A 144,179-nucleotide genomic window follows, 5' to 3' on the forward strand; every position below is an offset into this window, starting at 1 on the left:
CTTTGTCTATCCTTTGGCGTTATTCCAGCATCCCAGAACATCTGTTTCATTGCACAATCTGTTTGTGTTGTATTCTCTCTTTTCACTTTCAAGTAAAGCTCTTTCTTTGACTCCTTATCATTATTAGTGCCATTAGATCAAGCTGATTTCTGAGACAAATAGTTTCAAAGGATTAGAAGTAAAGGTCATTTATGTGCAAAGTGATCACTGTGTACTGAAGTGGTGTGATGAAATAAACGCCTGAGACAGAGTAGATGCTTCTGCACAGTAACAGTTTTCTCTTGCTCTGGGATGAGAGCTGGACTTTCCACAGCACAGGTGGGTGGCTGTGACAAAACCAGTATTGTTTTTTCTTCTGTTAGGTCTGCTCCAGCTTGTAGCTTTCTTCACAGCTCTTTCAAAGACTTTTATGTTCTCCAGAAGATAAGTGTGGTTTTATGTTTGATACAGGGATTTAAAAGAAATGTACTAATGGATATGTGCACAATTTATTTACTGGAAAACATTTCCATCTTAGAGGTATGAGAAAATGCATAAAATACATAGGTATGCTATTATACCCTGCTCCATTAAAAAAATGTCAGAACATTTACAAACAGAGCATGGAGCCAATATATGTTTAATTAATTATCATACCAGTCCAGGAAAAGCAAGGAGAATGAACACATCACAAGGAAGAAGAGGATCCATACTCTAAATCCAGCATTGTTTTTGATGGCCTGTGAGGGAAAGGTTATCCCTGTTACCATTACCAGTAAATACAATTTCAACAGTGGCAATTCAGAATGCCTGTTTGTGGCACCACCCTTCCCTCCCACAAGAGAAACAACAAAATTTGATCTTAATTTCTGGTGACTACAAGTCAGGACATCTGGTATCTCTTTAGATTTATCACACTGAAGTAACACTCAAAATCTTAAAATTGCACAAATCAAACTCCAGGAGCTATATATTGCAAAGTACATGCTTCAAAGTTAGAACTAAGTTTCAAAAGTGAAAATCAGCCCTTCATCTTTCTAATAAAGATCTGACTTGAAACAAATGAAAAAACAACAAAACCAAACAACAAACAAACAAAAACAAAATCCCTGACATCTCTGGAGCTAACTTAGTCACTTATTTCAGTCTCAGAGCCAGTATTTTTCTTGACTACTCCTTTCCAAAACTGAGACCAGCAGGGGACTTGTTTTTTGCTCTCATTTTTTAGATTTACATAACACTAATGTGAGTAACAAAGTTTATTTTACCACCTTTCAGGACTGTTTCTCAGGATGGTTTAGGAAACTTAGTTCTACCTAAAAATGTGAAAAGTGAAATAAAATATAGCTTCAGTTCTTGCCATGTTTGGTGCACTTTTCAGAAGAGCAGAGCAATGGACAACTCATCCTTGAGATACCTTTTCTGTGTGCTCTCAGGAGGGAGAAAGAAGTGAGCCATTTACTCAGTAGCCTAATTTAGGCACTCCATTTTTATTGAAATCTCAGTTCCCAAATAAAACATCCTTTCCTTCTACTTAGTAAAAGTGGAAGAGGTTTGTTTACTAGGAGCATGCAAGACAATCTCAGCATTCTGTTTCAATCATCTCAACACTGTCTTAGAGTGGCAGTCTGCAATTTCTGCCCCTCACTTTTTTGTTTTAAAGAAAATTCACAGGTGCTCTAAATGCAAGCCAGGTGACCTTCATGTTTAAAAACTGCTAAGGCCAAGTAGATTTCTGCAGTCCTGTGTAGCTATTCAGATCATGCTTAGCAAGTGTGAATTATTGAGAAGCTCAGCTACCTTGAACAGTTTTCCCAAACCTCTGTCCTAACACCCAACACCCACTGCACGGGTCCCATGGGTGAGCTCGCACGTGCTGTTTTAAAGCAAATTCCAGTTTTTTCCAGCTGTTAAGAGAAATGAGTCTAAAACACAACTTTAAGATATTACCTCTCTTATGTCTTCATTGCCTTCTTTTATATTCTCTGTTGCACCCACAACTAATTGATGGATATTGTCAATATCAGTCTCCTGTTTAAAAAAGAAATAAAATTGAGAAATACTAATGAATGTTACAAAAAAAACCCCAAAAAACCAAAAACACTTCCAAGGACTTGGGGAACAAGCAGAACTTAAAAGTAAAATAAAACCTAGTATTACTAACATCTTTGTTTCATTGATGCAAAGGCAGAGAGTAATACATTAAAGCTGTAATTTCTTTATCGGTGATTTTTACAAACCTGAATGGAAACCACCAAGACCAGCAGGAAGTGTCCCATTTATCTAGAGTCAAACTTAACCCATCTGATTTCTCCCAGCTCTTTTGGAAGAGGTGTCAGCTTTTCCAGAAAGGATGCTGTTACATAACATGTTTAACAGGACACCAGTTCTGAGACAGAGGGATCATTCTAACACATATCTCTCATTTTCCATTCCTGGTACATTCTAGTAAGTAACAACAGTAAATAATCTTGATTCTGAATTTGAAAAAAAAAAAGTATTTTCCTTCACATTTGTATTGAAGATTTGTTAATGTTGGCAATCAAGACCAAAATGCCCCTAAGAAAATCTTCAAGCTGTATTTGTTGCTGTAGTATTAAATTATACTAACCTGTTGCAAGACTTTCTCAGTGAATATCTCTTGTAATCTGGAGATTTCCACCACTTTTCCTTCAATTTGTCTTGGCAAAGAACAGAAATGCTCCATTAGAAACTAGTGCAAACATGTCTTGCTGCTGCAGATTCAGACCCTGCAGCCCAGTAAGTGGCTGCTCAGGAGGCCACTCTTCTGTCAGTTGTCTGTGAGGCAGCAAAGCCTGGGACTAGGGCTTGGACAGTGCAACCAGCCCACAGTGAAGCCTTGGGAAAGGCACCCCCAGAAATACTCAGTGAGCAGCTTTCACTGCCAGGGTTCTTCACTGTATCCCTTCTTTCATTTCATATAATAACATCCATGCTGGCCTTTAAGCAGTTGACTTTGACTCACCCTCTTCATATGCTTCTTGAGCATATGAAACACTCTGGTGTGTGCAGTTCACCTTGCCTAGGACTGATACCCAAAAGTCCATTCCTAGCTCAAGGAGCTGTTTGATGTCCTGCACAGCTGGGGAGAGTGAATGGCACCACTGCCTGCCTCTGCACAGGGTCAGCAGTGGCACCTCCCCCTACTGCCATCTGGATATCCAGCAGACAACAGGACAGAAATGGAAAATGTAGTACTTCTAAAATGTGGATAAGGGAGAATGCAAGCCTTCCAAATGTAACCAGTGCTACCATTCTTTACACTGTGGGACAGCACATGGTTCCTTTCTTGAGCACTGGTGATTTGTCCCAGCTCCTCCCACACCACTGGAGCAGGAGCAGGCAGGTGTCCTGGAGCCAATGCCTTGCACATAGGGGCTGACTGGGGCATGGGACCAACATGGGCCACTGTCTGTTAAGTGACAGAAAACCGTACCTGACTTCATCGAAGAGATTGTTCATTTCACCAACAAGTCTCTGGTTCTCCTGTTCAAACTGGAAAAAGGGGAAAAGGAAATGACACATGAAATTTATAGGTTTAACATCCCAGAAGTGAGTCTGAAATGACAGGTATGTGTTTGAAGAAGGGTAACAGTGTATCTCACAGAGAAAGGTTTAGTATTCTGACATGGGCAATTTCTATCATAAAGAATGAAGAAAAAATTTTTATTTCTTTGAACATCCAGATTTCTTTAAATATCCGTTGTACTAGAGGCTCACTGCCTACCTCATTGGTAAAGAACAGCCTTCTCTCCTGGGTCAAAGGATTCCACAGAGTTTAAGAGGAAGGTTATTGGGCACTGCCACCTTCACTGAGGGGTAGAATTCTCAGGGAAGGTGCCCATCTCCATGAATTGAAGGGCAACAGAGAGCAACATACTGCACAGTTCCACTGATTTCTACTCTAAAGATCCAATGGTTTTGTCAAATGAAATAATACCAGTGTTGCAACACATTCAAGTGTCATTGTCACTGCAGTGTATAGTGACACCACCTCCAGAGCAGAGCATTTTTGAAAATATAATCTCCCAGAATATATTTATTTTATATTTACTTCACAGCAGCAGATGTGCTTCATCACTGCACTGTTTTACATTCATGACTATTGTATGTCTGGTTCTGGTGGAGTCACCTCACAGCAAAGCCAAGGCACAGAGCAATGAAATAGAGCCATGAGATTTAGTGCTGTTGGTCCTTGAGTGACTAAGTGGGGCCACCATGCTGCAATTGTTTTTTCTAGCTTCTGTAAGGATATCTGTACAAATATTCAACATTAGAAATCCCCTACTTTACTGTCTTAAAAAACAGATGGTAACTAATTGAGAAGACAAATTTTCAGTAAAGAAACCGTGAATGACTTTAATCCTTTACAAATAGCACAAATCCACTTGAGAAAGTATTCTTTAAAAAGTCTCTTTGATATTTAAAACCTTCCACTGGCACAGATTGCCTTTTAAACTGCTAAATGATCTTTGCAACTTGAAATCATGGCTGATGGAGCACTTGCACAGACAGCTGTTAAGTTACGCTAAAACAGGCAATTGAACAAACAGTTTGAGCTCTGAACACATCATACACGAGTGTGTCACAAAGGGATTTACATGGTGGGAACATAAAACCAAGCTCTAGCAATCAGTATAGCTCAGATTTATGGCTTATTGAAGTAGCCTCTTTTATGACAGTGAAATATTCTGTTACCAAAGTATGGCATAAAGTGACAAACTGCTTAATATATGGCTAAAAAATCCAAGGCATAAAAGAAATAATCACCACTCCTTTTAGTTATATCATGAGAGAAGTCTTTAGATGTGCTGTCCCTGAATTTAAGACAAAACCAACCAACCAAAAAAAAAAGATAGAGTAAAGTAGATATTTTCACAACTCCAAACAGCAGAGAGATTTTTCCCACTCAATGCAATCACAGGACAATATCAGTAAAAAACATGAAAATATCTGTATTCAGAGTTATAAACTGAAATTTATTGAGTAAATGATGCAGTAGGCCTGCAAATATTTTGAACAACATCAAGCTCTCTCCTGAGGGTAAAATAGAGACAGGAACTGGTGCTTTAGCAATGATAGGGCTTTAATTCATTATTTTATCTACATGAAGGATCGTGGAACCATGACTGAGGATTTCCTAAGTATGATACGACACAAACCATCCCAGTTAAAGCAAACACAGCAGTTTACAGATTGCAAGCTATCCTCTTCATAGAATTGTTTTAGGGTAGAAAAGATTTTACAGATCAAGATAACAACCCAAGGCCACCACTACACCATGTCCCTAAGTGCCACGTCTACATGTCTTTTAAACACCACCAGGGATGGTGAATCCACCACTTCCCTGGGCAGTCTGTTCCAAAGCTCAAACGCCCTTTCAGAGAGGAGACTTTTCCTACGGTCCCAGGCCTACAAAACACAACCTGCATTAGTTTTCAGTCAGAAGGCCCTGTCAGAGCCATCATCCCTAACTCTCATTTTCCCTGTTTCACTGGAAGCTGACAGCAAGGGGCCTAACAGTATTGTGCCTAAAGAAAGGAGAATGATAACACATGAAGAATTATCTTGTAAAAGAAAACAGAAAGGAGGAGTAAGCCGCTAGATTTTAGACTGGCACTCAAGAATGAGAGCATGCAGAGTAGCCTTTGAAGAACATTTTCTCTTTAACAAGCCATAATTGTGTGCAACTTACTCATCTCTGACTGGAAGAATGATGTGCACTGTGTCTGGGAACACCTCGAATCACTGCCAAGGAAGCTTCACAAAGTCATACTGCTGCAGCCCTTTGCCCTATAAAGCTCACTGTTCTGATATCTGCACAGCTACTGATTGAAATCAGTTCTTCTTTCTTTATATAAACCCAAGGTAGTGTGTGTTAGTGTAGAGAGGTTTTCTAAGAATTTTGAATTATGCTCAAAATTATAAATTTTACAAGTATCAAAAAATCTGACAGGTTGTCAGCAATCATACCTATGTCAGAAATTTCCTATTCAAATGTAAGCAGAATTGGATCAATCTATAAACATGCTGATAGCAGAGAAATGCAAAAATGTTGAAATTCATTACATTCTGTTGTGACAGACACTTCGTAGCTATTTTTTTCTAGGAAACCAATCTGATTTTGATAATAAAAAAATAAAAATAAGTAAAATGAAGTATAATTTCACAGTAATAGTTAAATAGTACAACTATTTGTGTTCTAGAAACTGTCCAAGAAAAAAAGGCAAACAATTTATTCTTTCAGAAGTTTCACAATGATTCTTCTGATGTTGCCTTGACTTCTACTTTTACTGACTAAACAAAGCAATTTGTGATTGTAATGGTAAAAAACAATTTTAATTTTGATTGTTGAAAGATAGCTTTTATTAATTCATGTCTCCATGTAAATATTTTGTAGGATTTTTAAATACTAGCCGCTACCAGAAGAACTAGAAGTCACAAGCAAAAAATGTATCTTTTTACAGATTATTCTGCATAAAATGTTAAAAGTTAATTTAGGTGGATCTGTACTTCTTTTTATTATCACATGTGAATACAAGAGATAATACAATAAAATGGACAAATAGACACAGGATAAACATACCATTTGTATTTCTTCAGGTGACAGCTCATCTTCACCTCTGCCATCCCCCCATAATCCAAGGTTACTTTGGGCATCAGGCAGATTCCTCTCTGTAAAAGAGCCACCAAGCACTTGAGACACTCAATAGCACAGGGCACTGAATAGTAAAGTAAAAATAATTTTTCATCCATCTTAGACTGATCATGAAATTGTTCTATCTCCTTTGTCAGTTACTGAGATTCACCCTGTATTTACAGCACAAAATTACATCAATAACCTTTAATTTCCAAACAGGGCCAGAAGTCTTCAAGTAGGTTTAATATTGTAAACCAAAGGGAGTTCCATTAACATACTGACTGAGAAGGATGTAAAGCAACTCAACATGCACTAAGAGCTTTTAGGGCACAAAATACTGTAGCAGTTGTCTTTTAACAGATAAAACCACACAATTTTCAAAATGACAGCCTATATGCAAAGTATTATCTTCCAGTAAGACTTGACAGAACCAGTAGCTCCTCCTTTCAGAAACTAAAGACAGAAGCTCAAAGATGTTTTGAGCAAAGCTCACAGCTGAACTTGATTTTGTCATGCTCTTTAAACTTCCTATTACAATGCAAATCCCACACCACACTGTGCAAGGGGTCTTCCAGCATAAAACAGGAATCAGCTCGAACCCCACAAATTAACCACAACACATCAAAGCTGCTTCAGTCATTTTAGTAGTATTTTCCCTTTGATTAAAGCTATTCAGCTGCATAAATCATTGTATGAGTTTGGCATAAAAGATCTTGAAGGGCTATTTCTGGGATTTTCCCTTCTGGAAGATTTAATTTTAGGCTTAATTATATACTTCTGGTTCTGGTTATAGAGGAAGAAGTTGGAAGAGAGAAAAGAAACTGTGCTACAGCAATCTACTGTTTCTAGAAGTGTTCTAGCATCGGTGTTTAAAAACCTTGTAAGACTGCAGCCTTGAGAGAGCCTCTCTTCTCCCCACTGGCTGTAACAATCTTCAAAACCCAAGAGAGATCTGTACCAACCCACAATGGATCAACCCTCAACCTGCTTTGAAGAATCAGATGCAGGCTGCAAATTAAAACACAGAAAGATTTAGTTTTTAGTTTTTCATACATTTCAGGCTCCCTATTTATACCAGCCAATCTTTTAAGCATTTATGTGCATTTTTATTGTTTTATTGTAACTTCCTAGACATAATTTTTTTCAATTGCTTAAGCAGCACTAATGCATCACCATTCAGAGACTGACTTGTCTTGGGGAGCCTCTTAAAGGAGTAGTCTTTTTATAAACATATATATGGAAAGAGATACAAGCAGAAGTTTTCCCTTTTTATTCTCCATGATAGTATTTGTGCAAACTATTGAAAACATCAACACTGTAGAAGAGTATTGTGTATGTCTCCTTTATAAATGTTTTTCTTGGCCTCCTAACAACCTAACCAGGATGCATAAACAATGACAATGTTACAAATGGGGGATGCAGATAAGGAATATAATAAATTTATTTTAAAAACAACCCCAAACCAAAAAATAGATCAGTTCTTTCTTATAGTAGTAAAATAAAAACCCAAGAATCTCTTTAAAGATTGTTTAGAAAGCATCCAAGTATTTTTTTCCATGGGGTATTATCAGTATTTCAAATCTATTACACAGAATCACAAAACTTACTTGTTTAGGTAATCCATGTATTTACATTATATCAAAATTACAATTAATATTTTACCATATTCAAACAAAATAAGATAATTAGTTTAAGGAGGAAAAAAAAAAGAGAAAACCCAGAGGGACCAATTAGTTTCAGGCCCTGCCAGCATTGTTAAAAAACAGCACCTGTATCTAATGTGATGGCTAATAAGGAAATATACCTATGGTAAGAGGTAAACAAGACACATGTATGTCCCCAGGGTTCCTCCTGTCACTGTGGTATGTTTTGGGCTTTCTGCAGCTTTCATGGAGCTGACATTAATGCTTTTCTGCAATTCAGCCAGCAAAAGCCAAATTACATTTTTATTTCGGAAAGAGAAGTAGTTAACTTGTGACACAGACATAAAATAATTATCAAATCCTCTGAAGCTTTTTCCACACTGAAAGGAGACAGCTGCTAAGCTTGTGGACCAGTTCAAAAGCTACTCATTATTTACATTTATTTCCATGAACTAAATGTCAAATTTGTAATATGCAAATAAATATTGCCAGTATATAAAAGGACCCTCCAGAGAGACTATTTTCCTACCAGGAGGCATGTCCACTCTAATTCCAATGTAAACAGGTACTTTGCCTCAAAATAAAGGTAATCACATTTTGCTTTGGTTTCTGCCAAAAAATCAGACAAAACCCAAGTTGTGCTTCAGCACATTCAGCTGTTCATCACAGTGTTCAAATTAAGGACAGAACCACAAGCTGCTCTCAAAAGTATCTTTACAGATGAGATTTAACCCAAGGAACCCAGGCATGCTGCTGATGGCTAATTCATAAAAAGAAATTATCACCATTCTCTAAACCATCAACATCCTGAAGATGAAAGAGCTGATTTCAAAATGCAAGCATTTCTCTGGCTTCCTAAAAATTTGAAAAGTTACTTAAAAAAAAAAAGTATAAATCAAAGGCTATAAAATTTAAACTGAGCTTCTTGTTTCCTAGTCATCTTGTTCATGTTATTTTCACACTTCGACAGCCACCTACCAGCAAAGTCACAAGGCTGATTCCTATAAGCAGCAGCAGCCAGCACTTACCCTTATGTGAGGAATCACAGGCTGTGTGCATTTGCATACTGTTCCAGACAGATTTATTTTGATATACAAGTTCCATAGTTTTCTCAAAGTCTAGTCAGCAACCCCTCATAAGTACTGCAGCAGCCCCACCTGTGTGGCAGGACCCCTACTTTCTCATAAAAATTAAAGCAAAAACTCATGCAAGTGAGAACTAGAGTAATCAAAATTAATGTGCAATAAAACAGCTGCATTTCTATTTACTGCAGTGGTTTGCTGTGTCCAAGGCAACCAAGGAACAGTATTTTCCATGGTGTGGCACAGATTTTTGGAGCTAAACATTGTAATGACACTATGTGGAGGGAGAATGCAGGGCATTTGGTAACAAGGAAAGAGCACAGGGCAATGAAGATGCTACTATGCTGCTGCTTCTCCAGTGGCACTAGCTCACAGCTGCAAAACACTGATAACAGGTTAAGGTGAAACTCATCTGTGTGCTTGTGTGCTGCATCACTTATGACACACTATGAAAAGGTAAGCACTAGAAATGGCACATAACCAAAACCTGTACTTCTTATGATAAATTCAGTGTTAGAGGGGAAAAAGGCACACTGATAAGGCTGCAAAAGTACAAACTGGTTAGGAAGATAAGCAAAGCCATTATCAGAAATTGAAGCTGTTCAGACATTGTGAGGTAATTCAGTGTTAGAGACTTCATCCAGAAGTGGAGCACTCACTTCACATGAATCCACCCTCTGTATGATCCTGAAGTCACCTAACAGAGGAACTTTACTTTTAATAAAATAACAAAGAAAAACAACTGTTTATCAGAATAATATGGCCAACCATTGCATTTGTTCAATCCTGACAAAGTATTATGACAATGTAATGTAATTAGAAGGAAAAAAATTCCTTGTGTAAATCACAGGGTACCTTGGCCTCCTTTAGACAATACAAGTGGGAGGCCTCGAGCCAGGGAAAGCAATTTCAGAATCACAGAAACAAAATTTATCTTTAGGCATGAAACCTGAAATTATCTGCATAGTGGTAGTACTCCAAGAGGCCCTTGGCTCCAAAGCTCTGCCAGCATCCACATCCCAGGACAGGCTGAAATGGCTAAGAGAACTGAAATGGCTTCCATCCCTCAGCCTGAGAAGCAGGCAACCAGGAATGAGAACCAATGCTCACAAACCCCATCAAGACCTGCACCATCTGAAATGACCCCAAGGTCAGAGATACTGCTTTGGACTGCTGGCTGTCTCCTGCCCCTGAAAGATGAGATGAAATTCTCCCAGCAGGGCAACTCAATGCTGTCAAGAAGAAAGCCCCAAAACTACTGGATCTGACCAGCCAACAACCTCCTCTGTGTGAGCATGTTCCACCTTTGAGTTCCTACTGCAGGAGTGTCCAACTCAAGGTCTGTGTGCTTAAAAACCACAGAATGTTCTGAGAGGGTCATTGACCTACTTTCTAATTCCTTGCATTCAGTGAAAGGAATATGGAAAAATCAGACAAATTTCAGAAGATATTATGTTGATAAAAATAAATGAAAAGGAAAGAGTACATAAAGAGGTTATTGAGAGGATGAAGAATTCAGCAAAGCACATGACTTCTTTAGCTGGCATGTTAAAAAGTTCAAGATTTTGCTTCCTCAGTCTCACAGTATGCTTCACAGAAGCCCGATCAGCTCAAGCAAGATGAAAATGGAAAACCTGCCAGTCATAGCAATTGGCCCTTCTACAGTGAAGGAAGTACTATCAACTGGACAGGTCTTGCCACAAAAAAGTAATATGTAACTACATTTTATTCCTACCTTTGCTTTCCTCAGCAGAAAGTTTTTCTTCAGAATCCTCTAAAGGACTGTGTGAAGATTTTTCAGCGGAAAGAGGTGATTTGGACACACTGCTCTGCTCAGGTTCAAGTTTGGACCTAGAAGTACAAGAGCCAATGATTTAACTAATACTACACAGATGTATTTCTCTAAAATGAGAAAAAATACAGACTACTACATTCAATACTTTAACTCTTGTGAATTTCATATCAAAGATTTTCCAGTTGAGATACAAAATGTACTTAACAACTGTCACTGAAATATTGCTACAAAGGCAAAGAAAGCATGAATAGTATTCCTGGACAAAATGCACCACATGCTCAGAGCTGAGAATATTGAAGGCTATAGCATAAAAATACTGACACTTTATTAAACTTCCTTTCAAACATCCAGTGTATTAATTTTTTTTTTAAACCAACATCTAGGTCATAGGAAACATTTTTAGTAGCAATGGCCAAGCACTACTTCTTCATTTTTTTTTCAAATAATAATGACAATTTTATTTTATATTTTCAATTGTCATAAAGAAAATACAATCGAATTAGCTTTCTTATACTACTTCTAAGTCCCTATTAGGTAATTTTAATACAAAGCCAAAGCAAAACATGAGAAGCTTATTCAGTGATTATATATTAAGTACTTGTCAAGTATGTTTCAGTGTGGCATCAAAAAATGTTGAAATTAGTGGTATTTTTTCCAGTGAATTGCTGTGGTTTATTGTTGTCTATGAATTCTGTAACTGCTAAATAGCAAGCAGTTAAATGTTTAGTAATGCTGTTGGAGAAGGTAAAGAACCAAAACCTAATGGGTGGAATAATCTGCTGTGCCAGGTAATTCCACCCTACCCTTTATCACTTCCTACCCTCTCAAATATAATCTGCACTTAATCTCATGATTTGCAATTCTCCCCTGTGCCTAACAGAAGGTGCTGCTTTTTGTGTTCCTTCTTTGCATTGTGCCTAAATTCTAACCCATAATTAGAAAATTCTGTAAAAAACAGAATGTAATGCAATTGTCATCACTGAGTGATTGCTATTTAACAGTAGCAGGGAACCTTTTTTAGAGATAAAATCTCTGCAAGTACTGGGCTTTTGGTAATTTTACAGAGAAGAATTCTTCTCTCATCTCCTCCCTCTCAAACCTGCCTAATAATAAGCAAAAAAATACTTATCAACATATCTGTGCAGTTCAAATAATAGTTTTAATACTACTAAAACACCAATTCCCCAGATAACAAAAATATCTGCTTGATTTTAAGAACTCCATACATAATTCACAAAATCTTCTAATGGAAAAAGAAGTTTAAAATTGAAATTAAATACAATCTTGAATACCAATAAACACTAAAATTAAAAATCACAACCATGTACCTTTACAGAAAGAAATGCTTGTGTTTCTATTTCTCATCTTTTCTTTCTGCAAAACTAGTCCCAACTTTTAAATCAAAATATGTGAGTGAATACATAAAGGCAACCTCTGTAAGAAAATTATAACACTCAGGCAATTTGTGGAAGAGCTTAGGATAGTTATCAATATAGAAGGAAACACGATGAAATATATTTCAATGGCAAACTTTTCAGTATTGTCTGATATGTGCATATTTTAAATTGACTAAACCGCAGGAAAGAAGAGCTGCACTAGGATTAATTTATTTCTAAAGAAACATATTCCTTTTTGTTTGTTGTCCTTATTGTGCACAGTATAGGAATATAGGAAACTTTCAATTTAAAATGAAGAACGTGTCTGGAATGCACTGTTTAAAAGATGCCTGGTTTGTTTAAGAGAAGGTACACGTACTTATCACATAAAGCACCTGCTGAAATCCTCAGGGAAGTTACAAATCAATTATACTATTTTTCTTTAAGTCATAATAAAGATTGTGCTATGCCATGTGATTTATTTGAATTGAATTTTAATTGAAATGACAATTTAGCCATTACATCACATCTGCAATGCATACAGACTCCACCTGGTCAACATCTGTCTTCTAGTTCTTGCATCCATAAAGAGAGGCATAGAGGGACCCTCCAAAAAAAGGAATGTATCTTTTGGGTTAATTCTTAATGCCTTTTTGCTCTTTAGTTAAGTGGTACTCTAACTTCTGAAATAATGCATCAAATTGAGTTTTTTTCTCTGTTTATTCATCTGAGAAATCCTGAACCTGGGATTTCACATTGAGAGAATAATGTAATAGTACTAACTAACAGAAGAGCTGATATTCATTAGCTACTGCTTCAACAGCAGGAACAATGCTCTCTTTCTTTGAAGCTCTTTCACATGAAGAATACTGATAAGATTCTGTACTTTTACACATTAAAAATATCACACAGTTTGTTTCTGTAAGGGTTTTCTTCCTGAAAAGTTATCGGAGCTAGGGAAACACCAATGCTTTACTTTTCTCTTATTACTTCTTACCAAATTTCTGAAGTGGTTTGGGGTATTTTGTTTTCTTGGTTTTGGTCTGATCCTCCACATGTACTACTATTTATGTCTCATGAGGATATACTTGAGAGAATCTAATTGTGTCTAATCAGGCTAAATCATTCTGAACAAAATATACTTACGAACTTTTGAAAACATCTCTCTGGGTTCAATCTAACTGTAGCTGATCAACCCAAACACCAAACTGATAAACCAGCATCAAGTCTTGGAAAAATGCTCAAGAATTTATTTATGTGCACGTTCTAGAACTATATTTTTTTAAACTAAAATATAGATAATGGACCTTGAGGTTATTATCCAAATAATGCAGAGTGAGAAGACATGGAAAGCCTCTCAGGTATTGAGTAAATTGCAAACCTCCTCACTTTCCCTATCATTCTCACAACTGGGAGTATGCAGAAAAAGAAAGTGAAGAAATATGAGGTTTGAAACTTGACTGAAAAAAAAATCCCACCAGACCAAAAAGGCAGCAAGCAATCACCTTTAATGTCTCCTAGACATGTTCAGCTCTACATGAACAGCCTTAACAAGTGCCACTATAAGCAGTGGAAGCTCTTGCTTCAGTTCAGAAGTTACATTCTAGTTTTTTTATTTTCATCATGTTTCTGCTTGCCATGAACACCTGCCATCTCAAGTAGTATTTATTAACAACACAGTCACTTGTTTAGCAGAAAGATAGGACCTTAAAAAAAAAATTGGTGAATTTGTAGAAGTCAAATAGGTTTAGTAACTCACATTTTACTGATTTGGTGCTTTTATCCTTCACCTAAATGAGAACTACAACACTGTAATGGCCCTCTGCCACTTTCAGACTTGACTTCACATGCCTGAAGTGTAAAGAGCCCTGGAATGCACCTGTTGACCACAGAAGTTGCTCATCAAACACAAACTTCCATTAAAACAATCTCCTTAGAATCTAAACACAAACAATGGTTTTGTTGAATGTCCTACAAGTGAAAGGCACAGTTAAACTATTTTTTGACACTACTCACAGTCTCTTCTTATCTATCACTCGCTTAACTCGGATGGCTCTTTGCTCAGAATACAGCTTGCACACTCCTGTTCAAGACAGCAGTAAACCAAATTTCAGGGTTAAAAGAGCAAGATTCCTTTCTTGGAAAATGCAATCATCCATTTTTAACTATTCAGTAAATACTAAGTACTTTTTAAGTAATCTTCAATGAAGTCCAGGACAGCTGTTCTGTGCTCCTTCACCTGAGCAGACTGGACACCCTTGTGTGCTGAAATACAAAAGAAAAATATAAAACAATCTTTTTAAAACAAAACAAATAAACCAGAACTTTTTTACTGAATTCCATAACACTTTGCACTTTCTGTTGATATGCAAGTTATAATGAAAAGTCTAGTCACATTTTATGTATGTTATATATTAATATTTCTTTTAAACATAGCTATATTTAAAATATAGATTCTCTATCTAGAGAATATAGATATATGGATTCTCTAAAACAGCAAGTCATTACAATGAACCAAAAAGTGAAAATAAGTAGTGTCCTATAGTATTTTAATATATGCCACAGAGTTCTATTATGTCAAATAAACTCTAAACAGGAATAGGCAGCATCTAGCTAAGAACACCTAAATAGATCTAGAGATCAAACTTGCTTAAATTATTCAGCTTGTTCGAATTTTCTGGTGTCTAGACTATGTGGAAGTTTTTGGGATTTATTGTATCAAAGCCTTTTAATTCACATATATAGATATTTTTCATTTTTATACTATGCAGTTCCTATGCATGACTGACATTCAATGATTCTGAATAATGCTACAACTATATTTAGATGGTATTTTAAAGCTGATGAAAATCTTTTGTGTATCAATAAAATACAGAGATGCAGCAAGTCAACTTGAAAATGGTAACACAGAAATTCTCTCTCTAGGACGTTACAGTTAAGGTATGATCCCATATTTAAGTTGTCAAAACCACTTTTAATTTATCAGGACTCTGGGTAAGTTATTTAATTATCTCTAACCTGGAAGTATTATACCTGTAATACCTTACAGGTAGACAAGCTAGTAAAAGACAACCATCAAATTTAGAGAGCTTTGGTTTAGGCCTCTGTGCCAAAGGGCTGAATTGTTACTCAAGAGCAGATATTTAAGAGTCTTTTTTACGCTTGTTAACCTCGAGTGTTTCTGTGCTATCACTCAAATTTTGAAGTTCAAATACTGGTGTATTTGAACACATAAGCAAAATTCTATGCAGTACTAATCAGCTAATGGGATTACACCAATTCAAATAAAAAGGCAACGAGAGCTCCCCCATCTTTTTCCTAAAGCATTTAAGATTCACCATTATTCACTAATATTCAGCATTACCTTAGCCTTTATCAAGAACTAAAAAAAACATGCAAGAGCTGCTTAGTTTACCTTCTGTTCTGAGCTGATGAATGGCATCAGCACATGTTCTCATAAACACCTGGGCATCTTGATCTATCTGGTCACGCTCTGTATCCGTCATCCTCACATACTCAGACATAATATGGCTGAGAAACAAGACAAACTTGTCACTTCAAAAATCCCCAACATAAAATCCACAAGTACACACCTTAGACCTTCTTGTGACCCACCATCTTTGCGATAATTTTCCTGCAACACTGTCACAGAAAAAATAATAAAAAGTACAGTAACTACCACTGATAAAAATGCCACTCCTATAAAGTTGGGAGGCTTTTTTTAAGAACACTTTTACTAGTAAAGTATGTGGAAAAGAGAGAATCTACTAGCATCCTGTACATGACCAAACACAGAGCAGATAAGGAGAAAATAAAGCTAGAAAATACATCATCGCCCTTGGTACTTATTCCAATAAAGTGTCCTAAAAACACAAAACCAATTCAGATAAAGGAATAGCTCAAATACTGAAAGAAGTACAAAAAAAGAGGAATTTTCTTATCCTAAATACAGTGCTTCATTTTTAAAGAAGCTGTACTATGAAATTGTGAATTCAAACCAGAGGAAGAATACTGGAAAATAATGCACAATTATAATATCAAATTGCAGTATTTATAAAAACCTGCTCCTACTTTTTATTTCAATTTTAGATTATGCATTATGCATTTAGTATTTTCTAATACTATTAATAAATCTTTTTATTGCTAAATTAATAAAAATGGAGGTCCGTCCTTAAAATATTAACTCACTATAGGTAACCCGCAGAAAAGAAAGTATGAACAGTGTTTCCACAGCCATAGGTGACAGGATAAAACTCTGCTACAGCAAAAAAGAAAGTTCATCTTGTGCTTCCTGGTGATGTAGTGATCAGAGCCTATTATATCTGCTCTTTAAAAAAGGAAAGAAAACCTTAACTCATACCTGCATTTGAAATTACTTTTTTCATATTTGAACATTTCCTCATGTGTAATGCAACTACATTGCTGCAGTAATACAAGTAAAAAGAGAAGATTTTCAATACTTAGCCTGATATCCTTAGAGATCTCTTGCACACTTCACTGCAATAATGACAAAGCTCCCCTGTGTCTTCTGCAATCCCAGCCACAGGAAAGCCCACAACCAGTTCACACAACCCTGTCTCATCAGCTCATCCCACACAAATCTAGCAACTCCCTCCTGCATCATCAATGTACTGCAAGCACGGGTCCAGATCCCCTCCACAAAGCTTTAAGTATACTCTAAATAATAATGCTCTATAATACCCTTGGAGTATTATACCAAAATCTCCTCATTCCCATCCCACATTACTGGTTTTTTAGTCTCTACTCATTGGTCAGCTAGTACACAAGCATAGATTAGCAAGCAAACAGTAAGACAAACTAATTAGAAGTAATATTCTACATTTTACGTGTTTGTTTCCAAAACTGCCATGTATTTGACATCTAAATATCAGGGCTTTTTTCCCCTCCCTCTGTTTAAAACTATTCTAAATGTTAAATTTTATTCTAAATGAATAAAATTATTCTTTATTCCTTATTAGTGTTTCCATTTATAATTCTAAGCATGTGTAAAACTAGGAAATACATTCCTACATCCATTTCCACAAAGGTCAAGACAGAAGGGGGACCATTAAGACCATCTGGTATGGCATAATTCATAATATCATTCAGTGAGCCCAGCCCAGAGAGTTACTTGAGCATTTTAGGGCACAGAGATTTAGGTGGCAAATAAGGATGGAATAACAGCTGTATGACAGCTTCTTGATGAAAAAACTCTACTCATCTATTTCAGATTTCATTAATAAATCCTGGCTGGTCTGCTATTGAACAGGATATAAAGTTCCTGTGTTTATATGTCTAGCTTCTTGTACCCCTCCCAGCTTTGTAGTGTTTGCAGAGCTCTACACTTTCCATACACTTTTTAACATAAAAGGGTAAAATAAAGATTAAAAAATGCGAACCAGAATTTTATTTTAAAACAGACTTAGAAATAAATAAGAAAAAACTTGCCTCAGGCACACTTCATTTTTTACTAACAGTTTAACTAATGGTAGTGTAGTGATACACTGAGGATAATTGCAACAGCTTTTTAACTTTGGTAAGTTGTTAAGTTACTTTTCCTAGTTGCTGATAGAAAAACAGGGCAGATTAAATTCTTAAATAGTAGTTTCACAGCTTCAAAGCTAGTAAAATGCAGCTTAATCCAGTAAACAAGAAACAGAATACTTTTCCTTTTATAACTGCTTACAGCCTACATAGTGTCTGGTACCAGGGCTTTTGAACATGAGCTGGTCAAGCCACTCAGAGAGAAGGATACCTGAAACACAACCTCCTTGGGAAGGCAAGAATGGAGTCATACAATCACATCCCATTATGTCAGAACACATATGGCATCCACTAGTACTAACAGGGTACTGAAGTCCCCACTGCACTCCCCAGTAAATCTGCACACAGAGATTATACTGAAAATCCATTTAATCACCATCCTCTACCGGAAGAGGAACCGCTCATTAAAATAAAACAGGCCAAAGAAAACCAAAACCACATAAAAACATCAAACAAAAAAACAACAAAACAGAAAAGAAAATCCAGCTGTGTCTTGTAGGTCAGAGATACAAATGCATGCTCAGAAGTGCACAGGCAGTATCACAGCAGTGGACTGTTACATCACTAAATCAAGAAGGGCCAAGCAAATCAGGTTTTTTTAGAAGCAATCAGAATAATTAGCAAGATATGCACAGAAAATGAATGGAGAAAGGAGGAAAAGAAGTTCCTCTGGATTTTCATCCTTGCCAATATGAGAAAATTCATAAGAAACTTTGGCTAGAAGGCAACTCAGTTTATCTGTGATTTTTAACAGTGGGTGAAGAGTACAATGAAGACAGTGACCATCAAGTAGGCAGATTTTATCAGTCTAGAAAAATGAGTAGGTCAAATTGCAGAGAAAATGCAAACTTAAAAAGGCAAAGAAAAGAATTCAGATGAACTAGTAGTTTTCACACAGAAATTACATTACAATTTGCAATTCTGCCCTTGATGAAAAGGAAGAGTAGGCAATTCAGTGAGACATCAACTGAGCTTTGTTGAGCTCAAACAGAAAGATCAGAATAAAAAGTGCAAATTAGATCTGATTTCTATTGACAACTCTAAGGGAACACAGCATGCAGGGACACACTCAGAAAAGTGCAGGATGAGACACAATTGGGAAGGGATGCCAGTAACAGCAAGAGATTGCTCTGCAAACATTACTATAAGAAAGACTTAAGAATGTGGTCTTGGCTTGTTACTCAACAGAGAAATAAAATGATATGCAGAGTACAAATAAATTCTAGATGTTTATTGCTTTGTTTTGGTTTTTTTTTTGGCACTAACTTTCATCATGAATGTCACTTGAAAGTTGCAGTTACTATTCCTTTTAGCTTACTGCTTCTAAATTATCTGGGCCAAATTTAATACCTCTGTCATTTAAAAAAGATCGTAATTCTTTGCTGATTATCATCAGCAATAGCAAGTGCCAGATACTGTATTAGTGAACAGGCTGCTGAGTGAACTGTGTGAGAGAGAAAGCTACATGAACCAGGTCATAGCACAAGTGTACCTGAAGGTGCAGTGGCTCCTGGTTGAAGTGCATATCCATCCTATCTGTGTGACAAAGATGTGCTCTGGAACGAACTAACCAACTTCCAAAAAAGCGTGTGCACATTCATACAATGTGCAGAGACAGGAGAGCCAGCCCTGGAACAAAATGGGAAATGCATCAAATGACAAGATGGATCCTCACTGCCAAAAACTAGGAGAGAAAGAGCAAATGACACATTGATTAAAAGACAGAGGTCAGCAACTATCTTCAAAAATAGGGTTAAAGGGACAAAAAAAAAAGTGCAACAGACTTGTAGACCACTCAGAAAAGCACAGGAATAAATAAGTAATATTTAAGCACTTAGGAAAGAACAAAAAGATTAACAGTACCCAAGATGTATCAGTAGTACATCAGCAGTGTAATTTACTGCTGGGATGCAGTAACAGGTCTTATGGATGGATGAAAAGCAATCACTGCTATATTGTGATATGGATCTTGTTATCATCTCACATAACATTCTCATCAGTGAATGAATGAGTTAGAAGAATAGATGAGTTAGAAGAAATAAGCACCATATGAATTTGAAACTGCAAAGTTGAACTTGGGGGTAGTTATACACCAAAACAGAATGAAACACTGAGTTGTGTTTCACAGGAATTGTCCTGAATCTGATGCTTTTTAATACTTTCATTAATAACTCAGCAGAATGGAATATATACTTACTAAACTTTCAGAGGCATACAGTTAAGCAAATTAAAACTGTATCAAGAGACCAAGACTTCAATTCAAAACAATATTGCCTGGAGAAATGACATGAAGAATTTGAATAAGGAATAGTCAGAAGCTTTTTGCTGCAGCAAGAACAATTATCTGAACCCACAGAGAATGGGGAACAAGTGATTAGGAAACAGTTCTTCAGAAAGTCATCTGGGATCATACTGGATCATAAACCAAACACAACAACAACATACTGTTGCATAAAACGTCATCATTACAATGGGACACATTATTATAGTAACGTGGACATGTAAACAGGAAAAAGCAGAATGAGAATATGAAATCTTCACTGAAAGAAATATTTAAAAGCAAGCAAACACTAGTAATTCTCTTTTTGGATGTTTCAGCCATGGTCCTTCCAGCCTAACATTTCTGCGATTCTATTTCGCTGGCAAAGCACAAGGAAGCAAAGCTGGTGTTACATCAGCTTTTGGAATTAGTAATACTGCTGCTACATAAAATATCTTCTGCTTACTAATCCAATAAAGGTAACATATCAAGAAGAAAAAATTGATTTTCCTTCAACAGTGTATTACAAAAGAGAGAGATGTAATAAGCAGAAACAAATCAGTTATAAAATAGAGAGATTTGTCCAACTTACCACCTGCACATATTGGCTAGCAAATCCATACAGAAATGCTAGCCATGTGGTAGGTGCCCAGACGAGTATGGATAAGCTTAGCTGCAAATACAGCAGTCACATTCTTCCCTTTGGGGATCTAGTATATTTTAAATTGTTTGATTTCTTACTTAATTAAGTTTTATGCAGTTTCATTTACTGCCTTTTTCCATCCAAATGCTGTTTGACATAAATCCAAAGTAAAAGGTCCTTGATTTAAATGACAAAACATTCCACAACATTTTTTACATAGTTTTTTTTAATTCTGTGTGGAAACCTCAGCTACCAACATAGGCAATACAGGCATACCTGAATTAGCATCTTCAGCTTTGTAAAATATTGCTGGGATATTCCAGAGTGCTACTATGAAAAATTACTATTTTTGATATGTGATATATTAATTTAGTGTAATTAAAAAAAAAAGATAAATAATTTGAAAATAATACCTCAGAGAACAGAAAAATATACCCCTCCAGGAAGAAAGTATTTACAGATCATCTACATGTTTTACTACTTCAATACAACAAAACAAGCCTTGCTTCTTGTAAAAATGTGACTAAGTCAAGAAAAGAATGCAGCCTGGCACTGTACAGGAGTCAGTAAAACACTATTTTTAGAGTCCTTTAATGGCTAATTCTTTTGTTGTTAAATACAAGGAAACACTCTCCACAAAACACTGTGTAAGCATTCAATGATTTTCTATTAAGTGGCAAATGATGTACCTGATTTATTGCCTTGAGACAGAGAAATGCTTAAGACAGATAAATGCTAGGGCAGGAGGCATAATTACTGGACACTAACATTATTTTTTAAGACAGAAAGATAATTTGCTAATAATTTTTCCAGGTGTATTATTTGCAATTAACAACAAATGTTCAAACATTTAACTGCACAGAAGGACTACAGAAGCATGTAATGAAGACACATCAAAAGCCACCCATGTAGCCTTTCTAGTGGAAAAAGTGACATTTCTCTTCAGAAGTCATCTACATTACACTGATCAACTACATAAGTATCTCTGCAGTTGCAAAACACAATTAATTAGATGTCTAATAATCCCAGATGGAAAGCTCTTCTCTCAAGTATTTTTCTTTTAAGTACGAGGTGTTCTGTGAAAAAAAAAAATCTAGAATTCTCTCATTTCCTTTCCAGTGTCTCATTAAAACATCAGGAATTATGACTGGTCCTTAAACTGCCAAAACCTTGAAAGATCCTTCAGAGAAACTGAAGGCTGTGAAGGAATCCCAAGAGGATTATTTCAAATTTCCAGGTGTTAGTTCTACACTACAGCTAGTTCCCTGAAGTATATTTAACATAAACATATGAATTGTCTTGGTGGTTCAGTGATCAAAACCATGAAGGAGCTCCTGATGAAAAGCAAAGGCACAAGTTGTTCACAGATGAGACATCAGACAAGTTACCAAAGACTGAAGATGGGATCTCTCCTAGCACAGTGTAAAAAGCAGTGTAGGAAAGCATTACAGCAAATGGACTGAAAGGAACAATGCGGAATGTATAGCACTCAATATACTAAAAATGTGACCTCATCTGAAAGGAGTTATTGCTTAATAAGAAAAAATTAAAAAGTGCCCATCTCTTATTAAGAGCTTCAGGACTCAAAAAGTCCCTGCCTCCACCTTTACAGGAAGAGTGATCAACTTGTGTGCACTGGTTTTGCTTGGGATAGCATTAATTTTCTTCCCAGCAGTGTAAGATCCACAATGAGGGATGTGGGACTCCAGGGGCTCTCCAAAATGCAGTTTATTCCGTCCAAGACGTTGTAGCAGTCCAGGGTCGTAGGTGACAGAGCCTGTGCCTACAGCTGTCAGCTCCAGCTGCAGGCAGGCCTGGAGACCCTTTGGTTTTGGTTACATTGCATTATATACTTTTCTTTGCTGAGCATTTTAATACAGTAGAACCAATCCATACCTTAACTATTATCTACAGCCTATCATAACTACTATAATTACCATATTCATGTCACTATTCTCCAATCACTAAAAGTTAGTACATTACAGTTTAAGCTAGCTGTTATTCAATTTTCTTGCAGTGGAAAATTCTGAGACCTTTTTTCTACTTGCAACATTTGCTGACTTGCTTGCCTGTGCTATCTTTCTGCTTGGTAAAAACATCTTCTTGTTCGAGGTGGGTTTATCCTTTGCTCTAAGTCATAAAAACCCCTTCTAACTAACATACCCTTTGCCTTCTTGGTTATCCAGTAAGACTGGCTCAGCAATTTTTTTCTTCTATATCAAAACTTGCTTCCATCTCCATTCATCAGACTCTACATTTAAAAATCTTTCTGCTAAGCATACATATCTGTGAGACTTTCTTGTCAAATTTTCATCCTTCCCAACACAGCAGCAAGTACAGTGTTTGTGTTTTGGATTTGTGATGGAAACGGCGCTGATAACTCAGGGATGTTTTTGTTATTGCTGGGCAGTGCTTACATAGAGCCAAGGCCTTTCCTGCTCTGCATCCCACCCCACCAGTGAGGAGGCTTGGGTGCACAAGGAACTGGGAGGGGACACAGCCAGAGTAGCTGGCCCCAACTGACCACAGGGATATTCCAGATCATATGGCTTCATGCTCAGCACATACAGCTGGGGAAAGAAATGAGGAAGCGGGGGGGACACTGAGAGCGATGGCATTTGTCTTCCCAAGTCACTGTTCCGTGTGATGGAGCCCTGCTTTCCTGGGGATGGCTCAATACTTACCTGCCCATGGTGAATAAATTCCTTGCTTTGCTTGGCTAAGTGACTTTTTCTTTCACTATTAAACTGCCTTTATCTCAACTCATGAGTTTTCTCACTTTTACTCTTTTGATTCTCTCCCCAGTCCCACTATGGGGGCACTGAGTGAGTGGCTCTGTAGGGCTGAGCCACCAGCTGGGGTTAAAACAATGACAAAAAATCCCTTATCACAGAATGCAAAACCCTACATCTTAGAGTAAGGAAATAAATCCTAATAAACAGAAGAGGACAAAGGTGCAGTGGCCTGTAAGCCAGCAAGCTTAGATCACTACATCAAGAATTTCATGTGTTTTGCCACTTAGCTATTTTGTAGGTAATGGCCAAACCAAGAAGAAAAAAAATGAATATGCAATTACTAAGTCACTTTAGTTATTTCAGTTAAGTAGTTAAAGTTCAATAAAATAGGTCAGGGCCTTAGTTTCAAATAACCAGTCTTCCAACTGACTTTCTCATTGCTAAAAATTTTCCTCTAAAAATGAATTAAACACATACCCTCTGTAGCACGACATTTCATGTATGCCAAAAATAAAAACTCCATTATTAAAGAATTCATAGTTTTCAAAGGTAAGGTCAAAGAAGCAATCAAGAACCTGGTTCTAACACATAATGAAGTTTTAAAAGGCACACAATAATACAACTTGGTAACTCAAAAGCTCAATTTCACCAACACATTGTGCTATAGTTGGGAAAACAAACAGTAGGACTGACAAATACAGAGTAGTAATTTTGTTCAGGAAATTTGACATCTCCTACGTAGGTTTCAGCACAGCCTTTCAAATTGTTCAAAAACTGTCCCCATTACTTGAGTATTGAAGAGTTGTTAAAACTGCTGTCTTGAGAGAGTGAGGCATTTGCTAAGACTGCAAGACTGACAGCATGGATGCCATGATGCTCTTTGTATCCATGAAGTAGAACAGCACAAGTAATCTAGTATGGAATTTGACATTTTTACGTCAAATTAAACATAAGCAATTTATGTCTGACCACTAAGAACAGAATCAACTGCAATCACAGATGAGATGTGCAGGATTATTTTATGGTTTAATAAAGTAAATGACACTTCTCTCCTCTCCTTAAATGAAGACTTGGGTGGGGGGAGAGGAAGGTGGAAAGCACTGAGAATTACCACGACAACTTGTTGCAACTTGTTTACAAAGAGAACATTAAAAACTTCTGGAAATAAAAATAACCTGGACACATTTTTACTCTAACCACTACCATTTTATGCACATTATTGTTAATAAAATACAAACACTACCCACAATTTAACCACTACTGACTGCTCTTACTGGAATTATTTGCAGTTTCTCAACCACTGCATGCACATGAAGTTTTCATACAATACATCCAGTTTTGTCAGTATTAAATTGCTGGCTCCACCTAGTGTTGCTCATGCCCTAGTCCTAGAGGCATTAAAAAGCAGAGAGCCAATCATAACATGGAGCTGAGCACTACTTCTCCCTGCTCCTTGGAAACAGCATCCCTGACCCACCCCACACACAGAACTGTGCACACCCGGAGCAGCATTTTCACCAGCACTGACTGAAAGCTCACATGGCCTCTCACTTATAAAAGAAGGCAACTTCCTTTTTTATCTTGTTCTTAAAATAATAAAATACAGCTTTAAAACTCTTGTGGAAACAAAAAAGGGTGCCAGAAGTCTTCTCATAACTTACTCAGAACACACTTTGACTCCACTGATGAGGTATTATTGCTGTTACTGTGACAGACCCTTTCAGGACTAGAGTTTCTCAGAAAAACTGTTTATCCTATATGGACTGAGCCTGGAATAGCAGATGGCTCATCTATTCTTATTGTCTTTTCCTGGGAAAGGATATCTGTCTGGAATAGACAGCACTTCTATTTGGTATCTAGGAAGCTTTTAACCCAAAGTGATTTTAGGCTGCATTTTACCTACCTTGATTGAAGCAGCAGCTCAGCTTTAGTCAGAGCTGTGTCTGAACTGGAAGGCAGTCAGGGCTGATTCACCTAGTTTGTATGTAGCAAAGTAGCACTACAAAGCAAATTTTACATTTCTCAAATGCTACAATGATTTGTACTCAATTAACCAAAATACAGGCTGCACTAATATTTAGATCTCATGATAGTTTGACTTAGTATCTGCAGACCAGAAGATACTATGTTTTTCTTACAAACTTGTAAATTTGTATTTTAATCTTCTAAAAATCCTATACTAAAGTTACCAACAAGTAAACAGAGCAGTTTTGAATCATCTTCAAATTCTGAACCTCATTTTATTCAGGAGCCCTGTTTTCCTGTGACAGAACTATTGTTCCATCTTGTGTTTTACAGTAAGCTAATTAATTACAATTGCTGCTTTGGTTTTAAAACCATTATGCCTATAGGTTTTAAATCTGTTCACTTTATAAGTATTAAGATAAATAAATAAATATTAGATAAACACATTTAAACACAGTGCACACTTACCTGTAAGCATTAATGTAATCCTTTCTATGTTGTAGAAGAAAATCTTTCAGCTTTCCAATATGAGAAATCTAAATGAACAGAAATCATAATAAAATTTCAGATTATTTTATATTTAAAGTTCAGTATTCCACACTTCATACATGAATTCATAAATTTCTTATTTTACAACTAAATAGAATATTAAAATTTACTCTTTTATACTAGAATTTTCACATTTTCCAAGCAGTCAACACATAAAAATAATCTAAAAAATATCTGTTGTACGAAGATGTAGCTTGGAGAACAGCAGTAAAAATACCTGTCTTCTTCCCATAGAAAAGAAACTAAACAGTAAATATAACTAGAATATTAAACATTAAAAATATTAAACATGGTAACACAAAACACTATCTAAATTTTCAATCCAGAATTTAATGATTTCATAATTTAATGTACGCTTTGGAAATAAATTCATTTTGGAAGACCACGCAAGAAATTTTTCAACTCTTTGCTGATCAGATATACATATTCAAGTCCAGCTAGCAAAACTTGTATGGCAAGGTACTGACCCCCACCCTTCTACTTTTGCCCTAATACAATGACCAGTTGTGCCCAAACTAAAGTAGTTTCTCTACTATCTGATAATCATTAGTAAGATTTGCCAGATCATACATCTCAATCTAATTTCCATTTCTGAATTTCCACCTCATTCTGCATTAACTTTTACTACAAATCACTTTATTTTCTTTTTTTAAGAAATCTTTACTAAGATCTTTTGGAAAGCCAAAAAAAAAAATCTGAAACAACTTTTGAAAACTTCAGTCTAATTTAAAAAATTTGGTGTAGCATAAGATGCTGCTTATTTTAGAGAATGGAGGAACTACAGAAGTGTAGCTTAATTCACCAGAGAAATGAGAAGACATGATGGGGAGTGGGAAAAGGGAAGAGAATTCTGTATATTAGCAGTATATATTTTCTGAGACAACTTTTAAAATTATATTCTCAAATATTAATTAATAATTCAGTGTAAACAAAGCATGCAAGGCATTTTACAAAACAAAAGTTGTTTTCATTTACAATAAATACCGTTTACTCCATGTATCTGGAAAAAAGTATCAGAAACTGTTCTAGTCTTAAAATCCCATTTTCATGCAAATGATCTTTGCAATTAAACAAACAGAAAAACCACAGAGAAAGAACACAGAATAGTTTGGATAAACAGAAGATTAATTCCCCCAATTATTTTTTTTTTTCAAAATCAGCTCTCTGAAAAAAAGTGCAAGGAAAAAATATACTTAGTAAGACCACAGTAATTCGTACAACTCAAGATAAGTGTTTCCTTGTGCAAATAAATAAGCCTCCATTTCCTTATTATTATTTTACTCTGTTTCAGTTTCACTATAATTCATCATATTGGAAAAGGATTTTCCTAGTTTTCACGTCTCAAGTTTTTTGTGTGATTATCACAGGAAATTTCATCCCATTCATAGCAAACTGAGTTTTGTCAGTACCTTCAGGAGTTTCCCTAAGTATGTTAGCACCATTATACACAGCAAGAAGGGAAATACTGCAATTGCTACAAGACCAATGAGAAACAAAGAGTAAGCTAAACCATTCTACAGATGTTCCTTCTCATCACCACTTGAATTTATTATTTGTACAGTAATCTCTTTCTCAGCTCAGACTTGGTACGTCATTAAATTTACTGAATAGATAAATCAAGCCTGACTATGAAAGCAAAACATCTAAAACAGTTATACAGTGTTCCAGTGGAACAACAATACTTAATAGGCAGAGAGAAAGTACTACAGAGGACAAAACAAATGTAAAATAAGAAACATTCCAAAACATTCACATTAATGCATGAGAAAACACTAAACTAGAATACAGATAAGCAAAATTTTGTAAGCAATAAATCTTCATATTACTGCAATAGTTACAATTTAGGAGTGATTAACAAGCAGAAAGAATCAGAATGACAAGCAAGAGCACTGTCTTACAGTAATTAATTCATCTAGTCACAAAGAGCATTCTATTTAGGCTAAAATTGTCATCATGTGTTTGAATTGCACTGACCCCACTTTGCCTCTCCTTCATTTGCAAAGCTATTTTCATGAATTTAGAATGACACCATTATGCCCATACTCACATCAAGCTCTTAGTTCCCAAGATTTGCATCAGAAGTGAGACTTCGTGTTTTCATTTCCCTCAAATTCTAACAGCATCTTCTGCAATCCTGCACTGCAGATATTTCTTTCTCCTTTTGTTACCATGTACTACTGGCATGTCTTTGAATTCAACTTGTCATAACCATATGAAAAAAATTAATTTTTTTTTTCTTAAAACGAACGTCTCACTCGTACTAAAGAGGTGGAATGCTAATTTTATTTTACAAAATTGATTGGTTTTCTTTATGATGCTCGAATTTTTGTAGATACAAAATATCCCACATTATACAAAGATAAATCCTGACGATATCTCCAGGGTCATCAACTTGCAATTATTCTGGTGTTATCAAAGGCCCACCATACAGTCTTTACAAACTTATCAAGCTTCAGCCTAAAGGGAATAAAGCTTCTCCCTATTACAACTGAGTGGCTTTATCAGAATCCTATTGCTCTTATTACTGTCAAATTATTGTCTAATTTCCAGGTTTACTGATTACTAACTTCTATACATCTCTTCTTGCTTCAGAATGGTCCTTTCCCTTAAAAGTTCTGTTTCCCTGCATGTGTGTTTGATTTTACTATCAGTAATTCTCGCTCTCTCTCTCTCTCTTTCACTTTTGTAGCCCAGACAAATAACCCCAAGCTTTTATTTCCTTCTCACAAACCAGTTCTGCAGTTGCAGAACTCACAGCTTCCCTCCACATTTGTCCCAGTTTGTATCCATCCATTTCCAACGAAAATGACTAGAAAGGAATTCACTGGTGTTGGTTACTTTGTAACTATTTCTGCTGGAAACACCTTTTTTTCTACTATTTTTTCTAGATCCCAGTACATATCTTGCTTTTACTCCACTGGTCTATGGTTTTTTTGTTATTAATTTAGCCTAGAGTCCATGACTAAACCATTACTCATTTATACTCCAATTGCTAATTTTCTTTTTATTAAAACAGCTGAATAATATTTTAACTTTAGGAGGGTTTTAATACCAGTAGCAACTCATTGTGAACTTGGGCAAAACTAACTTTATCTCTGTAAAAAAAGTCTTCCCTTCTTCCAACAGCTTTCTTGGCCAGTCTTTCTCACCCTGCTTTCCACTGCCTCTGGGATAAATTTTTGTATCTTCCCTAAATTAATCTTTCAAGTAGATCTAGTAGAATTTTAAATCCCACTTGCATTTCAGCACAGCCATTTTTCCACTCCATTTACCCATTCATCATAACTGCAACTTCCAATTTGCTCTACATGCCTGTTTTCAAAACATTTTTACCACCACTTGACACAGGTGTCAAAAGGATAGATGAGAGCAATTTGAAGAAGCACAAACACATCTGAGTATTGGCCTCTCGTCATGATTCTTATTCTTTGCATCTGGAAATTTACTTCCTTTTTCTCCTAAAGTCTGCAGCAGAGAAATAAGCCTTTCCTTCAACCCTGAAATAAAGAAATTATTTTCTTCCTTCCCCCCACCCCTGCAGAGACAGGAGGGCTTAGAGAAAAGCCCTTCATAGTTGCAGCACTCTTTCTTGCACTACATAACAACTAAACTTATCTTACAGGGAAGAACACTGCTGAATTTCCTGATAAATGACATTTCTAAGGGAATCAGGGAATAAAATACCTTTCCTCACAATATTGAGAGCACCAGTTATATCATTACAACAACAGCATCTTCTTGAGCTTCTGTGCACTACCAGAATATGGTGGGTTATGTTCCTTCTAACAATGAAGACTACTTAGGAAACTCCAGGCTCTCCCTCTTCTCTTCCCATTTCCACTGACACTCCCTTGAGGGTCAATGTCACACCCCAAAACACTGAAATTACTTTTTTTTTTTTTTTTTCTAATTACTCTTCTGGAAAGAATTGGTTTCTTTCATTACAGCTCCACAAATACCTGTACCAGCACAAGGGAGGGCAGGAGCTGAATGGCACCGGTAGAGAACTTCCTACAAGATGCATCTACCATGAATAGATTAGGTATATTTAATTACAACTGAAAAAATCCAACATGATAACCTCCTAAGTTCAGTTACTGAACCTAGAGATTCCAGATGTTATTTAAAAATTCTAAATTTCTAATTCTAATCATGAAAACCCAATTGACTCTCTACAGTGAAGCAGCAGCAGTTTGCCACTATGTGGCAAACAAAAGCATCAACATCATCCAAATGAAAAACACTCTAAATTCACTTTAAAGCCTGTAACGTAACTTTTTAAAAGTTACTTTAGGTTCCAGTTACCACTTGATCCTCACTAAACTACCTCTTTAACACATATATCTGTGTTTTGTTGGCAATACAGATTTTTCAAACAACTCTTATTAAAGCATAAAAGCAATTATTGCATCTAATGCAGGTCTGACACAAAAGGAAGCTGTGAATGGCTGCCATCTGCTACCACAGGTGGCATGCACAGCTCTATTTATACTTGGGGCCTGCACTAGAAATGGTAGATGTTCCTCTGTTTAGAGATTTTTCTAATGATTTCAGAGCAGGCTAAGTTATTTAAAAAGATAAGAAACAGGAAAGTATTGCCTCCAAAGCAGCATCTTGATGAGACACAGAGGCTTTAGAACAAGACGCTGACTACACTTCCTTCAGTCTCTTAGCAATACATACAGCATTGCTCTCCACTCCCAACAAAGAATTGATCACTCATGAAACAGTAGGGTCCAATTTGCATGCGTTTAACCACTGCAAGAAGGAGCAGCATTGTTTACGATTAAAATGATTGGAGTAGGTTCCCGTGACATATTGTAGAGAGAATTCAACCATGCTGAATAGTCATTTTCATTGAACAAATATAGCGTTTTATCAAATTTACTCTTCCAGCAGAACAATGCCCAACTATTTCCTACCATATAAAATTGACTGTTACACTTTACGCTGTTTTGCCACTCTGATTTTTTTTAAAGGTGTACTTTGTTAAAAAAAAAAACTTTAAAAAATACTTAAAACCAAAATATAATAGAAGGGCTTTTGTAGAAGTTGTGAGTGGTATTTACTGTTGATTCAGCAGCACTAACAAGCACTGCTGACTATAGTGCCATACTATCCCTTAAAACGGGGGGAAAAAACCCTAAACAAAATTTTACATTTAATTTTCCAATATGTTTGAAAAACGTCTCCAATGTCTTACCTAAATATATTCCATCTACAGATTCATAAAAAGGTGACTATATTCTACAAGGCCCTTGGCAAGAAGTGTAAAATTTAAGATTGTTATATTAATATCTAGGCACCTATCCTGTTTTCAATTCCAAACATGCCATTAAGCCAAACAAACCCATTGCCTATTTCAAGAAAAATTCTGAATTTCAGTAAAGCATGTTTCTGACCAAAAGAAGTACAGTTTCAGTACTAGGAGGAGATACAGTAATTAGTGTAAGAACATAAACTTGTTTTTCCAATGTCTAAGTCATATTAAAAAAAGAAAAAAAAATAAAGGAAATTTTCCATGGTTAGCGCATGTAATGAAGGTAAGTGTTTTCAGAAGTCTGGAGTAAAAACCCAAACAGAACAGACACTATAAATGGAAGCAAAATTTATATTAAACATTTTTTAAAATAAGAGCTTCAGCTCTTACCTAAACTATTACAGTCAAAAACTAGTTAGAAACATTTTGATGCAGAAATTACTCCTATAGAGAACTTTTTCAGTACAAACTACCTTTGGCTATAGATGAACTTTCTAAGAACACAACACAGGACGGGCCAGGTTCCAAGTTCTATTTTAAGCACCATCAGCCCATTGAATCAACACAGGCTTTTGCTGGATGTTGCTAAGAACTGACAAGATTTTTGTTTTTAAAGAACTGTTACTTGGATTCTACATTTCCGAACTGGAACCTTCAAGTACAGTGAAATAAATGTAACCGAGATAAAGCCAATTAAATTAAACCAATTAAACTGTATTTTCTCGTGAGAAGATTGTTCTTGGAAGGCTTTGGTGTGAGTTCCCAGCGCGCCATGAGGTGGAGCTGCGCCCCCAGCATTGAGGCAGGGACCCGCTGGTTGCCTCCACGCGTCAGCCGGGCCGCTTTGCAGCTGATTTGTCTCTTGAGGGGATACATTTGGTTTAGGTTTCCCCAGCAAACGTGAAAGTTTCTAAAATAGGTCACGCAGATCAATTGCTCTCGTAATCTGAGACCCGAAAGAGCAAATAATATCTAAACTGCGGCGTGGGGGTGGCCCGGAGCTGGAAGCAGGGAGACAGCCAGCCTGGCTACCTCTAATCTCAGGAAAATTGTGACTTTGTTCAGTTTCTGCTTTACATCAGCATACATGTTACAGCAACAGCAACGGGCAGAGAAACATTTCTTATTGCATTTTATTAGCGGTCTTGCATTTGAAGCAAAGGAATTAACCAAGAATGAGGGGGTCATGTTAACAAAATGAGTAGTATATGGGATAAGAACATTCAAAACTGAATTAATTGAATTAAAAGCCATGAAAAGGAAGAGTGAGACTACTTGAAACTTGAAGTTAGACGGTACAAAATTTTTAAAAAGTATTTTTTAAAATGTTTAATATTATTAGTATTTTCCTAATTTAAAACAGCACTTTTTTTTTAATATAAAATAAAAGCAAAATTGTAAGGAATCATTGCAGGAGATTTCATTAGTCATTGTGGAATATTGGAAGTTAAAATCTGTCTGCAGAGTACCACAGGCAGTATTTCGTGCACATTAACAAAGTGATTAAGAAATCTTTAAGCTGCATCAAGAAGCCAAGCCAATTTCCTGACATCTGGTCTAGAGTAGAAAACACTTCATTTTGCTTAATATCAAACCATCAAAACAGAAAAAGTAAAAAAATTTTTGTTTGTTTTTTTTAATGTACTGTCTTGTACATTAAAAAAAACAAACAAAACCCAGCTGGCTCTAAACAATTTTTTTAATTTTGGGGTTTTTTTAGTTCTTGCTTAACATATTTTTATATATACTGTCTGTGGTTCAAAGATTGTCACACTGATTTATACTATTGTCAGTTTACATTTAAATACTTTGCCTCTAAAGTGCACTTTAGATCTGCATTTCATTATTTTTATTTTTTATTCATTGTTAATTACCTGCAATGGAAGATTTGGTAGTCAATAACTCACTATCAGCCTAAAAGTCGCACATTTCATCTTACTATGCCTTCCATAAAAATAATCCAGAATCAGTGAAAGATTCAGTCAAATATATTAAGAAAAAATTATTCTTGCAATTATTATGACACAACAGCTAACATCTGTTATTCGAGACTCTTCTAATAAGAGTCAAACAAAATTGAGATCCAAGAGCTCAAAAACTCCAGTTCCCCACTGACCACAATAGCCCAGTATTATCACTGCACAAAGGTTTCACTGGAGTGTTATTTGGGGATAAGGCTGATAAGTATTTTAAAAATGTGTATGGTATTGACAGCAAACTCCACCTGTATAGAAAAATTACTTTGAAGTCACTGATTTTTTTTTTTTGTTGTTGTTGTTTTTAAGGAAATTATCCATGAATATATTGTATATCCTTAAAACTGTTTTTAATGCTTTTTACTTTAGACACTTGTAAACAGAACGGGGGAAAAAGTCTTATTTTTTGGGGGGTAATTGCTTACAAATACTGAATTTCAAGTCTAAACCGGAGAAATGCAACACACATAGACTTTATGATAAAAGTCTGTGTTAATTTTGCCACTGTTTCCTCAGCTCTTATGGAACACACTGGTTTGACACCATCATATATAGAAGCACATCTAGATATTCTGAAAATGGTCTGTAGACAGTCAATAGGAACATGAAATTACCTGAAAAAATTAACAGTCGGCTTTCTACAATGTATCATCATGCTAAATGGTTTTAGTAACTAGTTTTTATCTATTATCAGCAGCAACAAATACTTTGAATTAAAAAAAAGAAAGAGCACAACATCTGATTTTAATAAAACTTACTATTTTCCTTTTTCTTGTTTATTGTCAAACTCTAATTTTAACTTTCTTTAAGTTGCATTTTTACACAATCATCCAAAACCTCATTGACTAAAACACATACCCCACAACAACTGTGGGGAATGTTTTGGTTGAGAGATAAAAGGAAATTGGTCAAATACGTATTTGCAACAACTGGCCTTTACCACTGCTGTTGAAAATGATCCATTTACAACCTTTCAGTAACTGCATTCAATGTTGCTTGAGTCTTTCTGTAAGAGGTATTTTCCTGATCTCTTGTTCTCAGTCTGAGCTCATTTCAGCCCTACGCTTTCTTGACTGAAAGATGTTCTATGATATAAAGAGAGATGTCCAGTCTCATTTAACAGAAACTCAGTAATAAATGGTTACTCCTTCTGACCATTATTATCAAATCTTTTGATTTTCTGAAAGGTTTTTGCAGTGCAATTCAGAGAGGCATGTGCTTCACTTTGGGACCAAGTTGAATCTGTTTCACCGTAAGCCATTGCAGGGCACCGCGGGAGCTGAATCCTGGGGCAGAGGATGAGACCGGGGACCGGGGCCGGGGCCGCATCCGGGACCGGGGCCGAGCCCAGGGCCGGGGCCGGGGCCGAAACCGGGGCCGGGGCCGAGTCCGGGACAGGGGCCGGGGCCGAGCCGCCGCGGCGGCCGCGCTCCCTGAAGCCGCGGCCAGAGCCGAGACTTGCTCAGGCTCCGCAGCCCCTCTGCCAGGCCCTTCCCAATCAGAGCTCTGCATTTTCGGTGTGCTTACACTCATAAACCCAGAGTGATATAGAGCACGAACCGACACAACACCAATTCTGTCTCAAAATCCTATAACTCTTGTCAAATAATATTCAAAGGGGCAAATATTTTCCTGGATTTTCATTATTTGTACAATAACGTTCTTAGTGCAAAAATACTTCTACTACGTTTCAACACCTTAATTTGTATTATACAGACTGAACATTACTTCAGTGGTTGCTCTAGCATTTAAACCAAATAAATTTCTCTCCCACTAAAACACCAAGAAAAACATCCAGTCAGAAAGGAGATGTTTATGAATCCTTATGTAAAGACAATATATAAATCAGGCACAACAGCAATAAATAAATATACTGGAAACAAGCCAATTCTGTACACATTAAGATTTTAATCCAACTGCTTTATGGTATCAGCATAAAAATTAAGACAAAGGTTCCTTTTCTGCCCCCTTTTCTTGTGTAACAGGAAACCGCAAGAGCTGGATCCTCTGCCCTACATGGCAGAACTTCCTGGGCCCCGGTAGCCATAAGTCACTCCATGGTTGTTGCAGAGTGAGTGATGCACTGAGAGAGGCATTCACACCCTCAGGAAACCCGGACAGAGCTTCTCCATCACGCACACACATCTCCTCCTCTGCCCCACTTCAAATGCTCTGCTTCACTGCCTTTTCTGAGCAAGCCACTACTCCTTTGTTAGAGCACCTAGGAAATAGAACCATACAAAAAAAAAAAAAAAAAAAAAAGTCCTCCATCCCTCAGGAAAATAACTCTTCTCCACTAGTCCTTACAATAAACTGAGCAAACTGAGGTGAGTAAAACTATAGCCTTCCAAAAAAAAAAAAAAAATCATCCTTTTAATAACTCTTGTACCAGAGAGGAATACTAACAGCCAATCTGAAATCCAAGTATTATACAATTCCCTTCATCCTGTACCTTTCTGAGTGTCTTACAAAGTGTTATCAAGGCAAACCATGACAGGCTCTCAACTCTACAGCAAGGGCTAGAAGTTTATCAGGGCTCAAGTGGGAATAAAAACCTCACGGAAGACACACATCTTATCTTGCTCCCACTCGAGAACCTTCTGACATGACCAAAATCCAAGAGAAGAACCTCTCTGTTAGAGCACATTGCCCTTCCATATTTACATTAACTACCAAATGACCATTGCAACTCCCAAGATAATACATGAAGTGTCCAAAAGAAGTATCTCTGAACCCCAGGATATGCTCATCACAAAATGCTTTTCGGGCTGGTTTTCATCTTCTGATGGGTATTTGCCAGCTATTTTGCCTATTACAAAAATGCCCCCACCAAGGGGAGAATAATTTCTACCTGAAAAAAATAGTCACATAAAAATTTCTCTCTAGAAAGCTCTTGCAGAATTTGTGAGGAGGAAGTTTCAGCTGTAATTAAAAGGGAAATCAATGCTATTCTCTCACATCTGAGTAATACTGACAATTCAAACACTTATTTTTAATCACTGAAAGTGAAATCCCTGACAAGATTTCAAGTACTGAAGTAAGGCACTTTTCCTGCCTCACTTTTTCCTCAGCCATGAATCTCGGTAAGATTTTTTAAATGTCCACTTCCTGTAATTTTGGTAATTTTAGAGTATAATTATTTTTACATTTTTATGATGCCTTTGGGGTATCATTACAAATATTTTTAAGCATTTAAACTTGGAAAAATAAAATTAAGTAATAGCTTCTCTTGAGGAGAGACTGTCAGTCCTGTTTTGAATAAACAATCCCTTTTAAATCCAATCTAGAGATTTATATCCGCTGTAACCATAGAAATTAATCTAGAGTTTAAACAAAATAGAGTAAAACATAATTTATTTAATGAAAATCAGAACAGTGCTATTGCAAATGAAAGTTGGGTTTCTGTTTTTTTAATTCAACAGACAGCTTTGTATGCAATTGTAAGATTTTACTTGATGGGCTACTTCTTACAACTTAATCATACTCATTTAACCAATTTGAACAAAGCATTCAGATATCTGAGCTTTAATTCCACTTGATATAAATGCCAATCATTAAAAAAAAGAAGCTAAGGGTTTTCAGATTTAAAAAGCTAAAATAAATATATTAAACATCTTTAATGATGAGAACAATCATGAGAAACTGCTTTGACATTGCAAGGCCAACAGGAACACAGCATAAAAATTTTATGAGTTTCTCATATAAAAAGTTTGGGAGTAGCAGAGAAGACTAAAAATGCATAAACTGGAAAGCATTTCATATATCAGCATAGCTAAAAAAATGTTCAGAAATAGTGGTTCCTATAGGCTACATATTTACAAGTTTGCCTGAAACACTCAAGCATGCTGACCCTCAAAACAATTAAACAATTGTGCTACAGAAAGAAAATCAAGGTTAAACTGATTCAGGATTTATAGGCCAGTTAAGTAAGAGTTAAAAGAGCAACATAATTTTTTGTATTTTCAAAAAGCAAGAGAACTTGAAGTTCACATGAGGAAACACTGATGTACTTTACAATGTAAAATCAAAACAAAAAACACAGCCCAAAATCTAGAAAAAAATTCACATCACAATAGACTGAAATAGTTTCCTGTGGGAACATCTGTCATAACCATGTCAAGTTGTGAAAAATACTGAAGTAAAAGTAGAAGGAAGGTTTATCAAAAAGCTACAGTTTAACAGTTAATTTCTCTACTTCCTGTATGTTTTACAGTTTACTATTCTGTGGCACTTATGTTGGTTATATAACCTATATGTAAGTCACCACGTAAGCCTTCCTTGACTATATCAATAGGAAATAATCAAATCATATCAGGAAAGTAATGAAAAAAACTAATAAAATTCATCCTTATTTACAACTGAACTGTGAACTCAATTATTCTATCTATTACACAATGACAAACACTTTACCAAACATAAGAAAGAAAATTAAGCTGCTTAAAAGTTTCTAGCAACTCTTCATAAACCAGAGGACAAATTCTGAAAACCTCAAGCGATATGAGCTTCTGGTCTCCTCTTAACTCAGTCTGTAGGAGAGACTGATTTAGGAGACTCAGCCAAAGCAAGGCTCACATGGGCATAACAAAGCTTGGCTTGTAATATAAATGCTCAAAGAGACTCACTGAAGTGAACTTTGCAAGATCACGCAAGACACCTCAAAATCCAACAATCTGTTCTGGTCTCTGAGTTAACTGACCTGCATCCTGTAATTGGCTGCCATTCCCTGCAACATTTTACTAATTTCTAAAAGTGTTTTATCTATCTCTAGAAAGTCTCAAATTCATAGGAACCCACAACTTCACATAATAGGTGGTTTTTTGATAGTACACATCCACAGAAAACACAGGGTGCATAAATAGGGAGAGAAACAGAAACCAACAAAAACTAAGGCAAAACCAAAACACACAAGAAAAGGAAACAAAAGAGCTGGCTGAAATAAAGTGAAATAGCATCTGTACTAGACATACGACCACTGTATACTGCTGCATTAAGTCTGAGGTTCCAATCTGCAGTCAACTCCAAAGGGTCTCCAAGAAGAGAGGGCTGTAAACTACAGCATTATTCTCATGGCTGCTCAGGAAAGGAACACAGTCTCCATTCTGAAATTACTAAGTGCCCAGCCAGCTGTGAGACAATCTTAGGAAACAAGATGGTGGCAGAGACACTGACAGGTATTTATTGACAGATTCCTGTTCACAACGACTTTGCAGTGAGAGCTGCATTGGCTATCCAGCACCTAAGTACACTGAGATAAGATCACAGAAACCACCAGTGCAATGAAAAAGATTGTGCTTACTCTGTAAACTGATGAATCACAAGAGTTTCAGAAGACAAAAATATATTAAAATTATTTATTCTACAAAATGAATCTAATTTCTTATTTAACTTGAAAAAAACTCCATTAGATAGAATAAAACAGGGACTACTTTCCCTTGTCTGACTTTTTATTTCATAGGCAACATCATGGTTTTTCAACAGTTTGGGGCACAGACATTTCAAAGATGCTGCCATTTTCATAGAGACCTTCCTTTCACAAACTTCTGCTGATGTCCATAAGGCCATTGCTGTAGCATGTAGAGCAGGAAGGAGCCATCAATAACTAAACCACCACCATGAAAGAAGTAAACACACACAAACTGACCAGGAGCTTACAGACTAAGCCGTAAAACTTTCTAAAATGCTTTGTTAATACTCAGTGCCTACCAAACAGTTTCATGTATCTCACCAACCCATATGCAGTGAAAAAATCAGTGTTATGTCTGTCTTTTACCATAATAAATAGACTGCTCAGGTTGGGTTGCAGTAGCTAAATGCTACTGCATTGTGTGGTCAAATTGTGGAAACCCAGGGCATCGGGAATATTTCCCTGTCTGCTCTGGGGTGCCCTGACCCCCAGGGGAACACTGACTTGGACCCTCATTCATGGAGAAAGTTTTCTAAACTCCAGAATAGACTAGAATCCACTAGGATGTGAAGTAGAGAGTAGTGTAGATGTATCAATTAGGAGGGAAATTTAGGTTTTAGGATTTTTACTACATAGTGGATGGAAGCAAGATGGAGGGCACAGGGTGTCATCCTGGGCTTCTTCGTTATGCTTCTTCTTCCTCCTTCTTCATGGGTTTGGGTGGCATTTCGTAATTGTGTGGAAAAGTCCACATTGTTGGCTTTTGGGGATCAGTTATTGGGTTAAAAAGGGAAATAATCTAGGTGTCAGTTCTTAATTGGATAGTTTAGCTATAAAAGACCTTGTAAGTATAGATTGTTTACCATTTTTGCAGTGCTTTTCCAGTGCGCTGAGCCTTGTATGGATAGTGTGCAAAACTCTAGATAAGATAACAATAAACCAGAACCTCAAGACCAAAAAGATCCAGTGCGTCTCTCTTTCCTGACACAAGACCACTCCAGGGGGGTCTCTCCCAACAGGGGAGCCACCTGGGAGAGCCCAGCCAGAGTCCCAGAAGTCAGGGAATCGGCAACAGGTACCCCAACAGCAAATAACAGAACAACTGGATGGAAAAATAATTCTATTTCAGCAGACAAGCACAAGGAGAAAGTGGAGTATCTCTTGTAAGATGGATACTGGTTTGTGTAGAGTTTTCACTCAAGGTTAGGCTACAATGCTATTGCAATTTGTCACAGTGTTTCACAGCTCTTACATGAATTAGAGAGCAGTCTCTCATATCAAGGACAGAAGTGATACTACATTTTCATTTCTATTTGGGTTACGAACACCTGATTTAACAAATGCCATGCCACTGCTCCGCAGCTCTGCTCTGCATTACAGATGAGTCAGTACTACTGAAATACATTTCATCAGTATTGCAGTCTGCTCATGCACTGGTATGAGCTTAGGAAGAGAGAAAGGTACACATGAAGTACCTCCCTGCTGAGGACTCACCTCACCAGCAACTTTAAGATAAAAATATTATGGCTATGAATCACAATTAGAACATGAACACTTAATATTAGAAAGAGAATTTATCATACAGAGATTGGTCAAGATTAAGTGGTAAATGTCAAGCAGATATCTGACTCTATGAATAAATGCAACAGGAGCGGGTAAAGCTCACTGTGGCACAAGTGTGGATAAATTAAGAGAAACATTGAGAAGTGAAGGAAGGGAAGAATTGCAGACAGAAGGGGGAATAGAAACAGAAGCAGAAGGTCATGGTTTGAGGTAAAGAGTGAAAAAACATGAGAAGTAAGATACACCCAAGCTAAAGCAGTAAATATAATTACAGTGCAAATGAGAGATGGCTATCAGAGCTACAAGAGCCTAGCATGTATTGGAAGAGCAGGACCTTTATTTAGGGTAATAAACCAAAAAGCAGAAAAACCCGAACTCCACACTGAAAGGGGAAAGAAACAAATTCCCAAAGCAATTATTAAATCTCTTAGGATGTAAAGCATTAGCCTTGAAAGTGTTCAAAATAGCCTAAACAAAACACTTTATGCTATATATATGCTAGAAAGGAGAGGGTTAACCTGACCTCATGTTTTAATAACATGTTCTACTCCTTGGCACATCAGCATTAGAACCAGAGCATTCAAAAACTACAATTTTCCCCACAGAAACACAAAACAATTTCAAATGCCTGTAGCTCTGATATCATACCAGTGGAAAAACATATTGTTGAACACAGTGTATAGCCTCAGTGTATCCTTAAAGTCAGGATATCTAAACTATTTTGAAGATATTTCATCTTTTTTTGTCCGGAATGTTCTTCAGACCCCTAAAGAGCAATTCAGTTGTGGTTCCTGGATAAGTAACTCAAATGTCTGTCTGACTACAGCTTCAATAAGCATGGACGAGACAAAAATGAGTAAGGATATAAAAATAAAGGGAAGGAAAATAAACCCATGTTGAAGTAGAAAGTTTTACTCACACAACTTTGTTTAGTTCTATCTCATTGCACTGTATCAAATTAGCTGTACTGTGACTCCATACATAGCTTAAGTAACACAACATAATTTTCCTTTTATTTAAAATGATCTGAGGACTTCCCACTTTACAAAGTTTTTTAAAACTCTAACTTTAATGACTGCAAGCATCTTTTTATTGCTTCATTAGTAGCCAATTAATGTCACAAATGGGAGTCAAGAAAAGGAAAAACTCCAAAAAGCAACTGCTGGACTAGACAGGAAAAAAAGACAAAGGAAAAATTACTTTATAAAGATTGAGCTTCACACGGAAGGCACTTTAAATTCCTTTGTCTTATACAACAAATCAGATGGTAACAAGAGGAAAAAGCCTCCCTACTACTTGAGAAAGTGAAACAACTGACTAGGTATTCGTGGGCAACCAAATTATCCTGCTTGTAGTTAACAAGTTTTTACCACTTAAATAAACAAGCATCTACTAATTCCGTAATGCACAGAAAATCAGCCAAAAACTCAGAAAACAAAAACAGCAACAAAGGAATCAGATGGAGTGCAAATTAAGAATACCAACAATAGGAAATCAATGACACTAGAATTGTGAGAGATTTCAACAAAAACCTAACAAAATACAATACACAGAACCAGAAAGAAAAGCACACATCAAAAATGAAAGCGTTGGAAGGAACAAAAGAAAGTTACTTCTTTTAAATAAGTGAAACAGGAGAAAATAGGGTGACTCCTTAAGATGCTCTATTTTTTTCCAAAGTTAATACGAGGAATTACAACAAAGTTATAATTCCCTTTAGATTTAAAAATGATCTTACAAGGCAAATTCAATTTATTTCCTTGAACAGAGGCAGCTAAGAGATGCGTGATTTCTGCAGGTTTGGAGCGCCTGCTCCGAGGCAGGGGACACGTACAATTACAGGAGCTGACGCAAGTGATCCGGTTTGAAAACAGCCAACACAAATAGCCATGAAGCACAAAGGACAAATGCTTCCACTTTTAAAATTTCTCTTTCCAATAAACTAAAAACACAATTGTTTTTAAATACAGTTTTAATCTTACACTACAAGTATAGTGTATGCAATGCACACAGCAGAAAATCTAACAGGCAGTCTTTGGAATCCAACTAAAAATCAACCGCAGTCTCTTGCAACAGTCACAAAACTAATTCCTTTTTCTAATGAGCAAAGAGATGCAACTGAACCAACCAACCATTACTTAGGAAAAACACTTGATGTGGTCATGAAAAATCTTGAGACTACAAAATAGTCTTTTTTCCTGTGACACAAAGTCTGTCTATTGCAGCCAGCATAATTCTTAAGTTGCTGTTAGTAGCCTTAAAATTTAGGTCAGTAGTGTCACTACCCCTTAGAATTAAAATTATCCAGATCCGAATACTTCTCCTTTTGGGTAACCTGCAGGCTACAGGTCATAGCATCCTGGTCATAGCAGATTTCTCCTATGAAGCTGTAACACAGCTGTAAGTTTCTGAATTTTTAATAATTCAGAAAACTTACATCAACCATCCCTACTTTCCATTGCAGGCTGGTAGTACATTCTATGGTGGCATAAACTGAAACAGAATTTCTAAGTGAGTTTTACTTCTTATGGTCATAACAATAAGGAGGAAGGAAAGAGAGGGCTAGAGGACTTACTGGAGGCAGATTATGGTCATATCTTCTATGATAAATCTACTAATACAAATATGATTGTGCAACAGATGATGACATTTGCTATTAGCAACAGCTGAAAGATCTTCTTGGCTCCTGATGTGGAGTTAAGGCAGAGAGAAATACAGAACTTCTCAATGCTTTTGTAAATAGAATTTTGATGAAGGACTGAAATTTTAAATTGGACTTCCTGACTTCTGAATGCATGACAGTCCTTCTTTTCTGAGAGGGAAAAAAACCAAAATAACAAACCAGACTGATGTTATATACTACTACATTTCCTGATAATATATTACTACAAATTTGCTTTAAGATTATGATTATGAATATAATTTTATACATTTCCATATTACCTCTTCAGAACAGTATCATTTATCCAGAAAACTACTATACACTAAAAAAACCAAATCAACCAAACACCTCCCACCCAAAAAACCACGCCAAAACAGAAATATTAGAAAGCTTTTCCCATGCTTACAAAATATGGAGAAAAATACATTCCATGCAATCTCTTGGGCTTCAGCTTTATGGTCAATGCAACATTCATTAGATCATTTTTTTCCTCAAGTGTTACAAGGAAAGCCAATTAAACATCAAAAGACTCCAGCTTGTCATGTCGAATTTACTACTTACTGGAACAGTGTGCCTTATTCATCAAATACGTGTTGACTTGGAAGTCACCATGAACCACATTCTTAACTAATTACAGCAACTGTTACAAATACTGATTATTATTAAGAATAAGTAAGTTAAACTAAATGCACTAATTATCATAGGCTTCACTTGCCAAGAAATGCCATTCTGTCAAAAGCACACTGCACAATTAAAAGTTAAAAATAAAGCATTTATTCTGTCCTTAATCATTGCTCCTCCACTGCTACCCAAGAGATAGGAAACATTCTCCTGGAACAACCCCAGTCCCGTGCACTGCACTGGGTTCTGCGAACTACACAGCTTTGTTGTGAAGAATGCCTGCCGAGAGAAGGCTGCTCAGAGCTGCCCTACATGGAGTAACAACACCACATTGGAAACATGATGTCAGACAATGAATGCAGTACGAGATTCTTCTCATCAAGATGTATATTATATTATATATTATGTGGTTTGTTCTGCTTGTGGGATAATATTAAAAGATGCCTAGGCTTCAACTTGGTGGTCAAAGTGATAACTTACACTAACTGCTACAACTTGTAGCTGTGTATGTATTCTCTAACACTGCCTGTGGATGAATGGATAGTTTACTTGCTTTAACTGAAATAAATTCTAAAAAATAGTTGAAAATTTATTTCCAGCACAGTTTCTAACCTGTGTCAACTACAGGTAATACTGCAGTCAGGTACTCAGGGTCCATATTTCTAAAAGAGCCAAAACCATCAAAGGCGGCTGTTTCAATCTGAATATTAAATATATGGATACGAGTTCAGACATTAAATTACATAATTTTGTTCAGATTCTTTCATAATTTGATTGTGGCAATATTAAAGACTCAAAAGAGCTGTTAAATCCACTTTTTTAAAATTTAAAATTATTTATACAGTAAACTTTAAGGACTTGGTGCCATTTTATTAACTTCACTGGAACAAAAAATGTCACCATAAACACTAAGTCAACAATAAAAACCTTCATGATCTAGCAACTAGGTAGCAAAATAAATCCTTTAAAAACTATCAAGCTACACTAAAAATAAAATTAGATATAAATTCAAGTTTTAGACTGTGGTCAATTGAGGTCTAGACAAAACCCTATGTTTGTTCACTGCCTAGTCTCCAGTCTGCTCCAAGTTTGAAAAGGTAATTGAACTCAGTCTATAATTACTGGATTAGATACAGATGGGCTCTGTACATTTCAGGGGAGGAAAGAACTGTTTTGATTCATTTTATGATTGCCTGTAAGGTCAGACTTTTCAAAATGTACTTTCATCTGTTAAATAGTTTCTCAAAGTCCCAGGGGGACATCTTCAATAACTGATGTTTTAAGCAATTTGAGTCTATCAGATCCAGTCTTTGAATGTAATATGCTGACCATTTTCTAGAATTATAAATGTGCATGTAGGTTAATTGCTACAACTCAGAGAGAGTTTCAAAACTACATTTTTTCAGAAAATTGCTAGTTTTACCCAACAACTGTTATGAATAAATATTTTCAGAATTATTTTGATTTAGGATACAGCATATCTTTGGAAATACAAATAAGAGACACAAATTAGAAATGTCCTTACTCATAATGCCTTCCCATTTGGGGAATGCTCTCTCAGGACCCAAGTGAACAATATTTGAATAATCTCAACTAAATCAGTTCATTTCTTGCAAAAAAAAAAAAAAAAAAAAAAGAAAAAGAGAAGCATGTCTTAATAAAAAAAATTCTTAAAACACTTGAGAAGACTTCTTTTTCCACAATCTCTCATTTGAGCCTTCATCCTCATTATTAGCCAAGATAAAAGAAACAAATAACAAGCAAGCATTAAACTTTCACTCAGCTAAGAATTTTTGCACAGTATTTTTTTCAATTAAATCAACCATAACTCTGCAGTCTGTTTCAGTACAGACTGAATGATGCAGGATTTCATCTTGCATCATTCAATGTCTTGCTCAGTTAACAGTTCAAATGCTCTGCAAAGGGAATCTAGCTCTGCTCTCAGTTAGGGACTCTCAGAGCTACTGTAATAGCAATTTAAAGCAGAAAACACACCATGCAATCAGAAGGCAATCTAAAAGTTCAGTTCATAGTCTTAAAAGAGGTAGGAAACTTAATTCCAAACAACTTACTATTCAAGAGTTTCAGCTTCGTTTACAACAATCCTCTTCCTTACAAAATTCCAATAAGAAAATATTTTTTTGTTAAAACATACACTTGTGATTAAAATAACCATATCTCACTGACAACAGTCTCAGTCAAACAAGTTATCTTTGTAGGATCTGTATCTAGGCATACATCTATAGAGTTGTTCTGCCAGAGCCTTAGTATTCAAGCACCAGCAATAAGGATAATTGGAGCTATGTTAATATAATACCCTTTGTCTCTGAGAGGGCTAATGAAAAAACACGTTACCTCATGCAATTTCCATGATTAATATTTTATTCATATTATTTCAAAGTCGTCCACAAGAGGGACAAAATCTGAAGGCAGACCCAACCACGACAAAGGCCCAGCAGAAAGACACATTCTAATAGCTGAATTATTTTCTGTGCCTGCTCAGACAGAAGATCCTGTCCATCATCATCAGGCTACACAGAACTCCCACCACAACTAACAAGTCTAACCGAAAAAAGAAACTTGTTCTGCTGCATTTTAAGAACTGATTGATACAAATCAGTTTGTCCAAAAAACTTCAATCCATAAAATGCCTGCAAGTAGACTATGCATTTCTGCAGTAGTAGCTCTTTTTTAAATGTAAGAGCATCAGTAGCAACCATGTTATAAGCAAATAAAAGTGGTCTTTGAAATGAGCATGCAATTTTACTCAGAAGGTAAAATCCATTAATATTTGTATTATCTTCTTCCCCCATGTCTCTAATGGATGTTTTGAATGTATTTCTTTAAAATTAAAATAATACTCATATACAGAATTTGCATGAGGTGCATAATCTTTAAGTCTCAATCTTTACTTAAGAGCTATATAGAAAAGGCTTTTTCTCCTTCCTTGTAAGCAAAAAAGTTTCCTTCAAAAAATACACATGCCTTATTTCCCTAAAAAATAAAATGGAAGTATTTCAAGTGTGTTGTGGAAATCCACATACTATTCCTGAAACTACTGTAATTTTTTAGACAATAAATTGTGAATAAATGGTCAAGTAAGCAAAATAGCAATGCCATAGCAGCACACATTCTGTATGCTGTAACACATCAGAAAATAAATAGAATATAAGAAGTTACACCAGGTCACATTTTAGACCAACTAATTATCTCTTTGATATTTTTTCCTTTTTCTTCTCCTTCACATTTTCACTATCTGTAGTAAGCATTTGCTGTACAGTCCTTTACATAATATTAAAACCCATAAGAAACTGTATCTGAGCTCTCATAAGTATTTCCCATCTATACTTTAACAGATTCCACAATGAGCTAAAATTTTTGGGAACTGAAAGCAACATCATTAAGAAAAATAAAGTGTATTCTTACAAGCTAGTCTCATTCACATTATGTTGTATCACTGTGTCTTTACACAGTCTTTTAAAAAAAAGCTATCCTATTCACATATATTAAATGGACTCAGTATACAGACTATAGTGATGTGGAACTATTTCATCAACAATCACTTAATATTGATTCCTTCAGCCCTAAAAATAAATAAATAAATAAATAAAGCAAGCAAGCAAGCAAGCATCTTTGCACATCACTCATCCCTGAAATCTGTGGAAATGAAACCTGACAATTTAAAAAAAAAAACCAGATTAAAAAGTGGTTGCTTACTTCACAATAAGCAATAAACTTGTGTGGTAGATTAAGCATCCTGTGAAGTCAAAATAAAGCTATCTTACTTTAGAAATACTCTAGCATGATTTGTTTCCCATAGGTTCATTAATTATTAAAAATGAAGAGAGAAACATTCATACATTTGCACAGTCCAAGGTTAGACTGATCAGAGTCACAGGTCACTGGAGCAGCAGTCTGGGATCTAGAAAACCAGTATCCAATTCCTTGCTTTGGTATGAAGCAATAAGGATACGTACATCCCATACGTAAAAAGGAATTCCAGAGCCATCTCTGTGCATTAACTGCTGCATCACTTGTAGAGAACCATGTGTAGTTTGAAATACATGCACTTGACTTAAGAGATTTCAAGTGATGCAGAATTTACTAAATCAAGGATCAGCTGAATCACACCTCAAATAATGCATAGTACTTGAAGCACTGTATCTTAGTTTGCTGTCCAGAAGACCCATGAAAAAATCAGACGTTTTTACTTGTGATCGCGTGTCGTAACAAAATAAGGTTAAAGGATTTCTCACAACAAGGTAGATTTTTCAGACTTTAAATCATTCTTGTGGCTCTTTCTGTTAAAAGAAAACCCCAAAACCTAACAAAGCAACATCCTACCACTACCACACTTCTGAAAAAGGTTGACATCAGAACTGGACACAACATTTTGCCATTTTAATAGCACTATAGACCTTCCCTTTAAGTGATCATTCCCTCTATGCTTCATTAAACTTACATCTTATAAAACCTTAAGTTTCATTATTTTTGTATTGGCTTCTATGTGCAATATTTACTAGGAGCCAAAACAGCACACAATGCCCTACCACAGCCACAACCAGAACGAATAAATGCCACCCTGACACATGCAAAGGTAATATCATGCCCAAGAAATACATACATGTATTTCAAACATGCATATTTGCATATATGTAATAATTTTTCTATATAGTTGAATGAGGAATGCCTCAATTTAAGCCTACACAGAGGAACACTTTCCCTTGAATATCATGGCAGAAACTGCAGCCGGCACCACACTGTCCAGCTGAATAGACCCAAAGAAAATTACATACAACAAAGACAACTGAAGAAAGAAGAATTTTGAATTATTCAAAAATTTGTAGCTATCACTTGAAAACTAGTATGCAACAAGGTTCTGAAAGAAGAGTATCCCAAGAACACACACATCTGTTTAATATTACAAGCCAACTGTCAACATCCTAAGTGAAGTTTTAATGTAATATTTTTTCTTTCTTGATGTTTTACCTTTAGTCAATGCCTTGTGAGAGTATCAGCTTTCTATAAGAAACTGTTAAATATAAAAAAATGTTATTGTAGCATGTTTATAAAATCATAGTTCGAGAACTTTTTATTTTTGTAAGGCCCGACCACAACTTAATTATCTGCAGGACATTCCAAGCTCACTATTGCAAGCTCCAGTTCCCAAGCAATTTTAAACAATATCTACTGTACAGGACATACAGCACTGCAAATACCACAACATGGTAGTGTTTCGAGAAGTCACCATTAGACATGGTTTTTATTTTCAATAAATATGCTTCTCTAATAATCATTAAATGGTTTTCATCACCACTACATGTTTGTCTTTCACGCCTGCTTGCTATCAGTGTTTATTTTAATATAAGTGAACAAGTAATAAAAAAATGCAGATACCATGTATAAAATGCTGTATGTTACACACAAAGTGTCCTAAGGGCAATATGTTCTTCTACAGCTCACAGAATGTTTTCCTTCTTTTCCAGGAAAGAACTAGAGAAAAAGCAGGAAACAAAACTTGTTAAATTGGAGATAGGGGAAAACACTCAAAGGAAGACTAGAAATTTTTAAGAGAGAGAAATCTCAGAAGTCCTGGGAATTCAAGTTTGTTTTTCAAAACATCCAAATCATCTGAAAATAGTCAAGAGAAAAATTCCATCCTGCAATTACGTCCAGATTTTACCCATCAGTCTGAAAACCATCACATGAGACAAGACATTTGTAACTCGGAATTCCAAGAGTCTATTTTCCTCCCCAAAACACCAAACACCTTGGTTTTAACCCATAACTAACAAACTCCTGTTTTCCCACCCTTTTAATCAAGTCTCCCCTTTTCTGGAGGCTGGTAACTCTGGCTACTCAGCACTCACAGGCACGCTGCTGCCACAGAGCCAGGGAGGAGTCCCCAGGGCATTCATGGGGGGCTCCCATACAACCTGATGCTTCCTTCACATCTCCCCTTCTACCTGACATGCCTCAAGTGTGTATTTTACTCCAGGAATCCCCACAATTCCTGCAGCAAGATTATTTCTGGTCTTCTAAATATAGTGAGATTTTACTTTCACCTCGACTAAACACTGGAGGCCTTAGGTTTTTTTACCGTAAGACAAATTTTAAAAAGTATTGAATGACCTGATTAAATTATAGTTATTCTAGCTAGAATATTAGAATAATACTTCATATTAGAGGTCAAATAAATTTAGGAGTAAAACCAAGACCCCTTCTCTTATTTTCCACCATTAACCAACAAAACATTTGAGAGCTTATGGATATCCTCACAGAACCTCCAACAACATTTACTTGAAACCCACTTCACTCTTCCTACACAGCTGAAAAATTGGAGAGGTGGGAAACACCAGTCAGTTGCATCTACAGAAATTTCTATACAGAAATGAAATATTCAATTTAGAACAGGTGAGATTACTTCCATATTCAAAACTGTTTAAAAGTCCATTAAAAAATATCTAGTGTGAAATGACAAGCAATCCATTAATAGTGGAAAATCAAAGAGTGAAAGAAAGTTGGATTATATTTAATTGCATATGTTTTTTGTTTTGTTTGCTTTTCAAATGGTGGACAATATCTGCAGAAATGGAATAGATGCAAATTTGAGTAGATGCAGCACATGCACTCTTCTACAGGTTTCACCAACCTCCACCAAAAGAGAAAGCAGAGTCAGAATGAAAGCGTAAAAAGAGACTAACACCTCATCTCTGTAAAATATTCTGCCAGACAGAAAGTTTTGACACACCACCCTGAAGCCAGGAAACTTGCATTTTCAAAAAAGTATCCATCATTTAACATTCTATGCAATTATAGCACAGTGTAATATTTTTAACACTAAAGAACATTTTCCTTGAATTACTGGAAATTATTCATACCTTCAATTTTCAGCCCTTAATTGCTCTCACTGCTGAAGCTATCATGCCAGGTTTTAATATTTGCCAGTCTGAAAAATATTTTCAAGTATAGTGGACTGAAGTTTCAAAGACAGAGCATATAATTACATAACCTTTCACTGAAAAATTGTATCCTTTTATCTATGGTGAAACACACAAAAACTTAATTGACTCATTACCAAAAAATCACAAGCTATCAGCTCAGCATTACAACTAAACCTGATGACCAAAATGAGTCTCAATTAGCAAAAACACAAGTGTGAGTACTCCTCATTGAAAGCAATGATGTGTAACCAATTTTTGTGAGAAGTTCAAACACCCTTATGTTTTGAAATAGTTGTTCTCTGAGATTAAACTTTTTTTTGTGAGGCCTTAATTTGCATCCTAAGTAACAGTATCTCCCCATTTTATTAGTATTTCAATATGCTTCAGAGTTTAAACCAATTGACACATGTGATAACTCAGAAATTCTGCTTGATAATTGTCACCGAGGAGAAAACTCCTTAGCCCAGACTTGATTTAGCAGAAGATAACAAAAGAGGTTACGTTTCCAGTGTCCAAGAACATCTGCCTCTACCTAAGTGAAGAAGCAGGATACAGCATGCACAGAAAGAACTGCAGGATGCTTCAAGCGTCACAGCTAAGACCTCTTCTGGGCTGCTATCCACCAAACTTGTTCTATTTTCAAAAGAGAAGAGGAGGAGAATAATCAGACACCTTAAAGTTACCAACACCCAGGGAAATGAGCTTTGTTTTGCCCTCAGTATTAGTAGATGGAAAAATAAACCCCGCAGTGGCATCACTTAACAAATCACACTGATATTCTTTGGCGTTTGTTCATTTCTCTCCCAAACAAGAGATTATATTTCAAAATACATAGAGAGTCCAAGGCTTATAGCAATGGCAGTACATCAAAGTTCTCAAAATAAGGAGTTGTTCTTGCTCCAAAATCTTTGATAAAGAACTCAGTGAAACAGCAAAAAGTATAAATGCTTCAGTTAAATTCAGTAACCTGAAAATATAAAGTTCCAGCTTTTTTTCTCCCTTCTTCCACTTCCCTTCCTCTCTTCCCTACTTAGATGAACTATATCACAACCTCATATAATTTCCTGATATTCATTCTTTTTTTTCCTCATATCTCTACCTATAATATTAGACTGTATCTTCTACAACCTCGATCACTGCATTTTCTTCCAGCTATGCCTGCACACTTTCTGTTGTCTATCTTTTCCACTGTACCTCTCCAGCTTTTCAGACAACTCAAGCCCCACCACCTTGCCCCTATCCCATCTTTCTCCTTCAGAGGTTATGCTAATGTAAATTATGTTTAAGAAAAGAAGGAGGCTACCCATGATAAACCTCAGCTTTCTTGCACCTCCACATGCTCTACAAACTTCCACAAATGTTATCCTTATTTGTGTGAGGATGAAAAAGCAAGAACTTGCAAAAGGTGTCCGCTTAACAGAACACCACAATCATGAAAGAGTTCATAGTTACCAGCTGCAGGATACAACAATTCCTCCAACTCCAAGCCAGGAAAGAACCTCCCACAACCAGCCTGGAAGGAGGTGAGGTGAGGACGAAGACAACATCCTCAAAATGGGAACTGCAGTGTTAGATACTTTTGGACTCCTCAGCACCACATGAGGTCCAGTTAGTCAAAACAAAATTAACAGGCAACTAAGGAAAGTTGTCTCCTGAGCCAATGCTCAATCCTGCTGTTCTGTTAAATTCAAAAAATAATTCCCATGGAGTTGAGAATGTACTTTAAAACAAACAAACAAAGCAGGGGGAAACAATGACAGACATTTCCCAAAATGCAGGAGTTCATAACTTTTCCCCAAGGCCAGCCAATACCCTCCTCACTGTTTTTGAAGTGACTTTTGCTAAAACCAGAAGGATCACATGGGGAACATTAGTGATTTGGCATTTAGTCTTAATGTACTGAACAAGGTCAGCATTTCATTCTTCCAGTTTGTTGGGGTTTTTTTCCTAATCTTTATTTTGCTATTTCCTTAACCAGCTTTTTAAATGTTTCTCATCTACTAATTAAAATTATCGTCTTTCCCTTCCGTCTCTCAGACTAAACTTCTCTAACAAGGATGAAGGAAATGAGAAGTAAAAGCAATAAATGCTCATAATAAGAAACTAGCATTAACTGTAATTTGCACAGGGGAAGAGATAAATCTGAGATATTAGGCAGCAATATGCTGTAAATCCCTATTTGAAAAAGTACAAGTTAAAATTATATTTTCTGCCTACAACATGGGGGAGGGAAACCCATGTGCATGTAAATAAGTACAAAATGCAACATCATTGGTGAACTTTGGGGGAAAGAGCGACTGTTCATTAACTGTTCATGAGAGAAGAAGGAATTAATCCTAATGACCTCAGCAATGGGCCCAATTTAATAGAACTTATCTCTCATTAAAAGTCAAGTGAACTGAAATCACTCACTGTCCGAAATTTGGCACAGTCATTCATTTCTAATAAAGACTCTAATTTGGCTACACCACAAACTGTATATATTTCCCCTGCATTCAAATATTCTCTCATGGTAGTTATTCTTACGCAATCAGCAGAGTTAAAAAAATCTTATTAAATAGCCTTATTAAATCAGGTTATAATTTTTTTAGTTGGAGCATAAAACCAAAACCATAAAAGCACACAACTTTAGCCATTTTTGGCCATTTCCCTCACAGCACTGGTAAGTATCAGCTATTCAATTACAACAGAAGCAGCTCACTACATGACCATGCAGTCTTTGGTGCTCTGCCTGTGTTAGCCCACAATGCTACCACTCTTGGATTTGGAAGTTTTAAGGATCAAGTCCCTTTCAGTTCTGTTTTAGACCAGGAGAATACATGTCCCATCTTGTAAAAGTTAATACAGCAGACTGACTGTTTCATTATTTTGGATATTTCCCAGTCTTTTGAAAAGCTCACATTTAAACCTGACTCGTTCTGGAGTCACCAACCTGAACTTGACTCAGAACCAGAATCACAATAATTACAGTATGTGCCAATAAAACACTTAATATTTGTCATTTTTATTTCTCTATACCTTTCACTTTTAGAACAGGGATGGTGTTACTCCCAGCATCAGTACACTGGTACCTGCCACTCACTGGAGTTATGATCTATCTGAAGCCAGTAGGCAGTGGAAAAGCCTGTGGACCTCCCAGTCTGAAAATCAACATTTTCCTTCTCATATTAGAATTGTATTAAGCACAAGGAATCCTCTGAAATCTAGATCTCTAGTCTTTCTATTTGTAAACACCTACAAATTTTCCAGCGAGTGCCTTGTCTTTCTCTACTAGCACTGTGTACATTACACCATTTCAGTGGCTCAATTTTATTCTTGGTACCTCTTCAAACAATCCTGAGCACTCTGAAAGGGTTCAGAAAGTATATGTTTAAAAACACTCCCTTTTAGTTGTCCTGTGTCAGCAATTACATCATGTTATTCAAGGTGGTCCTCTATAGTCAGTTTGGGGGACCAGTTCCTGGTTTGGGCATTCACCATGTCTTTTTTAGGCTTTATTTAATGCAGTGACAGTGGCAATCAATAAACTGTAACCTCACAAACAAACACTCCTACCTTTTTCTGTCCTAGGGGAATACTCTAAATACCAGTCTGTAGAAAGATGTGCAGGAATATCTCAAATCTGGCACCAAGGACCAAAAAAACAGCTCTTCATCTCTTCTAATAGCACTGCTATTTTAAATTATCCCATAGGCTGCATTCCAAACAATGAATAAAGTTGGGACTTTCACAGGTACACATGAATAACTGTGTTACATAAAAAATCAAAAAATAAAATAAAATTATCAAGTCACCACTGTCCTATGTGTAGCCAAAGCAATGCACTACAGAAGTCAAGTGGCCTTGTAATTAAAAGGTTTGCTTAAAATTTATATTTAATGTCATTTGTTCTGGCTTTCACAAGAACTAGTTTTGGAGACAAGTTTTATGTGGGGATTTTTCCTCCTCATTACACATTTGTACAGAGCAGCTGAACATAATTTTTGTGTGAGTATTGGCCTATTGTACCATTCTTTTTTTGAAGAATCAGTTAATCATCCTACAGAATCCATACGCAGACCTTATATGAATAACAGATGTTGAAGCCTCATGAATCTGGCATCCTTATGTGTTCAACAGCTTCAAACACGGATATTTGATCATTCTGAAATTTTGCACTTAAAGATTTAAAAGCATTTAACCTTTCAAATTTTCCATTCTCAAGGATATTCAGATATGCCTGATATTGTTTTTGAATAATTTGTGTTCCAACTGTTCCATTTTTAGCTTTTCCCATAACCTTAAATAAGATGATTTCCCAAAGCAAAACAGATTTTATTCAAGACTGCAATTAAATCCACCATGAAATCCTGCTTGATCATTCTTTTATATTTATTTCTGTTTATCAGCTGTATCAGCCTTGATTCCATTTCTCCGACACCAATTGAACAGTCAGCAATCATAAAAAGTTCTTGTTCCATCTATATTTTCAAATATCTAAGAAGTATATTTGACAGATGATATTCCCAATTTCTTTCATGTGCCATAAAAAAGTAAAAGGGAAGGCCTTTAGGAGTCACATTTCCTAATACTGTCCTAAAATAGCAGTTCAAATACCAAATACTTTGCAAAACTGACAATCTTTTAAAACATACAAAACAACAGATTTAAGGCATTGTAAAGCTGCGAACCAGTGTCACATAAACTGGGGCTCTGAACTGCTCGTGTTTGTCACTGAGCACTTACTGCGAGCCCATTTCTTTTACTTAAATATTTCTGCTCTAATCTTCAAAATTCTTCAATCACTTAGCTTAATCCCAAACCTAACACTATACCAAGGAACCTTGTGGCAAGGTTTTGGTAGTGGGGGGCTACAGGGTTGGTTCTGTGAGAAGCTGCCAGAATCTTCCCCCATGTCCAGAAGAGGCAAGGCCAGCTGGCTCCAGGACAGACATGCCACTTGGCAAGGATGAGCCCAGCAGCAACAGTGGCTGTGCCTCTGGGATAAGAGAGTCAAGAAAGGGGTGAAAAAGTGCTACTGCACAGCAGCAACTGCAGCAGGAGAGAGGAGAGAGAACATGTGAGAGGAACAACCCTGCAGATGCCAAGGTCAGTGCACAAGGAGGGCCAGGAGGTACTTCAGCTGCCAGAGTAGAGGTTCCCTTGCAGCTCCTGGTGCAAACCATGACAAAGGCAGCTGTGTCCCTGCAGACTCCAAGGTGGATGCCCACAGCCAGCTGTGACCCCATGGGAAGTTTGCACAGCCTCCTGGCAGGACCTGTGGAGAGAGGAGCCCATGCTGGAGCAGTTTTGCTGGCAGGACCCCATGAAGGATCCACACTGGACCAGCTCACAGAGGACTGTCTCCTGTGGAGGAGACCCTCCTCTGGATCAGGGGAACAGTGTGAGCAGTGTTCCCTTGCAGAGGAAGGAGCAGCAGAGACAATGTGTGAGGAACTGACCTCAGCCTCCACTCCTTGTCCCCCTGCGCCACTGGTGGGAAGGAAGTAGAGAACTGGGAGTGAAGCTCAGCCTGGGAAGATGGAAGGAGTGGGGGGAAAATGTTATTAAGATTTTGGTTTATTTCTTATTATCCTCCTCTGATTTGACTGGTAATAAATTAAACTCATTTTCCCCAACTCAAGTTGGTCTTGCCCATGACCCAGTTGCTCAGAGATCACTCCCTGTCCTTACCTCGACCCATGAGCCTTTCATTCTATTTCCTCTCTCCTGCCCTGATGAGGAGAGCAGTGATAGAGCAGCTTTGGTGGGGATCTGGCATCCAGTCAGGATCAAACAACTACATAAGCCTACATAAAAGTATGAAGAAATGCAAACTTTAGCAACCCTGGATACTGCATTTTAAACCAGCATGTCACCTTAAAGTCTAAGAGAAAGAAAATGTTTTGTTTTCATTCACTAAAAAGCACTAACATACACATTACAAATTCTAAGTCTTTTATAAATTGCAAGTAATGGAAAGTCTGTCACTGTATCACTGTAATTGTAGCTTTCCTGTAGCTACAGGATCCTGTTGATCCTTAACAATAATTAATTTCTTACCTGGTCCTAGACATTATGCAGATGGTGAAGAGATTGAGAAGTGTCAGAAATTTTCACCATAAAAAAACATAAGTCACATTACATATCAGACAGCCCAATGCTTGTACAATGGCAGCTGACAGACGAAAAAAAAAAAACCCAAACCAAATAAAAAGTGATGGGTCAATGCCAGGGCAAAGAAAAACCTTTCAACAGCTCAGAGCCATAACAGTCATCTTTGATTTATATGAATAGAACAATTTTATCACAGTTTAAAAACATCACCAAGAACACCAGTCTCTGCAACTAACTTTACCATGGTTATAGATGAGCTCACAATATCCTTGTGTTAAGAACTTAGTCTCAAATACAAAAACCTTCATCAGCTCCCCAGAGACTGCAGCAACACAGTAAACCTCAGCATAAAATAGCCAGCTTCAAAAAAATACAAATTAATACAGAATGCTGAAATATTTTCTTGTGAGTAACACAAAACGCCAAGAGCACACATCTCTAAACCATCTTCCCCACACAATATCAATTCAAGTCAAAACTCTTATATTCTACATTCTCTGAGCCTCCTTCAATCCACCTAAAAACAAGTTAAGTTTGAGAATGTAAAATAGGAATTTATAACTTTATCTCCCGGGTCCAATGACTCTTTACCAAAAATACAGAAGCTGTGTAGGATTACTGGTTGCAATTACTGGGTACAATTTGTTACTGGAAGCTGTGTAGGATTACTGGATACAATTTGTTACAATTTATAGCTTCTCCTCCAAACACTAAACACCTTCAATCTTCCCTCTTAAACATCACCTAGAGACTGTATACAAAGAAGTCAAAACCCAAAGAACGTTCCACAGTCCTTGGATTCTACAGCAAAAGTCACAGTCCTTCAGGGGCAGAAAGGAGAAAGAGAATATTCAATGTATGATAGTTATATCACTCAATACAGTTCAGCAAAGTGCTCAAACACCTTAATTATGTGATACAAAACCTCTGTGCATTGGGCTAGAGAGATCTCTGATCCTACAACTGAATGCCTGCCCAGTCCCACACTCCAGCTGTGTTGCAGCTGTGAGCAACTGGCTGCTCTACCTGGAGCTTGGAGCACAAGCAGCATCAGCACAGCTCTACCTGCAAGATGCTATGAAAACCCACACAGAATATAATGTTGAAAGGAGTAATTCTTTGTGTAGACTCTGTTATTTCACTACTTCCACATTTGCACATCAGATGGAGAACTTGCACTAAGGACTTTGGGCTTCTCTAGTTTGGAGAAAAGGAGGCTGAGGAGCAACCTCATTGCTCTACATTTTCCTGAGGAGGGGACATGAAAAAGGAAGTGCCAATCTTTTCCCTCTTGTATCCAGAGTCAGGATGACTGGGAATGGTTCAAATGACTGTGCCAGGGGACGCTTAGACTGGACATTAGGAAACATTTTATAATGAGCAGGTGGTTAAACATCACAAGAAGCTTCCCAGGGAGGTGGTTGGTGCCCCAAGCCTGTCAGTGTTCAAGGGGCATTTGGACAATTCCCTTAATAACTTGCTTTAACTTTTGCTCAACCCTGAAGAAGTCAGGCAATTGGAGTAGATGATGGTTGTAGGTCCTTTCCAACTGAAATACTCTATTCTGCAACCAAGTAAGGCATAAAGAAAGTGGTGACTAAGTGAAGCTTATTCAGGGTCTTTACTATTAGAGTGTTTGACACATCCGTGATCAAACTGAACTATACTTGGCTGAAACAAACAGATAAAATCATCATTTATTTTACTATAATCTTATTCATCTAGCTGCAGTTTCAATGTTTTATTCACACCTTAAAATGATGTTCTGTGGTCTGCTGTGCTGTTGGCTCACTGTCACTAAGGTACAGGACTTAGCACGGCCAGCCCACCTTGCTCCTTCTCACTGACCAGCTGTCAACAGGCACCATGTGCTCACACAGCAACACATTGCAGCTTTTGCTTCTTCTCCAAAGACATGTTTATATAAGGACCAGTAATTAAAACCATTGTCCCCCTCAGACAGTTCAGCTCATCCCCCTTGGCACTAGCTGTTTACTTCACCTGATGCTCTTACAAATTAAACAAGACATTCTACTCCATGCCTTTGTCCTTCTTTTTGTTGTCTGGACAGTGCACTGAGGAAATTCAGAAAAGGTGAGGAGTTCAGAGAAAAAACTGGGATCATCAGGAAACAGCAGCTGTGAACAGGGGTAAGCCAAAGAACCAGGGCAGAAAAAAAAGGCCATGGCTATAACATGCTATCACTGCACAGGACCACAGCAGGGCAAGGAGAAGAAGGAGGTGAAGGTAGGCTTGAGTATGAATAGAACTTTAAAAAGCAAAACTAAACTCGGGAATAGGCAAAAGCAAAGAAGCCCAGGTAGCAGGAAGGTAAGGGGGAGCAAAGACTAGAGGGAAGGAAGAGGTTGGCACGAACCTAGTCTGAGACTGTAAATACTCTGAAATACAGACACAGAAACTGAGCAGGAGGAATCAAAATGCAGACACAGAAAATACTAGTGGCAATGGGACAAAAGGCTTGTTCAGAGGGAACAAACAAATCCATGGCTATAAGAGTATCTAGAATGGAACCTAAAAACCTCATATTTCCTTGTGCTTCCTCTGCTACCATAAACCATTTGGCCATTTCTCATTTAGTCCCAAACTTGCAAATCCATTCTGTAAGTCTGTCTCCTCAGAGGTCTTTAGTTTTTCAACATGCAGTCTAGTACTTTATCAAAGACATGTTATTCAAACCCTGCCGCTGACTCAGAATGGAGGAAAACAACATGGAACAAAATTGTTTTTACAGAACGACTGTAGACTGAGGACTGCTATCAATGCCGATCATCTTTCACCTCTGTAATTCCTTAACTTTTCAGTGTTTGTCTTTGCAAGTCTTAAAACTTTCCGATGACCTTTGTACATCTAATCTGCCTAGGGCTGGCACTTAACTGCCACACCGTGTGACAGCCAACCACGCCAAAGGCAGCGCGTAGGGAGCAGCGCTGCAGACACAGACACAGAGGAACGCGTGTGCTACGGCACCGTTCTGTTACGTGGCAGCCAGCAGGAGGAACCGGCCGTCCCCACGCAGGCACGGGCCGAAGTGGCGGCGGATCCGCACGGACACAACCGCAGCCCCGGCAGGAGCCCGCGGCCCGCAGAGCCCCCGGGAGGGGCCGCGCCGCGGGGAACGCAGGCGACAGGCGGGCTCGGAGCCGGCCCCGGCCGCCGCGGCAGCGCCGGGCCCCGGCTCTCACGCGGCGCTCCCAGCCCACACCCGTGTGGGAAAGTGCTGCCCCGCGGCTCTTTGCGGACGACTCCGGGACCGCTCGCTCTCCCCGGGGAGCGCTGGACGCTCCGAGGCGGCGGTGAGAGCCGGGCTGCCCGCCCGGGAGGAGCCGCTGCCGGCGGCCCCGGCTGCCCCTCGCGCTCCCCCCGAGGCCGCACTCACCACCTCCCGCGCCCTGCTGGTGAAGTCGCTTTTGGAGCGGGCGGTGCCTCGCTTGAGCAGCTCGTCCCTGGCGCTGTCCCCCACCGCCGCCACCCCCAGCGCCTTGTTGCGGGTCTTCACGGTCTTCACGCTGGCCTTGAAGAGCAGGGTGATATCCACCGCCATGGCGGCCGCCGGTGCCGCCGCGCGCCCTTCCCCGCGCAACGCGGCCCCGCGCGGCGCGTTCCGGCTGAGGGGCGGGGAGGCCGCAGCGGCGCGGGAGCGGCTCCGGCCGCGCCAGGCCGGGGCCGCCCGGGATAGCAGCGCCCTGTGAGGGACAGGAGGGAACGGGATGGGACAGGATGGGAGGGGAGCCGTGTCCCGGCACAGCCTGCACGTGTAACCAGCGCTGTACGGAAAAGAGAACATGTACTGTATAACGACCCCCCCTCTGGGGCGTCCTGCCAGGTGTAGCCAAGCAGTGCTGGTGCAAGGCAGGTTAATTAGATTTGATTAATACATATTAACGAGGTTTGCGCTGCGATCTGGGGTAGGCGCTGGTGTAAGACTCCCCTTGGCAATGTCATCGGTGTAATCAGACGCTGATCTCCGTGGTGACACTGCCAGGACCTGAGGCAATGGCCTGAGGTTGTGTCGGGGAGGTTTAGGTGGGTTGTTAGAAAATGTTCTTCTCCTAGAGATGGATACTGGCACAGCCTCCCCAGGGAAAGAACCACAGCGCGAAGCCTGGCAGAGATCAGGAAGAGTTTGGGCACACGGTGTGACTCTTGGGGTGTCCTGTGCGGGACCAGGAGTTGGACCCGATGATCTTTGTGGGTCCCTTCCAACACAGAATATTCTGTGTTTCTGTGATTCCATGTATATCCCATGGCCACGTATCCCTGTGCAGGCAGAGCAACCTTGTTACACCTGGAGTGTGCAGCGATGGTTTTCTTTGCAGAAGAGAAAGCTGACTTCCCAGGTCCCCCAGTCTGCTGCCATCCTGCACTGGGGCAGTGTCACATCAGTACCTGCAAGGTGTATCACAATGTTTGTACTCTGATTCCAGAGTAAACTTTGTGAAATAACCTTTGTTATAGATGCAACTTTATTATAGGGTTCTGTCCAGAGGCCCAGCTACATGAGTTTACGTGACACAGTGGGGAAAGCTTTTGCCCAAATAACTAGTGGTATTTATGTAATTGTGCTTATGCATACATATGTGCCACCCAATGCTCCGGGATCCAGCAGACACCATGTAGTTTATAACTGTCCTTTCACTGACCAGAAGCACATTCATTCCCTGACACAGTCTCCAAAGAACACAATTTCAAAATCCTACTTCACCCCAGCAGACTGAAACTTAATCAACCAGAACTATTTTTCCTGTCTACTCCAGGGTATCAGGCTTTCTTCTCATGTTGATTACTACTCTGCTTTCAGTTCAGTTCCCATCAATTCAGCCTTAGCTGTATATTAGTGGTTCCCTCACAGTTATACTGTAATTAGCATTCATTCATACTTTGTTATTATTGTTCTATTTTAAGTTGTGTTTTTATTGTGGTATGAATACATATTTCTAATTAAAGGAATAAACTGTTTTAAGTCTCTGTCCTCGGTGCTGGATTTACCACGAGAATATATTTAAGGCATTAAATTAGTGGACAATGAAGGAGATTAAAGTTGTCATTCCAGGAATGCCAGCAGTACTTGATTGGACCCTGAGCCAAATACTTTCAAGATTAAGAAATTCAATATAATGATACTTCAGCAAAGGACATGTTTAATAAAGCTATGTGAAACACGCACATAGTAAATCAGATCCATTCAGGTATATCTCCTAATATTGATGGATTTTCTTTTCCTTGCATTACCAAAACCTGAGCAGTCACATTTAATAAACTTTCAGAAATGACTTGATCATGCTGACATCTTCAGTCTTAGACTCCTTGAAGACACTTCTGAGCCATGTTCATGAATGCTACCTTAAAGTAATTTTCATGTGCTGTGGTTCTGCCATCCTTTTCCTAATTAATAAGTCATTCCACATACACATTCTTTTACAGGCACATGCACAGGTCAGTTTTTGTCAGTAGAAATAAGAAGGACACATCTTGGCCCATGGTAGTATGCTGCTGAAAGTGTAGGTGATAGCGTTAACCTGTGGTTTTGTGCACATTCAACTATATGGTTTGTTCCAATATTTAATGAAGCAAAGATTTACACTCCCTTAAGGAATTCTCATTTAAGTGGCCATTGGATAAGAATCTAAGGAGGTTTTCGATTAGAGTGCTGCTTTTTTTACATTTAAACTGTAGAAATATGAAAGCTATTTTGAAATTTTGAACTTCACCTTCCCTTCCTGCTTTTAGAAAAACCAATGTGTTAGTGCCTGTGTCAAGTAATAGTTTAATTATTTTCTAATGAGATTTAGATTCTTTAAAATAACTGGAATACTCTGTAGATACTTTGACCAAAAAAAAGGAATCTACAGTTCATTAAAGCAGAGTAAATTTTAACAGACATACTTTATTTTACCTCCTAATTTTGCAAAAGTTTATACACATATTAAACTACTTTGAATACTCCCACTGAGGTCAGTGGAACCTCACAAGGCACACACATAACTCTTTTACTAGATCAGGACCTTAGCTGGAAATTCTTTGGGAACAAGATCATGTCTTTATTTCTTCTTTTACTTATTTATTTGTGCTTTATGCATGTGACCAATAGTTACTGAAAAACACCCTGAAACAGTAATAGTAATATTACACAACCAATTTTGAACCTCAGCAGTCTTAAAACTTCCATTCCAGCCCTAGGAAATAAACAGAGACACATTTTAGAAGAAACAGAGTATTAAAATTCCATATAGCTGATCTCATCTGTCAGAAATAGACTGAACAGTTAATCTGGCAAAAGAAAAAGTTAAAGTACCTTTTTAATGTGAAAGAAGGTTGCTCAAATGGTCTAACTCATTAGGTATATAATACCAGGGCCTCTGCTGTAGAGCTAGATAGCTTTGGAGATTACAACTGCTTTAAAATCAGTTGCTAAGAACTGGTGCCCAGAGTTTTCATTTGAACTTGATCTGAGCTTCCTGTATACAGTGACTGCATCTCCTCAGTAGTCATTTGCACTTCCACAGGCACCTTCTTTTAAAAGCTTAGAGCTTACTTTGGAGCAGATATGTTTCAATAGTACATGCTGGAGCTTCCTGTAATTGCTAAAAACACTCACCTTGAAATTTAAGATTTTAAGGCTGGAGTACAATTCCAAAAACACTCACAAAGCACTACAGTCCTACCTTGAGCAATGCAGGTAAATTGGTGAGACCACATGCACTGTGCACTCTGTTGTGCCCCAGCAGGAGCATGTCTGGAAGAGAAGAAATTAGGACATTGCAAACTACAACAGTTTTGTGTTCAGTGTGAGGACAGCAAACTGATCATCAGGTCTTGGTATAGCTGCCTGCTTAAATGGCAGTCCTAGGAAAATCTGCCAGCGAAAAGGAGTTCATGTTTCCCTGTGATTATCAATCAATGTGCCCATTAAAGAGGGGCTGGTGGGTTGTCTCACAGACAGGTAACTCCTCAAATTGTAATTTCCTTTGGTGTGAAAGACAGACAAAAGCTAAAAAGCTCCTGAACTTCCTCCTAATGTTATAAAGGTCCTGATTTGGCACAGGCAATAGAAAACTACCTGTACTCCATTTTATAAATTTTTTATTTTTTTCTGGCATAAACCCTGTAACTTTCTTTATGTGATGGCAGTGTTGCAAACTGAAGAGAATATCAAAAGGAAGGCAATTTACTCAAAGTGCACATTTGTAACCAAGACAAATTAGAAAGGGAGAAACTCCATTTGATGACAGTTTGAACTTTTGAGCCAGTAGTGTGCATACTTACAGGCTTACACTCAAAGTAAATACAACTTGGTGGACGTGCAGAGAAATCTTCAGTATTTAAAAGTGGGGCTGGAAGACAGTACAACCTGTACAAGGGAAGTATGGTCACTTCATTGAAACAAAGTCTTTTGGAAAGAATGGATATGAACTGCAACTTGTGTTGTTTGTGGCCACAAATATTGTCTGCAAGAAACCAGTTCAACTGGCAGGAGAGTGATCTTCCATTGATTCCGTGTTAACAGCATGCAAAAGTGATGGTAGGGTGGCCCTTACAAAAGGATGGGTAAAACAAAAATGCAAAAAGGGTAGAAAAATAAAAATGTAGAAAGAACCTATATAAAGAATTACTGTAAAGGAGAAGAGGGGAAAAAAATGGAAAGAGCTTCTCTGAAGTTATTTACAGACGATAGGAGAAAGGAAGTTATGAGATCTGGACCATTTTTTTTCAATTTTCTCACAAGAAACTCAAATCCTGCTGTGTACATAACAAACCATTAAACATGATGGTTGGATGGGCATTGAATTGATGTTATTTTATGTGCTTTGAAAGAGGAAAAATCAAATTGGAATTTTAATTCTGTTTCAATTGATGTAAACAGCAGTGGCTAACTGATATGTCAGGAACCAATGTCTTAATGCCTGAGTGCTTCCCACATTTACAGGGTCAGAAATAACAATAAGCCAAATCAAAGAAATTTCCATTGCTGGGATTTGAGTCAGGCCCAGCATATGTCACTAGAAATCCTACAAGGTCTTTGCCAAACCGAGAAAGGACTGGAGTAATTCCATAGCTCCATTTGGACATTTCTGAGGTTATGCAATGGCTCACTATCTGCTGGATATCATGCAGATTAGCAGGAGAATGACTTGTCACAGTTGCCTTTACAGTAGCTAAAGGCACCACCACTTTACACCACTAAAGGCACCAAATTAATTGACATTGCAGTACGCAAAATTAGGTTGTCTTTAATTCTGTTACTTATGACTTTAAGCTTCTGCATGTTCTCCCACTATTTCCCTGGTTTTGTTAATCTCCCTGACCCTATTTATGTCTCAGTTGCCCAAAGCACTACTGTGGGTACAAGGGAAGGGATGGGAACAAATACCTTGTGGAAGAAAGTGTAGGAAGGCTCTGCAACAGCCCCAGCTCAGACTGGTTTATTCTGTCAGTGAACAAACACTAAAACACAAACCAGCACAAATAAATCAGGCAGAGTAGCCTTACAGAGAATAATTTTATTCTCATTTGTTTAGTAACTCCACAAAGCCAGTGGAAGAGGCATAGAAATAAACTGTTTGACTCTATTTTTGTTTATCTTGGTAGAAGCAGGAGTTGAACTAGATGTAAATGGGTGTTAGAGCACTTTTGGCAGGTTTGTAGCCTTCATAACAGCTCTGTATAGAGATCCCTGAGCTGGCTCCAAGCAGACTGGCATGTCCACAGCATACTGGATTCAGTGCCCTGGCTGGTTTCTGCCAAAGTGTAATCATATCCCTTTTCAGCTTAGATTTATACAAAGGCATTATTATTGCAATATGGAATGTACCTTACCTGACAGGGTCTTTTCATGTTGATGACTGAGCCAGTGACCTGGTTTTCCTGGTCATTTTGTCTTTTCCAGCTGATGAACCTGCAGTTTAGAGGAGAGATCTTTCTTGTTAGTGCCTAGACGAAAATAAATAAATAATTTATATTCCTTAACTCTAAATAATCTCAGAGTTGGTACAGTCTCAGCTCATTCTCTAGTCACCTCTACAGCCAGCAGCCCTTTTGGTACATGTGCCATTCATTCTAAGGGACATCTGTGGTGGGTGAGAAGCATCTTATTCTTCAAGAACCTGTTTTCACAACCAGGTTTAGATCAGACCTTTAGCCCAGACTGGGCATCCTTAGAGATTAGATTAGTATAATTTTTCAGGTCATGATGATTCCTGTGATAAAAATGTAATACACCAAAATGAAATGATTCAATACTTCCTTGAGAACACTGGAGGGAGCTCACAGAAAGAGACAGGAAAAAAAGAGAAAAGGTGGCAAGAAAGAGAAGTTGTTTCAGTTCTGTGAAAAGTTCAGTCAATATTTACACTTACAGATTGCATTTCATTTCAATACATGTACAAATATAGGAAAGAGGTATTTTTGCTTATATTAAATTCTGGTGATTTTTCTCTGAATTTGTAGCCTGGCATCATTGCAACTTTCTGTTTTGAACACATTTAATCAGAAAACATGCTTAAGAGGCCTTTTCTTTTTAATTTAAATTATGTTTATTTGAGTTCTCTTGTTTCTGTTCACTTGGCTTCATGCTCTGCAGTCTGACATTTAATCTAAAATGAGGGAGAGGGACTTTGGCAAGCTGTAGTTATACATCCCCTAGGAAAATGCCATCATCTTCAGTGAACACAATATAATGAGGAGGTGTCCCATTACATAATTGGGGAGGCATTGTCTTTTATATGCATTCTGGTTCATTTTTCACACTAAATTTATCTTACTAAACATCTGCTTTGAGTAAAGAGAGTTTTGTGATATTTCAACCATGACCTCTCTGGAAGTCCAAATGATTTTGCTTTATGTTTCAGACTGAAGTATTCTTTTGAAACATTTCCCTTTACTATATGATAATCAGTGTGTTAACATGAGCTGATTAATCCCATCAGTCAACACTGATACCATGGCTCTTGTGCCCTTTCCCTAATAAACTCCTGGTTATAAAATCACTGGCTTCCTAAATTAATTCAGGGCAATCCTGCAGATTATGGAGGTCAAATTTGATGATCACAGTGGTCCACTCTGGCATGTAATCTATGAATCTCTAACTCAAACTGGAAGAACTACAAATAACTGTACCATAGCAGTAAATGAAGAAATAAAACCAGCTGCTTTTAAGAGAGATCTTGATATATTAGTGAAAAAGGTTACATAAACTGATTGTCTGAAATAGTTGGAGCAAGGATTTGGTGTCTCTGTAGCACTTCCAGATCTATTTTACTGTGATTCAATTGCTCATCAGCTTGCTCTCATTTTTAATATTTGTTTTATAACAGTTTTTGATACAGTTACTAGGATAACAAATTAAAGATGGATTTTAGCTTTTTAAAGAAAGGCTCTCTTTCATTTCAGATGACAGACTGAATTGAGGCCTATGAATAATGCTTGTGTTGACCTGCCAGAATATGTCTTCACAGCAATGAATTCTCAAATACCCAGGCTGAGTTTATTCATTTTGAAGTCAATGGGAGGGAAGGCAATACAGCCCAGTGCTGAATCAGGCTGCATTTTAGCATAACAGTAATCATATAGTGGAGTTTTTAAAAAAATTTGCAAAAGCCACATTTGGTTTTCTGTGCGTGACTTTTGCTATAGAGTTTATCTGCTCAAAATCCCACTGCCATGCAGCATGTGTTCAATTAAAATGTTCAAAATGTGTTGCAGAGTTACAGTTCTTTCCTGTCCTAGTAGCTTGTAAGATTGGACAGAGTTGCAGCTCAGGGAAGAGCTGAACTGAATGAATATGGGGTATGGAGACATTTCCAAGAAAAGTAGGAAGTGGGTTTGGTAATTTATTCGGTAACACGCTAAGAATCTGGTCCAATTAAAATAATGGGTAAAGTTTATACTGGCTCAGAGGGAATAAATACAAAGCAAACCATTTTAAAAACAAGCTTCTTACTCCAGAGATACATCTCAGATGAGACAATAGGAGTCTCCCATTCCTTTTTGTCATTACCAGTTTCATGGCTGTTTATAACAGGATTGAGACTGGGAAAAGGATTGTAGACCATCTTGTCTTGGCTAAATTTCATCTCCAGTAGCTGTTTAACTACCTTCATTTCATCCTGTGGTTTCCATTATTTATAGTAGTGCTAGATTTTACTACCCTTGCTGCATTTTCCTCAAAATGTACTTGTCTTCCACTAACAGGTGACTGGCTCCTGGTATGTTTTGCTGCCTCATGGAAAGATTTATGGAATTGCGTAAGTATCTGTGAAACACTTAGAGCTACTTGTTTGAAAAAGACCTAGGAGATGCTAGCTTAAATTCATAATCATTGGATATCCCAGTATGTAAGACAAAAGATTAAAGCAAAAACATAGCTTCTTTTTTTCACATTTCCCCTCACTCTATTTCATTAAAGGTTACTATTTCTAGTGCTGTTTCTATTTCTTTGGCTGCTGGTTGGCAAAGCCCCAGCAGATGGCTGGCAGGGCGGGCGGGAGGAGCGGGGCGCGGGTGCAGTTCCGTGGGCTCCGGGGCGCTGCGGCTGCGGCGGGCGCTGACAGAGCCGGCCCTGCCCGCCCGTGCCCTGGGCTCTCATTGCCGCTTGTGTGGCTGCCCAGACCCAGAGCGGATCGCCTTGCATCTCCTGTAGGCTTATGTTTCCATCGGATTGGCTTGCTCACGAGTGCCAGCATATTTAATGCAGCGAGGATGCATAACCAGAGGCGAGCGGGAGGTCAGGACTCCCTTTTCCAGCAATGACCCCGTGCAAGGGTGATGGGAACTGAGAGAGAAACCATACCTGTGCAATCACTACTGATTATGGCTGCCCTTGTTTCTGGGTATCTAATTTAAGTTATGTTTAGAACATGTGAAGTTGAAAATCCTCTGATAATCAGATACCTTTATGGTTCTCAAATTTAGCTCACACACACAAAATTACAGAAAATCTTGGCTACAATTATTTTTCTTGGGGCTTTATCTCTAGGGAAATCTCTCAGACATGGATTATTTGGTTGTTACCTGTATGGAGATGAGCATCAAAACCCTCTTCTTTATGACTATGGGGTGCTATAATACAAATATGAGAAAACAAAATAACACTAAATTTATCTTCTAAGGTTAGTATCAAATGAGTGGATTTCAAAGATATATTAAAAATACCATTTGTTTTGTCCTAAAAAAAATTTAGAAACTTTTCTCAAAGTTAGAAAAGTTTTAAAAGAAAAGTAAGAAAAGAATATTTAGAAAGACATACCTTGCAGTGTATCATGTCACGTGAATTTTAACATCTCTGCCTATAATCCAAACTTTGAATCAAGATTGAGTGGGTATCAGCAATCACGCATCACCAAACCCATTTATTCAATTCATTGTCTCCTTTCCTTTCCAATTCATAACTGCTTGCAACATACATGCTTAAACTTGCAGCTGTAATTCATTTGTCAACACATTTCCATTAACTAACCACAAATTATCAGCTTCAGTTCTCTAGGTCTGACTACAGGTAAATTTTCCCTTAGTCCAACACACTTTAGAGCTCAAATGGAGATTTTGAATGTGATTACAAGTGATAATATATGTAATGATAGTAATGTTTTGCGCTAGAAAGGGTATTTTTAGACTTCCATGCTTGTGAATGCATTTGGGTAGAACTAAATTACTATGAAACCATATATGTTGTACATATGGTCCAATGCACATGACTGTGGAATTGTACAGTGATTTTAAAAGAACGTGTTTAGCAACTTTATAGCTTAACAATTAATTTTAATCATCTGAACTATAAATATGTAAGTTAAGAGAATTTTAAAAGAATATTTCCTGTAGGAGAAATGTAACTGTGGATTAGAATTTTCCTTGGAGAATGATATTACTTAGGCATGGGCAGGGTGGTCTTTCCCATCTGATTCACCAGGTGAGAAGGAACATGAGGTTCCTCCACAGCTCAAAACCACTTCCCGAGAGTTCTGACGTAGCATTGTTAGAGAAGTCTGGTTCTCTGGGGTGCTTTGTGAGCAGAGATGAAGGGGCTGTGGGTCTATAGGGAACAAGCCCAAGCTTCAATGCATGGAAAACTCTTGTGTTATTCACGGCTGCCACTGAGGGAGCTGAGCAGAGCTGAATTTGTTTGACTGCCTCGGGAGTGAGAGCAGGGCACTGGCAGACACTTATGTGTTTCCAGCTTTGTGAATTCAGGAGCCTTAAATAACCCGTGTGATCACAGGCAGCTTATGAGTGCTGGTGGACACATGCCTCAAAGCCCACTTACTAATTCAGTGAACTATTTTCTTTTTCGTACTCTCTTGCAAAAGAAATTAAATTCTTCAGGTGCATTCAGTTTCAAATAGTGTTAGGTTGGGCTAATTGCTGATATTATTTCTAGCAGAAAGCTTGAAGACCGAGGTTTTCATGTTGGCATGCAGCAAGTATCACCAGACATCACTTACTGGAGAATGCTGTCTCAAAACAAAACTTCAAATCAAAAAACTCTAAAGCCTTTCCAAAGGCACATGTGTTATATTCATTCACAAACTGCACTAAATATAAAGACTGTTTTTTCTGTACTTTCAGATCCAAAAGATAGCACTTTTCTCAATGACTTGAAGAAAGGAAGCCAGGCAGATAGAAACCTAGAAAAAAATATGAAAATATGATTGGTTTTATCTGAAAGATGCCTCATTCTGTAATTTTTGAAATGGCAGCAATAATCTTGCTCTTAGTTTCAAAGGGTAGGTTTACTTTTACGAAAATTTCTGTTTCTCATTTGCTTTATTGCATCACTTCCTTGTTTGTATGACAGGTTTTACAAGTGAAACGGTTGACTACAAAATATTAAAACTTGACTGCTTCTAATTGAAACAGTGTAAATCCTGAACCCACTTGTTCAGCTTTTTCACCACCTTTCCCCAAGTGACTACAGATTTGCCCCCCCAAAAGAATTTTAGATTTTTACAATCCAAATTGTAAAATCCAAAGAATTTTAGATTTTAACAATCCAAATTGTTAAGCATGATAACCCATACATACATGTGTTTTCACATACATTTCTTTTATACTTAGAAGTCAAGTTGGTGTAATCCTGCGGATCCCCAGTCTTTGTGAGTTGATTTTGAAGCAATGTCCATGGTCAGCTCTTGTCAAAATGTAGCTAAATTCCTAAAGGATTGTCAAATCTACGCAACCCTTTTACATTGAGACAGTCATATTAGCACAAACATGGTCATAGACTATTTGTTCACACTTGACTGAATTTATGACAGCTTAACTATTTTAAAAAGAAAATGTCTTTATGATAACATAACAGCATCCAGATTAAGGGATTATAGCAATTTGATTTGTCTTTTTGTTTGTTTGTTTGTTGCCGGCTTTTTGCAAATTATTGATTTGGTCAAATTGTTGGGTGCAAAAATTGCGTGTAGATCAGGCCTCAGATCATGCTCTTATTAGCAAACCAAACACTGGTTTTGTTTTTGTTGCTGACGTTGTTTGTTTTCATTGCTGTCTGAATGAGCCTTTTATGGTCTCTGGCTCTGCCTGGCTGACTGCACCCGATTGTATTTAATTACATTTACTCAGTAGTTTTAGCCGGGATCCCCGGCCATTACCTATCAAGTCCAATCGCTATTATTTAAATCCAATGACTCAGAATCAGAGAATTTATCTTTTACACAGTTATTGCCTAAACATCCAGCATAAGCATGCAGAGATCTGGAGGACTTGTTCTGACTGCGCTGATTAAAGGCAAAGAGCAAGATGGATGGAGTCAGTTGTGATCAGCAGGCTACAGCGTCCTGCTGTGCTCCAGTCTCTGCCATTGTGCGGGGCTCTGGGTACCAGACTCGCCATGGTCCTCTCAGGTCTAAAAGGAAAGCTGGCTTTGTTTGCCTGTAAGCATCTGCAAACTGTTCTGACACATGATCTACCCTCTCAGCAAGGCCACTCATTAGGCTGATTATCACTTCAAAGTTTGTATTATCATCCATCTCTAAAGGCAATTAGGAATGGGTGGCTTTGAGTATCAGACACTGGGTGACACTAAGTGACTCATCTTTATTGATTCTTTTGTGAGCAGAGACAGTGATTGAGATGATAGGATTGCAGCCTACCTGCCCCTTTGACTGGTAAATACTGAAGAAAAACGGTGTGTAATTAACTGACAGTTAATATAGGTTCTGTTTAGTGTTCAGAAAGCACAATAGTGGAAGCTGCCCAAAAGGAACAAAGTAATGAAACTCCTTTGACAAGTTAAACTCTAAAGCCAACTGTGTAATTATCTGACAGTTAAAGGGGGGAGGGGAGGGCCGGGCTCAGTATTTATGAGACCAAAGGAATTCCTGCGCCTGAACAATGGGGACAGATACTGACAATACTCATAACAGCTACACAAAATATTTGTTTGTGCAAGCCTGCCTTTCAAGAGAATAATGATCGGTTTAAGGGTCAGAGGAAGCTTTGCCGTTTTGGATCTCCAGATTCCCGGAGCCAGTGCGCGGGGCTGGGGCTGGAGGTGGAGCTGGAGTTGAAGCTGGGGCTGGAGCTGGGGCTAAGCTGGGGCTGGAGCTGGGGCTAGGCTGGGTCTGGAGCTAGGGATGGAACTGGGGCTGGAGCTGGGGCTGAGCTGGGTCTGGAGCTGGGTCTGGAGCTGGGGATGAAGCTGGGGCTGAGCTGGGTCTGGAGCTAGGGATGGAGCTGGGGCTGGAGCTGGGTCTGAGCTGGGGCTGGAGCTGGGGCTGAGCTGGGTCTGGAGCTGGGGCTGAGCTGGGGCTGAGCTGGGGCTGGAGCTGGGGCTGAGCTGGGGCTGGAGCTGGGGATGGAGCTGGGGCTGAGCTGGGGATGGAGCTGGGGCTGGAGCTGGGGCTGAGCTGGGGCTGGAGCTGGGGCTGAGCTGGGGCTGGAGCTGGGGATGGAGCTGGGGCTGGGCTGGGGATGGAGCTGGGGATGGAGCTGGGGATGGAGCTGGGGCTGAGCTGGGGATGGAGCTGGGGCTGAGCTGGGGCTGAGCTGGGGATGGAGCTGGGGCTGGAGCTGGGGCTGAGCTGGGGACCGAGCTGGGGATGGAGCTGAGGCTGGGCTCAGTGCTGCCAGGGCTGTGGGACATAAATCAGATTAACAAACCACTGCTGGGAAAGTCAGACTGGCACAAAAGGGCCAGAGCCTGGGCTGCATGAAGAATTGTATTGGCAAAACTTGATTCACCCTGGCTGGCATTCATGTGTAATGTTGTCCCACTAGCAAATTCTTCATTTTTTCAGCACAGTTATAAACATTCCTGTTTACACAGTGATTCAAACCTGTCAGAACAAGCCTTCTGTCGATTACCAGCAAAGCAATCTAGGGTCTCACTCACTGGTCCTCTCCTGCAACACAATAAACTATTCTCTGTGAATGCACTCTCCCACGATGCAGTGTTCTGGCATAATTTTGAAATCTTCTGCATGAGGATCACAGTAAACAAGGAAGAAAATATCCAATTTATATTTGAGTTTGACCCATATTGTTTTGGAAAAGGATATACTCTGTCTTTTTCCTCCTGGAGGTGTTAAGGAGAGAGCCACCTGACTCTTAAAGTTCTCAAAGAGGGAGTTCAGTTACTGAAATGAGCCCTGTGGTAGGTATTGAACCCTAAAGAGATGATCAGGGTGTTGGAAATGTCAGAGTAGATCCTTTCAGAGTCTTTAGGGTAGTAATTTTGGACTGAAGGCTATTTAATATTACTTGTGATTTCATCACCCTATGATTATGGGGACTTCTGTCTTAATATTGTATAAACTGTCAATGCATAAGTAATGCTTTAGGGTTTTTTGTCAGCTGAGAGCCACAAAGTATATGTCAAACTAAATAAGCCTGAGAATGTCTCCATGAGATGGGCAAAAAAGGAAAACATGACAGCCCTGCAGATTTTAAAAGGTATGTGCGTATACAGCATATAAATGAAGAGGAAGTACCTTGTTGAAAGAGCACTGCTACATGATTTTCTTTCCTCTTGTCTTCTGTTAACTTCCCATTGACCTTTCCTTTCTGCAGAGTAAGGCTTTGGGGACACATGGCAATGATAGCTAGGGCTTCTCATTTGGGTTGTCTCTGAGGTAAATGATTTCCCAACAGATAGCACTGATCACATCTTGCTGGACATGCTCACAGCCGGGAAGAAAATTTATCTGTGGAGTTTGTGGCATTCAGTGAAGGCCCAGGTAAGGAAAAGATTAGGACATAGGGAGCTGTGAGGTTAGGCATGGCAGGGAAGGTGAATTGATGGAGATTCAGTTAAAAGGGGTGGTCAAATCTTCAGGCAGTATCTGTAACTTGTGGCAGTGGGAGACAAGCAATCCATGTGGACAGAGGCATGTACTGGTTATCTACTTTTTGTCATCATGGTAAATCATGAGCTGAATATGGGATGGCTGGAAAATCTCTAGATGTGTCAGCAGAGGATTAGGCAAACACAAGCAAAATATTGCAACTGTACATGGTCATCCTGAAAATGCTGCAGAAAGAGAATATTGTACTGAGTTTGGATAGTTTCTACTTTTTCCAAAGGAAAAAGGTAGCCGGTATACAAAACAGCTTTAAAGATGTGTGAATGACTAAAAATCCCAATTATTTAATTTTTCTAAAAGAAACTTAAGACCATTCAAAATCATCAATTTACTTGAGATATTTTAATCTCTCAGATAAATACTTAACAAGAATCAACATCTGGAAACTGAAAGTATCCAAATCCAGACAAACAAAAAAAAATCATACATTTAAAAAAATGTCCCATTGAAAGATGTTACACAAGAATGGAAGGTTACATAGGGGTGAAGTGGTTGAGTTTTGGTCTTAAATCAACAAGTCTGTAATAATTAAGAAATAGGCCAGAGGGAATGGAGGAAGGGTGCCACTATAAAATTATCCAGCTTGTAGGATGATGAAGGGCCAATAACTAGATAACTGTGTTTTCCCCTTAGCATTTATTTTTTATGAGAGAGTGAAGTACAGAGGAGCTGAGGAGGGAGTGAGAAGTGGAAAGATGCATACATAGCAGCTTGCAGATTCTGCTGAAGCACGACAGATCTCTGGAATCCTGGCCCTGATGCTGTTGGCCTGCTGTGCCTTTGGCAAGTCATGATGTCTTGTAAAGATTTTAATTCCCCAGGCATCCTGTGATTATCTTATCGGCTTGAAATGAAGTCGTAAGAGTGCTGCTTCTGAAAAAAACAGTTGAACACTCACAAACAGGTTTTATTGCAATACAATAAGAGAACAAATCCAGAGAACTTTAACATGGTTAGTGTCTAACTTCCAAATCACATCCCAGTCATGTTTCTGAGTCTTCTTGCGAAAAATTTAGGATCAATTTCAAAGACTTGCACTGATACAGCAATCAAAAACAATCAACTGAGAAATGCAGAATATAACAGAAAGTAATAGCAGGCAGAAGAATTGTCAGCAGGCAACAGTGTGACAAAGGGACCGACTACGTTAGTTTTAATTGTGTTAGACTGTTTTATTCTTCACAAGATATTTCTTATTACAATACTAAGACATTTCAAATTCACATAATCTAAAGATTTTCCTTTGGACATGCTGTTATAGCTACCCTTTTCCACAAAGTGCACAGAAAAGTCAGACAAGAGGAAAAGAAAGCTTCAAGCACGATGTTTGATGTTTGGTATTTTATTTTGACCTTCACTACTCATTTGTTAGTGCATCCTACTTTCTCACTTTTACCTTCTTTCCAGTTTAATCTGATCCAAACAAATTGTACACCAACAGTCATTTTCATTCGGGTCTTGTTCACTGAGATACTTAGCAAACAATCAACTGACGAACAAGATAAGGACAGAAAAAGAAAGCTAAGCTTTTGTTTAGATAGTGCAATCACAGATAAAGACCTAAGCAGGCCTGCATATACTCAAGAAGTAGTGATATTATCTTTAAAGCTGTGGCACTGCGGTTGCCCTTGCTTGCTATATGTGCTCATGAAGGCTAATTTAAAAATAATTGGAAATGTACACAGTCCAAACTTTTTTTTTTTTCCCTTTTGGTTTAGAGAAAAGTTTGTTATCTGCTTTTGAGTCTTTGTGGCTTTAGTTTGGAAAAAGCAAAGCAAAAGGACCAACGCCTGCCCTCCCCAAAAGAACCATAGAAATCATCACCTAAACTGACAAGACAAGAGGAAACAGGAAAAAAAAAAGCTGTTACAGTATGGAAGCCACTCTTCTCATTAGGACTCAGTTTTATTAGTGGTGTTGGAGAGCTGGTACCATGACTATAAATGTAGTAGCAATTCTATGGAAAAAAACCAACACCATAGGAAAAAAGCTTTGCTTTTGAGTCCAATATTTCAAAGCACTTCATGAACATTAGCAAAATACACTTCAGAACTTCCCTGTGGAGTAGGTAGGAAAGATTAAGCCCCCCTCATGGATGGACATGCTGAGTTCCAAAGAGCTCAGGTGAGTGGCCTGAGGTGAAGCAGCAGGTCCTGCAGGCTGGGGAAGGGAACCCTGACCTCCTGACACTGCCTCTATGCCCTAAGCACAGGACCTCTGCCTTCTGCAATTGTCCATGTCAAGTAATAGTCTCTAGATGAAATCCACAGGACACTGCAGGCTCTGCAGGCATTTCTTTGGCACTTTTCACTAGCACTGCAGTCATACAATCTCGCTTTGGGAAAGCATGCTCTCATTTAAAATACATTCAAAACCATAACTATTCATTTACTCTGTGAGACAATACATATATACAGTTAGAATACAACCAAATATTTAACTTGATGAAAGAAACAAATATTTCATTTGATGAATATGAGCTTTGCTAGCAGGTTTTGCTAAGAAGACATACTTGAATGTTGTTCTTACAATACAATAAGTGTTTAAATACAATACTTATACAATATATATTTGCAAAAAAAATGTTGCTAGAATATATGTTTTGTTATAAATATGTCCTCAAATGATATTTAAATATGGATCTAAGGATTTTTTTTTAAATATGAGCAACTTCAAACTTGTGCCTGCAGGTTCTTCATGTCAGAGAAATAGGCTTTTTGTAAAGTTTTATCAGGATAGCTTTGTGTGTCTGAGGAATTGTTTCTTTCCTTTAGTTTGTGTCATACAAAGATTTAAACCACCGCTTCTGCAATTATCGCTGTGCAACGAGAAACCTAAATTTACCTAGAGACAATCTAAAGAGAGGATAAACTTGCCTAGAACTATTCTGATTGAAGCCTTGTGCTGACTGCAGACAAACAGCTCCAGCCAAGGCACTGTGTGTGGACACAGGTGTTCACACGCTTTTTAAAGATCTGTGAAAAGTGGTGTTGTGCTTGTCTGCTCTTTTGCCTCCTCAGAAGATCAAAGCAGAAGCAAAAGTAAAACTTTCCCAATGTCTTGTGCCACAAAACTCAAGGATGGAAAGGTGAAATTTGGCTGCTGGCGAGCAGAAGGGTGTGATTGATCAATAAAACACAAAACCAGAGAGGCAATAAAAAGGAAAAGGTTAAGGTATTCTGAGGGGAATAAGGTGTGAATGTGGTGCAGTGGAATGAGAGAAACTAACGAAAGGATTCTATGTAAGGTAAAGACTATAATACCCATATTTTAAACAGGCAGGTTTAAAAGATGGGGACAGAAAAGGAAGAGAAGAATCAACTGAAAGTTTGAAAAGTCAAACATCAAGGAGGAGCTGAAGGGAAATCTGAGCCACCAGAAAAAGTCATGCTGTGGAAATATTACAGGTTAAGCAATAATCTATTTTATCTGTAGTTTGGAAGTTTGGAACAGAGAACAGGGATGAGCTGAGGAAGAAATGAAATTTCAAAGGAAAGTAAAAAGTTCTAAATCAGATCTAGATCTGGCTCCAGGATTCACACATCCTCTGGAGTTTTGCTGAGCTTATAAAGGGAGGAGCCATTAAAGACTGGATTCAGATTCACTCACACTAAAGATACATGGTTTTGGTTTGATACCATCTTAAGAGAAAACCCCATATAAAACAGCTAGGAGTTAGGTCTCTATAGAGGCTAAAATATAGAGTATTATGGTGATTGATATTTGTTTAGGAGTCAAATTTGTTCTGCATGAAAAAGCCAGGGAAAGGGTTCCTCTTCTCTGATTCACTGAACAGAAGGTAATTGAAAGATCTCTTTATGGCAGGATTTACAACCCCCAGTCTCAGTCGTTTTGAGCTAAATAATAATGCATTTGCATCGTAAGTGTATCTAATTTGAATCTCCCTTCCTGCCTAAACACTTTGAAAAGATGCATGCCTTGAGGTGTCTGCCTGAATAAAATTCCTGTGGAACTAAGGCTAACAAATAAAGTATGTCGTGGTGTGTTAGAATCTGCTCTGCCCTGGAGAATAGCTCCCCTGATAAACTGTCTGATTTATAATGACAACTGCTCCCACTGTTGTATACAAGTATACCTTACAGTAATGGGGAATTAAAGAGGCTTTCATGTGAAGCAAATATTTAGCTTTGAAGTCAGTGGGAGCTGAGAGAGCCCAGCACCTCACAGGATTAGTCCCTTGGGAATTAACCTTTTCACCTTACTATAGAAGAAGGATGAAATTTTAAGACAGGATTTTAATGGTGAGAGCCTACAAAGTAATAGGAAGGATGAGAATTCATAGCAGTGAATTACCTTCAACTGACACTGGGATAGTTCTATAAGACTACATAACTTTCTCAGCACCTTATCCCTGCTAAGACTTACTCAGAATTAGTTTTCATGGGAAACGTAGCCTGTGGTCCTTTGTCATAAGCTTGATCACATGGTATAAGAGCTTCAGGAGGGGACTTTATGTTGTTTAAGTTGCTGTATTAACTCATCAGCACCACATCAACTATGCAAAAGAAAGAGCAGTTTTTATGTTTTCCTGTGAGAAAGTTTCCATCTGCTTTTTAGCTTCTGTTCAGTGTTTGAATTAGCAAAAGTGACCATGGAAATCCAACTCATTCTGCAGTTTCTCAGTCAAAAAGAAAAACATTTTTTTCCAGGTATTCTTTTGTTGATGATGATATTAAAAGTGACTTTTAAATTGGCTGTTGTGAAACAAACAGAATCTGCCATTAAGGGAAAAGACAAACTGCTTATAATTAGTTCTGGCAGCTGGAGGATGGCACTCCCGCTGTTTCTGCTGCTGGCACTGTCAAGTACATCATGTCACAATGCATGAATTATCTGAGGTCAGCTCTTCAACACACCAAATTGCTACCAATTATTAATTAATTAGTATCATTATGGGACTGCCTTAAGGGCCTTATCAGTCCCCTTGAAACAAATAAAGTGACTAGGAAAGAAAAGGCAGTAGATGTGATTAGTGGTGAGAAAAAAAGTAATTCTAAGGAAAACATCACATGAGTCTAATCTTGCAAGATACTTACTGATCCCAACCTGATCTCCAATGCCCTCCTTACCATGTGCAAATGCATTTGAATTACATGAGAATATAAATCAGCTGTTACATGTTAATGTATTTTTCATGCCTGAAATTTTGTGATTTAAACATTACTGTTCAGCTGGGTTCTTTTATCTTGCTTTACCTGCTCTTCCTCTGAAAACTTTCCCTACCATACTTTAGGAGCTGTGTCTCATAAGGGGTGTAGTTATAATGCTGAATGGTGCTGTAGCTAACATCGTGCTATCTGTCTTCTGAAATAACCTGGAGAACTTAATACTGCAAAGCTTCCAGTGCAATGCAAAAGTTAAATAACTTAGAATAGGGGTTAAAAGAAAAAAATGCAATGAGAGGGGAAGAAAGATGCAGTTTATTATCTGGTGATTACAGGTTAAGAATGGGTGAGACAGAAAGTTGCTAATTCTACCTGAGTGCCACTTATGGAGTAAATTCCCTATTTGTGGAAAAATCCTCACCATCAGCATAGGCTGCAGTCATTGTGCCTGTACACAAATCAACACACAATTCAACACATACCTAAAGCACATGCCTTCTGCCATGACACTGGGTTGGGCAGGGTAAAGGGTGTGCAAAATTTGTCAGATTGTGATGGCTTGCTTGGTATCATCCAAGTTTTCCAGACTTCTCCAGGCATTGGAAAGTGCTAATTATAAAATTTCTAAAACTATGAGGTGATGATCACTAAAAATATAGTGAGTCAGGCAACATGGGACCACAGAAATGCAGAGGCTGTGGCTATGTGTTGATTGTAATCTCCCTCTCTGCAGAAAAATCTGTCTGCTAAAATGCCTATCAACTGACATAAAGGAAGATGAAAATATATTTGATTGATGGACATTAGTAAGGAGTCAGCAAATAGTTCTTTAGCTCAAGTAAGAGTTAAATACGTTTTTAGGAGATAACACCAGGATTTTTTCCTGAAAGTATGCTGTAGTCTAAACCACAGGAAAGAGACATTTGTAACTTTTTCATTTTCCTAGAGTTCATCACTGGAATATCAGTGAACCAACATTTCAGATAAAATCAGCACCCACCTATGAGGAATGTTTACCTACCAGGGAAGTGAGACTTACATTTCAAATGTTCTTGGCACACAGCAGATCCCAGAGTAGAGCTTATGGGGAGGGACTTTCTTCTGTTAAGTGGTGCTGAATTCTTGAAGATCAGGCACTTATTTTGGCACAGAAGGAAGGAAATCATGTCTTCCTAAAACACTTCCTAAGAGCCTCAGTTCTGCATATCTTCCTAAGAGCCTCAATTCTGCATATTGGAATAAGCTGTTAAGAAATTAGAGCAATGCAGTAGGGGACAGTCATCTCTGTTTTTAGGTATTCTTTTTGCATGTTTTGCCACAAAACTTTAATGAAACTCTGTGCTATTCTGTTTTAAATACTTTTCATAACGTTTCTAGGAAATAAGTAAGGCAAAAGAGCTAATCTCAGACACAAGTGATTTAAATCATGGCTGTTCATTATTGTCTCAAAGCTGTCTCAGCAAGGCTTTTAAAAAATATATTGCCACTATTATATGTAATTGCTGTAATTGTATTTTGGGTCCATAATGAATGAGGAGGTTTATCAACACATACTCTTTCTTCAAATGCACCACAATCATGATGAATATAGTAATAAGCAAAGAATGCCAAAGAAGAAAGGAGAAGAGAGTTCTGGAGACAAAAAGGGAAAAAAAAAAGGAATTTTTCCAACTGAGAAAAGGCCATTTCCTGTGTGGATTCCAGTTTTCAAAAATTTGGTCTGCATTGTCATGTCCTTAAAAATGTGGCAGCTCTAATGCATGCAATAGAGAAAATATCAATCTTACTATTTAATCCCTCCATCCCCAAATCTACCTCCTTTGTTGGTTAATCATTTAATTATTACTTTTTGACTTGAAAGACATTTTTGCTTAGCTAGGAGAGTAAGGACTGAGTCAGGACTTCAGAATGTGGCCTGCTAAAGAAAGTAAATAAAGGGGCCTTTACATAATTTTGCCATTCTTCTATCCAGTTTTGCTTTTTCAGTTTTCAGTTTAATTGCTATTCAGTCATGGATGCATTTTAAGGGAGCAGTAAAACTTACAAATGTGTGATTTGACCTGACTATTAGGAATTATATCACTTGAGACATTCAGGACAAAGAAATATCCCAGGGGTTCCAGTTACTGCTTTGTAAAACAACATTTTCTATAACAAATTAATTAATTGCTCCAAAGAACAGAGTTTCTATGCTACATTTAAATTTCTTCTGAAATACATGTGTGAAAAGTTCAGAAGGTATCCTCCATCAGCAAAATTGCACTGTCATTTGTTCATATGCACATATTAGACAAAAAAGAGTGGATGTTTCTGAGGGTTGGTGGCATCAGGTTTGAAACTACAATGTCAACACAGTCTTCCCAAATAACCTGATCTCCAGCAGGATCTAAAGATACTTCTTCCAATACTTTCAGTGGAAGAACACATTCTGTTGCGAGTTCACCCACAACACAAAAGGGTTTCCTACAAGCACTTCTTGCCCAAAACAGTTTTAAAGAGACTTTCATTATGTTGTGACAAAAACCACAAGAGAATGGAGAATTTTTTTGTGTTTTTTGTAGAATCTGGACATTCATAATGAACTGTTCTAAACAGACCATCATCTTTGCCTTGTGTTGTTATGTTACTGAGAGTGCAAACAACTCTCTTAGTCTTTCCTGTGAATTAGGATTCCTTTTCCTCAGGTTCCCACTGTTTAGCTCCCTGAAGAAAACATTTAATCTTTGTGCCCACTTCTGGGAGATGTTTCTGGAGCAGCCTTTGGACACCAGTTTGGTACAGAATCTGCTAACCTGCACCTCACAGTGACCATGTTTGGATGAGCACACTCAGGGATTCATGGCCAATTCCTTTAGACAGAGGTAGACTAAGGAAGAAGTCTTATGACATTCCTGTGGTTTTGATGTGACATGTCAGGCATGCTTTGTCTTCTACAGCACTGTGTACATTGTACCACAAGTAACAGATCCAGACATGAGAGGTAACCTGCTACTGATAAGACCAGTATTAAATTACTTTCAGAGAAGACAGAAACATACTTCAAGTCCTGATTTATTTTTTTTCCTGCATCAGTTGCAGTGAAGCCACCTTACCAGAACCAGTATAAGGTCTGCCTTTTTCCTCAAGGAAAGAGCTTTCACATTATCCACAACTGAATGGAAATTAAAAATACATGATAACTTTCAGAAATAGTAACTAGTAGGCAAAAGAGTAAATTTTTTTCAGATTATTTTTTACCACTATCAGGACTATGTCAAGCAGTTTGAGGCCTCAAATTACATTTCATGAAGTTGGTTTTTGAAAGACAGTAGGAATGGAAATTGCCATGGCCTCTGCTCATTATAAAGGGAAATGTTTTGCATTTCAACATTCTCTATCAGTGCTGTGAGCTCAGCTAACCCTCTGTGAGCTCCTGAGAACCAGACTATCAACCAGCCAGAAAACAGCCATAAAAAAAAGTAACATGGATCTCTTTGTTTTCCATTTTCCTTTGACTCAAATGGAAGATAAAAATAAGAAAATTGGATTAAAAACCATTTTGGTCTCACTTCTGGCATTTGGACTCCTTGTACAGGCATACACTAAATTGTAGCTTCCCCAAAATCTTCAGACCAGAGTCACCCTACAGGAGCTCATGAAACAATTCTCAGGCAGCAGACTGGGGTGAGAAATAAGCACTTTAGGGTGGGTATGTCTGGTTTGTCTCAGCTCTATTTTATATTAGAGTCTTTTCACTAGAGTCTTTCCGTGTTAGAGGGCATGGCCACACTGGGTAGATGGTTGTCCCTGCAGCTGCTCCTGTGAGCTCTGCCAAATGGGCTCAGTGCTCTTACAGGGGTGGCCTAAAATGGTACCAGCACACCTGGAACTTTAATTCTTTGAGGCCTTTCAAACTCCTTTTTGGGTGTCCATAAACAAAGAGATTGATAAAAAGGATCTACAACTGTGACCCAACTGCTGCACAGAGACAAAACACATCTGTGTTCTCCCCTTCAAATTAAGAAGGTTAATTTGGAAGGAAAACCGTGGAGTCTAGAAATATGTGTCAAATAGTTATGAAGATACTAGGATTTATTAATAGAACTGGCTCATTTTCTTACCACAAAGTTTCTTCTTATCAGAAAGTGACTTTTTTTGATCAGTCTGGTATTTTTTAATGAGAAAATGGTTGATTTAAAGTTTTTTATATTTCAATTAGAAATGTTTTACATCTTTAGAAAAAAAACCAACCCAGTGTTATTTCCTGAAAAAACAATTCTGTTGCTAGTTCCTAGTAATCTATAGAATTTTTTTTCCCCTGTAAATACATGAATACCGTGTTGACAACCTCCCTATAAACATTTATCCTTCTCTTATATACACTGTCACACAAAAGTATTGGGACTGACAGCTCTTAAATCTGAAAAGGGTTCAACAATGCAGGCTCAGACACATTTCTGAAATGCCAAGAAGATGAAATGCAACCACATCCTGTTGAGTATCCCTGGGAAGTAGTGACACTGTGCTAAAATTTGAGACAATGTGTCCCAATGAATTTACCTCTTTGGCCAGGTTCCCTTTGTTTGGTACAGGTTGCCATATGGAACATCTAAACTCTTGCCTGACCAGGAGTGGAGAATTTGCTAGATATGCTCCCATTATTTAATTCAAAGGTAATTCTGAATAGTTTTTGAAAAGGTTCTTTCAGGTCCTACTCATTACCAAAATGCATCTATCAGTCATCAAGTTCCAAATAATTATCTATTGTCAATAAAATGTAATGCATTTTACTGATGTGGGTGAACCAGAATAGTCCAAATAAGAAATTCTGGGTTTGGTTTTGGTTTTCTTTTTCCACAAAGCCAAACTGAATCAACTGTTTTCTAAAGAAAATAAATACATGATAATGGTTTGCCACCATAGGTTTTCTTAGAGGATTTTAAAAGTCCTTTGAATTTTCACTTATCCCATTTCTCCCTGACTGGAGATTTGTCTTTTGACTAGTGTTCTGTCAGCCTTGTCCCCATCTCAGCCAGAATGCCAAACAATCTGTAAATCACGTGAGAGCAAACCTGTTTGAGCCCTAGGGCCTGGTGGCCTCCCAGCTGAAGTCATGAGAGTCTGCTAATTCATTTCAAAGGGAGCTGGATGAAATCCCAGTGTCAGATAGAGTTGTTTGGAGAGTTTTGGGGGGATACGGTCTGGGTTAGCAGCTAAACATTTGATTCATTATCTGAACCCAATTGAATTGCCAATGAAGAAGGTTCATCCATCATTTCTTTCTGCTATCCAAGTTCAGAGCTCAGGGATTTATCTGCTCCTCTTTCATCAGTGAATCACATAACTAGCATGATTATTTCAAGCAATGCAGAAGCAGAACACTCCCCAGCGCTTCAGGGAAGTCCCTTGGAGTACGGTGGATAGAGGATACTGTTAAAGGGGTTCTGAGCACATCTGACATAAAAGGAGCCACTGGCTTTTCCTCTGGCTTAGCTGAACAGTCTGTGCTGTCTAATATCACCTCAGCAGTCTTCCCAAGTATTTAGGCAATCCCAAGCCTGGATCCCTTGGAATCCTGAAAAGTTTAGGCTACTAAGTTTTTCCTCCAGGCTTCAGCATTTATACACAAGAGCTTTTCTAGCAAAGGAAATTCTGAATCCTATTGCCCCAGTTTTAGGAGCTAGATGAAGGAAGGATGATGTTTAAATGTCACACTTGGTACTTTCTGATGAATTTTCTGTGTTTGAAGGAGTTTAGATCACCTTTAACCACAACTGTATAATGCTCAAAGATGCTGTTTCAACTTCAGAGCTCAGGAGTCTTTGAGGACTGGGGGTCTGGAGCTTTTTGGGTTGGACAAACCAACAGTCTAGTGAGGCCAGAGTCCCCATTCCCTGCCTCCCTACCTTCAAAGCATCTGTGGTGCTCTCACACTGCAATTTCCTCTTCCATAATCTGACAATTACAGTGTAGCCATGGGACTTTTTCTTTCTTTTTCTTTCTTTTCTTTCCCTGTTCTTGATGCTTCTTTCAGCTTTAAGGCTGCAGTTGTCAGAAGTCTGGCTTCAATGGTCTGAAGGGAGACAGATACTGATAAATTTCCTTTTGATCTCTGCTCTGCAAAACCACTCAGTCAGGAAAAAATAGAAGGGTCTGTGTGCGTAGGGGTTGGAGGATGTGAAAGGCAAAAAGCACCCTCTCATGCCAGAGTGAGTATAACTCCCACTTCACATTGGGTCTGAAAGATGGATATAAAGAGTTTTGTATACATTTTGCAAATCAGGACAATGCACTGTAAGAAAATGAAGCCAATGAATAAAATGGGGATAATGATACTGCTCTCCTTTCTAAAGTGCTCTCAGATCAGTTGATGAAAAGGACAGCACAAGAGCCAGGTATTATTATAGTTAGATCATTGCAATTGCTTTTCTCAAAACCCTTATCTTTTTGTTGCATACTCACCAAGATCAGTGTTGAAAGGTTACAGTTTGTAACAACTACTTTGTTATACTATAAATAAGGCTGAAAAAGAACTTTTTTCAAGTTTGCACATATCATTTGAGGATGGATATATAGAGCTGTAGCAAGTGTCACCCAACTTTCCGTATTTGCCCCTGTGTAAGGCTGGAGGAAGACAATGCCCCAGTGATCTGAACACTGTCAGGTGAAGAACACAGTATATAAACCACAAAATGTTAACTGTGACTCTGCCTAGACAAGCTGCCATGAGCTTGGAGGGCACAATCCAGTGGGAGCCACACCATTGTATGAGGGAGCCCTGTTCCCAAAAGTCACTCCACCTCTCAGAAGCAGGGCAGGGCACACTCCTGTCTCTTGGGTCTGTGAAGGCAAATCCATATGTTCCAATGAACTCAGCATTGGTAGAACTGGCCCTTATTTGTCAGAGCTAGCAGAGGTGTAAAACTTACAGATGAATAAAAACGCTAAAATTACAGTGCTACAGTAGGATTATTAACCCAGCAAAGGGTGTCTCAACACAAACTAAGATCCAAGGAAATTACACAAAGTATTGATACAAATCCCAAATTAGCTTTTTTTTGTCCCCCAGCTACTGGGAGACAGTAATTGCATGCAGGGTATGTACAGAAGATTATACAAACAAATTTAGAATTGAAAGTACAAAGGAATAACTAAGGCAATTGAAAAGGATTCTTCTTGACAGAAATACATTATGCATTCTTTAGCATATCACAATATATTAGACTTTACAAGATAGCTTTTAGTTAAAATGTGCTAATAAAAAAGTGACAGCAAAATACCATTATGGAATGTGTGAGTGAAACAAACAGAGCTCTTACACATGGTTTGGCAAGGGCTGCACTACATTATTTACAGTTTATAATGAACTCTGTGGCGTGCCTTTTATTCACAACACCACAAAATCACATGACATAACCATGTAGCCACAAGTGAGTCTTCCAAATGCACACAAACAGCAAAGCCTAAAGCTGCATGCAAAGGTTCTGGCTGAGTGTCTGACAGGTTCTGAAATGGAGCTCAGTGAGTGCTAGTAAAAGACTTCTACTACTTTTTCCTCTCTCACTACATAAAAAATATTTCTCTAGCAGCTTTAAAATGAAGATATCTCAATGTAAATGTTGCATTTCCAGTCATCTGTGAAAAACCCTTTATGTTTTTGAGTGAAATAGTTTTTCCAGATATTTACAAAGCCAAAATACAAACCCAGTTTTATTATATGTTGGAATTTTTCAGACCATGAAGCAAAAATCCATCATAAAAGCATCTGCATGTAATTATTGAAAGAAACCTCAGTTTAATTGATGTATTATTTCATAGAGATGAACTTACTGCTTATTTATAATATTTGTAAGAGGTCATTCAAGCCTCCATGTAGGCAAGCAGGAGTTTCCAGATTCAAAACAGAAACCCAAATAAAAATAGTGAAGCAGTTTTGCTTAGCTTGGAACGTGCATGGAAATATGTGTATGTAGAAGAGACTTCAAATTAAGAAGTGGAACAGACAAAAGCTCAGTAATAACTGAAGACATAAAAATAATTAATGCTCATGTATGCCTTAGGAAAAGTCCACAGAGTGTATTATTGCTTGGGTACTGACTTGGAGATGCATTATTTCTAGCAGCTTAAATCCTGATGTTTTCAAGAAAAAAGTAATTTATTTCTCAGAAATAAAGAAAAATATACATCAAAGAATATTTACCCCATCAATTTCTCAGTCCCCTGGGAATAACCTATGAGATCTCAAAATATGGCTAGTTGCTCAGATCAAAAAGAGTTACCATATGTTTCTCACTATTGCTAATTACAAAGAAGACTAAATTACTGAAAAAGACCTTAAATTTAAACAATTCCAATAAAAATAAGAGCTGGGTTATTGACAATTATGTGCTTTTAGGTACAGCTGAAATTCAGTTAAGCCTTTAAAGTATGGCTGTTACTAACAAAATCAAGTGGTGCCTTAGTCATGGACTGAGACTCCACTGTGGGAAGAGTTCAGTGAAGTTTGGATAAACCTCACAGTTCTGCCTCAAAAATCATCTAAGGATAAGACAAAGGAACAGAACAGACAAATGAGTTCAGGGAAATAAGGCAGTATCAAATTAATTTATCAAAATAGTGATAAAGGTCTCTGCAGGCCAGTAATCTAATATTTGCCTAATCATCCACAGAGGTCAAAGAAAGAGGATTCTGACTGTAAAGGAACCACATTCTGTCAATGTTTGTCAATAGTTCTTCCCAAACATAAGGAACAAAGCTGGAATAGGAATGTAGATCCTTGTTTTAGAATTAGTGAGTACAAGCTGCTGAGAGCCCCATTATGTTTCTGTTATTATCTGCGAGCCAATAATGGAAACTGAGGGAGAGATACTAAGCAGGATAAGGATACATCATCTAAAACTTTAAAAAGACCTTGTCCGTCAATGTTTTGGTAGAATTTGGCCTTGGATGGAACCAGAGGAGAGAAGCTCAATTTTTCATTCAGTGAACCTGTAAAGTAGGAGGTAAATAGGGCACATGCTGGAGGGACAAGGGTGGGGAGGTGACTGTGGGATAAAGTGTAGTGGGATTGTACTGAAAGGGGAAAGTGCCAAAAGCCATGAGAAGAGTAAGGATAAAATGGAAGAGTGAGGTGAAGGGATGAGACTGCTGAAGAAAGCAGAGTTCTGAGAAGAGAAACACGACAGCATCTCTGCCTCAATCTTTCCTCTCCAAAGATTTTAATGAGGTGCCATCTGAGTGGAGAGATAAGTGGATACAGGAAGATGGGGAGTTCAGGGAGTCAGTCAGAGATGTGGAAAAAATTGCTGTAGTTAAGTAGATTTGCTGTGAACAGTGTTAGGAAAATGGCAAAACTGGGAGAGAAAACACATCTATGATACAGGAAAGCTTCCCAACCCCCAAGTCACCCTGTGCTGTGCAAGATCAGGAAGAGAGGGAAAGAGCAGTGAGAGTGAGTAAGAGTTCTGCTGTCAGGGAAGGGATAAAAACAAAATGAAGAGTGGAAGACAGGGAATAACAGAGGCAGGAGTTATCAGATCAGAGAGAGAAGGGAACAGACTGTGAGCAGAGAGCTCTGAGTTTGCTAGTCAGGGCAGGGCAGTTCTGGCCTCAGCTCAAGAAGTGGTTTATTTCTGTGCAGCTAATGACAAAGCCCTATCAATGCAATCCATCAGACCTTTAATTTTCTTCCCCTGAACACCAACTCCCAGGCATGATTTCTGTGCCACCTTCAGGAGGTCAAAGTTAAAGAACAATACTTTGGTTAATGGCCATTTGACACTTTGCCTGCTCCAAAAATGTATCAAGTCATACAGTCGAGCTTAAATTTGGAAGAAAAACTCTTTCTTACATCAAAACTTTATAGAAACACAGCAAAGCAAACATGCTTTAATAATAAACAGATAATTAAAACCACTTGAAACGCATGTATGTGTTTTATTAGTGACTAAAATCAATGGTATGTTGCAATTTAGTTATGCGGGCTGATTTAGTATCATGTTATGTACCAGTTACATAGACATGTGCTATGGGCTTAGTCATAAAAGTGTGGAATGCACCACTAACAAATTCAATTTTTTGCCCTTAACTACTCACAAAACTCCTCTTCTTCTAAAAGGAAACCACACAACATCTCTTATAAAGGGCTCAGTCAAAAGGAAAGCCAAAATAAAGACAGTCCTTAACGGCCCACTGGACCCTCACTAAAACTATGTATTTTGGGGGAAAAAACAAAGAAAAGGAAAAGTAGTTACAAAAGTTCACCCCCATCCTTAGAAGAAACTGCTGTTCTTAAGAGAGTTCAAATATTGCAACGGGATATCCATGTCATTTGGAAAAGCTGAATGTGTGAGTGTCTAAGAAAATGCTGACAGTTACTTTTCCTGTCATTCTGGTTAAAGAAGCAAAGCACATGGCTGGCTCAATACTACATCAAGGATTTTGCTCTTTAGCTTTGTATTGGAAAATGTATTTTCAAGTAACACATTTATTAGGGCAGACATCTGAAGAAATAGATCTTCCTTTGGAATGCAATGTCAGTAATGCCAAGAAAATTAAAGCTGAGGCATTTTTACAAACACAAGCCCAAATGCCCAGCCTTGGCATGCTGCCCTAGGAATCCTTCAGCTGCCACGCTGCCTCATGGGAATTGTAGCTTGAGTGACTCAAGCCTGGTACTCCTTCACTGGCTGAACATCCATTATAATTGTCCTTGAATGCCCTGTGTCAGACAGTCCCTCTTGCACAGCAAGCCAAAAGGAGATGTGACCTTGCTACATCAGGGATCCAACTTCAGAGGAGGAAAAGCCACTGAATTTTAACTCCACTGAAGCATTATGGCAAATGTATGCTAACATCAAATTGATCCAAAATAAAATAAATGGCTAGAAGACACCCTCTAGGTGTTTGTATACTGCTACAACAGCATTTTATATAAAAATATTGAATGGCTTATTGTACTTCAGAGATGATCAAAAACCAGATTCTTAATTCTACAATGATTGCACACTGGTCACAGACCCTGTCTTTCCCTGTAGACCACTTTTCTCCATGGGGGAGTGTGTGAAAAATGAGCAGCGTGTGAAAAAAAAAAGACTTTTATTTTGCTTTAAAATATATTTGTAAATTAGAAATCCAATGGCTATGAGAAATAAATTGCACAGGAAGAGAACACCATGTAAACTACTCATCCAACTGATGCTGGCTTTTGGTGAAAAGTGATCCAGTGCTACCCATACATTTAATAACTGATGACACCATAGAAGATCTAAAATTTAAAATTAAGATCTAAAATTAAAATTTACTTTGAGACTGGCCTACATACTTCACCTAATGTCCAAAATCTCCATTGACCTGAGAAATGTTAGACCTGCTCTCCTAAATTATTTTTGATAAATAAGCTTATTTTAGTAAAAGTTTGCACCAATGCATCTACATAAATGTTTAAATACTGTAATGAATTTAAATATACATAGTTAATTTTTGATATAGGTAAGGCGTTATCCTTACTCAAATCCACTTAAATTGGGATTTCCTCAGACACATATAGGTGGTATATCTGAAGAAGCTTATAAATCATGCTTGCTCTGATGTGGATAAAATGGACAGTTTCCCTGTAAGTATAACCTCTGTGGAGGCACAGTGTATGAATTAGAGCATAAGGAGAGCCAAAAATTGAAATATTTTGATTTAATGTATACTAATGTGTGAGATGTGCTAACAAGGCAGTGTGTAAGTAAAGCATATTTAGCATGTCCCTGTGCAAAATGCCTGAAGTTAACCTCACAGGAAGGTTGTGAGGAAGCTCAGGGCCTGTAGCATTCCTGGGGGAAAGGAATACACAAGTTGTTAGAACTGAATTATAAACATTGTATTGCTGGTTTATTGCTTATTTAGGTGTAGGAGGGAGTGTCCCTAAGCAATAAAAAATTTTGACAGTGCCCTGTGAAGAAGGTGGAGTGTAACATGTGTAGTATTGGCTCCTTTCAAAACACAAGTATTATTGTTCTCTTTTTAAAGGGTAGGGCTTCGTTTTGTCCTTGAAATGATCATGTTTCAGGAGATGCCAGCAGTAACATAACAGCGGCAACAACAACAAGTCCTGATCAGTCCTTTTTTAAAGATGTAAACAAATGTGAGACAGTGAAAGTTATTTTAATGAGCTTCAGAAATTTATTGAGCTTAGAGGATTGGTCAAGTTAGGCTTGTCATTTAGTTTGGTGTTTGGTACCCAAATCATGGAATATGCTTAGAAGCTTTGCTTAGGCAGCTTTTAGTAAAATTTTAAGCATTTTGCAGTGCCGCAGCCATGGGAAGGATTGCACCCTGGAATATCTCACCTTTCTGCTCTTCAAGCCTTTCACTTAACGGCTCCCAGGAAGAGGATAAGGAATGACATTTCCTATCTCACAGCAGAGAAAATGAGACAACCAGTAGTTAGGGTCTAAACCTGTGCTAGGAGAAACCCACATCATGCACTGGGTGAGAGGCCAAGGACTGGAATCTGAGGCAGTGGAGATGGTGTCCTCCAGCTCAAGCAACGCCTACTGTGCGTTATCTCATCTCTCTTTGGCAGCAGCAAGATGGGGGAAGAGTAACAAAAGCACTCTTTAGTTTGTATCAAACTATATCAAAACACCTACACTCACAGTTTAATTTAGCTTAACTCTTTCTGAGGCACCAGGAACATGATTCTTTCCTCCAGCAGAGCTCTGAGGCAGTAACTTCCAGCCAAAAAGGAGTGGTAACAGTTTCAGCATGTCCTGCTGTAACTGTGCCTGCCTCAGCTCCTGAATCCCGCAGGAATGGCTCCATCTGCTTCTTTTGAGGTGCATCTTCTCAGCCTTTTTATAGGAGCTGCTTTAAAAAAAAAGTTACTAGATATAAATCCTGAACTTTTTTCTCTCATATCCCTGATACTGACTAATCTAATGTGGGTTACTCTCCTCCTTATTGTGGACAAGAATCACACCTTCATTAGAATTGGTGCAAATGGAAATGTCCCACTGAGAAGTTTTGATTTTGATTGACATTGATGAAAATGGCATGACAGGAAATCCCTGATGAACTCTAGTTGTCACCTTTGCTTCAGAGGCACTGAGGATTCATGACTCAAAAGCAGACTAGCTCTTAGGCTGCCTTCAGGATGTTGCCAGATGATAATTTTTTAATTACTTTTGTAACATAAAAGGAGATGGACTTTACACTCATTCACAGTGTACCTTCTACTAAATTAACCCAGGGGTAAACAAGTTTCTATTAATTAATAAAATATCAATTTATATTAATAAATAAATATTAATTAATAAATATAAAAGAAATATTAATTAATAAAATATTAAACTCCCAAGCTATCTCAAGCTATCCCACTACAGATCCTATAAATTTCATAGAATAATTGGGGCTTACTTTTATGCACACAGCCTTATGAACCTAAGGTGATGAGCAACAATATGAACAAGGGTGTGAGTATGGGAATCAGAGCACTGAAAATGGAACAGTTTTACACCAGCAATGTGAGAGAACAGTCAAACACTGCAAAGCTTGGAGGGTTAGCTTGTGTTGAAACTTGGATAGATTTGAAAAGGACTTCAAAATTATGAACTCTAGTAGTAGGTTTTGAAGAACCAGTAATTCTCCAATACTTGTGGCATAGAAATGAAAATACAGAAAATCCTTAAATGGAAAAAATAATAAACAGTATCAAATTGAAATGAAATTTATTCTATAACTCGTGATTACTATTCTTCAAAAATACTTTCAAAGATTCTACAAGTTAGGCTAACATCCACTGGTATTAGAATCAAAGTACATTTTAGTAATAATGTACATGTGTACAACCACCATAGTAAAAGAAGTTTTTATTTGAAAGCACTGATTAACAGCTGAACATCTGAAGGGCCGCAGCAGTTGATACAGTTTTGTTTACATTTCACGCCAAAGAAAATTTGTTAGACTAAGTTGCCATGTTTTTTGCATCTGGATTTTATGAGGTTTGTCTTTTTAATGGCTGTATATAGAACTGATTCCAGTGCTTGAGATTCTGTCTAAATGTAATTAGCTTAAGTGCTTAGAAGATGAAAGTTTATTTGCTTTATACTAGATTAAAGTGTAAGTAGCAAAGGTAGCATGAACAGACTGTGTAAGTTACCTCCAGCTATTCAAGTTTCAGAGATCTACATGCCAGCAAAGGACAGTGGTGGCCAGAAAGTCCAAGGATGTTTGAAATTATTAAATTTGCCCTAAGAAAACATCAAACATGCTCATGGACTAAAAAGGTTAAGTGAAACCACAGCTTGTATAATGATTTGTCTGATCATATTTCTTCTCAGAAGAGTTATCACGTATGCATATCATGCATTGGTGCTTCCAGTTTGAGCAGCATTATAAGTGCATAAACTCACTGCCAGATTTCTCTCACCTTCTGCAATGAAAAATTCAGCATAATTCTCACCATCATAAGAGTTGAAGGGTAAGAAGAGGGAAATGCTCAGGCAATTGCTGGTATTGAATTCCAGTGATTTATATGTACTATTAGAAAGCAGGAAAGCAGACATAACAAAAATGATGGTTATGACCCAGGCACTGGCAACCTAATTTTGCTTCTTATGAATCATATGTTAAAGTACTAAATGAAAATAAGATTAAAATGATCAAATGCCAAAGCAGTTCCACATGGCAAAGATCACTGTTGATCATTAGATATGGAAAATATACAATAAGATAAACCCCAACCTTGTAGGCAGAGACTACTGGCAGATGGAACACTTATCTTCAAAAGAGATAAACATGCATGCTTGAGTGTTATTCTTTATTTTAAAAAGAAACTACATTAGTTTTAACATGCTGGAATTCATGTAAAACACACAGTATCTGGTAACTGCTTAGATTTCTCTATAGTGCTATTAAATCTTGGCTAATTTATAACTTTTGATTTGTTTTCTCCCCACTTTGGTACTAGAATAACCTGCAACTTTTACACCATACCAAATGATGTGATGTGACTACCAGAATCCTGTTTTGTTCTCTTTCTGAACATTTACATAGACTTATTTCCATTGAGGTGGGATGCTGCTAATGCTCAAGGGCAAGAATTTGCTGACCACAAACATTTTTAAACATACCACATTTCAATTTTTGATGAGTGTGATGAACATACTAGACAAGATTCTATTGATGATGCAAGTCAGAAAATAATTTTTTTAGCTTTTAAAGCAACATTCAGGATATATTTTTATCAAAAACAATGATACTTTGATGAGATTTTACCAATGAAAATACTAAAAAATGTCAACATGACATTAACTTATGTTAAAGTGTATTTTTATGTGACTTAAGTTTTATGGAACTGTGTGTAATTGTAGCTGCCAAGTGTAAGAATGTGGTAGTATCAGTTTTTTTGCTTTCTTTAGCTGCATCAGAAAATATAGTTCCTCTTCTTTGACACACTCAGATTATATCTATAGCAATAAATTAAACAGGCCCCATGGTTAAGTGTTGTGACACAGCTCACATCTTCATGGTTGAATTCTCTTGGTATCAGGAAGTCAAATCCAGGCTCTCTGTTGATAATGTTCATTGCCCCAGATGCAGTTTGGGAGATTAGGGTTGTTTTTTTTTTTTTTTGGCACAGACTGAACTTGTCCCAGGGATTGTGCTAAAAGTTTAATATCATGGCTGATCACACAGATCTGCAGCCTGGGCTTGTGTTTGGTTCATGAACAGAGATATAATTCTGTCGTTTCCATTGTAAAAAGAATGAATACTCAAGTATTTGTCAATCCTCTGTACTCTGAGGATTCAGCAGAGTCAATGGAGAACAGTAATTTAACTACGTAAAAATTGAGAAATATAATGTTAAGTTTCTGGGTGTTACATTGTACTGCAGATGAAGAGGTATGAATACCCAAGTTGCTCCTAATTTTTCTCCACTTTTCGTATTTTAGAGCTATTTTAGGGTGTTTTCTCAGAAGATGAAAGAGGCTGGGTAGTATCTTGCATCTTTTCTGTGGTTGCTATGGTCAGTCATCTTCAGTGCTTCTCTGTTAAATTAATGGCACCAGGGCAACCTCATTAACCACTTTCAAGCTCCATGTTTTCACAAGAACTGTTTCACAATGAAAACCATGAAAGCTCATGGAGATGAAAGGCCTCACAACGTTGTTGTTTCATTTGTAAAAAATGGGAAGAAGTTCAGCTACCAGAAGCTAAAAGTAACTCATTGCATCAAGTACCCTTCTGTGGCTTATGCAGTAGAGAATCTGCAGGTAAACTCCACTGTTGTATTTTACCCTTCTCTCCAGCTGCTGTAGAAAACAGAATAACTTGAGATCAAGCATTTTGTAGAATGTGACCACATCACTCACATGATGCTGACCCCTGGCCTGGATTCTGCTGAAAGCTGTGAGAGTGAGCACTGCACATCCCCAGGTTGCTCTAAGACAGAACAAAGAAAATCAGAGGGCAAAGGGGTTATTAGTAAGCATAATTAGTACAAATGTAAGTGATAAAATCCTCTCCTTATAGGAATCAGTGGGAAATACATGCCTTAAGGGTCAGAATTTCATCTTGGACATTTTTTTCACTAAGATATTTCTATATCTTATTTTTCGGTTCACAACAGATACTGATTTCCTGCTCTATTTTGTGAACAATTATATAATGAAACAACTACTGTACGTGTTATCTTCACCCTTGGAAAGCATTTTCACATTTTTAAAAAATGCAGGAGTTTTTTCAGTACTGGCATATGCTTTTTTTTCACAACAGGTTGTCACAGGAAGCAAAAAGAAAGAAGCATTAAGAGAACTGTATGCAAGGATCCCCCTTTAAAATGCCAGATGATGGCTATTATATTTACTAGATGGACTTAATTTTCAGACTTTGGAGGGCAGACTTTTGGCTGAAAATTAGAGATCTGTTTTACCTGCAACCAACAACCAGAAGTGAGGAAGGTGGAACAGACTGGAAGGTGAATTTTCTCTGTCCCCTGAAGAAGTGGAAGTTGCAAGATATGACATAGATGAGTAGCAGGAAAGTCCTGAGAGGATGTGAAATAAGAAAAATAAAACTTTTACACTAAGGGTCTCCCATGCCTATGCCTCATGTTTAATAGAAAGAAGGAAGAAATACATGGTGTAAAAATCAATTATACAAAATAAATACAAAATATATCATGGAGCTGTTGGTCTGTAATCCATATTTTGTGTACAGCTGAGTCCCTTGAGTATTCATGTTTACTGTGGATTTATGCACAGTATTTTTTTTTATCAGAGAAGAGTCTGTCTGGGCTGGCAAAAATGGCATTTTTTTACCCAACACATATAATATTTCCTTTCAGAAGTTAATTAAGGACACATTTTATTTGAATCAACAGATCAAAACCAGAAATTATATTCAGAATGTTGTGCAATATTTATTGATATTCAGAATAATGACTATAGCAGTATAGAAAAGAAAACATTTGCTGAAAATGGTCTTAGAAGAACAGAATCATAGAATTGTAAAATTGGGTTGGAAGAGACTGTAAGATCAAATAGTTCCAACCTTCTGCCATGGGCAGGGAGACTTCCCACTGTCCCAGGTTGCTCAGGGCCCCATCCAGCCTGGCCTTGAACACTGCCAGGGATGGGGCAGCCACACCAGCTGTTGCAGAGGAGATGAACCCTAAAAGCATAAACCAGGCAACAGTCACAAAAAGATGTAACAAAATTACAGCAGATGGTATTGCATGTACAGATGGTATTTCATCCTTTGTGTTTCAGAAATACACCTGATATCCATTGTGGCCTGGGTGTAGTCTCACATCTCGTGTTTGCTTTGAGATGATGTAGGAATGAACTACCAAAGGGAGCTTTTTCTGCTCATAACTTGACATTTCCTCCACTGACAGATCTGGCAATTAGATAACTACCCAATGATCTAGACCAGGGAACTGATATACCTGAATTTCAATTTCCTTGTAAGAATTCCAAAAAGTAAACTTTTTTTGGTTTGTTTTTGTTCTTTTTTTTTTTTTTAGTCCAGTGGTGGATTTGCTGGCGCTGCAAAACCCTTTTTCTGTACATGAGGTTCCTGGCCCAGGTATACTTAAATGCAACGTCAGCACAGGGGATCATGTGAGGACATATTATCAGCAGCATGGAGATTGCTATTTTGGCAGCATCTCCTACCAGATGAAACGAAAGCATTTGTAAGACTGAGATCTGAGGTTTGTGGTACTCAAAGCTCTGCATCCTCTGGAATGACTGGTCACATTCCCTTCCTGAATGTTTGCTTTTTTCCCCTTCTTTGTGACAGCTCTAGCAGAGTACAAAATGGTCCAGTGAGCTGACACAAGAGATTTTTTTTTTCTTTTAGTGGATTACTTTTCCACTGGAACAGCATTTTAACTAATACTCTGCTAACTCACACACAGGTCACTTGGTTCTTAGGTCCAAGCAAGTGGCACAGCAGGGAACATATGAAAGAACCACTGCAAGATTAGAACAACCCCATTTAAGGGTTGCAAGTGCAATTTCATGACATTAGATGTAACTTCAAACTACACTAGAATAATCAAATTCTCTTTCAACTCACAGTGAATAAGTACATGTCCTTTAATTTCAGCCTTATGTAGTCGCTTCCTGCCAATTTAGACAAACATCTTACTTAAATTATTTCTTCTAGATAATGTTGAAATAGTAGAACACATTCAAATAAATCCCTGATGATTCTACCACCCATCCTTAGGTTTATATTGCAATAATTGCTCTTAAATATGAGAGCTGTTAACACTGAGAATTCCTGACTTTTTTCTTCACAACAGCAACTGGAAACTCCAGTCAAGGAAACAGGCTAGATGCTGCATGGGTAGGCAGTTTATGGAGTTTACCATGAAGATAAGATTGAGTAAAACAGCAGATTATATGGTCCCTTAAGACTGCAGTCTTTCAAGTCTTTTCTTCTGCTCAAAACATGTTTGCAAAAGCAATGAATCTTCATTACAGGAGGTAGAGAGACTACAAAACCATTTACTGACCTACAAGGAACAGAAGATGAAAATAGCATGCATTGGGGAAGAAAATTTTTCAGTGGAAGAATTCTTCTGCAGAAAAGCTTCAGTCTACCAGGGATAATGTCTTTTCAAAGAGAAAGATTTTAACTAGTATTAAAATTCAATTATATGGTAATCCCCAAACTGGCTTATGCTAATCAGTCACATTGGTTTTCCCATTTGGTGTTCACCAGGTAAGTCTTCATATACATATGTATTGGTTGCTCAGTCTTAGCTGAGAAGAGGTAATTCACCACTGGAAGCAGAAAGGAACATATTCTTAAAGTACTTGCTTAACCTGATATTACCTTAAATTCTAAAAGTAATTTAACCTGTCAAGTTTGACTTGGCTTTGAAAACACAATCTTCATACAAAAAATGTTTTAAGAGACGCAGATTTTCAGATAGTAGCTGCTCAGCTGAGAAATTTAGCATCTTCTGTGGTGTCTACAAGGCTGGTTAAGACAAAATCAGACCAAGAGGTCACTTGAAGTCTCTGCTAAGGAGGAAGCTTTAAACTTACCTATTTGTTATTTGAAATAGAATAAATTATCTGTACAGTCATAGCTACAGTGGAGAGATGTAGTAGGAAACTCCTGAGTGTGACCTCTCAGCAGTTTGGTCTTACACAAAATTTCAGCTCTAAAATGCCTTGGCCATGGCTCTGCTCCACTGCCACTGGAGATCAGCATTCTGCCTGCAGCCTGCCCTTTCCCCCCTCAGGCATCTATCTGTGTGTGTCTCTAGCTTAATCATCTCATAGCCTGCATCTGGTAGCAAAGAACATCAACAGGGTTTCCTTGAAATCAGAGCATTTGTTGAAAAGAAAAGCTAGGTAGGAAAGGCCATGCTGAGCCAAGCTCACAGACAAAGCACTTCAGGTGCACCCTGGAATGAGGTGCTCTGCAGGCTGAGAGAAGCTGGAAGGAACATCCCACACTCCATGGGGTTTTAGGAGAGCATAGCTACGGATTCATAGTGGTGTAGCTGGAACTGTAATAAAGCATGCAAGGCAGATGGAATTTATTGCATAAAGTGACTGTAGTTTTTCTCTGGCCATGCAGGAAGTCTGGGTAATTGGTGCAGACTAGACTCCTCACCTTAAGGCAGCTACATTTAGGTAAGAAAATCCCATCTGAAGTTTCTCACTTCCTCCAGGGAGCTGAGTGAGGTTGCTAAGCTGGGGGTAAACCCAGCCCTTTTGAAGTGAGAATAAAAGCCACTGAGTCCATGAGCTTCAACTAAATAAAACAAACACAATTATTCAATTCTAGACTTTGCTGTAGTAACTAAATGATAGTTATATGTAAAATAGCTAATGACAGTTATATGTAAAATAACTAACAACTACATAGCTAGTAAGTAAAACAAGCTCAGCCACTTCAAAAATATTATTGTATTACTGTCTTAATTACTTCTTAGCTTAACTTTAATATTCGTATTCTTGCCTTCTAGGGATATATTTTAAGCTTTGCTATCACTCTGAAAGCTTTCCCAGTGACTAGAAGCAATTGTGAGCTTCATGGAAAATATGTATTTATAAACAAAGTATTAATTTTGATACTCTTTTGTGAATGTCTGAATAATTATCCTGAATGGACTAGAGACTGCCAGAAGGCAGGGCCAGTCTTGGTCTCAGACAGGGCTTTGTTGCAGCACAGAGTATTGAATAGGCTCAGGTTTTGGCTATAATCACTTGTTCAACCATATAGTGTGCCTCTGTGGGCTTTCAATAAAAAATGCCCCAAAAACTGATGCCCAGTGTCCTGTCAGAGGAAGCAATAAACACATCATGGAAGACTCTTGCAGAAACTTTAAGTGTAGATCATATCCTAGCTTGGAGCAAACTATGTTTACATAATCAGAAAAGAAAGGTCTCAAATATTTTTTAGTTGTCAAAAAGTGCTGAAGGGAAAATGAGTGGCATGAACAGAGCAAATTGTTACTCATGCAGTCACTACTCTTCATATTATGCAATTGCTTGTAAAATGCTTCTGCCAAAATTAGATATTTCCTATATAGTGCAGTGAACTGTGTTTCCTTATTTAGAGCTTGACTGATTTTTCCCTTCCCCCCTATAATGTTGAGATACTGCTTGGCTTTCTTTTTTGTTTAGTCTCATGCAGCAAAGCATTAAAGCAGGCATCACAATCAACTTCATATCAGGATGTAGATGGTGCCATTTGTCTACATTTCAGTGGACTGACGCTGAATTTCCCCTTTCCAGGCAATGGGAGCACAGAGAATAAGGTGCCATTATCACTTGGTGGCACAGACTGAACCATACTGCATTGCCATCTGCATTGAATGAGATTATGACAGAAAGGAAATCTGTATAAATGTTCTTGCTAATGCCTGTCACTGTCATCTTCATTTTCTTCAGAGGGAGGCAGTGTTCTGTTGCATCCACTACTACCACAGCTCACCTGCAATTGCCCCTCTTGGCTCCTCTGACCTGGGAGCACTGAGTGAGTTAAACCTTAGCTTTCATGTTTTCCTGCATTGTCTGTGACTCCACAAATGCAGGTATTGCCCGTGCCAAACATGTCTAGATTGCCAGGTTTTGGTATAAAAACAAAAGTTTCTCTATGGCATTTTTATGCATAAATGATTTGTCCTAAAAGTTCCACCTTTAATTTCTGCCTTTTCAAAGTGTAGTGCTTGGCCATTAGTCGTCCAGCACTGATAACAAGCAAGGATAGCACTCCTGACTGTAACATGCAAAACACTCACTCAGTGTTTCTGTGGATGATCCCATTCTTTAAACAGCACCCCTCTGATTTGTGGGTATCTTAGCTTTCAACTACATTCCAAACCCCAGGCTGTTGGTGACCTTTTATCTCTGTTCTTATCAGCATTTTCTACTGAGTGGCTTGGAGAAATAGATATCACAATCAAAGGGGGGTGCTTCTCCCTAGATATTGATCAAAGGCATTTATTGACAGACCAATTTGTAGTAACATATGGAAAACGAACCTATTTACACCAGAGACAAGGTAATTCCAAGATAAAGACATATAAACTGCAATGTTGCCTGCTAAAACTTACTTTTTGTGTTCTGCTAAAGGCTTTGGTGTTCTGCTTTAAGAACTGTGCCTAGTGAAATACACCCTGCTACCAAATTGCAATAACATTGCAATACTAGGAAACATGTAGAAAATTTAAATAATGTGAAAAGCAGTTGAGATTTTTATTGAAAAGCAAATATTCATTTTATACATGAAGATATACCTACTGAGCTATAAAGTTAATACATTTCCTTGTATTTCCTACTGCTGGTGTATTAAATTCAATTGAAGCAAAGTATTTTTTGACATGCTGTATAAATCTCTTGAAAAATGAGTTTTTCCATTGATGTAGGCTGATAGCTACTAATTTTAGAAATTAATTAATTGGTATACCCTCATAAAAAATAAATTAAGATGGTGTTAGACCTGAGAAAACAATTAATTCAAGGAAAAATATTTTTCAGCTTTGTTTCAATGGAGTCAAATCCAAAGCTGGAAAACATGATTAAACTTAAAAGATATACACTCATTAAGGTGCTCAATGGAGATTAAGGCTCTCACACATCTTTAACTCCATGGTAATTATATTAATATAATGGAAGTGTTTTAAATTTATAATTAATTTTTAAAAGAAGATGAGTTTTCACTATGTTTTCACTGCTTGTGGTATCAGGTGCCAGACTGCCCTAATCTTAATATGTTTGGATTACCATCATGTGTAACCAGACTCAAAGAAAACACTCACACCAATACTACATTTCTTGTAGGACCAACCGGTTTTAAACAAATTAGGTCTAAATTAAGAAAATGTATTCACCAGGAGACTTAAAAAGACTGACCCTGTGCTTCAAAATTGTTCTGTAAGTACAGGGTGGATTTGCTGGATAATCCTCTCTGCTTTGGGCTCACAGGTAACTCCTCTGCAGGGGAAACAGCATCAGCGTGCCCTGGCCTGGCTGAGCTCCTGCTCATGGATACACAGGGGATGCAGGGAGCTGAGGATCACCCAAGTGTCTCTGCTTGCTTCAGGGACTCCAGGCTGGGACTCTGCCTGTGAGCAGAGACACTCCTTTGTCTAAAGGTCATGCATTCTAACAGAAGAACTGAAAAAAATGCAGGGTAAAGGGAGGATTCCCATCAACCCTTTATGCAGGGAAGCCTCCAGGATTCCTCTGCCACAGGTCCTTCCCTGTGTCCTTTGGCTTAAGGGCCCGTGTGAATTCAACAAGGCTGTTGGTGTGAACTGCAGTTTAGCAACATTAAACTAGACCAAAATGGCACAGGAAACACCTTCTGCAAGGCAAAGCTTTCTGTGGGCAAGCCTCTGGCTGCCTATGTAAAAAAAAAGTCTGCCTGATAGCTACCCATCAAGCTGCAGTATGGTGGCTTTGCAGCCATTCTAACACCTGCAAGAAAAGCAGTTCCTTAATACCAGTATTTACAAATTATTTTAACTGGGTCTGTTGGCATTATTGCATGCTGCTGGCTCTTTCCCAAATGTCAGGGACTGTTTGTTCCATTGGCAAAATGTATAGCAGAAAGAATAACTTCCTCTCCAGTCAGCTTCCACAAAACCCTACTGATGTCCAGCCTCCCTGTGCTCTCCTTGCATTATACTCTGGATCTCATTTTGTTTCTTTCTGGATTCATGCTTTTGTTTTGCACTTTCATTTTAAATGCAATGCACTTCCAAACAGCATTTCCTTTCAGCCCAACTAGTTTTAAAACTTGACAGAAGTTGTGATTGCACTGCATTCTGCCAAAGACTAAAAGCATTATGAGAATGAAATTAAAACTACGGATAAAGAGGGAGCTTACAAGGCAATATAAAATGGAAAAAATATGGACAGATGAACACAAGATAAAATCTCTTTCTAACTCCTTACCAGTTGGCAGTTTTTACAGTAATTACAGTGTTATAGAAATTCCTGATTTAAACTTTTCACCGAAGATTAAAACCCCAGTTTGCACTGACTTATGAAAATAATTTCAGTTGTTACTAGCAGACTTTAATTGCACCAATATGCTTTTCACTGCTTAAAAAGGCCTTTGTTCTTTACAAATAGTGATACAAAGGTAACAGCAATACTTCAGGGGCTTTTATTTCTTGGATGCCAAATAGGAGTCCTTAAGCTTTAAAAATCTCTTCTCTCAGAGATACCATCTTTTGCCTGGAGGTAAAGGAATTAGGGGATATTTACATGATTTAAGGCTAATTTTATAGCATATTATGTTCCCTCTCTGCCGTGGAATCAAATACTAGAGGATTTGATTTTCAAGAAATGTAAATATGGGTAAAATGTAATGAGACTATTGTTTGTATGGGAAAACTCCATGCTAATCTGCAATAAATATGCAATATTGGAATTGTGTAACTTGGTGGTCAGCAACAGGAAAAACAACAATAGATGTGGGAAGATAAGTACACGCGATAATGCATATGTAATTCATACTAGATACTTGGAACAAGTCAGAAATTACATTTTAGCTTTGAAACTTTATTGTTTATGTGACAGATAAAAATAAAACAGTCATAAAAACATTTAATAGAAATTAATGAGGCATTAGTAAAACTTCATAAATATAGCAGTTTAGTCAAACCCACTAAACTCATAATTTCTAAAGATAAATACCAAATCAAGCATTTCACCTATGAATTCCAAGAATACTCAGCAACATTTTGGTGATAGAAAATGTTCAGTCAGTACAGAGTTGAACAGTTGTTGCTTTTCTCTCAAGGCAATGTTTAGCTAGAGGCAATTGTGGAGAAAGACCAGGCTGCCAATGCATGGAACTGCTGGGAGATGTGGATGGGAAAGCTAGGCAATCTACTGAAAAAGAAAAAAAAAGTCACAGATCTTTGAGAATAAATCCCTGTGATAAATGTTTGGACCAGTTAGAGAGAGAGATGTGTTGAGAGAACTATTGAACAAGGAACTGTGGGAGGTCTAAGGAGAGCCAAATGCAGTGAATGGAGTGAAATCCCAGTGACCTGAGTGGGCAGAGTATGTGGTTAGGATGATGGAAGACAGACCAGCGAGGCTTATTTTGGACAGCCATCATTAGGAGCTTCAATCCTCAGGCCAATGAAGAACGTGGAAAGATAATATTGAGTAAGACCTAATTGCTCGTAATATGAATCACCATCAAAGGCAGAAAGGCGCATTTGGCTGCGCGAGGTAGGAGAAAATCCGCCAAAGACATTCTTGGGTCCACAGAGCTGAGGGATAATAGCACACAGATTCCAGGACATTTCATGTGATTTCCCCCATCTTTAGCTTTGGAATGAATTCAGAGAGAAATGATTGCCTTCACTCTTGCTGGAACTTCTCAAAGAACTTTCTTAAAGGAAGTTTTAAGGAAGACAGTATTAAAATGGCCAGTGGTTGTCTACTCAGAGCCATGAACTCTTCCATGAGTGCTTAGGAATGATGCAGGAAAGGGATTTCATGGAGAGAGAGAGAGGGGTCGTTTTGTGACAAACAAAATATGAAACATTCTACAACAGTGTAAATAGCAAAAGGACGCTGGAGCTTTCAAATGGCATTAAAACTTACCAATATTCTGGATAAGAAGAATCACATAAGTGACCATGTACCACAACAGGAAAAATTCAGGTCCAACTCCTTCAAAACTCCACTATCAGTAGTATAAATACAGTGGGACAGACCACATTTGCAGAGGAATTCATATGAGTGAGGATTTCTAAGAACTAAGACTGGTCTGAGAATCTTGACAAAAGACAGAAATATGTCTTATTTGTCCTTAGTTGAAATAGTCATTGAAATGAATGGAAAATTAATGAAAAAACTGCCTAGGCCTGATGGAATTGTCTAAAACATGTCTGCCCTTGAATTAATTTTCTCAGAATTTCATCACAAGCAGATATTCTTCAAATAGTTAGAAGCTGAAAAATGAAATGACATCTTGCAACAGATAACATGGAGCAGTTTCTTGGTTTAAGTTTGGATTTGTCTGTCCAGTAATGAGTCTCCCAATATGTTGTTGTCCCTTATTTGTTCCAACCAATCTCCTATTTCTGTCAGGTACTTCCATGATGAAGTAAAGGATTTAGTAACTTCTGTGACAGAAAATGTTACAAAAGTAATATTTTATTGCAAAAAGCAGTTGCACCCACTTTGTCAAATGAGACTAGTGCATGACCAATAGTGCCACCAGCATCTAAATGAGCAAGTCTGCATCAGAGTCATTTGTGGGTTGGATTTTAAATGAACCTCAAATATGAAAGCTATAAAAACCTGTGCCAAAGCAGCTCTTACTTTTGCTTTAAAATTCTTGTACTTAATATTAATGCTTTCAAGCTACAGGCAGTAAACCTTTAACAAAATATACTGCACTTTCTGAGTGGTCAGATTTCCAGGCAAAATGTAAATCTGACACTATTCCTACAAAATTTCTAGGCTGAGGTTGAAGCAGCAACAGAACCTGTTACATATACTCCTTTCTTTAGTGAAACTTCACTAGCACATATGATTTTCTGCAATCACTACCCTTAAAATCCTGTAATCTATGCTTGCTCTCCAACAAAATATCCTTTCACATTTGTCTGCTTTGAGCTTCTAAAATAACCTTTTTGTAAAATATAGAATGCACTTGAAAATGCAAATGTCTTGTGTCTCTAAAGAAGAGCTGAGATTTCTCTGCAAGGAAAAGCATTTTTAGAACCTCAGGATTCCTTCTACTTTTGTGGTAGGTGAGGTGACTTTATAACAGTGAAACACACATTGAAATCGAACGCACATTTTGCACATTGAAAGTTGATTTTTTGCAAAAATCTTTACATGGTATTTGACGTTGTTTTTACATTCAAAATTGGGATAGGTCTTAAAGTCTTTAAAGTGTCACTAAGTATTGCTGTAAGGGACTTGTCAACTAAAGAGCAGATTTCTCCTCTCCCACTGCCGAGCAAAATGTGCCGTTTTCAGAGCAAACACAAGAGGGGGCGTTTAGATGATGTTGTGTCTGTTCTTTAAACGCTGCTCTATAAGCTCTGTGTAAAACACTGGGCATGAGTCATGTACTTCTGGTTTTTGACTCATTCTCACTGAGTTCCTACCAGTGTAATCTCATAACTTATCAGTTAAATGACACTGGTTTTGCTTTGGTGCACAATCCTCTAGTTAACCTCCTCTACAAGAAAGCTGATACATGGCAATGTATATTTTATTTTACTTCACACCCACACTCCCCTACAGACACGTGCACCAGATCTTCATGAACTGTGAGAAAAGGCTCCTAATTTCACAGGCCACAAATGAGATCAAACTAGCAGTTAAATCATTCCTCACCCCATTTACAGTCACTGATCAATTTTTCCTGTCTACCCCAACTACTTCCCTTCTGTCACCCACAAGCCACTCACTCCCACCTCAGCTCAGAGCCACCACCATGCAGCCTTGTACTTTAAACAACATTTATGGGTTATGAGTTCCTACATTACAATGATTACTCCAGGGTTGGTGTGGCTTTGTGAATTACACTTTAAGCTATGCTGCGTGTGGTTTTCTGTAGGGATGTTGAAGAAAGTGAGATACAGTGAAAAATGGTAACTGCAAGTTGTATTTCTCCAATATTCATGAAAATGTCTCAATAGCTGATCTATGATTAAGTGATTTTTATTCTACATTTGGTATTTTTTTATGAGGAAGTTGCAGAATTGGAACTTGCCAAAGTGCTTTGGTGTGTTACATTCATGGGTGGAACTATGGCTGCTGTGGCCAGGATATGGGCTACATATATATTTTATATATATATATATATATATATACATATATATATATAATATGGGAGAGGTAGTGGAATCCAAGGAGAGGGTCCAATTCATAGAGTTTGGCTGGAGGGAACAGAACAACTTCCTGTCCTTTTATGGGACTTCAGCCATGGTAGCTAAATTTTACTCGAGGGGTTTCACTGTCCTTAGATTTTCTTGACAGGGAAAATTTGGTTATTTTAAAAGTGATGCAGCTCTGCTGACAGTTACTCACCACACAACTGCTGTCACTGATGACCTGTTCTCTAAGTCAATGCCTTTGTAATTCTCTCCATCACCAGGTCTTCTTGAAAATGCCCACAGTTCTGCTTTCTTTCATTCTCCCTATAATTTTGAAATTATAAGGAATTATCTGCATTTACAAACTATGAGATATTGCTCATGCTTGTTGCAAGCCAGACCATGGCTCTGACCCACTGTGAGATACAGGACAAGAGAGGATTGGGCACTGACCTGCAATTGAGTAGTTTGATATTTTGTGGAACTCCAACACACTTAACAAATGTATTTGGTTACTGGGTAGCAGAAAGCACCAGCCTACATGAACAACCCAGGTCTCCTCAGAAGTGGTGGGAGTGGAAGGATATATATATGTGTGCTGTGCAAGAAATTCATGCTCATGACCAGTTTGGTTTGGCTCCCTGCACTGGTTTATAACCAACTTTGGCTGAGCCCAGTGCTGAGCAGTGCACACTCGCTCCTGCTGCCAGGAGTTTGCACTGTGTGTTGCTTGCTTTACACCTTCAGGTACCCTTCAGATGCACACAGGGAGCACCAGGATTGCCCAAGAGCAGCCACAGATAGCAAGGTGAGACTAGTAAAGAAATTGGCAGTATGAATATTTGTAAGGAACTGGTCAGGCATGAAAATGAAAAAGATGAGTAATGAGCAGGTGGACAGACTGAACTGAGGAACCTCACTTCAAAATTAGTCAAGTTCTTGCAATGGAATGTAGAGATTAATCATGCATGCACTGGGCTTTTATTTAGTGGAACAAAAGCAGGTAAAGGAAGTAGCCTCAGGATGCTGGAATTTTGCTCTGAAGTCCATCATGGTATATGATCATAGCTGTCACAGCTTTTTCTTCAAAGCATTTATCATCTTTTGGTGTTAGAATCAGGATTCTTGACCTGATTCACTACAGTTGATACTGTGCCACATCAGTTTCTCTAAAGTTATTTTAAAAAATCAAAATGCCCCGTTTTCCTTCATAATGGATAAACTGTGATGCACTGAGATGCATGGATATCTCTGTACATGACTTAGAGACAAAATAGTCTAAAGTCTCTTCACTGAATAAGATAAGTTTTTAAAGAAATGCTTTTTAGAACCAAAGAAATCAGAATACACAAATGATTCAGAAAATTACTCTGAAATTCTTTATCACTCCATGTATATTTTATAATGTGACTTGGAGACAAGCACCTCTAATTGGAAATGATCTGATTCCCCTCATCAAATACAACCTTTGGCTGATACACGAAGTTCAGAATATTCTCACAGCTTCAAGTACTTTCCCCCAAATAAAGACTCTCCAAAACAAAAATCTGAGGCCTTGTAGTAGGCCCAAATACTTTAGTTTTCAGGTAGAGTGATGGTTTCTTACAGAATTCTACCCCCTTTAACCAGTTGTACACTTATCTTGAAAATTCAGGTTTTCAACTCATAGCTGTACTTAGGAAGTCCATCAAATATATCACCCACTTAAAAAATGATAGATTTTGTCAGCAACTTCTCTGTGAACTTGATAGCTGTTTCTACTTCTGAATTACTTCCTCTGATCTCATGGTAGCTTGTGGTCCTGACATTTCATCCCCTCTTTGCCTTGAGCTTTTTTGGGTGAAAAGGAATGATTAAATTGCGGTGCAACATGTTCAAAAAGTCATTGCAATTTGTCTTTAGATCTGTTTTAAAGAGCTACAGGAGTGTCACCCAGAAAGGATGCTTCACTAGTAGTGAGAGAGGGCATAAGCAGTAACAGCCAAACAACCTTTGCACTTCAACAGGGAAATTTCAACAAGGGTCACCTGAGATCCTTCTTTTACTCCATTTTTAAAAGTCTCTGTGTTAAGCATTTTGCCTAAACATGTGTTTTCTTTTGGGTAAAGGCACATCTTTGTCCAAAGGGTAAGGCTCTAGTAAAGCCTGGAGTGACCTGAAATGGTGACATGATGCTTGCAGAGCATTCAGAGCTAGACAGTTCTGAACAAGGCAGACATTTGAGGAAACAGCATGTGCCGTGAATCTTTGGGCTGGTAAGTATAATAACAAACACTGCAGGCAAAGTTGTGGAAAAGGAAAATAAATTAATCTGTCCTCAGCCTAGTCTGGAGGTGGCTCAGCTGTGGAGCTCTGCAGGCACAGCCTCTCTGTGGCAGCTGATGGTGAAGTTGTCACACTGAAGGGACTGCAGCTGTGCTGAGACAGTTACCAGACTGCAGGCTCCCTACAGGAGTTGTTCTAGTCTGTGAAATGTCTCTAGTTGTATCTCATATGGTCAGATTCTGAGTGGGGGATATTTCTTAATCATGATTTTTTTTCCCCCCTCAAGTTCACAGCCAGCAAATTCCTCATTCACATTGACATGAAACATGCCTTCCAATGGTGGATATTTATTCAGATCAGCCTACAGGAACATGGTCTTCACTGGAAAAAACACACTTAAATTTATTTTAAGTACTGCAGTCTGAAACATTCTTTTCTTTTGATTGCATAAAATTATCTCTTCTCACAGCTAAATAACAGAGGAAGCTTTGGGCTGTGGAGGTGCTGTTAGAACCAAGTCTGATGTTTGGACAATTTCTTCTGCTTATTTAGTAATAGACACAGTTGAATCAGTTCTTTGCCTCATTAACATTCCTTTGACAAAATTTACTTGACATACTCTGCTTAGTGTTCTGCTTTGTCCCTCTTATAAACTTTTATTTCAGACTCATCACAGGTTTTATGAGTGTGGGGCATTAAAGCCAGCACATTTACAGTGTCATTCTCCCATTGAGACCCTGCTGGCCTTAGTTTTTATACCTCCAGTCTTCATTTCCTCTGAACATCTCATAAGGCTGGATAGTAGATTCTTTTGAAGCTCTTCTTTTACAGAGGAGAAGCAGGCTAGAGGATCTATGAATCCTATCTCCACTTCAAAATATATCTTCACTTGAAAGTCTGTGCACTTCTGGACATTTTCCCAAGATTGTTTTTGATTTATTCATGAGTGTTGTGCATTACAAACAAGTACACAATGTCAGTAAGCAATTTTTCCAATTAAGTCCATGGAATTGTTTGGTGTATAGGAAATTATAACCAAGGTTTTTGTTGGTTTGCTTGCCAGGGTTAACGTGGTGAAGATAGACACTTTTCTTCTGCATACTGTATCTATGTAATCCTGAGTTCTATCAGCTATGACAGAATGGTATTGTCAACCACAATTAATTTCCTTTACAATAGTGTGGATAACTTCACGGCTCATTAGACTGATGATTTCATTCTGAATTGTTGGATTTGTGTAATCTTGTTTTCTCTTCAGCTAGCTTCCCAGGGTCTCATTGTCATTGCTGTGAAGCTTCAGTAATTCAATAAAATTCTCCTCATCAATCTGATGGCCATGAATTACCAAGCCTTTTCTATTCCAGTAATGTACAGTGAGTATCATTTTGTACAGTGAGCAAAATGGATTTCCCAGCTAACATTTTCACTTTCTTTATCCTTCAGACATGCTGGAAAATGTGGTATTTGATATTCCAATCAAACAAAAATGATTTGGTAACATTTTAAACAAACTTTGGCTAGGAAGCATAGACATATGGTGGAACTTTGGCACAGGAGTGGATTTCTCTTCCTCCCCTCCACTACTACTGCTCCATTCCTTCTGCTGCTGCTTTAGGTAAAGCTTGGTGTCAAGTGGAACAGCTGTGACATCAGAGGTAAGGCACTCACTGCTCAGCTAACCCCTTATGGATGGTGAACTTGTGATATCACAGCAAAGGACTTAAACAGTTATGGAGATGTACAAACCACTGAGGAAAAAATATAAAAGTATTTTATGAATATTTTTGTAAGATAATGGTCACAGCCCTTTCTGGTAATCGGAAATTTGAAGATTTTTTTGCTTGCCTGAGTCTGCCAAGATACAATATTGTAACAATATTGTAATTCTGGAGCTGTAACAGAATACAATACTTTCATGAATGACATTAAAGTGGTTTGCAGTCAGATGTTTCCATCTCCAAGAAAACAGCATGAAAGATAAAGGGAAGAGGGAGAAAAAGAGAGAACCAGAAGAGACAATTTTCAAAACAAAGAATGGAAAATCACATCTATACTGTGTTTCACTGCTGGTAAACATTCATCAGAAACACTGAACTGCAATTGGTACGTGGAGCTACAAGCCTGTCATGCATACTTCTGTTAGAAATGGTCTGCTCATTTATGTAGATTTTAAATTAGAAGTGGAGGATAAGACTTGCCATAGCTCTTTTGTTTGTGTCTCAGTTCTATGACTGGGTATTAATTTATGATTATCACAGAAACTTTTAACAAAGATAAATAAATCCGAGAACATGAATACTCAGATATTGTAGTGAGGGGCTGCCTTACATGCTGGGGGACAAGTCTAAAACCAACACCTTTGTGAAGAGCAGAATTAAATAAATGTTTAATTACAAAAAGATTTGTGTGATAATATTTCAACTAAAACATCTTCTTATATGATGTGAATTGTACAGGATTATGAAGATAATTTCAATCTGGTATGTTTCCTGTTTTAAAGAAGCTGTACCCTAACATCCCATGTCTTTCACTGTCATATTTAAATACTGGAGAGTTTCCAGGAGGAGCCGGTCAAAAAAGAAATAATGATTGAGTAGCGAGAAGGGTTTGGGCCACACACTTTAAGCTTTTATGTCATAGAGCAGATCCTGAAAATATAGTCTATAATGCATCAAAAACCAACATTGTAGATCCATGATATCTAGACTATTTCTACATTGTGCTGTGTTGAGTAACTGTGACTAATTCTCAAATTTATATACTAAATATATAAATATATTACTGTATTTTCATATTTAATGCATATTTTGAAACCTGACTACATCAATAATAATATTTCTTGAGAATAAACATTATATTTATAGAGTTTATTAGAAAATATATTCTAAATATATAAGAATCCAACAAACCATAGAGTGTAATTTGTATATTTAAGTGTAATTGTAGCACTTTTTTATATATATATCAGCTAAACTGCCATTGTTTAAATATTATTTTGAGCCATATCCAGTGTATACGGTAGCAACAGCAACATGGCACCATCAAGTTTATTAGAACACCTGAATTCTTCCAAACTCATTATCCCTGTCCCAAAAACCAAGAGTATACAGCCAATGTCTTGGTTATCTTCACCAAGACACCAGAACAATGCAGAGCTGACTGGGTTAATGAAGGCTGGTTAATGATAAGATATTTACACAATACCAATATCTGCCCAGTGCTGCTGTGATGTGGTCTATGACCATTAATTGCAATATTCTACATGAAGGTGTGTACAAAATGCTTCCATGGAAGCTAAAAAGAGTTTGGGAGTTTTAGCACATCCTAAGGATGGCTGGCCAGAAGAATGTAAAAGGCCTTTTTCAATTATTTATTTATTGCCCAGTAAATTGTTGGTATTTTAAATGTAAATACCCAAAGAAATTCTTCCTTTTATGTTTCATTGTGTGACAAATCCATCCCAGGCTTTTTCTTTTTCCTAACAGGGAAGAGACTGAGATTTAGTGCAGATTTCTGAAGCAGGTTTATATGCCAAAATATAGCCAAAAATATATGGGTTTATTTGTACTAGATCTTTTGTAATTAATGAAGCTGTCTTATAATCATGCTCCAACAGTATGTTTTATCTACTGGAAATCCAAGTATTTGAGGGCACAAGATTTCTCAAAGGGCAATACAGGTCACTTGTGTTTCCCCACAGAAAAATGTATTTAAGGCGATATTCAACACTGCTTTCTGGGTGAGATTTAAATATTTTTGACTTATAAAGCCTGCAGTGCTTAGTTTGTGATGGCTTGAGAAGCTGCCTCCGTGTTGTCCATGGGTAGTCTCACTCAATTGCCTGCTACCCACAGGGAAGGGAGGAGCTCACCTATTTCTGAGCACCTTGCCTTACCATACAACAATCAACCTGCTGGCTGCTGGCTGGTTTCAAAATCGTTTTGGCTGCTGCCTGTTCCTCTCTCAGTGCAGGCAGGACAGTCATAAGCAATGATTTGTGCCTCAAGGGAAGCCCTCTGGGCTGCAGATGAGCAGCCCCTTGAGAGCAGACCTCCCTTCCTGCTGACTGTGGGAAGCAGTGCTCTGGGGTGTGCTGGGAAGCTCAGCAGGATTGGGCTTGAAAGAAGATAGAGAAAATAGAGAAGACAGAGAAAACAGGGAAGATAGAGAAAAATTTGAACATGTTTACAGAAAATTTCTCCCCAACAAAGGAGAAATCGTTGAAGTGCGTATTTGGGATTTGTACAAAACAACTCACAGGATGAGAGGTGGTGAGACCTCTGGGTGCTGCACAGAAATTGTATGAGTGATGCAGTATGTCAGAAAGGCCTTTGTAACTGAGGTAAAGCACCTATCTAGGATCTTTTAGGGATATAGGAACCAACTGAGAGATGCCTTGGGATATGTAACATGACAATGTCATATACAGTGCGACAAACAGGAACTTCTTGTGTCAACATCTATGAGGCAAAACTCTGTTACAGTAAAAATAATCCAGAGGTTACATAAGAACCTGGATGAGGAGTTATCAGTGTAGTTGTGTCTAAGAGGCAGCTGAGATGTGTAATGGTGGGTAGTTCCCACTGGGGTGGTCTGAGCCACACCTGCTCTATCACTGACCTTGGACCAAACTCCAGGAAAATCCACCCCTGAACTGGGGTAATAACTGGGACACAGACTGTGGGCTCCAAGGTACACAGGCACAGGCATTGCCTTAGTAAGTCTTCTGTAACCATTAAAACAAAACGTGATACAGTGGAGCATTTCAGCAGAGACATCATTGCTATTAGCCACAATTTGTAATTCCCAGAGCCCTACCAGAGGCATTTATACTGGCTTTTGGAAAATTTACATCCACCAGGGAACATGTAAACAGGACAAGTCAACCTGAGCAGTAAGAGATAAAATGCCAAGGCTTGGATGATTAAAGGTCTTTGATGTTCTACATGAATAGAGTATATGTGGAGACCAAATACATACTCTCCAAATTTGATTCAATAAAACTGAAACTCTCTGCCTTGCCCTTGGCCTCAGAGTATGCCCCACATTAAAACCATTCAATAAAATTTGATACGTTGCCAACTGTTGCCTGCCTGAAGATTAAACTACTTAAGTTTTCAATTACCTACGATATAATACAACAAAGACACACAAATAATGTCCTTAGCCCTCTGGCTGAGCAATCAAAAAAAAAAACCAAAAAAAAGGCTATTTACACTAGAGAAAAGCCTGAATAAAGAGATGGGCTTTGCACTGTGCCCCAAAGGCCCTCAGAGAGGGACTTGGGCTATACATGCAGCTTTCTAGTATAACCATGTCACTTTGGGGACTGCTTTTAAACATATATAATCCATGACACTGATGCACTTCTAGCAGTACGAAAAGGCTTGATCTTATTAGATCAGGCCCTAGATCAATTTCAATGCAAGTGTATCCTGCTGTTGAATGAGCATGCAGGGGCATGTCTGCAGTGTATTCTGCTGCAGAGATACCTGGGCTAACTCCACCCTACAGAAGTCAACAAGGGTAGCTTTGTTTGGATGGCACTGAGCAACCCTAGGGGTAGTTACAGCAGGCCAACCACAGAACTGTGATGATGTGGCTCTGGTGCTTCTGGCTTTAACATCTGCTTTAAACTATTGGTGCACTGTGCTCTGTGGACAGATCTGCACACTCAGAATTGATTGGTTGATCTTTACTGTAGATCTGACCTACAGACTGAACCACAGGTTCCCACCGTAGGATCCCTGTAGATCTGATCCTTAAAGTAATGAGAAAAATTTTCTTTCTGTTTCTCCTTACTGACTCCAAGGGAGGGCAAGATGATTTGTTCAGCTGGAAAATTTCACATTGTAGATACCTTATTTCAGAAGAATCCTATTTTTGGTGGTTTGAGGGTAAGAGTAATAAAGTTAACATTGGAGCTTAATTTCAAAATAGCTACATATCTTTCACTAGGACAAAGTCATTAAGGAAGCAGAGTTAATTAATCAGCTACCATTTCTACATGCAGAAGATGCAGATCCAACTGCTGTTGTAATATGGGCATGAAAACTCCAGATCTGGGAAGTCTGGTGAGAATTTGATGTCTTCATCTGCGGTTAAAATGCAACTAAATCCCTTGTTCTCAGCTGTTCTCAAAAGGCTTGCAGAGGTGCATGAGAGGAAGTGTGTCTCAGGTACAGTCTCAGACCATGAAAGGGTCTCAAAGTGAAAAGAGCACAGTGATTTGGCCTGTGAAGGGAAGCAGTAAGTGATGCCCCAGTGCAGTGTGTTTCCTCTGACCAGTCTGACTGAAGGAGTGGGTCACTGCATCTGCACCAGCTGGAGCTTCTGGGGAGGGACTTCCAGGAGCATAATATGTTTGGCAAGCAGCATGGTAATCTAATCAGTGAATGGGAAAGCATGACTGTAGGCAAAATGTGGCAGAAGGCTAAGAACTTAGAGTTGAAAAGGAAAACAAAGTAAACTTCCCTCAGTATCTTTGAACCTGCATTTTTTATCTGTTTCCATGGTTGTAATTAATTTGATTGCAATGTAATAAATCTCGCTGCCAGACATCTTAGTATCATAACAACAGAAATCTTGAGTAGCATTGTATCTTACCAGTTGTAAACTGCTGCATTTTAAATTGCTGCTTCAATGTGGGCTGAAGAAATGTGCAGAAACCTCTGGTCCTGTCTGCAGCCAACTCCAATCTGCAGCTCCTTGCTTTGGTAAGGATCCTAAAAGCAGCTCCTGCTGCAGTCATGCACTGGGACTGAACTTTGTACATTTTCTAACCAGTTTCTATTTAAGATGTCTGAAGTAGCAAGCTGACATCCCAAGGAAAAAGACCAGCCTTTTATGCAGTGGAGAAGCAATTACAGCTGCAGAGTATGCTGATTTTCTTCAACAGCCCTTTTAAATGGCTCTGGTATGAGAATGCTTGAATACTTTAACATAGAGCATGATACTAAAGTATGATATGAAATTACAGTAGATGTAAAATTAATTTATTAATTATATTAACTAATATATCTTCTCCTTGGGAAGCTATAAAATATCTTGGGTGAAGATGGTAGAGTCTGCCCTTAAGGGATCTTATTTAGCTTTTATCACATCAGGTCTAAGGGAAAAAACAGCATTGACAATAATGTACTGTGTGTGTCACACATGAAATCCCATTATCCATCTCTCCTGTTATAGAGTGATTTGTAGCAAATCAGAACCTCCTGTGAAGGACCCACCTCCATGCTTGATTACGCCGGTAAAAATTTGGAATTACTGCCTTGAAATCAGAGAAACTTCAATGAATGGAATTTGGCACATAAAAAAGTGTTTTGGCCCATTACCTTTTTGTAGCAAAAGGAAGTTTCATATAATTTCCATGTAAATTTCTAAATAGTTCTATTGATTTCAAAGGAGGACAATATTTGATATATATTGGATCAAACTGATGGTATAAACTATTTAGGTCAAAGGCAACACTAACAATTGCTTTAAAGAAAAATAAAAGAAACTGTGCACAGAAGAAGTATGGAATAACCGGCCACAAGGGTAGAGACATGAGGAAATAGAGGAAAACACTATATATATAAGGTGAAAGAGAATAATACAGCAAATGCATGCAATGAAATTAACTCCCTTTTCTAAAGTTACTTGGAAATGTATCTCTGCTATATAAAATATCAAGGGTTATCTCTTTTATTAAATATTTAGAGTAAAATCTTTATTTAAAAAAAATGCTGGGTACTTCTTTTGCATCCAATGAATATTCATTGGGAAGTTCATTGGTGTGTGCCTATTCAAAACTGAAAGATCAAAAGGGAACTGTGTCAATTTTGTCCTTTTCTGGGTTGACTGCTATTTTTTGATGTAATAAATTGCCAATTTTAGAAGGGTAAAGAACAGAAATGGAAAGGAGTATGCCTTTCAGGAGACTTTTGACTGTGCCGTTATGAATAGTCCCCAAACAAACAGCTTGTTGCAAGCCATTCACACAGCAGATAGACATCCAATTGTTAGCCATGCAAATAGCCATATCCAATGGTCAGACAGCTGTTAGCTAGCTCTTAGAATGATTGGTAACCAGACTGTTGTAGAACTTACTCCTGTCTACAGGCTGCTGGGTCTCATCTTTTTCTAAAATCTTATTAATAAATTGGACACGTTTTATGGGATCACTGATGTCTATTGCCTCCCTTCTCACTGTTTCTCTCAGCAACAAGTAGAAGACAAAACACAAAAAACAAATAGGAAAAACAGGTTTATGGGCTATCTTTATAGGCTAGGTTTTTATACTCACAGGGATATTGTAGGTAAAATAAAAGCCTCTTTTGTGCAACCACTGCAACACCCTCATATTTCTAAGTGCAAGTGTGTCATGCAGGCACACACAAACACAAAGAGACACAGTCACACATCTTTATACACTAATACAGCTTTTTCTTAGCCTCAAATTCATATGCTGAAAATGCATACACTAGGAGAAAATTTAGTCTTTTAAAAGGTAATGAAAACAGGCATTAGTATGTAGTAAGTCTTTAATAGGTGCTTTTCTAGAACAGACAATTATGCACTCTTTTGGTTGTGGATAGTTTTTCATGTCTTGATGAAGTTCTACATGTTGCAGCAAAAACCTGCCTAATGTAAGTTAACTGAAATACTTCAGATTGATTGAAAACAATATGGAAGTTGAAAGCTGACTACACATCATACTCCTAGCAGTGCCCAGATCTGCCCAGGAGTGGTAGGTGTTCATGCTGTTTGCAGGATCTGATCCATAAGCCAAATGGTGGCTGTTAGCAGGAGGAGAGGGGTTTCTCTCATTTTAATTCAGAAATTTCAGTTGTTTTGGTAAATGATACCCATTTAGTAAAATTGTAGTGTCTGGGTTTAGGCAATATAGTTAATGAATTTTTCTTCTTCCACCCATTCTTTTAGGGTCTCATGACCTTCCTGTTGCCCAGATGAGGCTTTCATGTGCTGCCTCTTCAGTCTGGTTTGCATTGCATGGGAGTGCTGGTGTCTCTCGAGTCCTCACATTGCCACCTCCCCTTCCTGCACTGGCAAAACCCAAACGTGTTGGCTGAACTCCACCAATTCCTCAAAGACCCTAATGCGTGTCTGCAATGTGTTACCTCCTCAGACCTCTCACTTCTGGAGGAGCAATGCACATTTTCCTGAAAAAGCTCTTATGGAGCCAGGACAGCCTCAGTAAAATGTAGCTCCTTGGTTTGTACTGAATGTTGTAATGATATCGTTGCTGAAACCCACAGCACTCAGCAGGAGCCACCACACAAAGGTTAGTGGTGACATGGGTGTGTTAAATTAGATTTCCTTCTCTTCATAAAACAATCTGAGCCCTTGCTCTCTGCTACCGGAGCATTTGAACTGCAAAGTTTTAAACTGAGATGGAACCCTGCTGTGCATCCTTTAAAACTGCTGATTTATATGAAAAATGGAAGCAAAAAGCTAGAGCATAACTAAATAATGTTCTGAGTTGGGGTACTCAATTTAGAAGATATAAATCAAGGTTTGACTCCTGCAAATGATTACTGAAGATGGTGTTTGGATTCAGAATTAATTGTAAAGTTATGCAGATACATAATCCCATCACATTATGTTTCTTACCTACAGGGTTAGCTTTTCTATTTCTTCTCATATTTTTCTGGCCCAATGACAATTTAATTATGCCAAAGAAATAGAAACAGATAAATGGAAGACACATATATGCAGCCATCTCATGACCTTCTTGAGGCTTTGTTTAACCACCAAAGGACATCATTCAGTGGGAGAGCAGAGTTTCTTTCTAGAGGGTAGGCAGCTCAGCAATTTTCCTATATCTGAATGAATATTCAAACCAGGCCATGTTCATGGCCTCTCAAATCTCCCATTGGAATGTAAACAGGATTGAAGGACTTATGTGTATAGGTTGCAGTACGTAGCAAAGGTCAGGTACTGCATTACATGTCACCATGGTACCTGAGTCCATTTAAGGATGACTCTCTGGGTAGCTGTTTTCCATATCTAAAATTAGGACAATTACTGTGCTGTAGCTCACAGAGGTGTTAGAGGTTAAAGATCATGACAGTAACAGATTGATTAAAATGAGATCTAGGATTACATACCATTCTCCTAAAAATATGAGCCGTTAAAACACAATTCAGAAGAACTGAATTAGCTGACATTTGTCACTGAACTACTTCTTTTTGAACATCATGGATGTATGCATTTAGGAGCTTTTTGGTGAGAAATCCAAACATATTTGGAGACTAACAGGTCTTCCCTCTCACCTAATACATGGAACTAATTTTCAGTGTTCATCTTTTATTTTCCATAACTATTTGGAATCAGCAAATGCTTCCTCAATTTCAGTTACCTAAATGTATCCATTAATCAAAGACCCCTAGCTGCTGTTTTCCAGGTCCTCCAGATTTCTGGACTCTATATCTTTTATGAATCACCTCAAAACCTGGTTTAATACTCCCTGCAAACTATCTGCTTTTCCTGTTGCAGGATGTGAGTTCATTAGGTGAAAGTTACCATGAAACAATTTAATGGGAGCTTCCATCTTATTGTTTTTTACTAAGTATTATTTATGCATCCAGTGCCCCAGGTGTCTATGGAGCTTAACAGGCAATTTAAAAAATAGGCCATAGCCCAATTAACTAAAACAGCAACTATTAAAAAAAGGTGCAAGCATTTGGGAAAAGGGCGAGATGACAGGAATTATTGCACGATTGAAAGGTCACAAATATGCTTGCTGTTAGATGTGAAACTTGCCTGCTTACAGAAAACTGAAATGGAAAAGATGGAACAAAGACAAGTGCCTAGCACTGGGTGCCTAACTGGAAGCTGGGGGCTTTGGAGAGAGATCTGAAAAAGGGAGAATCATTGTGCAGGGATAAGAAGCATGAAGAAAACAAAAGCATGTGTCCTTTGTGAAACAAAGAGGGCAACGGAAGTAGAATCTGTCGGGCTGCTGGGAGGAAACAGGGTAAGTCAATAGGGGGGCTGGAGCACACCTCTCCTTGGAAAGTGAGGATGAGAGACTGTTTGCTGACACTCCTTGCTGTGCTTGAAGCTGCACACTAGACAGAGGACATTGTCCAAGCCACAAAAGAATTTGCTATCTGAAAAGCTGATAGTTTAGTTTTACCCACCATGGTTCTTGGAAGTTCCTTTGCCAAACTGCAGCTATGCCAAAGCTTAAGAGCAGGCTGACTTCCAGTGTAAGAAAGTGCTGGACTACCAAGGTGAGATCTAGACTACAATTCACTAATTTCTTCACTGTAGTGACTATGCACAGCAATTAAAGATTTTGCATAGAATTTATTACCTTTCTGCTTGACTTAGATAGGGCTCCCACAAAGAAACTTTTTCTCTTGAGTGAAGAGGCATAAGAGTGATGATTCTGTACTGCTTTCCTGAACAACCCAGCACTTCCAATTTTGAAGTTGCAGCTTATCCAATTTTTTCTCTCAACTTTACTGTGCAGATTTTCTTTTTATGCCATCAAAATTACATATTTGATGACATGGGGAATTTGCACAGCTCTCTATTCCAAATGTCTTAGTAGCAAGAGCAGTGATGGTGTCAGAGCTTCAGCTACTGGAAGATAAAAGTATTTCTCTTTACTGAAATTGCCTTGCTTAACAGCAGTTGAAAATGTGATTTCTGCCTTGATTTTCTAGAATAAGGCATTTTATTAGTTTCATGTGTATTTTCTATAATGATCTCTTGATTCTGAATTTTAGTTGAAACATCAGCACTGAAGACAAAGTTCAATTACTGCATCAACTAATCTAAACCAAGAAAGACCATCAAGGTTACATTTTCTCACAGTGGCAAAGCATTGTAAATATTCCTGTTACTGCACCTATGCTACCTATTCTGTCAATTATGTTTCCTCATATTCATTGGGACAGTAATATTTGTTTCAGTTAAACTGACAGTGGAAAAAAAACGCAGTTCCTTGATTTTGGCTGCATACACAAGTAAGTAAGAGACATTCCCTGATAAACAGGTTTGAAAGATGCAGGTGTAGGCTGATCCTTCATGACAACGGTGTTGCTTCTACAATCTGTGTCCAGAACTAGATGCCTGCAGGCCAGTATCCCTGCTTAACTTCCTGGATACAAGGATACAAGGAAAAGCAAGCCAGCCACCTCCTTTATTTAAAATATACCTCTCTTTTTCTAAGTAGAACCATTAGTTTTTATCGATAGCACTAATGCTTTGCATTTAGACCAAATTACAATAGGAAAGGAGATGCTTAAGGGTAACTGGGTGATGAAAGGACTACATTAGAGTACAAGTCCAAGGGCTGCTGTTTCCTATTTGTAATGCTGAATCCACATGCAAGTCATATTTAAGTTATAAACAGTGGCGCCTAGGGAGTATACTCTCAGATTGCCTTGAGAAACTAAATACTTTTATCAATCACCAGATGGACTTGTGTTCAAAAAACACTCTTGAACAACGTGGCTTTTCTATATTCACCTTTAGATTATCGAGCTCTCAGCAACCTATACAATTTAATGATCATTTTGCTCTGATCTTTTGTAATTTTACATAGAGATGCCTAATACACATAATTTCAGACCATGGATAATTTCACACACCATACATAATTTCAGCTAGCCTCCATTGATCTCCCTTGCTTTAATAATCACAGGTGTTGTACAATTTCAATACCTTCAACTTCTTACTCAGAGAGCTGTGAGACTGTACCATCCATTTTCTTTCATGACAGAAATCTCATTTGCAGTTGGGCAAGTTTTATCATTTGATGCTCTGAAGCTTTAGCCTCCAGAAGAACATTGTTTGGGCCGTGGTTTTGAGGAAATTTCAGAATAAAGATACAGGTCCTGTTAAAGACAACAAACACATGCATAGAGTGATTTTCCTCATGGCAGTAGAAAGAGGCAGGTTTTTGATTCTCAGGATGTCTCAAGGAGGCAATGGTCTGTTTGGGTGAAACAATTTCCATTGTGGTAGGAGGAGCACAGATAAACATGAAGATGTTATTGAATAGACTTCAAACCATAGCAGCTGCATGGAGTTCTGTTAACTCAGATGTCATTACTTGCAAAGTAAAAAGGAAGATATGGTTTTGTGAAACAAGAGAAGAATAGTAAGGATACATGAGTTTAATTACCTCCATGTCTGTATGTATATTTGAGGAATATGTCAAATGATCAAGAGGAATGATACAGCATCTGACAATGATTATGGCTTTGGGGGCATAATGAAAATTCTGGTGGGTGGATTGTGAAGTGAAATCTAACTTCAGCTATAAGAAAGAAATCTACAGAAAGATGAGATGCTCTTAGTGTCATAACTAAAAACAAGCTCACAGCTATAATCTGACAATGCAAATCGAATATAAGATATACAGCTGAATATAAAGCTGAAAATAATCAGCAATAACTGTAAAATCTGAAGGCATCTGAAAACTGAATACTCTGTATATCCTTAGTAAATGTTGTATTCCTCTTGTGTGCTATTTTTGCAGCAGACTATCAAAATATCCAGGGCCACACGGCCACAGCCAAAAACAAAACAATTTAAACATCAAGGTAGTTATAAATCTGACCAAATCTGAACTGAAGAATGTGTATAAGATCTGAGCCACTGTAGGCTGCAACAAATTACACTCCCCACGAACATGAAAAATTTGAAAATAGTAATTATCTAAGGTCAGATATGGATAAATATGGATAGTGATAGGAAGAAGAGGGAAAGGGAAGGAGAAATAAGTGCAGTCTAACAGAGGTAATTTAAGACTTACAGATGGGAAGACAAAGTTTTTTTCTTAGAGGTATTCAGAAGAAAATACTTAGCTTTTACAAATATTTGAGGAATGTTTCTTTCTAAATGAAGAGAGGATAGGAATTGGTGATAATCTTCCCAACATCAATGGTGAAAGTCAGCTCCCTTGATAGATAATAAGAATAAAACTTACTGAGAATGGAAGTGCCATGGAAGTGCCATGAATTTTAAATTATACCTTGAAAATAATAAAGAAAACAGAAACAAAAATGAAAAAAGCACGGCAATAAAACTGCCAACATCATCCTAACTTTGCTCACTTTTAGCCAATGATAAAAATAGCATGGATTTTGGCAGAGTTTGGGTTAGGTTAGTAGTGCTGAATTTTCCAAAAAAATTCCTCTCTCAGAGGATAGCTGAACTATCAACCACAATTGCTTGGGGAAGAGTAATTCTTGCCAGATGAGTTTATTTGTTTTGGGCTTTTTTCCTTATGGGAAAGCATAACAAAATTAGTAGCTGATGAGAAAAGGGGGGGAGGATGCTGTTGCCTTGGTGGAGTGGTCAGCACAGCTCCCAGCCACGGATAGCTCGGTTTGGCAGGGAGAGCTCAGAGCTCCTCTGGCTGCCCAGGGGCTGTGAGCAAGTCAGACAGGGGATTCACCTGGAGCAAGGCCCTTGGTGGACTGGCAGAGGGACAGGGAGACAGCTCTGAAACCTGCTAACCTTCCTGACATTTACTCACACACAGAACAGACATTTCAACCCAGCACCTGTGTGTGCTGTGGGCACTTAGCTGCTAGCACTAAGTGCTGATGCTACTGCTGCAGGAGTTCATGGTGCTGGAGACTGCAAGGCTAGAAATACAAGCAAAACACCCATTTGCCACGAGAATGTGATATTGCCATCCAGTAATATGTGCATACTCAATTCTTATACTTGCTGGGAGCTCTGCTTTGAAAGAAGCAGGGCTGAGACTGTGGGTAGAAATAATACTGAGTTAGCTGGACATCACATCTGAGTTCCTAAGGCAGTATGCCAGCCAAAAGAAAAAATAATTAAATTCAGTCTTAAGCTGTTAGAGAAATAACAATATTTGATAAAGACTACAACAATAAGCCCCTATATGATTATAAGACCATTAAACTTAATGAAACTGCATTGTCAAAAAGATGCATCACCTGCATAGAGCACAAAGAAAAGAAGAATGATAGCTGAAGTACAGCCATCTAGGCTACATTTTACAGAATATAAATGTGCCAAGGAAATTAATTTTTTTTAATACTGGCATGTCATGGATCAGATATCCTGCAGAAATTATTGTGAAGTGATGATTTAGCAATTTGGTTGTTATATTTGTTGTATTTTTGTTAACTGATTGTCTTTTTACCTAACAAGATAGCTTAAGATTCCAATTCAATTGAAAAAAAAAACCCCAAACCTAAAACATTCCCTTGGAATGAAGGAATAGCAAAAAATGTTCTAGAATATACCATACTCAATGCCAAGGATGCAGTTAAGTCAAGAATGAACAGTTTTCTTTCTGATGATGAAATGACAAAGGGAATTCCCTCATATTTGCCCTTGAGCTTGACTAAATTCACTTTCTCCAGGATTTTTTCTGCTTGTTGCCTTCATTTTGTCTCCTGAAAAGGGAGAAAGGCATAAGAATGTTACTGGGATGGAGGATTTTTCCAGCACTTGATGGCCTGAGGGCCTTTACACATGACAGTAGCTGGTTCAAGTCACTGAGAGACTCTCAAAGGGTGGCTCTGTACTGCCTTAGCTGCGCCCACTCTTTTATTCATTGTGGGTTCAGTTGTATCCATACTGCTTAATCCACCCCTGAGTTTCTCTGCTTGGCAAATTTTCTTCCTTGCTCCAGGTCTGAGCCAAAGTGTGAGACAGCTCCTAGGAGCAGTATGGATGGCTGGGGAATTTAGTCTTGCATGCTGGCTTGAGCCATAAACCAAGCGTGGCTGTATAGGCTTACCAATAAAGATCATGTTATGATGTCAGTGAGTAGCTGGGGATGCTGGGCCAAATGACCTCATAGAGGACTGAGTCCTCACACCACAGACTTCTAAATTATTGCCAATATTGTGCAGAACACACAAATAGAACAAGCTTTTTCCCCATATTTATTTATGCCTTAGCCATGACAGGAATGGCTTAGTGACTACTGAAGGCAAGACTGTCAGATTTAATTTTCCCTCATCTCATCATCCACTAATTAGGAGTATTCCCTGTCTTGTGATTTTTATCATGGTCAGGATATTTGATACTTTGCAAAGCCCCTGTTTTGGAATTATATGACTACATCAGACAAACAATTTCCAGTCCTTAAAAGTGGGTTTGTGGTGTTTTGTTTTATTTTGTTCTGTTTTTAAAAAGAAAAGATATAAACCAAAACAACAAATAAAAAGCCCCTAAATTATTCTTTTTCTATGCATCATTATTTCTGTGGCCTGACATGACTTTAACATCTGAGGTTAACAATATGAATTTAATGTCATGTAAAAAACAAACAAACAAGATGACTTTGTCCCCCGAGGAACCCAAACAAATTACTCTACAATTTGGTAACCACCAACTGAGTTTTGATCTGAACCAAGGACATCTATTTACTTCCAGTCTATTCTTTTACCCTTCTATTTCTAATTAACTCTTCTATTAAAACCCTTTCCTTCTTTAAACAGTCCTCAAAATAATCCAGTCTTGTTGATGTAGTGTGGTATTTTCCATGAAAACAAAAAGAAATATTCAATACAGAGAAATGTTAAAAAGGGTAGTTTGTAATATTTTATGGTGAGAAATATTTGAAACTTTCCTTGTTGGCTAGGAGTCTGCAGTTTCTAAGCCAAGTGTCCATTCTGGATTATGTAGTCAAACTCACTAATATGAAAGATGTGAAGGTCTTTGGGAAAACCATAGCCTATCATGCTGTTTTCTGAACAGACTGTCACTCTGCTTGGTTGCACAATTACTCTCAGTGATTCACCTTTTTAATGAGAGCAGAAGGGAAACAGCAAAGAAAACATTTCTCTAAAATGTTTTCAGAAAGGCCCACTGGAATTTGAAATGGGTCTTATTTGGTGTACTTTGCATAATTTGTTACACTAAATATGAAACAGATTTCAACTGCAGCTGCAGTGCATGTGTTACTGAGAAAAGCTTGGGTCTCCCAGAAGGCAGCCATTGGCTTACTCAGGGTTAGTCAGAGCTCTATCTCTGGGCAGAATGACACTGAGTAAAACATGATGGCACCATCCCCCAAGGATTCACACAGCATTTCCTCTCCCTTTCCTCTGTTTTTGGGAAACTGCATCCTTAACTCATGTTAAAAGTACTGAAGGAGCAGTCAGCTGATATTTTACTGACCTGTCAGATCAGCATTGTGATTAACCCAAGGGGAGCTGTGCAATGAGATAAACATACACCTTGTCCTGTGCAGGGGATATCCCTGGTTATATCCAGTCACAACCACTGCTCCATCACTGCAAAGCTCCTCTCTAGTCAAGAAATGCCATGTGAACTTCAGTTTGAGCTGGTGAAATGGCTTCAATTAGGCATTACACGTCTCAGGTGCAAATGGTGACTTGCAGTATGTCTGTTGTCTTTGTCAATGTGGTTTGAATTTACGACTCTAACAAGAAAAGTAACTAGAAATTGAATTGCTGGGTTGATGACAGCTTCCCAACATTCCGTGCTTGCCTTCTGAAGTGGAGGGTGATCATTGGTGACTGCAAGCACAACCCCGGGATACAATCACAGCTGCTTCATGAGTGCATATATAATCACACACACACACACACACACACACACACACACACACCTACATATATATATATATATGTGAATGTATGACTGTATCAGCAATTACACCTTAACAGTGAAAACCATAATCACACATGAGCTGTGATTGAAACAATTCTCTAATTACACATATAGATTTAATTAAATAACAATAAGAAGAAGATTTCTAATAGAGCTATTAGAAAGAGGTGTATTTTATCTCTGTGTTTTAATCTCAACAGCAGGATTCAGTAACAGATCAAGATAAATCTGCTCTCTACTACCCCAATGTAAGCACATGATAAAAGAAGGAGGCTCATGAAACTTCTCACTGTTGAGGTCAAATATTTCATCCTATAAAAGCATAACTTTAGTTGTCCATTTTTTGGCTTAAGGTTAATTTCCAAGCAAAGTCTCCCTGTGATTTTCTCTGCAACAGCTCTTGCTCCATTACATAGACAATGCTCCTGTGCACAGGAGGTACATAGGAATAATTAATACAATCCTTTTCTAGATTCAGTAAATGCTACAGATAAAAATTTTACAATGGTTGACTCAAGCTTGAGACATGGATTCACAACTGCTTCATTTGTGTCCTTTAAACTTCTTTATAGTTAAAATCTGCAAAGAGTCTTTTTCTAAATGGATTTCTATAAGGTCCATTCTTTGATATGCTACTATGACACAACTTGGGGTTTCACAGTACTTGAACCTACATTCTTCCTTGTGTAAAAGGTGAAACTGAGCTGTTGGAACTAGTTAGTGACTGGTTGGTGACTGGTTGGTTAAGAATTGGCTGAGCCAATAGGAAAGGACACATTATTTTTGTTGACAAGGGTCCACTTTGTGAAGCATGAACTGGCATGCCACTTGAGATGTAAATCCAAGAGCAGAAGCTTTTGTGGAAGAAGCAGAAGCTTTGCTATGCCTTTTTCTTTGGTGTTTTGGGCCAAATAAGCATTCCACCTTCTGAGAAATACTGAGGTAAGGCTTGATCTTACACCAAAGGAATTCAATAACAATACTCCTGAGCAAAATCAAAATTTTAATTTCCAAGTCAAACCAATGATTTTCTGAAACACCTTCATCTCTTTTCCTGCTGGCAGTTGTTCCTCTTTTAACCTCCCTTTATCCTTAAACAAACACAAACATTTTCAGTCAGCATTATGGAAAATGACCCAGCAATGGCCAGGTAGGACCAGATGACCTGCAAAGCAGGATTCAGTCACCCAGATCCTATGATCCCTAAAGGGTCCAGCAGAAGGGAAGCATTTAAAATGTTAGGTCCTCAGGAAAATAATTAGGATGTAGTTCCTACATGCAACTACCCATATATAGTTGCACTCTTCCCACATCTAGTGACAGAACTTGTCAAGTGTCAAGAGGGAAGACCTGTGAAGAGAGTCAAGTACTCAAATGATTGTTGCATAATTATTCTCCATTTAAAAACTAGGTCTTTGATTCTTATTTGTGATTATTTTTCATGTTTTTCACATGTGAAGTACCTTTGATCAGTGGTCCTTATAAGAGCACGAGTCAGAATTTGGAACATTGGAAGAAGTCTTTGAGGAAGAAAGGATGAGGTGATGGGAAACAAAAGGATTTATGAGACTCTTAAAGCCTGACACTGTCACATCATGCTAGTCCCCAGTGCCATGAAATAGTAGGGCTCTGACTGGCTAGGGAAAGGAAAAGATTCAGTTAGTAAAAAATAGAAATATTGCCTTCTCAGTGCAATTGATCATTTTCTTCCAAGGCATGGAATACAACACAGGTCTAGAGATTTACAATATCATGCAAATGTAAATTTTACATTTGCATGCAATGAAGTCTCCTTTTCTCTTTGTTTTTCCTAATTAAAACTTACAAGCTGCAGAGTGTGGCTGAGCATTTCCTGTCTGCCGTTCCCAAATAGCTCAGAGGAAAGAGCCAAATCTACCTCATTTGGGCTGCTCTGTTTTTATGGTAGAATCACCTGTCACATTTGTTCTTTGCAAAAGAACTGAAGGCAGTGTTATGTCTAGTGAATGCATAATAAAAATAACTGATTGTAAGGACATTAACATCTCAGCTGGTTCCTCTGACTTGGTACTGGTCTAAAAATTAGGTGGATAATTTAATGAAATTTCCCATCTATGTAGTAAAAAGTAGGAGATAACTCTAGAAAATGAATGATTCCTTCCTAAAATAGTTAGGGTGACTGACCTGCTGCAAATGCTCATCTGTTTCAATTGATTCTATTATCACCATGATTAAGTACCTAACATTTAAATCCCAAATTCAAAGAGCCTCTTGATTACTAATAAACAGAATTATGACCATGATGTGGAGGAATGATGGGCAGATCACTGGTTTCAGCAGAGAGTTCTGCTAAAGACAGTGCCTTCACTGACTTCAAAATCATCATGTGCCTTCTAGTTAGCAAGTGTGAGGTATAAGGACAATCAAGAAGAACACAAGTGTTACAGAGTTGGGTGTCTGCAGTTATAATCAGTAGTATTTTCACTTGAAGAAAATGGAGGTGCATTAGTGTAAAACCTTGTGGAAGTAAAGAGAAATTAAGAAATGGGATCTGATCCAAAACTCACTGAAACCCCTGGAGATTTTCCTCTGATCCACTGAACCTTGGATCAAGCTCCTAGCTCCTTGGAAAACAGCAGCAGTTCTGCTTCTTAGCTGCCAACGTTTCTGCAGTAGTTGCACTCCACTGCACCTAGCAGGGTATTGAAAGTAATGCTGCTCTGCTGGATGTATCTGTCCAAAACAAATCCACCATTTCTGGGGACATTTTCCTCTCTCTTTACAATATAAAGAGAGGGCTAAGTTGGATGTTACAGCAACTGTGACTATGACATGTCTTTTTGTCTGTCTCTTTCATGTTCCTAACATCATGTGTCACTATGCAGTAGATATTATTGATCTGCCATTCTAAACAAGGAGCAAAGATTTAGACCTTCCTTGTGGTTTTAGTATCCAGGGATCAGTTCACCTCTTCTGACTTAAGGAGTTCATAACATGAAATAAGATAGTAGTAGCAGTATGAATAGGAGTTCTGCATTTCCTTTGCATTTATGTTTAGGATTGGTCTCCTCTTTTTGCATCAAATTTATCATTGCCTTATTTCATGACTGCACTGTAAAGCTTGGAGTTCAAAAAAGAGAAAACATTTTAAAATTGATGTTGACCTAGTTTGAGCTCAATGAGCAGGCTAAAATATGTGATAATGTGTAAAGCTGGCAACAGCTATAGGAAGAAATAAAACATTTTTTTCTCTTAAGGCTTGGAGAAGAGAATAGAAAACAAAAAGAGCTAGAAATTTCAATGGTTTAATGTTGTTTCAATGCTGAGTTTAAGTATAAAAGAATCTCTGAGGCTCTTCAGGATGTGCCAACAGGTCAAAGCACTTTCCAGTTTGGTCTAACTACTTCTTAATAAAGTGGAACTGTTTGAGGATTTGACAAGTCCCATGGGTCAGGAAACACATATTAAACAGCCTTAGAGAATTTTTCTCTTTCAGTATTGAACCAATATTGTATGACATAAAGAGTGGTCCTCCATTCTCCTCTCTGCCTTACAGAGATCTCTTTCAATGTCTGCTCTGAGTGTGAGGGTAGAAGGACATTCAATTTTTAACAAAAATCCCACTCAGTTCCAAAAAGGGGGGGTGGGGTGGGGAAGAAGGACCATCTGTGAGGAAAGAGAGTCAAAAAAATAGGAAGGGAAGAGAAACAAAAAATAGCAGGAATACAGAAAGAACTTTGGATAGAAATCAAGTGAAGGAAAAATTTTTTTTTTCCTCTTTTTCTTCCTTTCAGTATTAGTTTCTCCTTTCTTTTTCTTTCATTCTCCAGTTGCATTGTTTCATCTGTTGGATTTCTTTTCCTGCTCTGTGATCTCTCTCACTTTTTTCTCTTAATTATTACTCATTTTACATAAATGTCTTTAAAACAACTGTATATGATGTTTTAAATACTTGCTACTTAAACCCAAAGACACCAACATGACATGTATCGTTTTCATGGGAGAAAAGATATTTTCCAATTTTCTATCCTCTCTACCAGCAAAAGGCAGCAGAGATGTATCAGACTGTCATCTGAAGAACTTAATCTCATCTCCAAGCCTGTGTGTCTCTCAACAATCATCTCAGCAGCCACAGAACACCATCATTTGACCAAACTCTCATAGGTAGAGGTAGGGTAAAAAACACAGACAGAGAAGTTTACTATTACCAGTACAAGTATTTATAAAGTAGCTGGGTAAGTGGAATCATTCCTTTTCCTTGCCATGTCCCTTTTTCTCAACCGTCTTATTTTGTTTACATTCAATATTTTATGTTTTTTTCCTTTTTCTCTCTTTTGCTATCAACACCTTTCCATTATGTTCTTACTGATTTTAACAATTCAAGAGATTCTTCTTCCTCTAAAAAAAAAAAGAATTCTCTCCCTATCAGTGTCTTTCTATTCCATTTTCTCCAACATCCTCAACAAATAGCCCTGACATCAAATGAAATTATTTTGAAGTCATTTTGCTTTGCCAGTCACTAAGAAAGTCTTAATTTCTGACACAAAGTGATTTTTATGCAGCCATGTGTCCTTTACCATTTTTCCAAGCCTTTTGCTTTGTTATACATACAGAATCATAGAATCAGTAAGGTCAGAAAAGACCTCCAGGATCATGGAGTCCAACCTTTGAACACAATCCTGGCAGCTAAACCATGGCACTAAATGCCTGTTAAGTCCTTATGTACAATTACATTCACAGCCCCTGAACTCATTCCTTTCCCTAGTTCTGAAGCAAGAGTTTGTATGTCAAGAGGACTAAAACCAGGTGAGTGTTGGAGTGGATGATCTAATTTTTTTCAGTTTTAAAATCTGCAAGTAAGTATCCACAGATAGAAAAAAATCCATTAATTTACTCTTTTGTTTTGTTTCGGTTTTGGTTCTGGAAAAGGCTGAATGTAGACATGTACAGTAAACATGTAAGAAAACTTGTTGAGCTAGATTTAAAATAGATGTATTTTAAGAGGCATTCTTAGAAGGATCCTGAAAGCACTGATAATTCATAGTTCTTTCAATTTTTACCCTCTGATATTTTGAATAATTTTATATTGCAAAATAACTGATTTTGGCTGATGCAACACTTTTCTACTATCATCAATTCCTGGGAAACAATGTCTTGTCCTGAAACCACTTTTTTTTCATTGGATACAAACCCTGCTAAATTGTACTGTAAATGAGCTGTTTCCATTGGATAATTATACCTGCCTAAAGACTGGAACTTTATGATTATGTAATTTCTTTCAGTCTCTGTGCTGTAACTCTGATTATGCTAATGTTAGTCTGCTTTTCCTTTTTTCACTATCAACATCAAGGATTTCTGTCTGAGCTCTGTGTCTGAGGCTTGTTACATGGACAGGTTATGTTTCTGTTAATTTGTACTATTTCAGGCAATAAATTACTTCTGCAATTGATTAAAGGCTCAAGATCAGGGATACAGCCAATCTACAATGCTGTTAATTGTATGCAAGGCAGAACTCAATGAAAGATGGTCACAACTACACAAGACAGTTATATGATGGATACTTAGAAAGTTTCATTGTTGTTTTCTGGTAAGGCTTTATGTCCTGTACAGCTTTGCATCAGATTCTAGGGGAAGAACATATCTTGTTCTGCTAAAATAAATGGTGTCAATGGTGTTACATGTGAATAATCCACTAAGAACATGGCAAAGTGATTTTCAAAGGTATCATTCCACTCCTGTGACTTCTGTGGGTGGATCAATTTTCCTGATTACATATTGTGTGAATCAAGATGGATTTACACTATCATCATTCCATTGAGCAGTCCCTTCTATGGGAACTCAATGCAACTGAAATACACAAATTATATATACACTCATCCTGAATAACTATAAAGCTTGTGGTTTCATAACAGAAGCAATTTTGAATTAACTAAGGAATGGGCAGAATGAATATAATGGCATAAGTTTTGCCATCTAAAGCATGATGCTATCAATTTGAGTTAATTGTCAAGTACTTGCATAGGATATCTTAATCATGTCCCTTCTTGTGATGTATCACAGAATTGGGAAAGAAACAAACTAATATTTTCATTAATTGGCTATGAGGTCAATGTGTTTCAATCAATATCATCAACAGCAATGCAATAGCTCTCTGTTGATATGATAGAGAGGAAACCATTATGAAAAAACCACAACAAAACCCCAGATAGGCTGTTTTATGTGTGGTGCCACAGCATGGACAGCTAACAATGCTATTAACAGATGATCTCACAAATAACCTGCTCAGACCACATAAAGCTTTATCCAATATGCAAACACCTTAGACTGATCAGGTAATTTGCTGACTTTTCATCTTTTCCCAATTAGCTAATTATTAGAAATGACCATTTAACAAGACATCAGCTGTGGAGTGACAGCCTTATGCTCACTTATCTTACTGTACTCAAGACACTCAGCTTCTTTATGCTAAAGATGTCACTATTAAATGCAACTGTTCTTTATCTTTCTGAAAACAAAATCATTACCCCCATAAGAATGTAACTTTATGTTTCTCCCTATGTCACAATCACTTTTTCACACCTTTTCAAGCCTGACTCCCCAGTTCCTTACAGCCTGCTCTTACATCTCCCAAAGTAAGCTGCAAATACAATCCCAGAAAGCCATATTTTATTTTGATCTGTTCCTCTTTTCCTTTGGAAAAAAACCTGAAGAACAGACAAGCAAGTGTAATATATTACCTCTGGTGGCTTAGCTGGACAGCAGCAGGGGCTTGTAATAAGGATGTGGTAATACACCACGAGGAATCTGTAGACTCATAAAACTTGACCTTATAAATCTCTGTGTTTATCAATTCCATACAGCAGCCACTCCCTGTGGTGGAAGTCTCAGACCAATAAACCTGCAGTTGATAACCATACAATTTATCCTCAATTTTCCCCTTCTGGCCAGCTAATCATGCTGCATTAATAATGCCTGTAAAAAATTGAAATGTCACCTTAAAATAAAGATACCATCTGATCCTTGTCATTACTTTGCATATAATTAAGAAATTGAGCAAACAATTTTACAGTGATAACCAGCAGTCTTATGTTTTTTTCTTGTTCACATTTCTTTGTTTTAAGTTCCTACTCTCTCACCTGAAAACTGCTTTCATGGTTTTCTTGGTTTGAGAGGTTTTTTGGTGGTTTTTTTTTTGTTTGTTTGGTTTGGTTTGGTTATTTTTTTTTTTTTTGTTTGTTTGGTTTTGGCTTCTGGTTTTGCTTGTTTGTGTTTTATTTCTGTGTTTTTGTTTTTTTTTAAATTCATGTAGCTTCCTGTAGTAAATGACTCCTTTTTCTAGAAAGTAAACCCTTCATAAACAAGCAAAGGTATTTCCACTTCAGGCACCTCTACATTGCTCTGCTGGGCAGAAGCTGCTGTCCCAGAGCTCACTTCATGTAGAGGGGACACAGATTTCATGCTAAAGACCATAGTCTGATTTTCTTTTGAAAACAGTGTTTCTAAGCCTGATTCTACCTTTGCCTGTTAAAAGTGCCAGAACAAACACAGTAATTCATTAATCTCATGCCTCTTTCCTCCACACAGCACTTCATACTCTGGATATACTTAGTGATGAGTAGCAAGAAAAATTTCAGATTTGTTCTGATTTTCAATAAGAAGACTGATTTAGAATAACCCCCCCCCCAAAAAAAAAAAAAAAAAGAAAAATAGAATCAAATTAATTTAAGGTAATCTGTTTCATTCTCTGATGCAGTGTTTTATCTTGGATGGAATGGCTGCACATCTCCACTTGATAGCTGACTCCAAAAAATATGGCAAAGTAAGATCAATGACAAAGTGAAAACTTTGTCCAACTGTAAGCAAATTAATTAGCATTGCAAGGCAAAATAGGAGAGGGTTAATCCTTAGAAGTCTTTAATTATGATTTAGAGAAGCTAATAGATCCACCAGCCATCAAAAGGTGCTAAAAACTGCATGCCATACATTAAATATGAAATCTGAGGTCATCAATGGATTTAGCCTTACTACATTTTGCAGGAAAATAGAGTTTATTCTACGACAGCTGCTGCCAGAAGTATAAAGCTGAACTAGCTGCACATTTGATCTTCGTGGCATTATGAGGCAGATCCCAGTTCATTGGACAATATCCCATATTTCCTGTTGGAGGAATATGTAGCTAAGGAGAAAACAGAAATGTTTGTTGCCTCACCAACACTTCAGTGCACTTAAAGGAGAGAAAGGAAATATTCTGCACTGAACAGTAAAGAAATATCATTTATTTTTACCTAGAAGTAACAGAGGAGAAAGAATGAATAGAGAATAATTTATCGAGAGATAAAACTTTACTGTGACTCTGTGACTTTGGTAACAGATGCACTCATACATCCACTCTTATTAAAGGTAAGACACAGCTAATAAATAGAATTCCAGAGAATTCCGTGAATTTAGGGCTTGATTTTGTATTTAAGGAAACTTTGTTCCACATGCATGAACAAAAGCACACCAGACCAGCAGTCACTCAGATTGCCAAAACATTAAACAAGACAATGCATTTGGAAGAAAATATTTAGAGGGAAAACAAAATGGGAAAAAAAATTAAAATCCAAACATTATTGAATTTGCTTTCAGGTTATACTTTTTGGTTTTGCTCAGGAAGAAAAACCCTTCTGTTTTCAGAAAATCAGCTCACCTTTAATATGTAGTCACCAGAAAGAGCAACAAAAGGAGCAATAATGACAGCTTGACATAAGAGATTTTTTTCTAGTATTGTCTTTTCACTAAAGGCAATGTTGAAAAACAAAACTAGGAAGACTCATTTTTCCTACAGCTGGGGCCTTTTAATATTTTTCCAGGACTTATTTCCCTTCAATATGAATTTTTAGCAAAGATGCAATTATATTCTAATATTTTAATAATTTTTTAATCTAAAAATGTGTTTTTAAAGATATGTTAATAAATTCACAGTTCTGCTTGCAAAAACAACACTGCTGTAATACCCTGGCTCCTTCAGTTACTGGCAATCATGCCAACAGACTTTACCACAGGCTAAAATTTTTCTCAAAGACTTTTCAGACACAGCACCATATGTAGCATAAAATGATTGATAGAAGTAGCAATTTTGATGGATCTCACAAATTATTTTGTTGTGCAGCACGTACTGCATTGCAGACAAAAATAGTTACTAGATTTTTTTAAAAGATTCTATTCTATTCTATTCTATTCTATTCTATTCTATTCTATTCTATTCTATTCTATTGTTTTGCCATTTATCAAGATCAACATAAAAATAACCCAGTATTTGAAATGTTTATTCAAGTCAGTCTAGTTTTTTATTGCATATATGTATGTATAAAGGAAATGGTAAATTGCAAACTGGATCTGATTCTGCAGTGACCACTAACCACAGAAGTTACATCTCTTCTTTCTTTTATAGAAAGTTGATCTGCCAGTCCTCCAGAAAATAATCCTGCCTCATCAAACCAGTTCCAAGGAAGAATTTCATGTCCAATTATTTGAATGACTAGGATTATGTATGTAAAATCCTCAATTTCAAATGCTTGTCATCATCATATTATTTTTTGCCAGTCAATTCACTCAAAATATGTCTAAATCACATAAAGAAGAGCAGTGAAAATATTCTGTGAGTGCTACCAGCCAGCTCACCTACAAGGATTATTCTTCTTGGCAAAGTACCTGGCAAATTAGGCAAGATTGTTTTGTTACCCAGGCTGGTTTATGCAGAAACAGCCCAGGTATCAGCCCACAGTGCTCAACAGGCATTGCAGAGCCCAGGTTAGCTGTCTCTGATCCATCTCTGGCACCTCTGCATCGCCTTGTGGCCAGACCAAAGCAGCAGAATCACTCAAATATTTAAGCAGCCCTACTCTTTGGCAGGGCTTGATGCCCTCCAGAATCACACTTTCCCCTCATCTGCACTTCTGCCAAAGCAGTCAGAGAGGAGTGCTGCCACTGCCCTGAGAGGGGCCCTGAGCCCTGCAGCAGCTCCCACCAGGGCAGGGCCTCAGGAGGACTCAGGGCTGTTCAGGCTAATCAGTTCCCACAGGGTGAAGAGGCAGAGGAAGAAATCTGGAAAGGACTCTTTTCTGAAAAGCCCCATTCCATTGCAGCTGCAGCCTTATTTTCAGACAGCCCCAGTCTTATTTTTTGCTCTGGAACTTGTCCAGTCCCCTGAACTTCACCAGGACCTGTCTGCAGAGGAAAACCACTGAAATAGTTATGGTAGAAGAGCCACTCAGGGATAGTCTACTCTTGAAGAAAAGTGATTTAATCCTGCAACAATCACTACTTTTCCAAATAAGAGTCACCATTCTAGAAAGAAACCCCTTATTCCAGGAGAGAGTTCACATGGGGAGTTCCTTCACTATGAACAGTGATCAATAGACCATATGAGCAACCTCAAAATATCACATCTAGAGAAATAAATGCTACCTCCAAAAGATTTGGAGATTTTTTCTTGTCACATAGTTCATATTTTGATTTCTGCATTAGATGCTTCCTTAGTAGATCTTGTAGAGAGATAGGGACATAATTATGCATATTTTTTGTGTAGTAAATTAAAAAAAATCCTACTCAAAAGTAAAAGTGTTCAGGATTTTGTTTCTTTTTCTAGAGCAGCTGACCTGTTCTCCACAAGTAAGAAGGAGGTAAAGCTTTCCTTGTCTATCATGATTCCTGAGTTAGTTGGTACATGTGTGAGGTTCTGTTTCTTAAAAGGACACCATGAAATATGAGAATCACTCAGTCACTCAGTATAGATCAAGTTGCACAGGCACAAGGAAGCAGAGCTGTCTGGAAGATGGAGCAGTGGGCTGATGTTCTGGAAATAGATCCTGTTTTTCTGGTCCCTCATTGAGGGCTGCATAGACTTTAATAATTTCATTTGTAACATACTCAAAAACCTCATGTGGGATGAATAAGATGGGTGTATCTCTGGAATTTGTATATTCAGCAAATCTTAAGTACAATATACATTAAATATTTTTTGTTCCGATTGTCTTCCCCTATGTCTGCATTCATTAGACACTTTCCTATTATATTGTTTCCCATAATATCAACTGGCAAGTGCTTCAAGGTACCCTGAGCCTTCTCAAAGCAGAACACTTGGTTCATTCATGTCTGTGAGATGGACATTATTGTAAGTCTTGACATTCACAAATAATAACAACAGCAGAATCATGACTTGTACAACCTCTTGGTTACCAGTTATAGTAAACACTATTTCCAAGTAATTTTGTTGTTTTGTTTTGTTTTGCTGTAATTATAAAATTAATAGATTTGTAGGAAAAAAATCAACTGATTATTCATTTCATTAATTTGTTTATTGGCTTCTGTGGTTGGGTGGGGAAACAGCCTTGAACATGATTCCTTGTGACTGTTGTACAGAACTGGGTTCTAGCAATGCCTCAGGTTTTAGCTTTTATATTTTTCAGATTCTGTATTGCTTTAGTGTGTAGTTCTGAGCTTCATATTAGGGGATAGTGAGCTCTCTTCACAGAGGAGGTAGGTAAAACAATTCCTCCTCTAGCTGGGGACCAAGGACAAATGATCCAAATCTCAGGCCCAGGAGCATAAACAATGGACTGAGGAGAGAAAAACAAGAAGGATGGGATTATAGCTAAAGCTATAATTGGACAATTAACTCCAATATGCAAATGGACCAGAATTTATAAAAGTGTGAGACCCCATGACCAGTTGTCCATTTTGTGACCATTTTGGGTTCATCTTGGGTGTAGTCCTGGCTGGGCTCTTGTGCTTCCCAAGGTGTATGCATTGAGGCTTCCTAATAAATACCCACTTTAGCTCTGTCTAGCCTCTGTTCTAGGTCAGCCTTCACAAGGCATTACTAGGTCAGGAGAGCATTTAATTGTCAGTAAGGAGCTGCTTTGGACCTCAGTGAAGAGAACAGAAATGTCTTCTGAAAGTCAAACGCATCCCTAGGCGACCAGCCTTCTCCATAGATGCTAATTCTCAGTCACTTCATTAGTCTGCAGTTAATCTGCAGAAAGGGGAAATATGCCTTTACCTGCATGAGAGGGCAAGGTGGGAGAGACACAATTGTTCTCTCCTTCTCCCTGGGAGGAGCGAGGGAGCAGGGGAAGCACCCAACCCCTGCTGCAGGCACGGAGAGGAGGCAGTGGCAGAGCAAGGGCTACACCTGGAGCTGGCACAGAGGAGCAGAGCACAGCACAGCAGAGCTTTGGCACGTTCTGGCCAGAGGATGAAGGGCCACATCCACATCCATATCCTAGAAAGAGTGCAAAGAGCTCTAAACCCTGTCTTTCTGTTAGCAAGCACAGTGGCTTGCTCTACAAGGTAACAGTACTGGCACTGCACCATGCGAAATCTCCGTTTTCTTCAGTTTCCTCTACAAAATGCGTAGAAAATGTGCAATTTTTTTTTACTGAAAAAGTTCTAAGGAAGGTGTATTGGTTTCTTTATTTGCTCTTAGCACCAGGTTACAGAAGAATAATGTGTCAAAAGGAAGGAGGCTGGGCACATTTGATGAAGGAAAGTATTTGGTTTGGGTGAATGTAAAGTCCTAATTTATTCAGCATATTTTTTAGGTCTCGCTCTTTATCCCTTTTTAATTAACTCATCTCTAAGCTTTAAATCTTGTACAAAAATATTTTATTGGAATTTCATTACCATTGTTTTCCTTGGGTAGGCAGCTTATAATCTTCATGATATTATTGTAAAGCCATCACCAAGCAACATGCATTGGCATTTGTATAAGCCTTTGTCCACCTCCTTCCCTCCACCCAAATGCACACATTTGCATTTACTGTTAAAATATTATGGATGCTGACACCAGTTTAGCCACAAGACCTGGTGTTAGACTGTCTCTAATTGATTTAATTATTCATAATTGCTCAGCTGGGGCTTATGTGTACTTCAGCATGATTAAGGGAGAACATACAAGTCTGCAGCTAATGATGTGTTCCATCATAATTTACAGCCGTGAAGTCACTAGAGCTACATTGCATAGACTTAGTACATTTCTAATCCTGTTTAAAGTGTTTTTTCAGATCTTGCCAAAAAAAAAGAAAAAAAAAAGTAAAAGAAGAAGAAAGAAATAACCCAACCACACTTCTGGTGTTTTTCATAAATGAGTTTCAAGGAAGGATTGAAACTAGTATGCTGTCTTTTGGTTTCTTTAAATTAAAATTATCAATAAAATCAGATCAACAGATCCAAGTCCACTGCAGATGTGATTTAAATGGAATGCACTTTTTTTGCTGCCTCCTTTCTAAGTGGACTTGCCATCCCTCCTTTCTACTTGCTCATCTTATGCTAAATACAATGAAATTTTCTGTGAAAAAATGTCATTTGGGATTATTAAAAAATAAAAGTAACTTCTGTCAATAGGATGCATGAAAATGATCACACAGTGGCTTCCTTAATTGTCACCAACCATGTTTCTGTAATTAGTTCAAGACAAGCAATTCTGACAATACCATGTACATTTTATGAGACAACAACCCTGAATACTATTACTGAGGGATGGTGCTTTTCTTGTCTTTCAGCAGTTCCTTACAGATGGTGAACACTATTGGGAAAAAAACCCAAAACAACACAATAGCAAAAATACTGAAATGAACAGGATTTCCAGTACAACTGGCTAACTTCAGACAGGGCCTCTTTTTCTGCTTCTGATTGGAAAAAAACCAAAAAACAAACTCATATTTTTCAGAAGAGCATGTGCCATGAGAGGAAAACAGAGTTGCAGTATCCTGTGAATGACGAATATTTCTGAGATTTCTGTAGCCTTACCATTGCTAGCATGGAGTTCAGCATTTCTTAAAAGTTCCTTCAAACTTGGGCCACAACCAGAGAGAGAGAAAGCACAGTTTACAGGATTATATTCACTTTAATCTTACACTAAATGTTGAATCAGACTGGCAGGAAATGCAAACTAGAAACTGCAGCAGCACTGCTGTGGTAGAAGGGCAGCGTGGCTTTGTGTGGAGCAAGTCTCAATTGCTGCTAACATGGCATTAACTGCCTGCAGTACTTTGTATTTTGGATGCTTCTGAACAAAGAAGGTTACAAAAGAGAAGGTTCTCCCCCAAGTCCTGGTTCCTAACACCCACTTTTCTGTTTTGGACCTCGGAGAGACACAAAATCCAGCATTTAGGACTGCAATGCACTATCAGAAGGATGTAATTACAATTATTTATTTAAGCTGGTTCTGAACCAGGGAATCTTGATATGAAGCTGGAGCCAGTAAAGGCTTGAAAAACTACTGACAATAAGCAATTCTTCATGGAACAAAACTATTACAATAGAGGGTCTTTGATCTTGCCTGTCTCCTGTTGCCAATTGAACTTTGTCACCATGCACTGTCATCCACAAGGGAGCACTTTTGAATTAAGCAGTCTACAGCAATTTAGTCTGTTCCAGCTTTGAAGTGCCAACATCAGTCAGGCTAGTACTAACTTTTTTCATTAAATTTTTTTTGAGTTCTCTTAGGAGTTTAGCAGTCCTGGCACTTAGATAACTAAAGTCAAGGAACCAAGGCACTAAGACATCAAAAGCAAGAGGGGCCCCTAAAATACAAATGTGAACAATCATTAGGCTCTAATGGTGCACTTCATTAATGTCCACTTCAAAGCAAAAGTTTACTGACTTTGGGATTGACTAATTTACACATTGTGGGAAATTGCTGCCAGCCATGCATGTAACCACTAAATGTTTCTGGAATAAATAGAAACGCCCTCTTCCTTCAGAAATCAGGAACTGCAAACTGAGCCTTTAATTGCAAGATGGCCTTTCATTTGAATGGGAATGGAAAACCTGTCTAGCACATAAATCACTAAAGCTGCGTGTAGTTATCATACAGACACACAGATGTCAATCAGCAGCCTTTTTCAATTTTCTCTCCCTCCCCCACACTCTGCAACCAAATAGGAATATTACAGCATAGTCTGGTTTCTTTTGGACACGTTTATTTATTTAGTCCTTGCAAATTCTCATTTTACTTTGCAACCTAGAGGAAGTAAGTAAAAAGAAGTAAGTAAAGTTCCAAGTAAAACTGGTTACTACAACACTGAGACTGAGTGTCTTTGGGAGGAGGGAAAGAGCTGTGCTATTTAAAATCTTAGAAGTAACTCCTGTGTGAGTAAACAGAGTACCATTGTGCCAACCAACTGCATTCACATTCAAAGGTATACTAGTCCAGTTATATAAATATATTAAAAACCCCTTAAACTAGCCACCAGAGTTAAAACCATAATTCAGATAATCAGAATTGAAGTCTACCATGCTCAGAACACCTACAATAAATGAACTGTCTAAGCAATACCCTCGCGCAGAAATGCCTAAGATGAGGTGGTTTGGTAAAAGAACTGAGCACATGCAACTGTTCTTATCCTGTCAGTAAAGATTGCCTGCACCACAAAATGTGGTTGTGTTTGAATGGAGTTGTGATAGCTGAGTGAGAGGACGGGAGGCCAGTCACAAGTTAGAGGTCAATGGAAGCCAGGAAAAATTGTGTTCAGCTGATGCTATGGTGAAAATAATTTGTCCTTGTCTAAACACTAACCACTAAGAGATGGTAACATCCTGCCATCTAACTAGATTGCTTCCAATCTTGTTCCAGCACAAGCAAATCTTTTATCTAGACAAGCCTCACTGTGACTATAAAATCTCAGCCACTTTGAAAAATCAAGATGTTGGCTCTAAATGCCTAAAAAGGCCTAAAAACCATTTTTCTCTGAAAAGATCTGTATAGGATTGCCAGAAATCCACACTTTAGTGGGAAGTTTTTCAAAAAGAAAACTATTTTGGATATACATTGGGCAAAATACAGAGAAATGGTTGCCAGGAGTCATGATGAAAAATAGGGAAAATAGTTATAATGTTTCTGCTTTATATTTCAGCTAACTTTCTTAATTTTTAGCAATTACCTCCTTGTTGCAACATTTTAATAAAAGTCTGTGCCTTCATGCCTGGTAGGGAAGCTAACTTGCCATGGGCAAGAATGGCCTTAAAAAAAAAAAAATTAAAAAAAAAGGGAAAAAAAACCACTTAGCAAACCACAAATTTCAGAGACCTAGTCACATCTGTGTTTTATCAGCTTTTTCCGGATAGTATTACACCAAACAATTGTCTGCAGATCGGTAGACAGCTGAGACTTTAAAGTGCTGAATTACTGAGAAAAAGCTAGAGATAAAAACCAGCACATGTATCCTATCAGTGTAATGAAACCAACCTGCTGCTAGCGCCATCGTGCCTTAGCTCTAAGTACCCTGTAGAGGAACGGAAGGCTTTCATTTAACTCTTAAGAGGAAAGCAAGGGAAAGAAGAGTAAAGGTCATCTAATACCTGCCTTAATCACAAAACTGAAATGCTCTCAGATATATGAGGGGAGGAATGCTTGGTGTTCAGAATAAAACATCAACTGCAGACAACAGGAGCGGGCCTGATCGCACCGGGGGCAGCATTTCCTGCTGGAAATTCCCAAGGCTTCGGCTGATGTCAAGTGGAGTTACAGACACAGAGCATGGCAAAAAGCTGAGACTAAAAAACCTGGACACTGAGGCACTGCCACAAAAAGGCTGATTCAATCTAGCAGAAAAGTCTCCAACAGAAGGTAGATTCACTAAATCAGCCAGAAGGTACACTGGAAATGAATAATGGATATTTCCTGAAGGGAGCATGGTTGTTAAGCGTCGTAGCTGCTACTCAATGACAGATGTACAAGTTGAAGTTATGTTTAGAACTGAAAAATATTCCACAGTGTTAGTTGGTTTCTTGGGGATTTTCGATTTTTTTAAATATTGTGTTAAGGTTGCATTGCATTATAGATGCCAGGCTTACTTGTCAAATCAGGATACTCAATGTCTGAGTTGGAAAACTCAGAAAGTACTTGAATTCCTAAGTCAAGTGATAAATTTGGTGATATGAATGCAGAGATAAAACTTCAAGAAACTTCAGTTCTTTGGAGTTCTTTCACTCCTTTTACTCCTAAAAAAAAGGAGAATCAATTGGAGTTTGTGATTTTGTTTCATAAAAGTTCAAATTTTACTCTGCTGGCTTCTATTGGAATAACAGCTAGCCTAAAATGACTGCATAACACTGGAAAAAACTTTAGTTTTACTGACCTTATACTTCTACTTTAGCAAAGCCCAGAAATTCCAATGAGAACTGATCTGTTGTACCAGGCACTGTATAACAGAAACTAAATATGCCCTCTTCCACAAAGAAATTGTGGAAAAAACCAAAAGGTAATGAGTGAGGAAAAAACCAGGTTGTTAATATAAACTTTTTTGGGTTCTTATACATTTTAATCAGGTTTTGAT

At 37.9% G+C, this 144,179-nt stretch overlaps 1 protein-coding gene and 1 long non-coding RNA gene across 3 annotated transcripts; both read right to left on the reverse strand.

Annotated features, from left to right (window-relative positions):
• Positions 1-469: 469 nt before the first annotated feature.
• Positions 470-60,365, reverse strand: STX18 (syntaxin 18). Of its 2 annotated transcripts, XM_050973265.1 has the most exons (12): positions 60,156-60,175; positions 26,152-26,219; positions 19,573-19,709; positions 15,952-16,067; positions 14,724-14,801; positions 14,553-14,619; positions 11,101-11,216; positions 6,587-6,675; positions 3,437-3,495; positions 2,591-2,660; positions 1,930-2,010; positions 470-719 (listed from the first exon to the last, which is right to left on the reverse strand). In XM_050973265.1, the coding sequence occupies exons 4-12, from the start codon at positions 16,058-16,060 to the stop codon at positions 624-626; spliced, it is 765 nt and encodes a 254-aa protein (XP_050829222.1). In that variant the 5' UTR covers positions 16,061-16,067; positions 19,573-19,709; positions 26,152-26,219; positions 60,156-60,175; the 3' UTR covers positions 470-623. The 2 variants fall into 2 exon arrangements, with proteins under 2 accessions (XP_050829222.1, XP_030094600.2); XM_030238740.2 differs by lacking the exon at positions 19,573-19,709 and having other exon boundaries at positions 60,156-60,365.
• Positions 55,077-56,632, reverse strand: LOC127059488 (uncharacterized). Its single transcript, XR_007777400.1, has 3 exons — positions 56,336-56,632; positions 56,104-56,174; positions 55,077-55,919 (listed from the first exon to the last, which is right to left on the reverse strand). It is a non-coding gene; the product is annotated as an uncharacterized LOC127059488 (long non-coding RNA).
• Positions 60,366-144,179: the final 83,814 nt, after the last annotated feature.

The sequence above is a fragment of the Serinus canaria genome, chromosome 4 (assembly GCF_022539315.1).
Source record: "Serinus canaria isolate serCan28SL12 chromosome 4, serCan2020, whole genome shotgun sequence".
Lineage (NCBI taxonomy): Eukaryota > Metazoa > Chordata > Aves > Passeriformes > Fringillidae > Serinus > Serinus canaria.

What these genes read in the sequence shown, in the direction of transcription:
- STX18 (XM_030238740.2), bottom strand. Translation starts at nt 60,320, where the DNA reads ATGGCGGTGGATATCACCCTGCTCTTCAAGGCCAGCGTGAAGACCGTG. An exon ending in AATCTCTTCGATGAAGTCAG is followed by an intron (nt 2,661 to 3,436) that starts GTACGGTTTTCT and finishes TTCTTTGCCAAG; the next exon opens with ACAAATTGAAGGAAAAGTGG. An exon ending in GCAATGAAGACATAAGAGAG is followed by an intron (nt 720 to 1,929) that starts GTAATATCTTAA and finishes TTTCCCTCACAG; the next exon opens with GCCATCAAAAACAATGCTGG.